This window comes from Echeneis naucrates, chromosome 13 (assembly GCF_900963305.1).
Source record: "Echeneis naucrates chromosome 13, fEcheNa1.1, whole genome shotgun sequence".
NCBI lineage: Eukaryota > Metazoa > Chordata > Actinopteri > Carangiformes > Echeneidae > Echeneis > Echeneis naucrates.
The window spans coordinates 16,778,403-16,917,981 of NC_042523.1; the positions used below are offsets into that span (position 1 = coordinate 16,778,403).

The 139,579-nt window shown below is 40.7% G+C and overlaps 13 protein-coding genes and 1 non-coding gene across 15 annotated transcripts in view; 7 read left to right on the forward strand and 7 right to left on the reverse strand.

Annotated features, from left to right (window-relative positions):
* Positions 1 to 2,027: 2,027 nt before the first annotated feature.
* Positions 2,028 to 4,978, reverse strand: LOC115053400 (folate receptor beta-like). Its single transcript, XM_029518058.1, has 5 exons — positions 4,842 to 4,978; positions 3,639 to 3,771; positions 3,301 to 3,489; positions 2,644 to 2,779; positions 2,028 to 2,356 (listed from the first exon to the last, which is right to left on the reverse strand). The coding sequence occupies exons 2-5, from the start codon at positions 3,765 to 3,767 to the stop codon at positions 2,082 to 2,084; spliced, it is 729 nt and encodes a 242-aa protein (XP_029373918.1). The 5' UTR covers positions 3,768 to 3,771; positions 4,842 to 4,978; the 3' UTR covers positions 2,028 to 2,081.
* Positions 4,979 to 8,885: 3,907 nt separating this feature from the next.
* Positions 8,886 to 10,397, reverse strand: LOC115053452 (folate receptor beta-like). Its single transcript, XM_029518170.1, has 4 exons — positions 10,269 to 10,397; positions 9,926 to 10,114; positions 9,503 to 9,638; positions 8,886 to 9,214 (listed from the first exon to the last, which is right to left on the reverse strand). The coding sequence occupies exons 1-4, from the start codon at positions 10,395 to 10,397 to the stop codon at positions 8,940 to 8,942; spliced, it is 729 nt and encodes a 242-aa protein (XP_029374030.1). The 3' UTR covers positions 8,886 to 8,939.
* Positions 10,398 to 14,711: 4,314 nt separating this feature from the next.
* Positions 14,712 to 17,358, forward strand: anapc15 (anaphase promoting complex subunit 15). Its single transcript, XM_029517419.1, has 6 exons — positions 14,712 to 15,020; positions 15,149 to 15,353; positions 15,507 to 15,628; positions 15,940 to 15,999; positions 16,257 to 16,397; positions 16,548 to 17,358. Exons 3-6 carry the CDS (start codon positions 15,509 to 15,511, stop codon positions 16,593 to 16,595), a joined length of 369 nt encoding a protein of 122 aa, XP_029373279.1. The 5' UTR covers positions 14,712 to 15,020; positions 15,149 to 15,353; positions 15,507 to 15,508; the 3' UTR covers positions 16,596 to 17,358.
* Positions 17,359 to 17,600: 242 nt separating this feature from the next.
* On the reverse strand, positions 17,601 to 19,397 carry tomt (transmembrane O-methyltransferase). The gene is made up of 4 exons (XM_029517418.1): positions 19,136 to 19,397; positions 18,795 to 18,991; positions 18,552 to 18,674; positions 17,601 to 18,134 (listed from the first exon to the last, which is right to left on the reverse strand). Exons 1-4 carry the CDS (start codon positions 19,395 to 19,397, stop codon positions 17,937 to 17,939), a joined length of 780 nt encoding a protein of 259 aa, XP_029373278.1. The 3' UTR covers positions 17,601 to 17,936.
* Positions 19,398 to 20,501: 1,104 nt separating this feature from the next.
* Positions 20,502 to 23,444, reverse strand: sfrp2l (secreted frizzled-related protein 2 like). Its single transcript, XM_029517886.1, has 3 exons — positions 22,809 to 23,444; positions 21,551 to 21,631; positions 20,502 to 21,458 (listed from the first exon to the last, which is right to left on the reverse strand). Exons 1-3 carry the CDS (start codon positions 23,317 to 23,319, stop codon positions 21,055 to 21,057), a joined length of 996 nt encoding a protein of 331 aa, XP_029373746.1. The 5' UTR covers positions 23,320 to 23,444; the 3' UTR covers positions 20,502 to 21,054.
* A 1,586-nt stretch (positions 23,445 to 25,030) lies between these two features.
* lamtor1 (late endosomal/lysosomal adaptor, MAPK and MTOR activator 1) lies at positions 25,031 to 28,603 on the forward strand. Its single transcript, XM_029517597.1, has 5 exons — positions 25,031 to 25,281; positions 26,859 to 27,004; positions 27,121 to 27,198; positions 27,418 to 27,541; positions 27,863 to 28,603. The coding sequence occupies exons 1-5, from the start codon at positions 25,240 to 25,242 to the stop codon at positions 27,953 to 27,955; spliced, it is 483 nt and encodes a 160-aa protein (XP_029373457.1). The 5' UTR covers positions 25,031 to 25,239; the 3' UTR covers positions 27,956 to 28,603.
* Positions 28,604 to 30,268: 1,665 nt separating this feature from the next.
* On the reverse strand, positions 30,269 to 31,964 carry lrrc51 (leucine rich repeat containing 51). The gene is made up of 5 exons (XM_029516662.1): positions 31,928 to 31,964; positions 31,729 to 31,788; positions 31,334 to 31,539; positions 30,999 to 31,147; positions 30,269 to 30,404 (listed from the first exon to the last, which is right to left on the reverse strand). The coding sequence occupies exons 2-5, from the start codon at positions 31,778 to 31,780 to the stop codon at positions 30,269 to 30,271; spliced, it is 543 nt and encodes a 180-aa protein (XP_029372522.1). The 5' UTR covers positions 31,781 to 31,788; positions 31,928 to 31,964.
* A 594-nt stretch (positions 31,965 to 32,558) lies between these two features.
* On the forward strand, positions 32,559 to 45,261 carry numa1 (nuclear mitotic apparatus protein 1). Of its 2 annotated transcripts, none has more exons than XM_029517579.1 (24): positions 32,559 to 32,666; positions 32,801 to 32,874; positions 32,990 to 33,075; positions 33,230 to 33,303; positions 33,750 to 33,838; positions 33,926 to 34,000; positions 34,119 to 34,212; positions 34,349 to 34,508; positions 34,858 to 34,997; positions 35,104 to 35,215; positions 35,299 to 35,416; positions 35,824 to 35,964; positions 36,236 to 36,349; positions 36,515 to 40,591; positions 40,801 to 41,010; positions 41,107 to 41,258; positions 41,499 to 41,636; positions 41,875 to 41,980; positions 42,230 to 42,428; positions 42,739 to 42,875; positions 43,170 to 43,457; positions 43,699 to 43,791; positions 43,939 to 44,241; positions 45,203 to 45,261. In XM_029517579.1, the coding sequence occupies exons 2-24, from the start codon at positions 32,836 to 32,838 to the stop codon at positions 45,224 to 45,226; spliced, it is 6,969 nt and encodes a 2,322-aa protein (XP_029373439.1). In that variant the 5' UTR covers positions 32,559 to 32,666; positions 32,801 to 32,835; the 3' UTR covers positions 45,227 to 45,261. The 2 variants fall into 2 exon arrangements, with proteins under 2 accessions (XP_029373439.1, XP_029373440.1); XM_029517580.1 differs by having other exon boundaries at positions 41,875 to 41,956.
* Positions 45,262 to 46,979: 1,718 nt separating this feature from the next.
* LOC115053196 (protein NLRC3-like) lies at positions 46,980 to 53,462 on the forward strand. Its single transcript, XM_029517762.1, has 12 exons — positions 46,980 to 47,211; positions 47,522 to 47,695; positions 47,902 to 47,991; positions 48,092 to 48,266; positions 48,562 to 48,709; positions 48,882 to 48,974; positions 49,534 to 49,886; positions 50,332 to 50,541; positions 50,972 to 51,147; positions 51,415 to 51,688; positions 51,841 to 52,056; positions 52,230 to 53,462. Exons 1-12 carry the CDS (start codon positions 47,189 to 47,191, stop codon positions 52,608 to 52,610), a joined length of 2,313 nt encoding a protein of 770 aa, XP_029373622.1. The 5' UTR covers positions 46,980 to 47,188; the 3' UTR covers positions 52,611 to 53,462.
* Positions 53,463 to 55,230: 1,768 nt separating this feature from the next.
* naalad2 (N-acetylated alpha-linked acidic dipeptidase 2) lies at positions 55,231 to 63,969 on the reverse strand. Its single transcript, XM_029517465.1, has 20 exons — positions 63,837 to 63,969; positions 63,290 to 63,401; positions 62,384 to 62,570; positions 61,248 to 61,349; positions 60,997 to 61,122; positions 60,069 to 60,149; positions 59,737 to 59,842; positions 59,570 to 59,663; positions 59,366 to 59,461; positions 58,940 to 59,025; positions 58,656 to 58,775; positions 58,495 to 58,577; positions 58,360 to 58,423; positions 58,206 to 58,273; positions 57,994 to 58,085; positions 57,674 to 57,764; positions 57,041 to 57,305; positions 56,835 to 56,916; positions 56,623 to 56,715; positions 55,231 to 56,157 (listed from the first exon to the last, which is right to left on the reverse strand). The coding sequence occupies exons 1-20, from the start codon at positions 63,916 to 63,918 to the stop codon at positions 55,968 to 55,970; spliced, it is 2,220 nt and encodes a 739-aa protein (XP_029373325.1). The 5' UTR covers positions 63,919 to 63,969; the 3' UTR covers positions 55,231 to 55,967.
* A 5,561-nt stretch (positions 63,970 to 69,530) lies between these two features.
* nox4 (NADPH oxidase 4) lies at positions 69,531 to 85,026 on the forward strand. The gene is made up of 18 exons (XM_029517499.1): positions 69,531 to 69,759; positions 69,961 to 70,056; positions 73,146 to 73,256; positions 73,570 to 73,654; positions 74,821 to 74,918; positions 75,399 to 75,426; positions 75,652 to 75,724; positions 76,908 to 76,988; positions 77,648 to 77,807; positions 78,771 to 78,935; positions 79,110 to 79,172; positions 79,814 to 79,874; positions 80,726 to 80,807; positions 81,642 to 81,761; positions 81,865 to 81,973; positions 82,658 to 82,726; positions 83,905 to 84,005; positions 84,104 to 85,026. The coding sequence occupies exons 1-18, from the start codon at positions 69,532 to 69,534 to the stop codon at positions 84,222 to 84,224; spliced, it is 1,851 nt and encodes a 616-aa protein (XP_029373359.1). The 5' UTR covers position 69,531; the 3' UTR covers positions 84,225 to 85,026.
* Positions 83,359 to 83,430, forward strand: trnad-guc (transfer RNA aspartic acid (anticodon GUC)). Its single transcript has one exon. It is a non-coding gene; the product is annotated as a tRNA-Asp (tRNA).
* Positions 85,027 to 86,309: 1,283 nt separating the features above from the next.
* On the reverse strand, positions 86,310 to 88,819 carry tyr (tyrosinase). The gene is made up of 5 exons (XM_029517399.1): positions 87,992 to 88,819; positions 87,175 to 87,391; positions 86,945 to 87,092; positions 86,643 to 86,824; positions 86,310 to 86,557 (listed from the first exon to the last, which is right to left on the reverse strand). The coding sequence occupies exons 1-5, from the start codon at positions 88,817 to 88,819 to the stop codon at positions 86,310 to 86,312; spliced, it is 1,623 nt and encodes a 540-aa protein (XP_029373259.1).
* An 11,283-nt stretch (positions 88,820 to 100,102) lies between these two features.
* grm5b (glutamate receptor, metabotropic 5b) overlaps positions 100,103 to 139,579 on the forward strand; it is a 49,694-nt gene continuing 10,217 nt past the window's right edge. Inside the window, exons 1-8 of the mRNA XM_029516663.1 lie at positions 100,103 to 100,258; positions 100,857 to 101,291; positions 101,478 to 101,592; positions 111,155 to 111,229; positions 111,682 to 111,856; positions 137,730 to 137,965; positions 138,714 to 138,835; positions 139,424 to 139,548. Of these exons, the coding sequence (XP_029372523.1) occupies positions 100,103 to 100,258; positions 100,857 to 101,291; positions 101,478 to 101,592; positions 111,155 to 111,229; positions 111,682 to 111,856; positions 137,730 to 137,965; positions 138,714 to 138,835; positions 139,424 to 139,548 (1,439 nt within the window). The remainder of the gene's footprint in view (positions 100,259 to 100,856; positions 101,292 to 101,477; positions 101,593 to 111,154; positions 111,230 to 111,681; positions 111,857 to 137,729; positions 137,966 to 138,713; positions 138,836 to 139,423; positions 139,549 to 139,579) is intronic.

A 139,579-nucleotide genomic window follows, 5' to 3' on the forward strand; every position in this document is an offset into this window, starting at 1 on the left:
ATATGCTACAGTTTAACTGGTTGATCGATCAATGATAATTATGTAGACCTATAGCCTATTTTATGGGCATGTCGTGCAAGAGATAACAGATAATGTGTAAAAATATTTGAAGTGTTCAGTGAATGGATCATTGACTTTAGTATAAATCATGCCCTTACTTGGAACCAACCCAGGGCATAAACTAGTTCCCAACACAGTTTCCCAAAGGGCGGCCAGGATGAGCGTTTGTCATGTGAGTGTAGGTTCTTAAAATGGTAAACTTGTGTTCAACGAGTTCGTGAATTATGAAACATACGGACACTATCATCAGTTCGTCAATCGAGCATGCTAACCAGTTAGCTAGCAGTCCATTTCGAAGCGACTAACTAGTGATCCGGCAGTGAGGTTTACTTAACGTAGGCTACTCTCGCACAGATATGCTAGCTGGTATCCGTTTACACAAAGATTGACAAAGAATGGCCGAACAAATGCATTCTCAATTTATTTTGTTACATAAATACCATACCAGTAACCTACACATTGACTTTTCCATTTCGCTTTCCGTACACCCAGCTGTGTTTCTATTTGTGTTTCTTCCTTAAGTACGCACGGTAGCTTAGCAACTACGGACGACTCAGCAGTAAATCGGCGTAAAGGGGAACAGGAATTTGGGGGGAACCAAATCGGTTGACACAACGGCCGGAGGTGACATGCATCGATATTTACAACTAGCTGATGGAGTCCCCCGGTAAGATCATCATTTAATCTAGTAGCGATAAGTTAGATACATCCACACTAATACGCCATCATTTTAAAATAGCTTTTTATAACCCAAACATTTCAAATCTGCCCCACTTTATGGGGTTAAAACGTAGTTGGGTGGATGTACGTTAGCTAACGTTAGCCTTGGTTAGCTCCAGCTCCTACAGTTAGCCTTGGTAAGCTTTAGCTCCTACAGTTAGCCTTGGTAAGCTTTAGCTCCTACATTTAGCCTTGGTAAGCTTTAGCTCCTACAGTTAGCCTTGGTAAGCTTTAGCTCCTACATTTAGCCTTGGTAAGCTTTAGCTCCTACAGTTAGCCTTGGTAAGCTTTAGCTCCTACATTTAGCCTTGGTAAGCTTTAGCTCCTACATTTAGCCTTGGTAAGCTTTAGCTCCTACATTTAGCCTTGGTTAGCCAAGGAAGGAAGAAATTGTCAGCCTCAGAAGTGGTGCAGCATGTTGTCATGTCTGATCTCTGTCACTGGGGAAAGCTGTAGCCTTAAACTTAAATGTAGACTCATTTCAGAAATAGTGTTCATTTTAAATTTCTAGATTGATTATCTAACTCTTTGATTCTGAAAGTACAGAGTGCACCAAATGCGCTAAATGTGTATCTTAATTTATCCTTTAGCTGCCAAGGACATCTTTCACACATCAGCTGACCAATCAGAAGACATAACACAAAGCTCTGAGAGGACTTCTTCACATGTGGCATTGACGCACGCACGTACACATACACACACACACATTCAGGGGACCAGAACCCCATAATTACCGAGCAGTAGAGCCCACTGTTCAGGCCCAATATAAAGAAACCTTTTCCCTCAAAGCAGATCCTGGGTCCCTTTTACAGCTTCCTCGTCAGTGGCTGAGGTTATAAAGGGGTTATTAAGCTGATCTATAGTCTGCATTTAGGAGACGTACCATCCCAGAGCTGTGCAGTAATACAGTATGTGATCTGTGCCTTCATGATTTGTCCAGATGGACGTGTATTTTTGCTTTATTTTCTTTATCCATTGACTTTCAATTGACTACATAGATTTCCCCAGACACAAAACAGATGTGCTGTCTTCATTTTGGTTACTCTTTCTTTACATTTTAGAATTTTAGTGTTGAATTAGTTAGTTTGGTTTGTGTGTGTGTGTGTGTGTGTGTGTGTGTGTGTATGACTCAACAAATGGAGGCAGATTGAAATGTAGTTTTTCAAGGATGCAAATTGGAGCGTTTGACTATCTGTGACTCAGAATAGGGCAAGGAACTGAGACAACAGAGATAGGAGAGCATTTGAAATCAATTTTATTGGTACCTGTACAATGATACAGATCAGCATAAAGACAGTGTGTTAGTACATCCTTAAAGAGAGAAATGCAATAGCGAGAAGAAGTAGCTTTGTTGATGCAAAGCTTTGGCGTTGCTGTGCGTTGTTTAGGTAGTACTCAGCTACCTTCCTGTTGGGGTTTGGCCCAGTGAACCAGAGCTGCATACAGCGGCCTGAGCTTTTGGGGAGGGTGGTATAAAGGTAGGAATGGAACCAAAGTTCTTCACACATTGACTTTGGTGTGGGATAAACTTCAGTCCAAATTCTGCACGTGCTGCCTTCGGGACATTTGTTAACACCTGTCACAAAGAGAGAGACAGACAATTTTAGAAAATAATGTCAAAATAATTACAGCCCCAAATATTAATCAAATATAAATGGAGGAATTTCATTTAGGTGTAGTTATAAACTGTGATGTAAGATCTCCGCAGGAGTTCATGTATGTATACGTGGCATTTTGTGTAGATAGTTATTAATGGTATTATTTTTTTTTTTTTACCAAATGTAAATGTGCTTACAAAGGTGTGAAATGAAACTGTGTGTTTACCGACTGGTCTACTTGTGCATGTATGTGCTTTACACTCACCGGAGCTCCAGTCCCATCCTTTGTGCCAATTAGACTTGCAAGTGTAATCATTCTTGCAATCTTCCCACCAGTCGTGGCAGTCCTCCATACACAGAGGCACATCTATGATACGCTCCTTTCGCCAGCTCTGATCTACCTGCACACACAAGTCACCCATTTTTATAGGGTTAGGGTTAGGGCTCTCTCTCTATCCAACCAGTCAAGGGAGCTGGCAGCCTCCCGAACCTGGTTCTGCCCGAGGTCTCTGCATTTTCAAGGAAGTTTTTCCTTGCTACTGTCGCCCAGTGCTTGCTCATCAGGGGGATCTGTTGGGTGTCTTTAAATAATTTTATCAAGAGTTTGGTCTCGACCTGCTCTATATGTAAAGTGCCTTGATGTAACTTTGCTATGATTTGGTGCTATATAAATAAATCTGATTTGATTTGATGACATATAGGTTGAGGGTCAAAGGTCTCTAAAAAGATTTAGAAAGGCGCACATTGCACAGTCTGTCTCAGAAAACACTTGAATTGCTATAAATACATAGAGTTATGGCAACATTCTGGATATTTGGCTTCGACTCGCCTGACGAGTCCTTTCAGCGCTTTCTTATGCTGCCATCTAGTGTTATGAGGACAGACATACAATCGAGACTGAGGAACATTGTACAACACATACTTGATGTATCCAGGGTCCCAAATTTGGGGAACACTCGTAGAAACAGACGTCCTGGATGAAATGTTTCTTGCACTTGGGGCTCATGACACCACAGTGATTCCAGTTGAAGTTGTACAGGTAGGAGTTATCTTTGTGGGCCCCCACGGAGGTGTTGGCAGTGCAACATGCATTGTCACGCCAGGGAGAGCACTGGAAACAGAAAGAGGACACTTTATACTGTTGAGCATCAACTGAGATTCAAGAAGATTGGGTAAAAAAAAAAACTAAACAAAAAATCTGATTAACTTGTTCCATCCACATTTATTGATCTTTCCCTGTTCATGTATTATATCCGTCACCTGAAGGTAAAGTTCTCCCTCAGGGCCGGGCTCTGTTTTGTGGTTTTTGGAATCCATACACATGTTGAGTTTGTCCAGTGAAAGAGTGCCACTGGTGAGTGCTAAAAGCAAGGAGAGGACAACCTGCATGGCTCTGCAGAAAGGAGGCATCAACATGGATCAATCTCAGTCAATCTACTACTCAGTCAAATGTACAGTTAAAAAAAAAACAACAACACAAAAACGCAAACCTTCAAGTTAACTATTTTTTTTTTCTTGCTGAAACTTTAAGTAGAAAACTGCAGGGAACAAATTCTTAAAGTGGAAAGTGCCATTTTAGAATAATGTGTAAAATTGTAAATGTTATTTTAACTATATGGAATGCTTAGGGATGTTAAGTTGGGAATAGATTGTTTTGGTTGGTATTGATCTTTTTACCAAGTCCTCAGATTCATATATAAATTACAATCTATGGTACTCTTAAATGAATGGGCCGCTTATAAACAATGGTTCTACATTTTCCTACAGATTTCTACCAAGTAGAATTTATTTAGCCAATTTGCCAATTACATCATCAAAGTTTTCAAGCAATATGCGACATTGGTGAGCACAAAAAAAAAAAAAACCTAACTAAAATATGAATGTTTTCAACCCTTAATTGTTAGTGTAGATAATAAAGTTTACTCAAAACATGATATCAGATGGCTTTGACCCACTGAACAGCCAGGACATTTTTCATCTAGCTTTTGAAGTGTATAATAAACACAGATTCTAATCTCTGCAACAACGTATAAAAATATTTTTAATTAGAATCCGAGTTAAGACATTTCTTTCTTTCTTTCCTCCATCTGGCATCCATAAATTCCATGTATATCTTTGCTCTGCAGCTTACAAAGTAGAACAAGACAATGAATATAACAGAAGTGACTGAGAAAAAAAAGACTTCTACAATCCCATGTGTCCACTTCACAAACTATTGCAAATATATCATAATCAGTCGAAGATCAGATGGCCGATCATCTTATTAGCAAGATAAAACAATCACTAAGCAGTACCTTTAATTGGACAATATACAGTGGCTTATATCTTTTAAAAGAAATCAAAATTTGCATCGCAGACCAAACGCATGGTCAAAATCAAGAAAAAAATATTAACATTTCCAGTGTAGGTACATCAAAAGACCAATAAAAAGATTTGGTTATAATGATAAGAGATTTACTTTACCTTGTTAGATTTTGTAATGACTCCTTCCTGAATGGCTTATTGAAAAAAAAAAAAATAGTCTCCAATTACTTTTTACACGCGTTGAAAAAGACTTCTAGTCAGATGGCCTGTTGAACTTTGTGGTCTGATCAAAAGTTCATGTATAACGGTTTAAAGTGCGAACATTATGCTGAGCATTCACATTGTAAAAAAAAAAAAAACAACACTGGTAGAATTACAACAAAAGTCACCATCAATTTTATGAGGAAGTGAAAAATGGCTAGTAAGCACAAAAAACTGTCTACTGAAGAACAAAACCAGATGCAGAGGACATGTGATGTTGAGTGGCACGTTATGCAATGTTTTTTAAATTCCAATGTAACCAAGGCAAGAAACCCTCAATTAAGATTACCACCCTCCAGCCACCTCCTGCAAACCAGTGGCTTGTTTTTCACTTTCACAATTCCATCAGAATGATCCAGTATTATGACATACAATTGTATTATTTTTGTACTGTACCATTATGAAAACTACTTTTGCTTTTGATTCCCATTGTACCCCTGTGCTTTTCTTACATCAAGTTTTAAGTGTTGAACCTTGGTTGGTAACTCAGTGGAATTGCTAGTTACCATAATACAGCTTTTCACTTTGTTGCAGTATTATCCACTAAATTCTTTTTGAAATTTGGTATCCTGGAGGAGCATGACATGGGTTCAAGAGCGATTTTATAGCTTTATGTGCACTTCAGAAAAAAGTGAACCAATTAACTCCACACTGTAAATTTATAGCAATTAACTGGCAACAGCTTCATTGGCAAAGTACTTTATTTTTCACAGTTTTTTATTGTATCATAGAATTACAGTCTAGAAATAAGAGAAATACATGTGCAGTTCTTTACTGTATTCTAGTAAATTTACAACACAATACTGATTGCAATTTTAGCAATAACTTTCTGTATATTTACAGTACATGAAATGTATTTGAATCTACAGAATGTATCCTGTAGTTAATGATAACTCCACTCCAAATATAGAAATATAATAGTAATAATGATAATAATCATCATCATCATCATTTTTTTTAATGGAAAAATTGACAATATTCATTATGCAGTTCCATCTATCTTCACTCGCATATGCGGGATCAGGTCGCAGGCATTAGGCAGTTCCGCTTTCAAATACTTATTCAAATACAAACATGTCACCATTGCAACATGAGCAATACTGGACCTGAATAAACCTTAACGCCCTGAGTGTTTTCTTTTCTTTGTTTCAGTCTTTCAAAAGATTTTAAATTAAATAAGAATGCATACAATATTTGGTAATCCCTTTGACAACATTGTTTTTGTGAGAAAGGAACATCAAACTGGCAGCAGTCTAGCAGAGTGCGTTCCAGTAAAGTGAACACAAAAAAATCACTAAACAATGTGAAACCAGCAGTTTGAATGAAAAAAGACACTGTGTTTTTAACCACTGAATGAGTGGAGAAAGCTCATACCTTTGAATGAATTTCAGTGTGCATGTTGCATCATGTTGATACTGACAGTTGAAATTGTAGTAGGAGAAGACTATAGCAAGCCCAAGCACAAAGGACGTTCCTTCACACAGCAACTCTCTTTCTATGCTCATCGTCCATCGCTGGTTTGTCTGTGTCATTGGACCTGAAAAAAAGGTTACAGTTCGGAAACAACAGTTCATAGAGATGGCAGAAATAATGGAATCAAACTCTTCTGATTGATTATGTTTGAATTTTCGTAGAATGAGTTTGTTTGATTTATTTAGAAGTGAGAGACAAGTTAGAGGGAATCCTGTAAAACCTAAAGAATGTCCATTTGTCTAATATGTAGTCTTAGATAGCCACTTTGTAAACAAAGGGCGCAGCTGTCAATATTCTATTCACATTGAAAATCACATGCTTACCAACAACAATCAAGCGTGGGGTGCCAGCCAGGGGGACTATCAACTGTACCATGTCTGGTGTGGCTGACATCTTAAGAAAACAGGAACAAAATGAGTTATTAGACCTCGTAGATGCATGCTGACTGACAACCAGAATTTTGGAGAAATTGAAAAGGCATAATGTAAAGAATAAAATGTCCAACCTATAAAATTGCTAAACAAAGATAATCTTACATCTGTGTTTATATTTAGGGCATCCAATGGCTCCTTGAAGTGGGCCATCAGAACCTGCAGGATGTTTGAAGCAGTCACACTGCAATCAGTCCTGTAGAAAACAGCCTTTTACGTCATCATTAGTTGGGTATATTTGAAAAACTCCATAATATTTCTGCCATGCGCTTTAAGAAAAGCCTCAATCTTTTGCACAACTGGAACATCAGTCAGCGGTTCAAGACAAGCGCACATTCTGCTTGGGAAAAACAAACGTGGCCATTTCTGCTTCACGTCCTCCAACGCTGGCACTGGATTGGCATTTATCATTGGATGTTGCAAGTAATACGTTGCTTCCATAAGCTTTAACACTTCTGCCGATTCCATTCCTGAGGACGTTCATGCAAAAAGATCACCATCAGCTTTTGTCTCTTATTTTTGAGAGATTCTTTTGTCTCCTCAACCAGAAGCTCAGGCTGCCACAGTACACAGCCAAGTGCCTCTTTGTGGTTTAGCCCCATTTGCACCCTATGATGTTCTGCGACGAGCGAGGGTGCTGTTTCTGTTCAAATGTTCTATGCTAGTCTTTATTTGACACAGAAGAGACTCGTAACCCGCCCCTACAGTTGTTGTTCCATCATCCATTCTGTCCACATAAGACTGGGGATGCTGTCGCACTATATCCCTGCAATGACAAGACACCAGGCTCTGCTTGGATTCACTTACGTTTTTCGCATTTCATCAACAAGTACACAAACCATCTGTCACTTATCAGCTGGTGAGGGCTTTTTTCCATTCTGGATGGCTGTGCATAGACATTTTGTCCCAATTTACTTTTAAAGTGTCAGGCCAGTTTACCCTTGCAGGCAAGGATGATGCTGGAGGAGAGGACATGGGACTGCTTGAAACAGAACAACTTTGGTCCAGTTGGTTGCGTGAGCGCTATTATTATTATTATTGTTTTTTTCCATCTTGACAAAGATAATGGTATTTATCATATTTTATAAATAATCATTATACTTTATAATATAGTGATATTTTGGTGCTTTGCAGCTCAATAAAAATGTTGTCAAACGTTACACAATGGAGGATGCCTCATCAGTGCAGCTTTGGATATCTGTGACGAAAGACGGAGCAGTAGTTGTGATGTGCTTGTGCCTTTGTGGTGATTGGGAGAGACTGGCTAGCAAATCGTTGGTTAATTTTAAAATGTTGCATACACTTTTCTGTCACTTTCCCAAGATGCTCAGCTGCTTACAGCAAGGTTTACAGTAAATCCCTGTAAATAATGGCTTTATCATTAAGGGCTGTAATCACTTTTTTTCTCACACTTTGCATTGCAGTTTACAGTGTGACACTTTATGACATTAACACAGCAGAATACTGTTCAGATTTCACGTACATACGCACACACATACACACACACATTCAGGGGACCAGAACCCCATAATTACCGAGCAGTAGAGCCCACTGTTCAGGCCCAATGTAAAGAAACCTTTTCCCTCAAAGCAGATCCTGGGTCCCTTTTACAGCTTCCTTGTCAGTGGCTGAGGTTATAAAGGGGTTATTAAGCTGATCTATAGTCTGCATTTAGGAGATGTACCATCCCAGAGCTGTGCAGTAATACAGTATGTGATCTGTGCCTTCATGATTTGTCCAGATGGACGTGTATTTTTGCTTTATTTTCTTTATCCATTGACTTTCAATTGACTACATAGATTTCCCCAGACACAAAACAGATGTGCTGTCTTCATTTTGGTTACTCTTTCTTTACATTTTAGAATTTTAGTGTTGAATTAGTTAGTTTGGTTTGTGTGTGTGTGTGTGTGTGTGTATGAGCTAACAAATGGAGGCAGATTGAAATGTAGTTTTTCAAGGATGCAAATTGGAGCGTTTGAATATCTGTGACTCAGAATAGGGCAAGGAACTGAGACAACAGAGATAGGAGAGCATTTGAAATCAATTTTATTGGTACCTGTACAATGATACAGATCAGCATAAAGACAGTGTGTTAGTACATCCTTAAAGAGAGAAATGCAATAGCGAGAAGAAGTAGCTTTGTTGATGCAAAGCTTTGGCGTTGCTGTGCGTTGTTTAGGTAGTACTCAGCTACCTTCCTGTTGGGGTTTGGCCCAGTGAACCAGAGCTGCATACAGCGGCCTGAGCTTTTGGGGAGGGTGGTATAAAGGTAGGAACTGGACCAAATTTGTTCACACATTGACTTTGGTGTGGGATAAACTTCAGTCCAAATTCTGCACCTGCTGCCTTCGGGACATTTGTTAACACCTGTCACAAAGTGAGAGACAGACAATTTTAGAAAATAATGTCAAAATAATTACAGCCCCAAATATTTATCAAATGTAAATGGAGGAATTTCATTTAGGTGTAGTTATAAACTGTGATGTAAGATCTCCGCAGGAGTTCATGTATGTATACGTGGCATTTTGTGTAGATAGTTATTAATGGTATTATTTTTTTTTTTTTTACCAAATGTAAATGTGCTTACAAAGGTGTGAAATGAAAGTGTGTGTTTACCGACTGGTCTACTTGTGCATGTATGTGCTTTACACTCACCGGAGCTCCAGTCCCATCCTTTGTGCCAATTAGACTTGCAAGTGTAATCATTCTTGCAATCTTCCCACCAGTCGTGGCAGTCCTCCATACACAGAGGCACATCTATGATACGCTCCTTTCGCCAGCTCTGATCTACCTGCACACACAAGTCACCCATTTGTATGACTCATAATTTCATCAAAGAGTTGCTATGACATACAGGTTGAGGGTCAAAGGTCTCTAAAAAGATTTAGAAAGGCGCACGTTGCACAGTCTGTCTCAGAAAAACACTTGAATTACTATAAATACATAGAGTTATGGCAACATTCTGGATATTTGGCTTCGACTCGCCTGACGAGTCCTTTCAGAGCTTTCTTATGCTGCCATCTAGTGTTATGAGGACAGACATACAATCGAGACTGAGGAACATTGTACAGCACGTACTTGTTGTATCCAGGGTCCCAAATTTGGTGAACACTCATAGAAACAGGCGTCCTGGGTGAAATGTTTCTTGCACTTGGGGCTCATGATACCACAGTGATTCCAGTTGAAGTTGTACAGGTAGGAGTTATCTTCATGGGCCTCCACGGAGGTGTTGGCAGTGCAACATGCATTGTCACGCCAGGGAGAGCACTGGAAACAGAAAGAGGACACTTTATACTGTTGAGCATCAACTGAGTTTCAAGAAGATTGGGTAAAAAAAAACAAAAAAAAAAACAAAAAATCTGATTAATTTGTTCCATCCACATTTATTGATCTCTCCCTGTTCATGTATTATATCCGTCACCTGAAGGTAAAGTTCTCCCTCAGGGCCGGGCTCTGTTTTGTGGTGTTTGGCATCCATACACATGTTGAGTGTGTCCAGTGAAAGAGTGCCACTGGTGAGTGCTAAAAGCAAGGAGAGGACAACCTGCATGGCTCTGCAGAAAGGAGGCATCAACATGGATCAATCTCAGTCAATCTACTACTCAGTCAAATGTACAGTTAAAAAACAAACCAGAACAACACAAACCTTAAAGATTTTTATTTATTTATTTAGCTGAAACCTTAAGTGGAAAATTGCAGGGAACATTTATAGACAATTGTCCTGCATTTTCCTACCAATTTGGAATGTATGGAATGGAAATTGCGCCAATTCAACATTTACGTCATCAATGTTGTCAAGCAATTACAGAGCAATATACAACATTTGTGAGCACAAAGAAAACCTAATCCTTTCAACCCTTAATTGTTAGTGTAGACAATAAAGTGTGCTCAAAACATGATGTCTGATGCAGTGCTTCCCCTGTCATTACATTAGGGGGGCGCCTCGCCCTCCCAGAAGGCCAAGTTAATTTAATATCATTTCATTTTCTATAAAACGCCAGATCACAGCAGACGTTGTTTGAGGTTAATTTTCCTGCAGAACATGTCTATAGCTACCTTTTGCTTTTATTAAACAACATGGTAATATGTTATTCATTTTATTTACACGACAGAATGTCATTTCTGTCTCTCCATTTTGGCTCAGCTCTCCTCTGCGCTCCGTATCACACACGGCGGAGTTCCGCCGCGATGCGCGCACACGGGTGAGCAGACTCCCGCAAAATGTCTCAAGAAAAGCAAAGCAAAATATCAGCGTTTGTTAAACGCTCACAGGGCGATGATGGCAACACCAGTCGCTCCTTTCCTGCTCCGGGTCCAAGCAGCGACCTTCACCACCGCATGTCGGGCTTTGACCCGGCTTGGCTGTCAGAGGGGAAATGTTCCCCCTGGCTGTACAACACTGATACTGGTAAGCACTGAAAGAAGTTATTAAATACATGCATTACAAAAAGTAAAAGATAGATAGATAGATAGATAGATAGATAGATATGTAGGTAAATTAATTATTAAGTAAAAAGCTAGATAAGATAGATAAATTAATTAATTATTAAATAACATATCGACGACCCCACCCCACCCCCAAGGCTTCAATCGGGGAAACACTGAGATGGGTTTGACCCACTGAACGCCCAGGACATTTTTCATCTAGCTTTTGAAGTGTATAATAAACACAGATTCTAATCTCTGTGTAAAATACGTGTAAAAATATTTTAAATTAGAATCCGAGTTATCTTAAAAGACATTTCTTTCTTTCTTTCCTCCATCTGGCATCCATAAATTCCATGTACATCTTTGCTCTGCAGCTTACAAAGTAGAACAACACAGTGAATATAACAGAAGTGACTGAAAAAAAAAAGACTTCTACAATCCCATGTGTCCACTTCACAAACTATTGCAAATATATCATAATCAGTCGAAGATCAGATGGCCAATCATCTTATTAGCAAGAGAAAACAATCACTAAGCAGTACCTTTAATTGGACAATATACAGTGGTTTATATCTTTTAAAAGAAATCAAAATTTGCATCGCAGACCAAACACATGGTCAAAATCAAGAAAAAAATATCAACATTTCCAGTGTAGGTACATCAAAAGACCAATAAAAAGATTTGGTTATAATGATAAGAGATTTACTTTACCTTGTTAGATTTTGTAATGACTCCTTCCTGAATGGCTTATCGAACAAATTACTTTTTTATACGCTTCTTGAGACCAAGCACTAAAAATATGTGGTTTGTGTGTGTGGGTATCTGTGTGTGAGTGGAGTGGGACTGAAAAAAAGGCTGAAAAGTGAAATGTCCAAACTATCATGCAATATGCTTCCAAAGTCCAAAGTCTGTCCTTCTGGGACTCAAAGAAAGGTTGAGAAAGAAGCGGGATTATTTCAAGTGAAGGTTTGTCTTATCTCAAGGTCTCTTCAGCTCCTTCTGCACACAACGCACACGTGTGCACGTGTGCGCACACACACTCACACACACACACACACACACACACACACACACACACACACACACAGACAAAGACACAAACACTTGACATTTAATGGCAGTGTGACCTGGGAGGGTAAAAACAATAGTGAGAAGGCTGTTAAGATAAATTTCTGTCGCATATGTGTTGGTGTTCTCTTAACTACACAATGAACCTTAGGAGCTTGTTAGATAGATATTTAAATTGTATTTGGGTTGTTTTAGGTGAATATACATGAATATACATATTTTCAGCTTATTTCATGTCATTAATGAGTAAATAAAATCAGTATGGTGTTGTATAATTTTTGTGGAGGCAATTAAGAATAGTTAGAAGAAACAGTCTATTCCCAGAGCAAGACGTAGGACAGGAGGTGTTCTTATTCCAAAGGAGAAGGAGTCTTCAGACCTGAGTCAGTTCCGTGTGATCGCTCTCTTGAATGTAGGGGGTAAGATTTTCTTTAGTGTAGTTGCACGGAAACCAGCAAGTTAATTAGAAAGGAATAGCTTAATAGATACTTCAGTACAGAAGGCAGGAATACCAGGTTTCGCAGGGTGTTTAGAGCACACTAGCATGATTTGGCATCAGATTCAGGCAGCCAAGAGTGAGAAAAGAGACTTGCATGTGATATTCTTGGACTTAGCAAATACATTTGGATCAGTGCCACATAGCCTTATTTGGGAGGCGTTTGATTATCTTAGAGTGCCTGGAGTAGTTATTAATTGAGTAAGAGCATGTTTCCAGGATATCAGACTATGCTTAAATACAGCAGGCTTTACAACAGCTTGGCAGAGGCTAGAAATAGGTATTATGTCAGGGTGTACGATTTCTCCATTAGGATTCACAATAGCAATGGAGGTAATTATTAGAGCTTCTAGGTGGGTTGCAGGTGGAGAGAGGCGGCAGGATGGGATGCGCCTTACACCAATAAGGGCATACATGGGTGATATGACGTTGATAACTACAACGGTGCCATGTATGAAAAGAGTACTTGAGAGACTTAATAAAAACCTAAAGTGGGCTAGTAAGAAAATCAAGCCTAGTAAGTCTAGAAGTATCTCAATATGTAGAAGGATATTAAGTGATTGAAAGTTTGTAATAGATGAAGAGGAAATTCCAATAATTAGGGAAAAACCAGTAAAGAGTCCAGGTAGGTGGTGCAAGGCACATTTGCATGATGGAGAACAGGTTGTGCAGTTTTGGAAGGATGTTGTTGAGGGACTGGATAGAATAGACAAATCAGGACTTCCAGGAAAGTTGAAGCTGTGCTGTTCGCAGTTTGGATTCTGTCCCAGGTTGATGTGGCCACTGTCAGTATATGAGATTCCAATATCTGCTGCAGAGAAAATGGAAAGACTAGTAAGCTTTTACATTAGGAAGTGGCTAGGTGTTCTGATATGTTTACGCACCGTGGCACTGTGTGGGAAAGGCATACTTCAGCTCCCAGTATCTACTTTTGTTGTGTTCAGGTACTGCAAATCTAAAGCATATTTTGCATGTTGTAAGGTTAGTCTGTCACAAGGACGGTATACGTGGCGTCATAACCAGGTTTTAAAAAGCTTAGCTGCAAGCATTGAAGATATGCGGAGGCAGGCAAATTTAGGAGGGTCTAAGACAGGAGTTGCAATTCAGTTTGTTCAAGAAGGAGGGAAAGTTGAGAAGATAACAAGGAGGCAAGGCAGCTTAGAGGATGCCAGTGACTGGGAGATGCAGATGGATTTAGGAGGAAAGCTTGTTGTTCCCCAGGAAATAGCCTGTAAAAACCTAAGGCCCGATATAATTTTGTGGTCTAGGAGTAGAAAGAGAGTATATTTCATAGAGCTGACTGTGCCGTGGGAGGATTCAGTTGAAGAAGCATGCAAAAGGAAAAAGCTCAGGTATGCAGATCTAGGTAAGGATGCTGAGCAGTGCGGATGGAAGGTTAGGATTTGTCCAGTGGAAGTAGGGTGTAGAGGGTTTGTAGCCAGATCTTGTGTTGCTTTGTTGAGGGAGTTAGGAGGAAGGGGACAGAGCGTGAGGAAAATAGTGAAGGAAATGTCGGATGAGGCAGAAAGATCCAGTCAGTGGATCTGTGTTAGAAGAAGTGATAGTACCTGGGGGCCCAGCAGGGGGAGCTCTTAAGACAGACAGACTCTTGGGAGAAGCAGAGGAAGAAATCCAGGAAGAGGAAGTGTATTTAAGTGGAGGGTGTGGCCTGTTTGAGTCCAGGTCAGTTGGCTGAATCTGCTAGTGTAGCTTGTCCTCTCCTGCGCCCTCTACACTTTCATGCCCCCTACCTGAACCAGGGTCTGTATCCTCACCCTGCTTTCACTGGTGCAGTTGGTGAGAGGTCAGAGTAGTTGACGATAGTTCTTTTGATTGGAGTGGTGATGGCTGGCATTAGGGGGTGACTCTGGGACGCCAGTGTTCACTGTCTAGCATCCTGGAGGTGTCATGGGCCTAACTAGACAAAACACCGGTGAAAGGGGTGTTCCAACCTGATGACCCCAAACACATGTTAGCTGCTCACTGGCCTAGTTCGATATTGTCTTCAGGGCAGGGTGAGAGTTTGTTGTTAGGGGGTTAGATACTGAGTCATTTTTTGGCGCACAAGTTTCTTGTGTTTACTCCATTGGATCTGCCCATCTCAATGGACTCAACTTTGGAAATGGAACAACTACACCAACAGCCCTTCAGCAGATGGACTGTAATACAAGAAGCTACCATGTGCGAAATTAATGTTTACATTTACATTTATAACAGTCTGTGTTTTGTATTTTTCAGTAAAGTTGATAAACGATGATAATAATAAAAAACACATTATAATGCTCTCACACTTACTTTTTCTTCCCCAGCTGTGACACCGGCAGCCGGATGCGGAACAGAAGTGAAGTGACGCTGGAGGGGAGGACTGTTTTTATGTGAACACCGATTTCCGGTTTAAAAAATGTTTTGAATTTGTGTAAAACTTGAGCAGGCTGCTACCGGACACTCACGCTGTTTGTAAGATAAAACGGGAAGTCGTCCTGCGTTGCTTTTTAACCAAGCTCATCGCCGCAGGTAACATATTTCAGTTCGTTTGTGCTGCTTTAACGTTGTGTTTGTGTCAACTTTGGCCGCCCCGTGTTGTGTTATGGAGGACTCTCTACACCTCTTCCATGCAACTGCCGGTACACTGCGGGTGTTTGTGTTATTGTTGTGTCTTTGTGACAGACATGTCCACGCTGTTCCCGTCGCTCTTCCCCCGGATCACCGAGTCTCTGTGGTTCAACCTGGACCGACCCTGCGTGGACGAGACCGAGCTGCACCAGCAGGAGCAGCAGCACCAGACCTGGGTAAGCCCGCACTGACAATCACAACACGGTCACAATATGTCATCGTTTTTACACATCAAAAAACAAAACCCACAGCACATTCAAGAAGCGTTTTTAAAACTGTATTATTGTGATACAAAGCTGGACATTTGACAGTGTATGACTAACTCTTGGTCTCTCATTTCCCAGTCAGTCTGTCCAATTGTGCATCATCATTTACGGTCCAAATATGATTTGGTTGTTTATATTGCAGTTAACCAGCCAGGGATGTTGTAAGGTTGTGTATTATTATTATTATTATTATTTTATTTTTTTTTTTTTTCTGGCTTCAGTTGCAGAGCATAGCAGAGAAAGACAACAACTTGATGCCCATCGGAAAACCCATTTTTGAGGTATTACCTTTTTTTTTTTTTTTTTTTTAATCCTGTAACCAGATGCTATCAGATCTTAACAGATACAGATTTAAGTAGAAGTGTCCTTCCACATGTGGCCCAAACAGACAAAAAGTTGGAGCTTGTTGGTAACACTTTGGTGCAAATTCTTTCTCCTTGAAAATGTGTCTTGTATTATTACTTTCTAACTAAGAAATGTGTTTTCTTTTTTGTTTGTTTTCTCTTTGAATTATCTCATCTACATGTACTGGGCACAGGCAGGATATGAAGAAGAGGATGAGGAGGATGATGAGGATGAGGAAGACAGCGAGGAGGACTCTGAAGATGAAGAAGACATGCAGGACATGGATGAGATGAATGATTACAATGAGTCACCTGATGATGGCGAGATCAATGAGGTGCATTAATATATGATTTGTATGTTTTCTAATTGAAGGCACAAATAGCATTTAAATGACTCCTAAATGTACTGTTATTTTCTTTTTACCTTCCTTTTATCTCCTCAGAGGAATGACGCTCCTTAATCTGACTCTTTTTCTGTCTGTCAGGTGGACATGGAGGGAGCAGACCAAGATCAAGACCAATGGATGATATGAGATAAAAGACTAATTTACTTTTTATCAAGTTGTTGGCCACTGAGTGTCTGCTCCCCACCAAAAACCTGACAACTGCCCGCTCATTTTGGGAAACAGATATATTTTTCTATTTGCTGAAAGAGGAAAAGAACATAGCTGAGAGCCTGTAAGACGATATCTGTCAGATAAGCGTCACATATCAAGCTATCACCAATTTTGAAAGCTGAGTGGATGATGATGAAAACTGGGGGGGGGGGGGGGTGCATTAATGTGTGCTTAGTCACTTGTGCATGTCATGGTTTTCTTAAATGTTTCAGTTCAACTCAGCCACAGCAATTCCACGTCTGTTGCTGTAAAATACAAAATGTTCCACTATGTTGCAGACAGCAACACACAGTGGCACTAGTATTTATCAACACCTGTCTTCTGCATATCATTAGTCATGTGCCATCTCTCTAAAGTCTACAAACAGCTGACTCAGCACATGTGACAGCCCAGTCAGCTAAATAATTTGTCAGCTCTGAAGGAGACTTTAGTGCATGAACGATTTTTTTTTTCCATGACAGTGTTGTTTATGATGCTGACCTTTCATTATTTATACCATACATTCAGGAGAAGCTCCGGAAAAGCTTGTGAAACGGTATTATGTTAATGTTTAATTTTTTATGTTAAACTTAAAGGTAAAGAATCCTTTGTCAGTGAAGAAATTCAGTTTCTTTAAACAAACAAAAAAAAAAAAAACCTGCAGTGGCCATCAAAGCTATCTTGTGTTTATCTCATAAGAGAGCTCATAAGAGCTTATTTATACTGAAGCAAATTTTTATTGAATTATTGTGACGAGGTCCTTTGTTTTTTGTTTACATTTTCTACATTATAGGTCTGTTATTAATAAAGAATTAAAAATGGTAATAGAATACAGGGTTAGTGTTTGATTTAGGACTGATAATCTGAATTTGACGATTAAGTCCACAATTCAAGTTAAGTGATTCAAAATGTATTCTCAAGTAATGGTCACATTTCCCACTTGGTGGCACCAGTTTTTAGCAGTAACCTTGTACATAAAGGCAGTTTATTAGTAACTCAAAATTATTTATTACATACTTCATGTGATTACTTGTTTTTTTTTTTTTTTTTTAACTTAAGCTATTATTTCTGGCATTTACTAGAACAGTTGTATGAGGATTTACACCCGATAGTTTAGTTTTCCCCCATTAGATGGTGGTGTGAGATTTTCCTTATTTCATGGTGTACATTGGTTTAAAACACGAGCTGCTGATATGCTTCTGTTTTTAGACAAAAGTAACTTTTTAGGGAGGTTTTAAAATGTGCATGTGAATAGTGTGATATCCTGCTCCACACGATCTATTTGATTCCCTGGTAAACCAGCTCAGCCATCCCATCCCTGATGCCCTTGCTGTACTCGAGTGTGGCCCGGTGAACTTTCCATTCATACAGGCCGCTCTTGCGAATGTGTCTGAGGAACTTTGGAGCCCCAGGAAACAGCACATTGTCTGCCACAATCATAGAGCCTTTCCCCAGCAGACCAGAGCCCTCCAGCAGCTGTAACACACAAACACACAGTAGCACGTAACCAGAGCAGGATCAACTCCAACTAAAGTAAATATCTTAGTATTGCATAAGAAACAGACTCCTTCAAATTCAAAATCCATCTTCATGTCTGCTGTAAATATTCATTGTGTACATCTACAATTAGTTCTTTAAGGCAGTTTTATCACTTTAAAAAGTTGGAAAAGAATAAGTATAAAGACCCTTTCATGTAATATATAGAGCCAAGGAGGGTCATGTGCAAAGGGACCGAACGTGTTGTCATGTTACAACACCAGATAATGCAGAAAGATCTTAAAAATTCTTGTATGAATTACACACTGGCACAGCTCAACTTGTTTATCTTATCTATTCATATTACTGGCTGGGCAGTCAGCTATCAGACTGAATTTTCATTCTTATTCTAGTTACCTGAAGGTCAGGGCAGTAAGATTTCTTCCAGTGATCCATGAAAACAAAATCCAGCCTTTCCAGGCCATAGTCAGCCCGCAGTCGAGGAATTACCTCATCAGATGGATTCACAATGAGCTCCACCTTGTGAACAAAGGTATAGTACTCTTCATATTCCATATTTGAAATGAATATTGTATTTGGGCTTATTTATTGATATACATTGAAATGTTGCATTTAGATCATATGCTTCTGCTGTCTCACCGTGTCATCATCGAACCCTGCCAGACGGATGATTTTCTCAGCAATTGCAGCATTTCTCTGGTCCATCTCGACACTATAGAGCCTGGCACCCAAGGGTAAAGCCCGGGCGATTCGCACTGTGCTATATCCACAGTGGGCCCCCAGCTCCAGCACTGTCAAAGGGCTTTGCTCCATCAGCAGCCGGTCCAGGATCTTCCCTACAATAAAATAGCAATATGAAAATGTATATCTTTTTTTTTATTTTTTATTTATTTTTTTTGGGGGGGATAATTTAGACTTTTAAATTGTGCTTCAAATAGACATAGACATAGTATTGGATGTTACTGAAATTATCTCCTCACCCTTCTTAGGCCCAATGTTACTGATGTACTCCACCTTGCTGCACCAAACATCAAAGGCCTCCAGGATGCTGTCAGGGTCCCCAGGGGTGGCATGAACGAGAACATACTGGTAGGCACGCTCCTCGCGACTCAGACCAGTAACACAGTCTCTCCAAATCCTGACCAGAACCGCCCGGTAGAACAGTACGAAGTAGTAACGGTACCTGATGATCAGTGTGAGGAGGAGGGGAAGAAAAGCCAGAGCGATAGCTGGAGACACCATCCTGGGCCATACAGACGCAGACTCATTAGTTAGTAATGGTTAATAACTGTATACCTATTGTATATGTTCATCTACCTCTTACTTCAGTAATTCCTACTAACTCACAAATTCGTCACCTGACATAAAGCTTCTTAAATTATTAAACAATCAGAGGTACCAATAATTAGAATAAAACTGCAAATACTCCCCACTGAAAAAAGAAAAGAAGAAAAAGTAATATGCATCACTGCTTAGCGGCAAACAACAAAATTTATATTTTCCTGAAATTGTATGTTTAACACATAAGAAACAAAAAGAGATCTACAAATAGAAGAGGCTATAGGCATTTGCATCAACACAAAGTCTGTCTTAATGCCCTGTGATAAACTTACAAACTCACCTGTTTCCAGAGAGGTTTTGTTGAGGCGAAGAACAAGTGCAGAAAGACAGGCGTGTGTGTAAGGGAGGGTAAGAGACCCAGAGGTATAAATAATTCATGCATCACGTGAAAGACAGTATATGTCCTTTAATTATTTCCAGTTAATGGCTGTTGAGGCTGGTGTCATTGTTATCTGCCAAATGTTTAAAGCACAGTTTTGTCTTTTTTTTGAAAAGTCAAGGATCTTTATTTAAATGTAGAGGAAAAACAATAAAGAGGAACAGAGACACAGGGAGGCTCTGCGAAAGACATTTGATATGTCAACTTAACATCAACAGGTGTGTGTATGCATGGAGTCCTGTTTCTTTTACTGAGTCATGATGGAAAGCCAGTTTATCAAATATTATCTTGTAAACCTTACACAATTTGAGTATTGTATGATCAAAGTTTATTTAAATAAAAGAAAATCAACAAAATATTCCGCTCCTAAAAAAATAATAATAATAATCAAGGACAGATCCAAATAAATGTTTAAAAATTCAAAAATAGAGACCAAATGTAAATAATTTATTGTTTGGATCATATCCCATTTCTTGTCCTCCTTTTTTTCAGTGCTTCTTTTCTAACGTGACATGCAATCGTGCTTCCTGTGATGGATCATGTCCTTGTCTTTCCATGATTGCAGTCACTCATCTAACTACTGAGACCAGCTGCTGTGAAACACAATTATAAAATAGGAATCAAAGAAAAATGTAAATGTTTAATGTGTATAAAAGTACTGTGATGAAAGTATAGTACAGAATAAGAAAATATTTCATGATACAGGAATTACAACAATTATCCTGCTTCATGTATGTATGTATGTAACATGTATCAGCAAAAAATTTGAAAACCAAAACAATGTGGTTCTTCTATATACACAAATGTACACAAAATATAAAAGATTACACAAATATTGCCATAGCTGGAAACTTTTGTGCCTAAATGCCTAATCATCTCTGCCTCTGCGCTGCTACTCTCTCTGTTTTATGGCAGTTAATAAAAGTAAAAACATTTTCAGAACAAAAAACCAACAACAATCAGTCTCAAATTTGTAAAACTTGAAAAACGAAAATCAAACTCACTCGAGGTAACTTAAACACGGTAAATATGGTGCAATGGTAAATGCCGTATCATAAAACCCATACCAATTTATCTATTCAGTATTATTTGGGAGCTTTTTGCTTCCTGATGTGGTAAATTCTCAGCATGTTGTGTATGTTGCTGTAATGGCACATGACCGCAAAACAATGTCGTATTCTACGCTTCTGGACATGTCTGTTTAAGGAGAGCTCTGATAAACTTTTTCAACTCTTTGTCTCCTCTGGTCCAACTCACCAGCCGAGTCAGCACCAGCCTTCCCTCTTCAGCCTGAGCCAGGCCCAAGAACCATCCACTCGGAACCCTGTTGCCCTCCTTGCCCCCCTTACCTATCTTTCCCTCCTCCAACTCCCTGTCTTCGTTTGCATGTGCAGAGTCTAATCCAGGACAAGTGCAGGTACCTCCCTCTTGCAGCCACAAAGCATTATGGGCCATGGCACCGCCGACCCCTTCTGCCCTGCCAGCATCACCCCCTGCCCACCTCAGGATGCGGCTGCGGGCCATGGGCACCAGCTGACGGTCCCCTCCTACTGTTGATATACTGTCCAGACGCATCTTAAATGCTGCAATGTGTAAAGAACATGATTGAACAGTCGTCATTTCAGGAAAACACAATATTTTGTAGCCTTCATAAGCCATGTGATTTTATGCTTACCATATGGACTATGGCAAAAGTTTTCCTGGATATCAGTCTCTCCTTCAGCAGCCAGACTACAGGCATCACAGATTACACTCCCTGGGGGATGGTAAAGTGCTGATTAGATAACTATGTGCTCACTAAACAAAAATCTCAAAGGTAGTTTAGGATATCTGCTCCTGAGCAGAAACTGCAAGATCAAAGCACAAAAACAGATTTAAGATAAAAGAAGATAGCATAAAAAAAACCCCCCACACATCTCTGTAATAGAAATCTAGTTATCAGAGCAACACAAGAAAACAGCCCAAAAATACAGAAGCCATAAAGTGGCTTTCAAAACATGTCTCAAAACCTTTGGTCATGTAGAAGAACTGGTACTGAGGCCTGGCTGATTGTAAACTGATGAGGCAGATCAGGATATTACAGAGCTGATGTGTGTTTTAATAATGCATATTTCTAGTACTTCTGATCCTCTAAACCTCGAAAAACTAATATGATGGAGACACATTACAAATTACAAAAGACAAAACAGATCTCGCAAGCTGTCATTCCATGCTACTTATCAGCAGAAATAAGTACTGAGCCTGACATGTTAGTCAAAAGATAAAAATGGCTAATGTGACGGCAAGGTGATCAGTGTGCAAAAATATAAATAATGGGAGTAGTAACTTTGTGGTTTTTTTTTTCCTTTTTGTGCCAAACATTGAATAATTTTAAACCAGTTTGTAGAAGATTACAAGCTAAAAAAGCTCATTTAATCTTTTACTATCTATGTTTTTTAAGATCACATAAAAATGAACTTTCTCTTCGATATCTATTACTCAAATAAATCACAAGTATCTTAAAACTACAAGACCTGAGTTTTTAGCTAGCTGCACTATTAAAAAGTCGACTAAAGATGGAATGGGACAGTTTACCTGGAGCTCTACTTTCCTCAGATAGTGTGATGAGAAAAACGTTTTGTTTTTATTTCAATTGAAACAATTAGTGCGCTATTTAACTGAGCTGACTGACAGAATATTTTTCTACTCAGATTGTATTTGGCTAATCGATTAACCATTTAAATATTTCCTTTGTTCACGATCATTTCACACATTTACCAGTTCCAATGTCTCATTTGCAAACTTTTAACTCTAAGTGAGTAGTTTCCATTTTCCTCTTCCAGTTGTTTCACATAATTCAGATAGAAAATAATGAACACGCTGACGGACGATGAAAACAAACAGTTGTGGATCAGAAGTAAACCTGACGGACACCCTCGGCTCCATCAGCTGACCTTTCAGCGCCTCCTCGTGCTTCACCTCCTCCGCCGTCCTCGCGCTCTGCTCTCCGGTTGCCGGGATACAGAGCTCGGTTCCGCGCGGGAACCGGGAGCAGTTGAACATGTCGGGCCAGGGGAAGCCGAAGGCGCTCATGACGGGCACGCAGCCGTCCCGCACGGCCTCACACAGGCTCCTGCAGGGGCTGACCGGCCCGCTGAGCTCCGGCAGGCACACTGGGGCGAACAGCGAGCACAGGAACTTCTTGGTGTCCCGGTGGCAGAGCTTGGAGACGAGGGGCAGCCAGGCCGCCGACTGCTGCTGGGCCTCCCGCAGAGAGTCGTGGCCCAGCAGGTTGGGGATCCGCATGTGCCTGTAGCCGATCCCGTGACACAGAGTCAGGGTGCTGGGGACCGGCTTACACACCGACCGGAGCGACGAGCTGAACCCGAGCCGGGCGGGAGCCGCGCTGTCAGAGCCGCAGGAAGCTCCAAACAGCACGGCACAAGTCAGCAGAAAAACAGACATCGTTGTTGTTCCTGCGAGAGCAGACTTGAATCTACAAAGAGCGGCTCCAGCTGCCTGGACTTGACCGGCCTGTCTGTGTAAACAAAGAGGTGTGGAGGAAACAGGGGGGTTAATGAGAGGCCAGGCGCCTCCCAGTCATCCTCTTGCCCCACAGCGAGGGCAAGTCCAGTTTTACCCTGGAAACTTTGTGGCATGATGGGTCATTTTGCTTCCTATGAACCTGTGGCAGACACTACATGTGTTTGTTCTGAATAAAACAAGTGTAACCAAAAGCCATATTTTACTACCTCCAATTAACTTTACTGTCCTGGCAATATATGTTGGGTTTTCTAGTCAGCTTTTACTTCATTTGCTTAACGTTATAGCTGCCAGTCCACAAACCTAAAAGTAATGATAACAATGCAAAATAACTTTAATCGTGATTATCCTCAACATTAGTAAAAGTGACAATACAGCTCTCTCTAAAGATTGTTTTGTGTTTGAATGAAATTAATACTGAAACTGACGCTTTGAGGACTTCCTGGAAAAGGACTCAGAATAGGTTTCTGTTTTGGTGTGTAGTGTTTACCGCACTATGCTGTGAAATTAGTTATTAGAAAGAACTTGTGACTGTGTCAGAAAAGTATTGTGTGGTAGTCTGACATAATAATAGATCAGAGGGTGTCAGAGTCTCTTTCATTTTTCTCCAGGGTGCCTGCCACATTTGCACTAACAAGTCTCATCCTGTTTGTGTCTCCCGATGCTGTCTGTCAGTCATGCTGTGTCTCACTCAGCTTGGCTTTGGGCAAATATTCCAAAACAAAACCCGTGGAAGGAAAAACTACAACTACTAACAGTATACAGTTTTGGAAGAGGTCTACAACAAAAAAGAAATTAATGAAGTGCCAACCTAGAAAACGAAGAAGAAGAAGTGTTGTTGTGTATTGTGTTTGTGTTTGTGTTTCGTTTAATGGACCATGTGTTTTTGTGGAGTCTCCAGGTCTGAATCAACATATTTTGAGGCTAAGTAAAGTGGTCTGTTGTTTACTTTAGATCCCCATTAACCACTGTGTTGTAACATTTGCTCCTTTTACTGGCAATGAGGAATGTAGAAAAATACAATGAGGCAAATTTAGTGTCTTCCCTGTTTTTTTGGTGCATAAACCAGACAGCAACTGCCCTGCTCATGGCAGCCCGCCACCGTTCATATTCATTAACTTTTTAGAACAAGTAAATGGTAGAAGGCAAAAATGTGCACAAGATAAAAATGGAAATTTGGGTATGAATGTCCACCAATCAATCATAAATAGTGAGGGGATGGATTTTGAAATATTAAAAAAATTGCCCAAACCTAAAAAGAAAATCTTTATTTTATCGTTTTTTTCAGATTTTTGTTTAACCAAACACACTTTTATAGTCAAGGCCTACACTCTTTGCTAATCAGATGACAGGGTTACAGATGGCAACACAGGATGGCCTGATCCAAATAGCAGGAGTAAGGAAGTGGATTTAAATTGAAGTTTTCAGGGAGAGGACTGTGGGTTACCTCCTGCTCCTGAGCAAGTTGGTGCTGCAGCATTAAGCCCATTGACGTTATCTAACTCCACTACTAGTTTATTTATTTTAATTGACATACATTAATACTGTATTTTAAACACAGCTCACTGGGCCCTACCCAATCACGTGACGAAGGCCGCGGCTGCGCCTCAAGTACCGGAAGTGGTCGCTGTGTTGTTGCACCACGGCTGCTGTCATGTGATAGCTTGACCGAGGAGGTGCTGTTGACAGTGGCTTCCTACGTTTGGATGAAGCCCTAACAAAATCCACGCAGGAAAATAAGTGAATGTTTTTTCTGGTTGTTGGAGAGGACACCACACGGCTCCGTTTCTGACGAAGAGCAGGGAAGCCGGGGTTGTGTAGCTTCGGCCCTCGGACGCTGCCATGGGTTGCTGTTACAGCAGCGAGAACGAGACCGCAGAGCAGGTAGCTGTTAGCCGCTAGGTGGCTAAAACTGTCCCGATAAATACTGGATGGGCTATTATAGGAAAGCATATGTGATATCGTCGTATTCATAGAGGACGTTTTATACTTAAAATGCATTTTCGGAAGCATGCTGGCGCTGCCGAGTGTCTGTTCTTTTGTTGGGTAAAGTTGGATGACACCTACAAAGTAGCTTTAGCTCACCGACTTAGCCGAAGCCGTCGGGTAAGGCCTGGTCCACAGCAGCCTGTGAAGTTGGCACACAGATGAAAAATTATTTTAGCTAAGAAGAGATCAGTCAGTCAGATAAATCTATACGCTTTAAAGAAAGGTATACATGCGGCAGGTTATTTCCAGTTAGTTTGGGATCAGCAGAACATCTACACGTATGCTGTATTATTTAGTTAGTTTCCTCAAACATTGAAAGTAGCAGATAATGAAGTGCCATGTTTTACAGTGTCCTGTGTCATGTGACTCAAGACCTTTTTACTGTTTTTAGTTTGCGGAAACTCATGCGGAATATTTTCCTTTGTTCCATCTGAACAGGATCAAAATAAATGCAGCTAAAAGAAGATGTAACCTCTCAGTGTTGCACGACAGGTTCATGCACATTAGCCTGAAAAAGTAGCTTTTGGTCTCTCACTGAACAAAATAACAGAACTGAGCTCTTTGTGAAAATCAGTGTCTATTAGGTCATTTTATAATTCAGGCTTTTCTGGCATCAACTGAACTTCTGTGGTACCGATTGCTCTTTTGCTATGTTAAAGGTATCATTTCTTTTCGAGAGTGTGGAAAGCTCACTAGTCATAATTAATTTATTGTAAAATTTGGGCCGATCCTTTTTGCCTGAAAAGATGATAAAGTCAGATCTATAATTGAAGAGTGTCTGTAAGTCCTTAAAATGGCCAAATGATAGTTGTACAGAATATTAAACTGCCATTTTTAATGGCTGTCAGTGGCTAAAATGTTAATTTTGAATAACCCAAGCTGAATAACTATGAGTCCCTTAATGTTCCTTTTAGTGAGATAATGGAAAAACTGATATTAATATATGCAATACCGGCCTTGTATTTGTATGTTACCTTCTGTGTTGTTGAAAAGTAATTATTTAATTACTTACAGTGTTATCCCAAGCTTTTCTCATGATGCCCAACTGAAATGTTGTTGCAGAGCACCTTTATTTTTGCACATAATGGAGAAGCAACTGTTAATGGGTTGCACAATAATATGGGCAATATGCAGCATCCAAATACAGGAGCTGCCTTCAAATTATATTGTCAGGATGTAAATTAATATAATTGTTTGGTACAAGACCCAACAAGGTTCTCAGCATAAAATAAATAAAAAATAAAAAATAAAATAAAATTCCTGTGACACGACCATTGCAACTGAAATTACAGTCACATATTACAATATCTGCCAACAAAGCTGCAAACAGTTTGTTGTTTTTGCTCATTATGTTGCCCTAGAATTGATCTTGATCACATTTAATGTGATGCTGAGATTCTTTGACACATGGCATTCTTTCACACTAATGCCATGAGCAGAAAATGTCCTCAACATTCATTTACCCATTCTAGGACCCTGATGAACGTAAACCGCTGATCCCCCACCCGAACCCTGTCAGCAAACCCCCGAATGGGGCAGACTGGATCACTACCAGTGTCCCTTCAGCACGGACAGATGAACAAGCTTTACTTACATCCATCCTCCACAAGACGGCACAGTAAGACACTCTATCTTCAAACTGAAAACAAATCAGATTAAGTGTGTGCCTCCTGATGATAAACTAGTAAATAATTTAGTGTTTTAAAAAACCTAAAATAATTTCTTTTCTGTCAGGAACATCATTGATGTCTCAGCAGCTGACTCTCACATGATGGAACAGCATGAATACATGGACAAAGCTAGACAATACAGGTATGTGGGTAGGCAGTTGGGTCATAATTGTTATGAAAGTTTGTGTGTAAGTGTTACCTGAAACCTCATGTCCAGTAATATAGGCTCAGATTAAACTGTAGCTTCTCATAATAATGAAGGCTATATATTCTGGACAAACTGTTTTGTACACACAAACTCTAAACTGCACGGCAATGACGGAGTAACAGTTCCTGTAAACGTTTCTAATGATTTCCTCAGTACAAAGCTGGCTGTGTTGAGTAACAGTCTGCCCCAGAAGAAAGCCCTTGCTCTTCCTTCCCTCACCAGCCAGCCCCACCAAGTGCTTGCAAGTGACCTGGTGCCATACTCAGATGTTCAGCAGGTAATCTTGCCATATGTAGCCCATGTGGACTATACGCTGGTATATTTGCTTCTTGTTTTGTGGTAATTCTGTGTTGGCTACATTAATCTACATTCACTGGAAACAGTATACTGGACTTGAAACAGTTTGGTGTTTCAGTGTGTGTGGGTGTCTTTAAATAGATCTTAGAGACATCTAATGCTTCTATGTTGTTACTACTTGACTGCTTAATGCTTTGTTGGTCTGTTGTTGATCAGGTCTTGTTTTTTTCTGAGAATTTGGGGATTTAAATTAGATCGTGCACTTCACGCAACCTCTAACTGTCGTCTTCTTTCTTTGCAGGTGTCCAAGATAGCAGCCTATGCTTACAGTGCAATCTCTCAAATCAAAGTGGATGCTAAAGAAGAATTGGTGGTCCAGTTTGCCATTCCTTGATTCTGTGACTCTGGCCTGCATATTGTTTTTTTCCCATCTTGCTCTCTGTGTCACTGCTGCGTCCTCACCCTCCAGTTCACCATTTATTAAAACATCTCGGTCCTTGTGCTTCTTAGCTATGCCTCTAACAGCTACAAAGACAGAGACAACGTAGGCTTGCACCCTATGGCTGTCCACTAGTGTAATGAGTAATGGGTCAATGGGTCAGAGTTCATCATGGGGAATGGAAGATGGTTTCCTGTTGGGGCCAGTCTGTGAGCTCATATTTATAACAACCAAGCCTCTTTATGCTATGTGTGGATTAGAGTCTTTGTTAGAACCAGTTGTGGAAAAATCATTGTTCTTGTTGATCTCTGATCTTTTTAAAGGTTGTCTCAGTGTCTTCATTTTGTTAGTTTCCCATGTCAGGACCTAAACAAACAAGGCCAGCTCTACACCGCAGACTGTTATGCAGAGGCATGAGCGAATGCGCAGTATATTCACCTTGGATAAAGTTGTAGATCTTTTGGTACATGGTTATAAGTATTGCTGCATTTACTTGTATACAATCTCTATTGGAACAAGAGAGGATTCATCTCTGTGGCAAGTTGTAGTGAAAATGATCACTGTACCCTAAGTGCAAGTTCCGTGGTTGAGTAATCTAACCATTTACCAGGATGATAAAAAAACAAACAAACAAACAAACAAACTTGTACCTCAAAGTTTGTACTTCACGTCTGTCAGACACTGCCCATTGCCCAGTGTTTCTTTTTTCTTTTCTAAAGAAAGGCAAACGTAAAGATCAAAACACCAAAAATTAAGAATATTTTTTCGGTTAAGATGAAGAGACCGTAATTTAACAGGTTGTAATCTTACAGTCATGATATATGGTGGCAAGATCAAGATATAAAGTACCCCACAATAATCTAGTGTCGCTCTACATCAATATGAACCAGTACGTCAGGCTGCACGTCTTATTGACATTTTGCTGTAACAGTGTTTAAATTGCCGGTGAAACTGAATGAATTGGTAATTTGTTGTCCAGGATTTAATCCACTCCAGTTTCGCGACCAGTCAGTGGTTAGTGTTCTGTGTTACGGGGGCGGGGGGATGCGGACTCATGTCACAGGTGACCGGTAGCAGCCGGAGCTTTTTGGGGCAAATTATTAAGTTTACAGACAGTAATATGTCCCGTGCCGTTTTCTAGCACTAAAATAATGAGCTGGCAGACTCTTTAAATCAAATTCCAGATGCGCACATATTTAAAATAAGTGGTGGCATGCAGAGATGAAACAGGTGGGTGTGTGGAGCGTGCAGGGACAGATATTGTCGACTCTTGCCTTCTTTGTACAGAATTTTCTGATTGAACATAAGAACAGATGATGGATTGTGTGACATTGTTTTTGTAGAGAGATCATTGGTCAGGATTGGCTAAAATCTTGTGGCGATTACCAATGTTTTTATGAAACATGAACACTTTTAAGGCCTGCAAAGCTTTTTGCTGCAGATTGTAATATGATTGAGTTGTTCATATTAATCAGTAACTAACCATTGTAGCAGTGAGGGCGTGGGGGGGGGCGTTAACAATGTATGTACCACAGCAGATAAAATGATTCGAAACCTTTTTGTGGTTATTTATTTGTGTTTTAATGTATATTTGCTCTTCAGTGGAGAGCAAACAACTATGCGTGGACAGTGAGCATGGCGATTTGCTCTTGAGTCTCTAAAGGGATGATCTGCAGGACTGTGATTAATTCAACCACGCGATTGATTTGAGCTTTTTGCAAGGGGTTATTGGCATTTTTTTTTTTTTTTTCCAGTTTTGTTTGTTTCTGAACTGTGTAATACTACCTGAAATATGTTTGTAATATTTTAGGCTAGTAGCAAAAAGTTTTAAGAATTTGGTTTGTTTGTTTTGGGGGGTTTAATTAATTCATTAAAAACTTTCAACAGACGCATCTGTGTTGTATGAAATAAATATTAACATCCACATACTTGCATCTGGGAAGCATTTACTGACAAATAGAACCTGCTCTCTATATTACAAGCTATTTCATAACAATATTATATTATTAAATTGACTAAAAACATCAAATGCCAATGAGTAAATGTAAAATATTGCATAACTAATGTCCCAATATTCTAATACTGTATGCCATATCACAAGATCGATCACTCACTCCTACCTGTCACTTATGGCTTTGGACAACTCAACTGCTGATGTCTCAGACTATTTAATGGAAGCTGATAACACTAGTTACATGATGTGGTATACACAGGCAAACAAAGATGTGATTTAGATGAAACCATGACTTGAACACACCACATCAAGGATCACTTGAGAGTTTCCTTGTTGCCTCTGCTGTGCTTGTTGCTGTGATACCAGATCTTTGCCATGACTTGCTCCTGTCGTGTCACCGCACTGAAGTCCATTGTCTTTAACCGCGGCAAAGCAGAAATTACACGATTCCTTAACACAGAGAGACACACGTTTATACATGCTCACTACATATTTTATGTACATCTTCTGCAACTTAACAGGAAAATTCAACCTGACTCTTTTCTTTGTAAAGTTGGTCTTATCACTAGCTCAGCAGTTCTTAGAAAGGGACATACCATTTAATGAAATTATTATGTCAATTCATCAGTTCAGTGAAACCAAACTTAACCAGAAGCATTACTTGCAGCGTGTGTCTTGTAAAGCAGTGTTGCTATGCAGACTTGGATTGGTAATACGAGCTTGACTCACTCAAGCACCTGTTACAGTGTTAAGCACCTCCAAGCTGCCTTGCATTTCTGTCTCACACAGACAGAAATGCAATGTAATAACATTTCTTCATCTTAGCTTGAGTGTATAACTATGAGATGCTGACTTGATCTGTTTTTAGCTCTGTTGTATACGTAGCTGTGGGTTACTACAGGTTGCAATGCTCAGTAAAGTTATATTATGACAAAGGGTTAGGGTTAGAAAATCTCGTTGAGGAAGCAAGTTGTCTACCCCACAACACACACAACTTGTGTGTGTTGTGGGGTAAATTTCTTACAGTTCAAAGAAAGTCACCACCTGTATGTTTTGCTGGCTTCTATGACATTTCCATGCAGAGTGATTGTATGTAGATGTGGCAGCAGTCCCAGTCTGTCCACCTCTGACAGAATAAAAATGCTGTTTCCGTGAAGATACAATACACGCAGCTCATGCAACTCACACAAAACCTGGAACATAAATAGTCACCCATAGTGAAGAAGGTTAATCTGGCAAGAGTCACACCTGCGTTAATAAAAGCAAAGGAATGAGTACATAGCAAGACTTTCTTCAGACCATACACCATCTCCATAGCTGCTGCCACATTAAAGGCAGAAAGACTGCAAAAACAAGAAAAGCATACAAAGAAAACTCACATGGTCTATATGTGTGATTCTGTTAAATGATAAATCCAGCCAGGCAAGTTGTGATGGCTCAGCCAGGAAGTTGCACACTGTTTTCTGGAGGTCATGAAGGCCAGTGATGTAATTGTTATTGAGACGTAGTGAGCGACTTTTGTACTTCATCTCAGCATTTTTTTTTAAAGGTCGCAGGCCACTCCGGGGTTCTTCTGTCCATGCATCTGAAACCACAAGTAAAATAGAACACAGGGAATATTAAGTACAGTACACTGATAATTATTTCTGTGGCTACACTGACACTGAAATGTGCTTATGCAAATGAGTAAAAATACCGATGATGCAGGAAATTAACAATAGTGTGAGAGGAAAAAAAAAACCCTTAAAGATAAGTGAGATAATCACAGATTTACCTGCCAAACTGCTTATCTGTTTGAAAGATAAATCCACAGGAGCTCCGTACATAGTCACACCTGTGGGAGGACAGAGGTCTACAATAAACTACAGGTGAGTGAGCGCCGACACGTTAATCATTAAATGACGCCAATTTAAAAATACATGGACTATTTTTAGATTACTCAATCCGAATCATTACAATTGTCACACACTTACCCGCGATGTTAAACAACAAATATCACGGCGTTACTGATCTTTGGTTATTTGGAGAGCTCAGTGTCGACAGTTACCTGACCGAGACAACACTACATGTTGCCAAGGAAACAAACAGGTTCGTTATGGGATTTGTAGTTATATTTCAGTATGATAACACTTTTTTTTTTATTCCGATGCAATATCAGCACGTGGTGATTAATATTAGTCAGCATGACAAACACCAGAAAGCAGTTTGTGATTGATTTATTAGTCTGTTTGATCTATTTTTTCCCACACCGCGAAAGGCGTACAACGAAATGTTTGAGTGTGAGCGGAGTCGGTCCGGTGAGACTAGACAGCCGTTATCAGCATGGATTCAGAAATAAATACAAAAACAACAACAAGTGAACTGTTTCAGTGTTTCAATGTTCCGCAGTCCGCGAGCACTGGTGAAGTTCTCCGAGCGGCCTCTCCCCGCCCACCTGCTGGCAGATCGCTCCGGCGGCTGTAACAAGCACACCGCTCAGGTTACGCACTGATCTCTAAGCCAATCAACGCCGGCTACTTTCTGACGCGTCGATGCGTGAGCTCTGATTGGCCAATTCAATCTACAAACGGCTGGTTTGAATGTTTGTACGGCGGCTCGCTGACTGTTGGTGTCCCAGCTGTAGCTTCATGAAGGAAGACAGTGACAGAACTTCTTCTGAGAAAACGCAACAAACACGCAGCGAAGTGGATCAAGTCCTTGTCTTTTTTTTAGGTAAGGTGTTTTACAAATAGACAAACTTCACCGACAGCGAGCCCCGAGCTAAACTAACCTGTACGCCTTTCTAACATTGGCGGCTAATGGCTAACGATGCTAGCTTGTTTAGACATATTTTTATTTCCCTTCAGGTTAAAGCCCCTTTGAGGTAAAGGGGTCAGCCAAGATGGCGGTTAACTTGGGTGTTAAAGCGCTTCTCGGTTGGGTGAGTTGATGCAAATGTTAGTTTATGGTATATCTATGTTAATTCTAGCGAAGCAAATTAACCCTTATCATGTGTATCATGTGTATTGAACTGACTTTTCAAACCCCATTTACAGGTCAACAGCATAAAACTGTCCGACCGAGAAATCACCGTCCCCGACTTACAAGATGGGAGCATTTTATTGAAAGTTGTTTATAAGCTGTAAGTGGGAGCAGTGAGTTGGAATGATTGTCATATGTAAACAAAGGAAGGTTCATTGGATGTTTGCCAGCCTTGTTTCCTTTTTTTTTTAAACGTGACACATCCTGATGCTTAAGTTTGAGTAAACCTCCCTTTTGCTTTTGTGTCATCTCAGAAAAAAGGAACCCAACCCCAGTTCCAGTCATTCCACTGAGGACCGATTTAAGGTCATTGCAGACTTTGTGGAAAGTGAGTTTCCTCGCTTTTGAAAGTTAATCAGATTTTATTCCAAACTGTATGTCAACCATAAAAAGTTCGTCTGAAACTGTCCTTCCCACTTTCAGTCCATATACTAAGAAGGAATCTCATAAACCTATCATCATGTCATCTGAATGTGCTTATTAGAGCTAGCTAATATACTGTGTTTTCTGAAAATGTCACAGTAATTTAACTCCCAGATTAATGTCATGAACATTTTAAATCTTTTACCACACCCATTGGGTCGGGTCTTGGTTGTGCCTTGTTGCACTTGTGTCAGACAACATTGTGTAAAAGCCACACCCTGTTTTGCTTGAGTCACTGTTCATGCAGACAGGGTTAAGGATAGCCCAAACACTTGCAGAGAGGCCTATGCTGATAATTGCTGCTGTTTCAGAATAAACCAATCCTTATCTTTCATTCATTTTGTTCATTAGGTGAGTGCAGGTTTAGTGCCTCCAATGGCACTTCATTATCTTGGGACAACATAAGAGACGGTTTAAACCTAACGGTAGAAATTGCAAAGGTACAGTGACAAAGAACAAATAAATATTAAAACATGATTACCATTAAAACAAGGCCCATGCTGAGTTATTGTTTGTGATATCACCAGGTACTTTTGCTGCTCGTATACCATGACATGATGAATGACAGATGCACTCTGAACACATTGGAAAGTGACGTTGAGGTGAGCATACAGCTGTCTTAAGTCATCCACATCACCTTTTATTCATTGTGTATTCTATTGTGATACCATTTCATTCTATGCCCTTTCTTTTCTTTTTTCTTTTTTTTTTTTGTGTCAGCGCGAGATAGCAAACCTAACTGGTTCTTTTGTGATGGAGAGTGAGGGCTGTGTTTATCTGAGCTGTGGGCTAGAAGCCTATTTGGCAAGAAGGCGTAAGTCACAAATTTGAGTCTCCCATTTGGCGATGTCATGTCACGCCGTATTGGTGACATATGCACAGGATTTCTGATTTAAATTTAACACAGCAGCTATAAAACGCGTTAATACCTATCTCTCCATGAATTAAAGATTTACCTGTCGCCCGTGAAATATTTGAGAGCTCAGCAACCACCTCAACCTCCAATGTGTCGACAGTCTCCTCACTCTCAGATGAGGACTCCCCCGTCTTCCATCGCACACAGAAAATTGCATTTCTGGACATGCACACTGTTGCTTCTTCCTCAGTCAGGTATCTGAAATTTGAATTGATTTGATGTGATTCTTTATCATATTCATCAAATGTGACTGGGACCATTCTAAGACTATTTGAGCTGCATGTCTTACATAAAAGTCCTTCATTTTAGCTGCAGAATAAAAACAGAACACAGCTTTGTGGTCTATCTAGGAGTGTTTAATCCACTATGTCCTGCTAAATTTACAGCAATTAAGATCATTGTTTTAACACATTAACAAAATTCTATATCACCCAAATATTAAACTATGTAAAATATGTCATAAGTCATGCCTTACCCAGTGTCCATGGAATGTTGGATTTTTGTTAAAAATCTACATTGACTGATATCCTTTTATTCCAACAGCAAGTCTCCTCTACAGGATATTATGAGCACCCCAAAATTTCAACTGAGGAAGATTCAACGACAGATGATCAAGGAGAGAGACTACAGAGATGGGTTGGAGAGGGAGCTGGCCAGCAAGATTGCACTCATTGCACAAAATGGTAACATTTAGGTGTTATATGTAATGTTAAATGTTACTTTGTCAGATTACTACTGAAATTAACTAGATGTTGTCAGCATAATGCCTTTTCACTCATTTTTCATCAGAGTTACATATTAACCAGTTGCAGTATCGCCTGGATAAGATGAAAGAAGATCAAGGGGATCAAGAGCAGGTTGCCAGTAAGCAAATCACTGAGCTTGAAACCAAGAACAACATGTAAGTACAAGGACGGAACTAAGCAAACCTTCTAAATGTATATTTCTTTTTAGACTAACAAAAATTTTGTCTCTCTCTCTCAGGCTACAAACATGTCTTGATGAGATGATAAAGCAAAATAAAGATCTCAAGAGTACCTCATCAGTTCTGGAGAGAAAAGTGGATGAGCTTGTGGAAGAAAATGGTGACATTTCCTCCCAGGTAATAATACCTGCATTGTTTCTTATTGAAAATTGTTTGCCCTTTTCATGCAGGTCTTGCATCCCTGAAAATAGCAACATGAACAAACGTGGGACTAATGTGCTCATTCACCTGTTACTCAGAGGCATGCCCACATTATGCAGAACTTTAAATCTTAAAGTTTAAATGTGTGCCAGTGGTTATGTAAAAACCTGTAAGCTTCACGAAGGAGAATATTTAAGTGACCCAGATGTTGGTTGTTTTTTTTTTTTTTTTTTTTTTTTAAATAAATAGAACTGAAGTTTCTGGCACTACTGTTGGGCTTCGTTTTTCAGCTTCAGAGCTTGTGGCCTGGGCATGAGAACCAATGCCATCATATTACATAGATCACATGCTACGCATTTTAAGTCTCTGTGACGCTTTCCCAGATGAGAGCAGTATGCTCACAGCTGACCACCTTTGAGGCTGAAGTTGGTAGGCTGACAGAATCCCAAGCATCAGCTGAGGAGGAGTGGACAAACAAAACGAGCCACCTGCAGTCTGAGCTCAATGAAGCTACTGCTCAAAAGGTAACACAGACAAAAGTTGTGTGGAAATTATTAAAATAACGTTTTGTTGTAGCAGAATTCTAATCTAAGTCCTGATCCACTTTTATACAAAAACGCCACAAATTCTGTTTCTTGTTGCGTTCGAACAACCTGTAGTGCGATTAATTATTGCAGCATCATCACAGCACCCTGGGTATTTTGGTTTAAGTTGACATCAGTTTGATTGTATGGGCAGAAACTCGGTTATAGTGACACAACTATAATATATTTTTTGATAATCCTTGTTCCTCAGGAGCTCTTGACTGAACAAATTCAGATTCTCCAAGGAAAAATTTCCTTTTTGGAGGATGAAATAAGTAGGGTCACAAAAGAAGAAGTAGGAGAGAATATGGGGCCTGTAATGGAGGTAAAGTACATACAAAGCTAACATTTTCATAATTGCACTATCAAACAGCTTTAAAAGTGTTAGTGGAAATATGCCATTAGAATTTTTCTGAAATTTTGATATATTTTGGAGTAGATAAACCCGTACATAGTGGCTTTCTAATTCTAACTTTGGTTTAATTATCAGCAACTGTTGGAGACTGAGATCAGCAGTTTGAAGAATGACCTGGAGAGCACAGTTTGCCGTCTTAAAAAAGCAGAAGTGGATATTGAAGCCAAAACACATCAGCTTGCAGAGTACCATCAAGAGATTACACAACAGAAAGAGCTCCTGATGCAACAGAAATCCCAAGCTGAAGAAATTATTCAAGCAAAGGATGAAACTTTGGAGAAGCTGCAGAGGGACATCACTGAGCAGAGAGCTGTACTTCAACAGGAGATCCAGGATCTCAAGCTTCAACTTCAGCAGGTTGAGCAACAGAAAACAGAGCAGATGACCAGACTACAACAGTATATTGCTGCTTATGAACAAGAAATTGAAAAACTGAAACTAATTAAGAAAGAGAAGGAAGACCTTCTCCAAAAGGCTGAAGAAAAGGTTAAGGATCTTGAGAGAAAGTTGGCTGCTGCCAGTTCTCTCTTGGCAGATAAAGACCAACAGATTAACAGTCTCAAAGAGAAAGCTGATTTTCTTATAAATGAAGCCAAAAAAGTCCAAGATGAAATTCAGGAAAAAAAGGAAATTATTTCTAACTTACTTATGGAGAAGTCAAATGATCAAGAAAAGCTTCAGAATGAAATCCAGATCTTAACAGCCCAAGTTGAAGACCTTAACTTGACTCTCAAACAGGCTGAGCAGGAAATTCACCTTAAACAAGACTTATTGGCGAAAGCTCAAGAAGAAACTATGCAGCAAAGGGAGATGCTCCAACAGCAGGTTGTAGCCCATGAAGAGAAAGTTCAGCATCTAAAAGCAGATATACAGTTAAAAAATGAGCAACTTGTTTTGCTGAAGAACGACAGCTGTCAACAGGCTGAAATGCTGAAACAAGAGATCAAATTTATGAAAGGCCAAGTGGAAAGTCTGGAAGACTCTCTCGGAAAGGCTGAGGAACAAGTTCAGACTCAGCTTGTTCTGCTGAACAAGCAGGAAGAGGAGAGTGCCCATCAGAAAAAGCTTCTGCAGCAACAACTATCTGCGTCTGAAGACAGAATAACAAGCACGAGAGAAGAAATCCAAGCTAAAGAGGAACAGATGATTGTGTTGAAAAAACAAAGTTCAGACCAGTCAGAACAACTACAGCAAGAAATCTGTGATTTAAAGAAACAAGTGGAGTGTCTTAGTTCCTCCTTGAGGTCTTCTGAAGAGAATTTGCTATCAAAAGAAAGCCTCTTTGCTAAGGAGCAATTGCAGAACCGTGACCAAATGGAGGCACTACTTGCTCAGCTAGCTGTGTCTGAAGATGAGGTTAAGAGGCTAAATGTAGAGATTCATGCCAAGGAGGAACAGTTGGTTCAGCTGAAGACTGAGACTTCTGCAGACTCTGAAATCTTAAGGCAGGAAATTGATGGTCTGAATGAGCAAATACAAAAAATTAGCAAGTCTCTTGACTCTGCCAAAAACCAGGTTCATGCCAAAGAAGACTTAATGTCCAAGCAGGAGCAGGAAAGTGCTTTGGAGATCGAGGCACTTAGAAAGCATAGTGCTGTTCTTGAGGGAGAGGCAAATCGTCTCAGGGGAGAGATCCAAACTAAAGAAGCTGAAGTAGCCATGTTACACGTTGAAAACTGCAAGGAGTCTGAAGTGCTACAAAATCAGATTGACACTTTGAAGGCTCAAGTGGCAAGTTTGAGTGAATCCCTGAAAACTTCAACAGAGCAGGTTCAGGCTAAAGAAGATCTCTTAATTCAAAAGGAATTGGAGATTTCTCAGGAAAAGGATATATTTCAAAACAAGCTAACAAAATCTGAAGAGGAGATGAGGGGTCTCAAGGACCTAATCCAGGAGAAAGAGGAACAGCTAGTCACATTAAGGAAAGAGAGCTCCATACAGACTGAGGGGCTACAGCAAGAGATCACATGTCTGAAAAACCAGCAGGATAATATGGTGGACTCTCTCACAAAGGCTGAGGAGAAGGTTCAGACCCAGCAGGTTCTGCTGAACAAGCAGGAAGAGGAGAGTGCCCATCAGAAAAAGCTTCTGCAGCAACAACTGTCTGCGTCTGAAGACAGAATAACGAGCATGAGAGAAGAAATCCAAGCTAAAGAGGAACAGATGATTGTGTTGAAAAAACAAAGTTCAGACCAGTCAGAACAACTACAGCAAGAAATCTGTGACTTAAAGAAACAAGTGGAGTGTCTTAGTTCCTCCTTGAGGTCTTCTGAAGAGAATTTGCTATCAAAAGAAAGCCTCTTTGCTAAGGAGCAATTGCAGAACCGTGACCAAATGGAGGCACTACTTGCTCAGCTAGCTGTGTCTGAAGATGAGGTTAAGAGGCTAAATGTAGAGATTCATGCCAAGGAGGAACAGTTGGTTCAGCTGAAGACTGAGACTTATGCAGACTCTGAAATCTTAAGGCAGGAAGTTGATGGTCTGAATGAGCAAATACAAAAAATTAGCAAGTCTCTTGAATCTGCCAAAAACCAGGTTCATGCCAAAGAAGACTTAATGTCCAAGCAGGAGCAGGAAAGTGCTTTGGAGATCGAGGCACTTAGAAAGCATAGTGCTGTTCTTGAGGGAGAGGCAAATCGTCTCAGGGGAGAGATCCAAACTAAAGAAGCTGAAGTAGCCATGTTACACGTTGAAAACTGCAAGGAGTCTGAAGTGCTACAAAATCAGATTGACACTTTGAAGGCTCAAGTGGCAAGTTTGAGTGAATCCCTGAAAACTTCAACAGAGCAGGTTCAGGCTAAAGAAGATCTCTTAATTCAAAAGGAATTGGAGATTTCTCAGGAAAAGGATACATTTCAAAACAAGCTAACAAAATCTGAAGAGGAGATGAGGGGTCTCAAGGACCTAATCCAGGAGAAAGAGGAACAGCTAGTCACATTAAGGAAAGAGAGCTCCATACAGACTGAGGGGCTACAGCAAGAGATCACATGTCTGAAAAACCAGCTGGATAATATGGTGGACTCTCTCACAAAGGCTGAGGAGAAGGTTCAGACCCAGCAGGTTCTGCTGAACAAGCAGGAAGAGGAGAGTGCCCATCAGAAAAAGCTTCTGCAGCAACAACTATCTGCATCTGAAGACAGAATAACGAGCATGAGAGAAGAAATCCAAGCTAAAGAGGAACAGATGATATTGCTTAGGACCAACAGCTCAGAGCAGTCTGACTTGTTAAATAAAGAGCTCCAAATTTTGAAGGAACACATAAAGATTCTTGGTTCTTCGCTGCAGACGGCTGAGGAAGATGTAGAGTCCAAGCAGCAGGAATTAGCTAAATGTGAAGAAGAGTTAAAAAAGCTTAAAGAGACTCAGCGTGACAAAGAAAATCTGCTCCTCAAGGCTGAAGAGACGCTTCAGAGCATCCAGACTGAGTTGTCTGTTGTCAAAACTCTCATGGCTGATAAAGACCGAAATCTCAACACTCTCAGAGAAGAATGTGCTATCCAAGCTGACTTGGTACAAAAGGCAAAGGAGGAAGCTGCATCCAATGAGAAAACTGTGGCTGACGTAAAGGAGGAGAGCTCCAGACAAACTACTGTCTTTCAACAGGAAATCCAAGATCTGAAGGAGGAAGTGAATAACATTTCTTTAAAACTTCTAGCAAAGGAGCAGATGTTACTTAAGGCACAACAGGAGTCTGCTCAGCAGACTGACCTCCTCCAGCAACAGCTCACCTCAGTGAATGCAGAGCTGAACCAACACAGACAGATGCATGCTGTAGATCTCAAACTGAAACAGGATGTCAAGGAACTGCAGGCTGCCACCCTCAGAGAGAATGAGGCCCTTGTTGAGGAAAAAGAAGTCCTCCTGATGAGGATACATCAGGCAGAAAAGGATCAAAAATCTCTGGAGAAACAGCTTGAAAGCACGATATTGGAGAAGGAGAGACTTGCTCAAGTAAAGCAGGCTATGGAGCAAGAAAACATGGCCTCCCGTAAACTGGAATCTGTGCTTCAGCAGGAGCTTGTACTCTTGAGAGAGGACAATGAGAAACTACTGAGAGAGACTGAAAAGGTTGAAGAAATGAAGAGGCTAAAAAGAGACATGCAGGAGCAGCTATCAGCTAAATCAGAGGTTGCTGAACACTACAAGGCAGAGGTTTGTAGCCATAAAAAGAAAACAATGCATGTATGTGTACCCCTGTGTACATTTCAGAGTATGTTTTTACTTTCAGTCAAAAATTATTTATTTTCCTTCCTGATTCTTCTAGATCAGTAACATTATTTAGTTTTGTTACTGCATCACAGTGTTAAATTAATTGACTAAAACTGATATTAAATTATTTTTGCACTATTACAATGCCACAGATGGATAAAGCAGTGAAACACTACAATGGCAAGAAACAGCTTCTTCAAGAAAGCCAACTGGAGATTGCTGAACTCAAGCATTCTTTGGATGTTAAAGAAAGCACACTAAAGGCCATTGCCATAGAAAATAAGGTACTTCAACGAGATCTTGAGAAGGCCCAAACCAATGAGAGGAAACTTTTGAAAACAGTTTCCTCTTTGAAGGCACAGGTTGGTATTATTTCACAGCATCAGGATAAATGAATATACAATACACAAGCACGAGCTTGTAACCCTGATCTCTCACTATATTGATCTACCTTGTAGCTAGAGATTCATACAAATGAAGGAAAGGATACAGATTTCTGTTATTTGGATGTTCCCAAGAGACGCTCAAGTATTCAGATGAGGGTGACGAGGACCACCAGCTCTGATAGTCTGGACCAAAGCTCTTTGGAGGACTCTCTGAACAACACAAGGTAATGTTCCTCCCATATAATTAACATGAAATCTTTTAGTGCTGCTTCTATCCAACAAGTTGACTGTAGTGTTCTATCTCTTTTTTTTTTCTTTTTTTTTTTTTTTTTTTTTTGTCGTTCTTTTATATGTTGGATATAACAACAAGGAACTGAAGATGTACTGTTCCAATTTTACATGAAAGCAATGGTTGACTCTGTTGGGATTCTTACCTTGTGGAAACCTCTTTCTGATCTTTGCAGGAAACTTTCCGCTCCTGATGAGTCAAGCACACCGCTTATTCGTAGTTCAGAGCGCTTGGCGGCCAAACGAAGGGGTCTACATGCAGAGTCATTGGAAACACTATACTTCACCCCTATAAATGCCAGACAGGTTAACAGGTAAGTCATGTAATTGTTACATCCATTATGTTTTTGAATTGTTAAACCTAGTACTACTATAATAGCACTATAATGTAGCTTTAGGTGTTGAATGTTGAACCTTGCTGCAGCCAATACTGAATTGCTCCAGAACTGTCCCTTCTGAACACAAAAATATTATGAATTTAGTATAACCACATTCACATTTTTTCCCTCATACTCTGGATTGAATTAATGTTTTATTTTTTTAATCACCTAGGATGGGCATGGAAAATAAAATGGAACTGGATTCAGCCCAGAAAAATCCAAGTTCTTCTGTGAAACGGCGCAGGACCACACAGGTTATAAACATCACCATGACCAAGGTTGCGGAAACTCACCTGCACACTGCATGTTTGGGATGCTCCCACTTTCACACATCCACTGTTGAAGACTGTACCGTACATTTTACTAATTGTTGTAGACTGTGTTGCCTTAGCTAGCTGTGAGCTGATGTCCGTGCAAACCAGAACTGTAAAAAAGTCTGAATGTTGTGGGTTGCTTTGATTCATCCCAACACTCACTTCACAGCCGTTGTAATGGATTTTTTTTTTTTTTTAAACTCTCATCTGTAGAAAACACCAGGATGCAGTGAAGGCGATGAGACTTTCTACAGTCTGGCTTCAGCTCGCTCCCACCCAAACCTCTCCAGTGCTAACTCTGCACGACCTGTGTCTGTGGAGCTTTTTGACACAGCTGCCAGAATGACTGGCGCTGCTAGCGATCAACTATCTGGTCTTCCAGGGTACAGACGAAGCACAATCCATTCACAGGGTAAGTAGATACAAAGCTGACTCACAGGATGTTAGGTGGAAAGGTGCAAAACTTAAGAGTCTGGGCTGCAGCCATTGAATATCAGACAGGTTCTATCTGATTATATGGAATTTCCCTTTATTATATAATGATAATTATTTAATTGTATAATAAAGTAACATCACATATTAATCATCTGGGGATTCCCAACTGATGATTCAAGTTAATGATGTTAAGCAGCGCAAATTAGTTGAATCTCTGCCTGCTATAGTTGCTATTAATCGATAAAGTGTTGTGTAACTTTCCCCCCCCCCATGTGTTATGTTTTTAGCCACCAGTACATTCTGTGTGGGGGCGGAGAATGAGCCAGAGGGTGCACCTGATGATTGGATGAGGATCGCTGAGCTCCAGAGCAGGAATAAGGCCTGTCTACCTCATCTGAAGAGCAGTTACCCTGTAGAGTCTGAGGTGACTAGAGAGAGACACTTGGACACACCAGGCATATGTTTACTCATAAAAATTTAAGCTGTTCCTTGGATCTATGAAAGTATATACAACAAACTAAATTACCCATCCAACTACTCTAGTGCTGATCAGTGTTTGTAGTACCTGACTTGAAAACTAGTTATACCGGTCAGTGAAACCTCTAGTTTCAACAAGTTCAATTATGATGATAGTTTTAAATATTTGTGTTTCATTGCATTATGTTCTGTTCGTTCTTTTTGCAGTAGTTTGTTGAAATCCTTCCCTGTGTCCCTCTAGACTGGCCGTGGCAGTGCCTTCTTTTTCACAGACGAAGAACTCCGTACTGGTGACCCATCTGACACGATCCGTCGAGCGTCCACAATGCCTAGCCAGCTGCAAGAGTCCCTTGCCTCCCACCGGCACTCTGTCATGATGGGACAGTGTGGAGTCAATACTCGGTCTCATCGTCTGTCCTTAATTCCAGGCCAGCAGCAGACAAAAGCAGTTGGCTGCTCTCAGCTGAAAAGCCCGACAGGCACAAAGCGGTCTTCATCTACATTGTCTGTACATCAAACATCACCCGAGGTTGTCTTTATTAATATTATGACTTTTTTTTTTTTTTTTTTTTTTTCCCCCTTCCCACTTAACTTGAAATATTTGTCATAGTCACTACTCTCAAACTTTTTAGGATTTATGTTGGTAGTTAATTTCAGTGGCAGGCTGAAAGCTTACACCTCAGTCTGTCATTGAACACTCACAAATTAAACACCAGTAAATATATTTTGAAGTCATTTTTTTCCACATTAACTTTGTCAAAATTTTACAGAAAAAGGTGAAAGCCAGCTGTTTCCCGCGGCCCCTCACGCCCAAAAACAGGAATGTGACCAATGGACCTCAGCTTCATCCTGCCCTCAGTCCAGTGAGTCTAATATATGCAACAATAACACTTTGAATTCACTACCGGTGTGAAAAACAGAGGTTACAAAGATTCATGTTGCCATGGAACACAATTGGCAAACAATGTATTTGCATGTAATAGTCTCACTTGTGTGTTTCTCTTTCTCAGGCTGAGCGAAGGCAGTCAATGATGTTTTGTATTGAGAACACCCCTAAATCCAACAACTACCTAAAGAAAGGGCTGAACAAATTACGCAGCTCTACAAGAAAATCCCCAGGAAAAAGTGCAAAGAAGTCTCCTGCAACCACCAAGTACCAAGAAAACAAGCCTTCAGGAAATTCTCAGACTCGAGTGGCTCGAGGAAGCAGAGTCGGCAGCTTTAAGTCATCCCAGGTGGCAACTAAAGGACAGAGGTCTCCACAAACCAGCAGGACTGGAAAGTCTCCTGGATTAACAGCAAGTGCTCGCAAGGTAACCACACAAATCCATTCAGGATTTTTACATAATGCTTATTTAAATAATAATTTAACATATCCTGAGGACTTTTCTGTTGGCTCTTTGCAAGTGTTGGGACACTGATATAGTGCTTCACAATTTTGTACTTGTACAGTGAAGGCAAACATACTGTAATTCATTTATAACTAGGATTTCAATACAATAGATATTTTTACTTGCTCAAACATGTTAAATAGCTACATTTAAATGTACTGAACCACTGAGATTGTGACTTTAACAGTGTTTATACTTGTGTGCCTTTCCTTCGATGACCAAACAAAATGAATTGTGCACATATTTTTGTTAGATATTGAATAATTTTTTGTCAAATTCATATTTCTGTTTTACTTTTGTGGCATTTTAGTTTTCAAATTAATTTTACTCATTTGGAAAATAAATATAATCACACCTCCAATTGTAACACAATCGACTAAACTAAATGTAATGGGTGGTTTCTTCCACACCTGTTGCGTTGGACAGTACAAGTTGTATCTAATTAATTGGATACTTAATTTATGCTGCTATTAGTTGTTAGTAATTTCCCAGCAATATGTGTCTGGTTAATAACTGAAGTGTAAACATGCTTCCAGACATTTGTCACCATAAAAGAAGGAAAACTTTCCTGGAGGTCATGAAAGGTTCGGTCATTTTTAATTTAGGCTATGGGATTACGATTTTCTGATATCACTTATCAAAAGCTGGTTGAGGGTTTATAACATTATGGTGTTCTTTTCAACTTCAGGTGGGGGTTTGTCACATTTTCTTCAAAGTTAAACACTACCTCCACATCACCTGTATATTCAGCTTTTACTTTTACACCAAAAACTTTTGTATGAAATGTGTTTTCTCTGAGCTTTGGTTTTCCTTGTCTCATTTTCAACTGTGACACAGAACAGGATAAGCACTTTAACACTTTTTGTTTCTTTCAATCCAACAGGTGATGAGGAAGATGAAGGTGTGAGACCCCTTATTTTATTTTTTATTTTTTTTATTACCTTATTTCTTTTCTTTTTTTTTTTTTTTGGTTGTCCTTCAGGACTTAAAAAAAAAAAAATGTTTTCTTTTACTCTGTACCATATTTACATGTTTTCAATAAAAACATTTAGAAGGCTCATTGGGGGAAACACTGTTGTCGAATCCTTTCCAAGTCTGAGTGAGACTGAAATGGAATAATGCTCAGGGACGGTTCAGGTAAAGGTGAAGGCAACTTCAGTCATTTTCTTTGACTCACAATCAGGATTCATTGGCGAGAACTGCATTGTTAATACAGCTCTAAAATAAACAAATAAATGTTGAACATTTTTAAATGTCATGTCATATCTTTGTATTCCAACAACATACAGAGAACGTTTTTTCAGTCATTTGATTCATTTGGCATCCCCAGTTAGGAAACTTAGCCTGTCAGCTCATGAATTTGTTTTTGGATCTTTGTGCAGATTTGTTACGATTTGCTGCCACTTTTATTTAAGCATATATCACATTTTTAAGTTCATTTTGAAACATTATTTTAATTAATTTCTTGCATGATGGATATCTGAGTTCAAACACTTGATTCCATTATACCAGGAACAAGGGTACCTCATGTCATGTTATGTCTACATTTTGTGACATTTCTTGCTGCCTAACAAAGCTCTGGACCACACTGTTTCTCTGACCAGCATACAAATCCAGCATCAGTTCGTTAAGTCTGATGCTCTATCTGTCCCTGGTCCAGCTTGTGTTACTGTTACACAAAGGAAATGGGTTATAAGTATGTGGCTGTAGTCATCTTGTGATCAGCCGTTTGTAGTCCCTGTTTTTGTGTGAGAAGAACACACAAACCACAACCCCAGTGTATCTTCCGCATTCAGTCAGCAATTAACAGATCACGTTTGCATCATATACCGTATATGGATATTTTATAAAAGATGTTTTTCATTCATGTCTGTACATTCTGTCCTCATTACATTGTGCAGCTGTTACTTCCTTTATTTATGTAAATGTCACTCTTTACTTCATCATACGGAGGTTATTCAGTTCAAACAGTATAATCATGAAAGAGTATAAAAGCATGTAAGAAGCATAAAATCAGATATCCCAAACAATGTGTGAAATTAAAACCTTAGTAATGTGGGGTAAGGTGGCTGCGGTCGAGCGTTTTTCCAGAAGCATGCTGGTCCAACTTCAGTCATTCACTTTGTAATTGCAGTGGCTGGTATTAAAAATATGTTTTAACTGCACTTAGTTGGATGTTGCAAAACATGAAATGGTAAACGCTGACCGTGTGTTAAAATAATTTTATTTTCAGGAAGGACAGCTGCTAATTTGACTTTGTGGCAGGATGAGTAAAAACCAGGAGAGGAAGTCGAGTTTGAAGTTTTTAAATCCTCAGCCAAAAAACAACTGAAGCGATGACGTAACCCACCCTCAGAGGCGTGGCCTCTGGTGTTCGCCACAACTTCCTGCTACTGTAGGTCTTCAGAATAAAAGGGTAATTTTTTGTTTTAGTACAATTCAAAAGGTGTATCTCTCAGTAACCAGTGCAGTCCAATGTGCACCACAGGAAAGCACAACTGATTGGTGAGTCGGTATTTTAATTCCCAAATTGTGCTGGCTAATAACGCGTTAACATTGGCACACGTGGAGAAACGCTTTTATTCTGAAGGAAACCCGAAAGTCCTAGAAAACACGTCTGGCAGAAAATTTGCAAAACGAAAGCGGAAGTCAGAGAAACGAGAAGGGAAGCACAGTGGTCGCTTCAGTGTGAACTTTGGCGTTTCTTTTATGTTTACATGTTATTTTGGCACAGCAGTAGCTTTTATTTTTCTACAGGTCTGTGTATTTATTAATTGTGGTGCTGAAGAAGCGGCAGCACGGTGTCCGGTTTCAGATGGAAACATCTCACAGCTGTTAGTCCACTAAAAGGTTTTCTCCTGCTGCAGACATGGACTTTGACAGTGAAGAAAGGTGAGTGTCATCTGCCCGATGACACATTTGAAGTACTTGTTCTCAACTCAGTTTCGTTTACTTGTAACCTTCCACTCTCGGATTTTACTTCACCATATCTGTTTGAGAATGAACAGTAAGCTTCTTCATTAGTTCGTTTTTTATTTCATTAATTTATTGAACTTTCCAATCTCGCTCTCCAACCGTGGTCAAAAAGCACAGGGGAAGTCCAAATATTGATGCTACCAGAACCTTTACAAACTATCATTAAACTGAGAAATAACAGAATACCTGCTTGTAAAATAATTCCCTTTTTTTTTCGCATCTTGAGACATGGCAATGATGGGGAGAATAAAAAGTGGAAGAGGCCACCATCCAGCTATGGTTCCATGAAAAGCGACAGTGAAAAGATGGAAGATGAAGAGTGGGCAGAGAATGAAGAGGAGGAACATCGAGAAATGTCATCTCCATTACCTGATGAACTATCTGGTCATGAGGCAACGGGGTACTTTCTTGGCTATTTGAGCATTGTTGTGATGCATTGGTTGTTGTTGTCGTTATTATTATTATTATTATTATTATTTTTTTTTTTTAAGAATTTTAGCAACAGAAAGTCTTCTGTGATCTGTTCCCTGATAGTTTAATCCTGCACCGGGCTTATGTTGAGAAATTGCTAATATGAAGTTGACTACTCATGTTAACTTTGTCCAGGATGCAGCTGATTCGCTCTGAGTCTCCAGAGACCATCTACACAATGGCAACACAGCAACCACCACCAGGAGCTCATGTCATCGACACCAGGTGAAGGAAACACACTCGCACTCTGTCATAGATTTGTATAATGTAAGCAATGGGCATGTTTTCTTGCACACTAGAATATCTATGTCCCATGTTCTCTCAGGTCTTATGATATGGAGGATTTTGAAGAAGATCCTGAGGAGGATTTGGATGAACCGTTGATAACTAACTCTCCAGAGCCCCCTGAACCAGTTGAACCAGATGACTGGGTGCAGGCTGATGACAACAGCCAGCCAGGCAGACTACACCCAGAGCAAGACTTGCCCCATATATTTAAGGTAATTGTGCCACAGCTTGGATGGCCAGCTTCTCTTTTTTCTTTACAGCTGTTACTCTGGTATCAAGACTTGGACCTGTCATGTGCTAATAATGCATTTCTTTTTGTTATCATACATCCCTCAGTAATTGATGTCTGGTTAATTTGTAATTAATCAATCAATAAATCAATCAACAGATCAATCTCCACAATACTGAATGTATAACTTAATTAGTGTTAATATCTTGTCTAGAATGCGTAAGGTAACATTTGTCAATTTGTATCAATTCTGTGTTCTTAATTTATTCTGTCTGCAGAGTATCCAGAATAGTCTCTCAAGCTTCACTGTGGAAGAGCTGTTTAAATTTAAGATGTACTTTCTACAATGGGAAAAAAGCATACCCAAGCAACAAGCAATGGAAGGAGACATTCTTGATTTTGTGGACAAGATCCTGGAGATCCTTGGTAAGAGTGCACACTGGAATACACACACTATGAATATAAATTTTTTCTCATAATTGCGGTAGTCATTTTTTAACTTAACTGGTAAAAACTATACTATAATTTAAGTGTGAAATAGTTGTTTGCAATCTGTTTAAATAAAAAAAATTATTTATGATTAAAAACTGTTTTGCAGGCCAGGATCGTTCCCTGAATCACACAATAAGCACTCTAGAAAGTATTGGCAAGAAAGCAGAGGCAAATGAACTTCAGAGTCAGTGCAAGAGAGGTACGTAGCACAGGGGCAGCCTGTTCAAACCTGTTTATTGTGAGAGAATTCCTTTTAATGAAATCTGAAAGCTAAAGACATCTCCTGGTTCACAGCCTATAACTCGTAATTTAAGAAAGGTCATCGTACAGCAGTTCCTCCACTATGATCTTCAAAACATAACGCATATTATCCACCGGTGTTGTTTTTGTGTGCAAAGACCAGTTTTACCAGATTTAAGGCCTTACTTAAAGAAGGGACTCGAATTTCTTTAACCTTTTAGCAGATCCAGGTTCACCTTATGCCATGGGAAAGATACGATTGATGGCTGTAACACCACTGATGGGTGTTACTTGATCGGTGATATTCTCATTTCAACAGGGATGATATTCTTGTACGCATTAGAAGCATGATTGATTTTGACATTTCGTAGTGAGAACGTTAATCAACATAACACTCCTGTATGCTGGTAGTATTAGTAGTAGAAAAATAGTTTTGGACTTTGGGATAAGTGTCTTATTTGAACAAGATGTTCAAAATTACACACGCAGGTTTCCTTTTTATCTTTCTTCACCACCAGCATTGATCCGTATTCATCTGACGCAGCATTTGATCAGAAAACACAGAGTCATCCGTGAGGGCGTTGTTAGAGCTGGGAAGCACAATCTTCTCAACACTATATATGTTGAGCCCCAGATTTCCACCTGTGGCAATGGAGGAGTTGACCCCTTCCATGAGTTCAGATCACAGCAGCAGTCAACTCTCCAGGTCACCAGCGCTGACACCTTTGTTGGTGTGAACGATTTATTCCGGCTACAGAAGGATGATGGCAAGCCAGTGAGGACAGTGCTGACCACTGGGATTCCTGGAATTGGCATGTCTGTCTCTGTGGGGAAATTCTCCCTGGATTGGGCAGAACTGCGTGCCAATAAGGTGAGATTTGAGGAGATAACACTTGCACTAGTGTACACCAGACAGACGCAGTTAACATCCAGTTAACACAAGTCAGCCAGTCTAAAGCCAGAGACTGTTTTTGTCAGTCATCAGAACAGCACTCCAAATCAGTGTTAACTTTTTTCTGTGTCTGCTAGAAGCCTTAAAATCGACAACTGTTGGGAACACAATTTAGTGCCTCCATGTCAAATGCATCAGATATTGACACATCAGGGAAAGAAAATCCCCACAAAGTCTCAACTCTCATCTTGCCATACCACCTTATCCCAGATGAGGTTACCAATTTGTAACAACCAACTCAATGTCCCTATAAGTAATGTGAGAATGTTCCTCTAACACAAGTTATGCTCCAAATAGTTTGTTGTTTTTTTGTTTGTTTCTCATAAAATTTTCTGTTTTATTCAATTTTCTGTGCATTTTTCAGGATCTGCAGTTTGTCATCAAACTTTCCTTCCGTAGTTTCTGGATTCTGCGACAAAGAAATCTTCCCGATTCTCCAAAGATGTCCATTATGGAAGTGATACAGCATTATTATCCCGAGTGCAAAGATATGAAATACCTAGATGAAGAGGATTGTAAATTCCTTATCATAATGGACTCCTTTGATCGTTACCAAGCTTCTCTGGAGTGGGAGGTACATCTCAGTGCACAAACACACTTAAGACTTAAGGAATATATGACATAAAATGAAAATGTGAAATATAATTTAGACTTTACTGTACATTGTCACGTATCTCTGAATGTTAATACTCAGACTGCTCCAACTAGAGTATGTCATAATACAACTGAAAACAAAACTTGTGTTGCACATGCAAAGTTTATAAATAATAAATAAATTAAGTTTGAAGGGAGAGCGTAATGGGGAATTATTGTTCAGGAAGTTTTTTCTTTCTTTTTTTTTTTTTTTAGAGGATTGGGTGCATATTTGCTTTTTAATACAATTTTATCAATGATTGCTTAACTTTTTACCATTATCCAAGCATGTTTTTTAAGATGCGCACTGCTTTAGAATTGAACGCTTGAATCACAGATCTGTCTGTTTTTCTTTCTGTTTCTTTCTCCAGACTGCTCCAGTAATTAATGACAACTACACCCAAGCACATCCTGATGTCCTGATTGTAAACATCATCCGAGGCACTGTGCTCCGGGGGGCCAAGATCTGGATCTTGGGGAGGCGGGCTGCTGTCTCAAAGATCCCATCTCAATTCATCGACGTCGTCACTGAAATACAGGGATTTAGGTGTGTTTTTAGGCGCATAATATAATGCACCGTTTATGTCTTATTCCTATTTTTTTCAAATGAAATGAAATCTAATTTATTTATATAGAGCCAAATCATGACAAAGTTACATCAAGGCACTTTACACAAAGAGCAGGTCTAGACCAAACTCTTTATAGAGTTGTGAAGAGACCCAACATATCCATTTAATAGCAACCACTTGGCGGCAGAATGTTTTTGCTTAAATCCATTTTAACCAAGTTTCTTGTATTTTTGTCTCTTTTCCAGTGATGAAATGAAAGATGATTATCTGACCAAGCGATTTACAGATGCAAGGCTAGCAGAAAGAATTGTGGCACATCATAAGCGCTTGCCAACTCTCAACATGCTTGCTCGCAACCCCTCAGTCTGCTGGATGGTGGCCACAGTGTTCGAGCGCTTCTTCTGTTATCACGGCTACGGGACAAAACCCCCTCGACTGACGCCATTCTACATCAACATTTTAATTTTCCAGACCAATCGCAGACTGCAGTTCTACTGTGGAATAGCCGACAACAACCTGGTAATATTCACTAGTTGGCTCTTTTGTGTTTTATAAATATGGAACTTTAAGATCATAGTAATACCTGAAAAAAAGCCGTCGTCAAGACAAACAAATGAGTTGCTACCATTTAATGTCAGAATTTGTCATTTTGATGTCATGTGTCCACTCAGAAATGGTCCAATGACGACAAGCAGATGCTGGCAAAGATAGGGAAGATGGCCTTCAAGATGCTGGAGAAGAAAACAAGTGTGTTTTTTGAAGAGGACGTGATGGAGTGTGATCTGAATTTGACAGAGGTGACGGTGTTTTCGGGCCTGTGCACTGAGCTCCCAGCTGCAGCGTCAAATGGAAGGAGGACATTCTGCTTTATGCACATCACCTTTCAGGTAAAGCTCCTCCCATTTTGTTGTGTTTCACAGTTAATATTCCATTAGATGTTTATTCACAGATGTTTACTGTAGTTATATGTTGAATTCCGTATTTCATGCATGCAGGTGAGAAACCGCCTACCCGAATATCCCTCTGAAAGAACATATTTCACCTATATTCTTTTTTCCAGGAGTTCATCGCTGCTTTATACGTGTTCATGATGTTCCGCACAGAGTCAAGGAACATTCTGGATTCAGGGACGCTTTCCAAGGTCTTCATGTCTAAGTACAATAGCAAACCAGCAGCAGGCTTGATCCAGTGTGCTTTGGAAAAGACCCTCAGCTCCCCGCTGGGTGAATATGACATGTTCCTGCGCTTTCTGTGTGGCCTGCTCTCCCCGACGTGCCATACCACTCACCTGAGTGGGGTTTTGTACCCTCGCAACACTCCGGAGGTGAGCGGACTGGATGAGGTGCAGCAGCTGCTGGAAGAGAATATACATACTGCTCCAGGAGACAGGGTGGAAAACTTAAAGGAGTGCCTTAGAGAGATGACCCAGAAAGATGAATGACTTATGGTAAGATCCGGAAATCTGTGTCATTTCGCGGGGATTCGACGGACAAAAGAGAAGCACCACATGCACTATTTCTGTCTTCTATTGTTTCAGAAATCTTTAGGATATGACACTCAAGATGCTGAAACTGGAGAAAAAGCTCAAACCTATGAAAAGTGTGTTTCTTTTTGGCTCTAAAAATGTTGTGTTTACTATATTTGATCATGATTATTTAGATTATGAGCTCAAAGAGTCTGCGCCAGTGATGGTTTAAGTTTTACACCCGTTGCTGTCATCGGGCCAAAAATTTGTGATATGTGAGCTCAATAGAGAGTTACAAGATCTGAAAAAGGATGGCTTTGACTACAGCTTGGAAAATATATTGCAGTACAAAACAGATGAATGCTCTGATATGATATAAGGCGTTGTTGGTTCCAACACTAAGCTTTACTACCTTCCTTGTCAGATTGGAGAGGTGCTTTTATAACAATTATTCCGTGAATGGTGTTAATAGGCAGATGTGTTCTTATGTATGCAATTAAGTTTGCCACTGTCATCAGAATGAAAGAGATAGGATTGTGTATTTGAGGTTTTATGTAATGAATGTGTTTTCTGTATTTGCAAAGAACAGTCTTGTTTCCTGTGTCTGTTTTCTTTTCAAAATATATGCCAGAACATTTTCAGGTAAACGCTGGCCATGGATGAGGTGGAAAATGATGACGAATGTCTACATTTTGTCAGTTTTGCTGTGTGATCATTGTATTTTAAAACATGAACATGAGTTGGAATCTTGAGTTTTCTGAAAAATCTAAATACAGAAATGTTTACATTTATTGTTTTTAGTTTAGTGTGGTTTTTTTTTTTTTATTATTTTAGGTTTGTCCCATTGAAGCATATGAATGTGTTGGCGTGATTCTTTTAGTCAAGCACCTAGAACTGCTACTGTGTTTAACATAAACCGTAGTATTACAGTGTTTTTCCCACTTTACAGTCAGATTTCCACATTTTCATTAAAATCATCTCCAGAGTAAGTGGAAAACATCAGTGCTATTTGTGATCAACTCCTCCTGAAGCTGACTTTGGAGGGTGGACCAGGAGCTGCGGACAGCAACAGCCAACACAACCATGACCATGAAAGTGGATGTTACAGTCAGTCGGCTCTGATTATTAATCACCATTTCTGCCTGTAGATTATTATCATTCAGGCTGTTACAGTCTTTATGGTAATGCAAATTTTTTCTGAATGAGGTGTTTAATGACCACTCAGTGTCCGCTAAAGTCAAAGGTTTGTTTATATAATTACAGATGCACCATTAGTTAGTAAAAACATCTGTAGCTTCTTAGCTATTTTCTATATATTTAACTGTTTTTGTAAATTTTTTGACCAGTTGATGGTGCTTTCTTTAAATTTCAGTTTACCTGGATTACTGTGGAAAAAAAGTATTTCCAAAGATTTGGTTAAAGCAAACAACAAATCACTTATTTTTGACCTTTAAATATGTCACCAATCTGAGCCAGCAGAGGCTGTGCGACCAGAAGTGAAGGAGATCATCATTCAAGCTCCCAAACCACTGTACCCAGGTTCACATTTTTTTTTGTCACTCTCCTCAAATTAGTGGTCTTTATTTTCTCTGTTTTTTCCCTTTAATGCTAAATGACGAGACAGGATGTGTCTCCTGTCCTTCACCAGCTTTGAAAAGAAATTTCTCTCAAGTTAAAATGTGAAAAATGAAGCTCGGTGGAAATATAGCAACTAGAGGTAAAGTTCCGTGTGTCTTTGATTCTTTGTCCTTCAATAGTTTTACTGTACCAGCTTTTACCAGAGTAGGAAGTTTGCTAACAGCACCCTGGACTCCTTTTTTCCACACGGGGTGAGAAAGAACAAGTGCACGACTACACTAACAAGTCAAGTGTGTAATATGCACGCCAATGTTTTCTGAAAAGAGAGCTGCTGTAGGAAGAAAACATCCGACTCCAACTCTTTTTTTTTTTTTTGTCCCAGCTGGGCTGCACTACAGGAAGTCACCTTTGGTCACCTTTCATATATACACTAAACAGTGCAAACATTAGTAATGACTATATTCCTTTCTTTGTCTCCAGGTGACGAATGCACCAAACAGGCAGACAGGTCATCATCTCTCGTCTACACTTGAGTTCAGCTTCGTGGAGGCCAACAGCACCACGGTGAAAACACACAAAAGCATGCAAACCTAACATCACACTTCTTATCACACACACACTCACCTCACTGTGTCACTCATACAGCCTCTCACTCTCACATATACTCATGATACGTCCGTAAAAAGCTGCTGAATGTCTGATGTTCCAGGTGAACATGCGTGTGGTGTTTATGGGGGTAAGTCAACATGTTCCACTTTACAGTACATCCTGAGGCTTCTCAGCTGTCTGTATGTGCTTCACTCTTTACAGACTGTAAAACCCGCTGAGGTGCATTTGTCATGGCTGTATGATTGAATTAGTTTAACAATAGTAAAAGCAATGCAAAAATATCAACAAATTACAGTGTGTGTTAAAACAACACATACAACAACGATACAAGAACAAAATAATATTGATTTATAGAGTGCACAGGGATACAATGGGGAAAAAAAATAAAACCTTGCTCACCATGTACACTGGTGCACTCGTCACATTGTTAGTTGTTATACACATTTTATCTTGCGAAACATTTTCTTTACATTGTAACTTTTCCATTCTGTGAGCGGCTTAACATCTGATTACGTTTTTTCACTGAATTTACTAAACAACCCTTAAATTCAAACCGTACCTATTTTTCCCCCATGTGCTTTCTCTGATTCTATTTTCTCAAAAATTTATTTTTTTCTTTCTTCTAATATTCATAATGTAATGATACATTCAGTAAAAGATATGTCCATCAACAGAAATCTAATTTCATGCAGATTTGTCCTTAAATGTCTTTCCAGTGTCCAAAATATGAAGTAATTTATCAAAAATATCAAGCTGGATACAAATAAAACACCATTTCTGTCGCACATCACTTTTTTGTCAGACTAATTCAAGGACAAGAAATATTTTGTTCTCTGCCTACATGTGACAGATTAGTTGATTTATTTGGCTCTCCTATAGTCACAGATGACTTTTACAATACAACAACAAAAAAAACAACAAAACAATAAATTATCACTCTACTGTGGACACATAACAAAGCAGAAACCAAAACGGTGCTCAGAGATTCACTGTGTTGCTCGCTCTGGACGGTCTCGGATCGTGACAGGGTTTGTTCAAAAGTCTGTGTGTTGCAGGTCATGTATTCCTGTTTTTCACGTGTGCAGTTTGTAAAATAATGATCGATTGATCTTTTAGTCACATGACTTCAGACTGGCTGTGTGTGCGTCATGCAGGCGGTGTTAAGGTCATAGCAGCAGCGTGCACAGTGAAGGCTGCAATGCTGATTTGACGCTTGACTTCCTCCCAGGCCTTCTCCGGGTCGGCTGAGTTCTCAATGTCAAACAGTGCATCATAGATCCCAGGGAAAGACTCCCCTGCATATTTATTATGGCTGCTGGGAGCGAAAATGACGTGTCTGCAACAGAGAGACAGTCGCTTTAGGGAGTGTAATGGAGCTATTGCTGACAGGGTGAGATGAAACTGGAAGACAAAATTCCTTTGAAAAACAGGGAAACCAAAATATCCAGGGTTTAGAAATGCTGTTTGAGTTTTATCAGAGGAAGATTGTGTTGAGGAAAGTCTTTAAATGTGGGAGAGTTAAGGCGCTGTAGTACAGTTCACATACTCCACTACAACAGAAGCACGCACACTTGAAAGACAACTCTATCCCCTGAAAGCAGCGCTTTCATCGTGACCTCCTCTCCACAGCCCAACGTCTAGAGGCTGTAAAAACACTGAGGACAACGTGCTAACAGCCTGTGGACCACAGAGAAACATGCATGACTAGAACTGCAGTGTTTAGGCTTACTGACTACTGCAAGTGCCACCGCTTAGTTATTATAAGTAGGTGCAGTCGTCATAACGTGTCAGTGAGACTAACCTGTAGAAGGGCCTCCCAGGTAAGCCCAGGGGGTCGATAAAAGTTCTCTCCAGATACATGAGCTGATCGTTCATGATGCGCACCTGCAAAGGACTGACGCACGCAACGCATTATGCACTCTTCACTATTCAGAGCATGTACTCTCTACAACACATTTAAGCTTTTTTTTTTTTCTTTCGATGATTGTATGAAGTGTTTTAACACACTCTTACTCCGCTCTGTTGAGAGTCTGCAGGCGCTCGTGGAATTCCCTGGCGGCAACAGTGAAGTTCTCCGCTGCAGAGAACAAAAAATCTGGAGACAGAGAAAAGAAAAAAAAAAAAAATCACAGGTAAACAAATAAGATCACAGATTGAAATATTTGAACAGGCCTTACACCTTCCACAGCTCAAGGGCAAAGTGGCTGTAGTGAACTCACCAAATGACACCTCATACATCTCCATCTGCGCTGGGTGCCTCTGTGCCAGCTGTGCGATGCTCTGTGTGTACTTCCTCAGTGAGTCTGCGTACTGGTTGGCATCGAGGGGAAGCAGCTGGGAATCCGCCAACAGGAAGATGAGCCCCCCCCTCACCTGGGACACTGCCTTCAGTCTTCTGAAGGAGGGGTCATAAAACTTCTCCACGATCTCAAAGGTTTCGTACACACTGTGGTAGAGTGGGTAACTGCTGTATAGCTCCGTTTTCTAGACGCACACGCAGAAGACATTATATAGACTTCATGGAGACAACCTAGATTTCACCACACCTTAATTCAAACCTGAGCTCAAACACAATGAGTAACAGCTGTAGGAGATGAATGAAGTCCAAGAGACGTGTGTAGTAACATCGCTAACAAAAGCTGCAAACAAACTGTCAAGCTCACTACTCTATATAAATAGGGTTAGGGTTGGTATTATTAGTATTTTAGTATTTTATGAATCACAGGGAGCTTCAGCTTTGTATCCAGGTACATTCAAAATGAGTGTCGTACATACATGCAATCAACTACCTGTACAAGTAAAACGAACAGCAGCATATGAGATTAATGCAGAATAATCATTATCACACACACCTTGTTTTTGGTGTATCTGGCTCTGCCCGCTGCAATTCCCAGACGGATGAAATAGGCTTCAAAATCACTGCCTGAGCTCAGTTTGCTGATCCTACAGTACAACAGAGTCGACGTCAGACTGAATAATAAATGCATTTGATTAATGTCTTCAAATATGATTGATTAGCTCAAACCCAACACAATTCTCAGTTGTGACCTGGTTGTCTTAGTCCATCATTTCACCACCTTGGTTGTAATTTTGCCAGTCTGTGCTCTTGTGGCTGCTGAAATCAGTTTTAGTTTTGTTGAGTTTATGTACAAATTGTGCCGATGCTTTGTACCTGGGTGCATCACGATCTTGCGTCCAGTTGTCTCTCTTGTGCCAACTCTCGTACAGAGAAAGTCCCTCCTCGCCTTCTTCCGGACTGTCTATCTACATGAAAAGACAGAAAGAAAGAGACAGATGGGGTTACAGAATGAGTATACATAAGAGACAACAGTTTGTCTGCATATCAATTTCAGATAGTTTATTGTTTCCTATAAATTTGCTCACCTTCTTGGTGACCTCATACACCAAAGTGTGTAAAGATGGAGTACAGTCAACCCTCAGTGTGTACGTTCCTGTGACGCAAATCATGTAAAAGTCATTCAGACTCCTCGGCATCTACAATAATTGAGAATATTGAGGTGGACACAAACACACTCACCCTCTATGGCAGAGTCTGCATTGATATAGGCCACAGCTCTCTCTTGCAGCAGCTTGGCATTGTCCTGAGTAGGATGGTAGGATGAATTGTGATCATCAGTGTGATCAAGTGTGTGTGTGTTTGCGTATTTAGTACCTCTGCCCACTCTGTAGATCCCAGCAGTCCAAACTCCTCTGCATCCCAACTGGCAAATATTATAGTCCTCCTTGGCCTCCAGCCTGCACACACACACACACACACAGATCACAGTTTAGTGACAACATGGCTCATTTATTGACTCAACTGCACAGACGTACCTTCACTGAGCAGCCTGCCAGCACTCCTGACAATTTCATGAACCACTGCAGCTCCAGACATGGGATCGATTCCTCCAAACACCCAGGCATCTCGGTGCCCCCCCAGAATCACATACCTGTCTATACACACATATACACACACACCACAGAGACCAACCAGAGTCAACAATACACAATGAAAGAGAAGTTAGACAAAAAGAAATATTTGGATTTCTTTTCCAATTTCATACAATCGATTAAATTGTCTCCAAACAAACGCACAGGGCAGATCTGGGTTATTGTACCTGGCTCTAGAGCTCCTCTAATTCTGCCAATGACATTGTAGATCCTGGTTACCTTGTTGTTAGTGTGGATGTTCATACGCACCTTCCTGGAACAGTATAAAGAAATGAGTGGCACTGAAGACATATGAACAGCTGGATAAGGGAAATGACTGATGTGAGCACTGAGGCACAGAGATTGGGACAATGTATTAACATTTACTAAAGAGGAATGATTAGTTCTGAATCTGCAGTCGGCTCAAAACATCTTATCTCATGTAATGAAAAATATAAATGAATAAACAAAAACAAAAGGCAAGCGAGTGAAGGGCTGTGAGTGATAGAGATCCAATATTCTGCAGCATTTTGAGGGAGGTGGTTTATTTTTGAAAAAAACATGGAGCCTCACATTGACATGGCACAAAAAGAAAGCTTTAGAAGAGCACTTACTGACTCTTGAATTCATGAGTAAAACCTGGACCGATCCTGTAGGAGACATTCAGACTTCCTTTCCAGCTGTTAGGTGGAATCTGTCCTCCCATGTTCCTGTCCATTGGTAAATAATTCACTCAGTTTGTGAATAATACAAATCAGCTGCTTATTTCTTTCAAGGAACCCGATAAAATTTCCTGATTTCCAAACTAAAGTTAGTACTTCAACAGGTGAATTGCATCATCGAAGCCAATTGGATGGACAGGAATCTTGGGAAGTCCCACTCCATCCTCAACACTGAATCTGTGGGTGTATTCTGTGAGGAGAGAGACGGGACTGCGTGAGTTGCACGGAAACACGTATGGCCTCTTGTATACAGGTGTGTGCACCTTTAGCAGGGTATCCTGGCGTGAGCGGGTCTCCGGCTCCGTTCAGGTTGAGAACATTTCCTCTCTGAACTCCACCTCCAGGCAGATTCCAGCCATCAGGGTACAGCTGCACGCATACAAACAAAATGCAAAAAGACTTTATTGCTGCAATTTCCAATCAGTGTTTTTTCATTCATGATTCATAGTTAAGTTAAATGCAGGCTCCACTGTAGACACACAGTTTGTTTCAATGCAAGCCGTGGTATCATATCATCCAAAATATTTTCTTACCTGTTCTAAGGCACAGTTATAATCATAAATTATTGTGGTTGAAATGATGCAGACTTGTCTACCTGGACTCCTGAGGCCCAGTAATCAGCCGGGTCTGAGAACATAATGATCCCTTTGGCTCCAGCTAACACGGCGTTCTTCACCTGGTGGAGAGACAAAGGCAGACAGACACAGGCTGTGTTGGGACAAATTCATTAAATGTGAAAATGCTTTGAAATGCCAATAAAAGACCCGTCCAACAGTGCTGTAATCAGAAGTGGAGAGGAGGGTCAACAGCATAGCATAGAGGTGCACATTTGCATTTATCATAAAACTTAACGTTGATATGTAGTGAACTACATTTGACGTAAACTGTTGTTGAAGACCAAACAGCACACAAACACTTAGTGCCAGCCAAATTTCCTCATGATGTATCTCTGAGAGCTGAAATCAGTTCCCAGGAAAGAAGGCGGTCATTATCTGAGATGCTGACTGAGTGCCATGACTCCTCTGAGTCATGTTTTTGTTCTTGCTCATAAACCTTTGGTATTCCTGATTTTTTTGTATTTACCCTCTCCTGATGTCTCAGGTGCCTTGCCCCGGTCCTGCCCTGGTGTTTTCCTCTGTGCTGATTACAGCAGCCTGGCCCTGACTGTCTGCACATTGGTCTTGTTGCTGTCCTTTCCCTGGCGTATACTGCCATCTGCTTTACGTGTGTTGGCCAGTTGGCCTTCCTCTCTTCCTCTCGTATATCCCTGGTCAGGATTTTGTTCTTGCCCTTTTTTTTGGACCACCCCTCTATCAAGCCCCTTTTATATCTCTGCCTGTTGCCTCCTCATCTTTGACCCTGACCGCCCAGACCATGACTTACACATTTTTGATAAACATGTTTTTTTTTTTTTTTTTTTTTAACTCATCTTCATGTTGGGTCGTGCACCTCTCTGATTCATGACACTGAGTAAATGATTTCACTGGGATTTCATGAGGAGTTCTGACAAAGACTTTTCAAACCTTATTGCCTCTAAAAATTTTCCCATATCTGACAATGACAATCTTTCCAGTTGCACTGATGTTCATTTCCCGCTCCAACTGGAAGAAGTCTTCTGTACGACCGTAGTTCACATAAACCAAATCCCCCTGGAGACAGACACACAAAGAAGAGACATCATGGTGCTTGTTTTATTAAATGGTGAGGATGATGGGCAATGTTTAAAGTCCATGTCAACTAAATGAAATAGTCAAACGTGTGCGTGCGTGCGTACCTCAGGTTGTCCCTTGGCAGAGAAGGCACTGTATGGAGGCACAATGTTGGAAACGTCTTCATAGCCCTGTGGGACCGGCTCTGCCAAGGACGTGTTAAACACCTGAAAGAAAAAATAAAACCAAAATTAAATTTGCTGATACTTTTAAATTGTCTATTTTAAATTCCTTGAAATGTGTACTTTAATAATGTGTTTTTTCTCTAGAATTGTTTCTTGGATATTGTTTCTTCTCACTAAGTTGAAAACACAGGAAGGGCTATATGAAGTATGTTTCTTTATTGAAGATGAAACTATCCACCAGTATACAAGATTATTTCATATAAAACTTCTTTGTCACTACTATATACCAAAATGAGGTCTTTGGATTATTTCGAGATACCAGTTGATCCTGTTCTGCTGGCAGTTGCAAAAATGAGGATTTTAAGTGTGTGTGTGCGGGTGTGTTATGACCTGAGGATTGTACATAGATCAGTCAGCTGATCACTGAATGGTGTCAGCTAAAACCATGATTGTGTTAAAGTACGTAACCTAATCTTCAAAGCAGATTGTAATATGACCATGTAGTAACCCCAGATCAGTTGGGGCGTCTTTGTGTTATCTTTCCAGACAGGCTGAGAAGGACACAGAGGTTTGGACTGTGTTAATGTTCATGTGCCTGAGTAATTTGTGAGGTCTTTGAAATCCCTTTTAAACAGTGTTTAAGTGTCGAGCAGAATGCTTGCATTAGTCAAGAATTTTTTTTTAATAAATATACAAATTGTAAATAAGGTCAGTGACTAGGAGAAAGTTTATAAGGTAAATTTGTTTTTGTGGCTTATAAGGAGTCAGTGTTAACTTTGTACTGTCCAGGTTTGGTGGACTGTGACGGAGTAGGAGGTTAATGTTTGAGGAGCCATCAGAGAGACTCAGCTAGAGGTTTTAGCCTCAGTCGGAGCCAGATTCAGAGGAGTGGGTTTCACACTGAAACCATAAAAGCAAACATATCAGAGCAGTTCGTGAATTTATGCTACTCGTCAGCGCACACATTTGGAAGGGGCTGACACAGTCATGAACATAGTCTCCTATATATATTAATTTTATGTTCCTTTTACACAAACATGGACACCTTTTGTCTTGTTTGTGTCCAAGTACGGTACCTCATTGCCAAATTGATCCACTATGGAGATGTAATTTGGCTGTGATGTATTGGGATAGGACAACAAGACGTCATAGGGCGCCATCTCCACTGAGTCCAGCCCAAAGTCTTGCCAGTCCTTTTTGATCTCTTCTGCATATTTCAGGTTCTGCTCTGTACCGGCCAGGTGAGGGAGTCTTGTAAATTTCCTGTGAAGAGAGCACCATCGCACGGTGACAGAGGTAAGTATCAGCTCCAAACGAAAATGCAGTGGCAGGCCTAAAATCAACGACTAAATACTGAGAAATTATTTTCTGCTCATATCTTTGCTGACATAGATTACCAGAGGAACTGTTCGGGGTCTGCCATCAGATTCATTGCTTGTGATATGAAGTCCTAGAGGCACTTTTAGGGCTCATGTACCGCAGTAGATACAGAACTTGTCAGCCTATATTACATATTAAGATCCATTACAACTGTTTTTCTTGAGCCCACCCCTCATGATGTTTGATCCATGATCCATACCTAAAAAGGTCCTCTGTGCTCTCTGTTTCAACAATATTTAGCTTCACAGCATAGCTCTGAAATTCAGGGGGGCTCAAGAGGTTCTGTGTCAATATTTCAAGAACACCATGCCAGGCGCAAAGAGTTGTGTTGTAATATCAAAAATGTACACAGATTTATTGTTGTCAGTAATGGTTATCTAGATATTAGTCTTAAAGGAGTTTTTCTTTCCTTATAAAAATCTCTGTGATAGAGACAATTTTGGCGGGTGTTGATAAAAACTTGCTATCCAGTTTGGCCGGTGGTGCATGAGGCAATCGTGTCGGTCAGAAACACTCGACGCCAGACGTACTCATTGCTCGCAGAGTCACTAGCCAATGTGGCTGACTCTCTGAAGATAATTTAGAGTCCTGGTTATATTTACCTGAGATATTCTCTGATCTGGTTGGGCTGCATTTCATCCAGAAACTCCCTCAGATACTTGCTGGAAACACCGTTGCTCGCGGTGTTTTCATGTGTTTGCTTTGCAAACCAGCCTAGAGCACACAGTTCAACAACAGTGTTGGTTCACAAAAGGAGTAATCATGATGTGATAAAAATTACTCTGTCTAAGAATCAGTTTAAGGTATTAAAAAGGAGAACACTTTGAATACAAACTTCCAATTTCTCTTAGATCTTAATAGAAGCTTCTAGTTATGTTAGATAAGAAAAAGACATTTTTTGACATCTGGGTTGTGGATAGGAAGTATTAACCTGCACAAAGATGTGAAATGTGACAGAGTAGTGACAAAGTAAAGCTGGCACACAAAACAAAAACACATCTGAAGATTCCTCTGAAGTAAATCATAAAACAATAATGTAACAATGAATTTTATCAATTCAAAGCGGTGGATATGCAGGTTGACTGTGCACTGTTGGCATGCTGCTGATTTCTATCCAGCTTAAATCGCTCTTGTGTTCTCGTGGCTTACCTATGATGAAGCCCAGGAAGAACAAAGTTGCCAGGAGCACAATAAACCAGATCCACCAACGTAACCTGTTCTCATTTCTCATTGTAAAGCGGCACGTCCCAGTCACTTCCACACGGCGACACGTCTGACTGTGCAGAACATGCTTACAGAGACAGGGATAGAGAAGAATTTGTTTAACTAGTGCACAGTGGGGGTAGAGTGAGATAGTGCCATTCACACAGGGGGGGGGGGGGGGGGGGTGACAGTCAGTTATTGGCAAAGAAGAGCCAGTGAGTGAGAAGCTGCAGAACAATAGAAAGAGGGAGCTAGTCATTACTGCTCTGAATGGCCAGTAGACTAATGACTATGTTGTGTACCTTGGCTGTCCTGGTGCTGACTCACTACAGCTTCATCTGAGACTGCAGTGTTCACAGTGACACACTTCACGTCTCTTTAGTTCAGGTACATGAAGAGCTTTTGCTGGAATTTAAAGAAACAAACAAACAAACAGCAAAAACAACAACAACACAGTTTTCAGTTCAGGAAGTTGGATTCAATGATAAAATACTAAAGTCACCAAAATATGTATGATGGTGATCAATTCTGTTCATAGACACAAATAGACAAAGCCCTTTGAGTAGGTTGAAAATCAAACGGCATCCAGGCTCATCTGTCCATCTTTCACCGCTTTTCCGTTTCCGGGTCGCAGAACTGCTAGAGCCAATTCCAGCCAACGCTCCGGACGAGGGGTGGGGTCACCCTGGACAGGTCACCAGTCCATCACAGGGCCAACACACCGAGACCAACAACATCTCACACACACACTCACATTCACACCTACAGTCAATTTAGAGTCACCAGTTAGCCAAAACAGGATGTCTTTGGACGGTGGGAGGAAACCCACGTGGACACGGGGAGAACATGCAAACTCCACACAGAAAGGCCCCAGGCCAGGAACCGAACCTACGACCTTCTTACAACGCCGCCGTGCTGCCCCTTTTTGATAACAGTGAAAATCGTTCGAAAGGAGCTTTCGAATATACTGCACATTCAGAATAATTTCTCTCAGAAACACCTTGAGGGAATTCATTCAAGTCTGGTACAAACTCACTCACTCAGACTTGAAGCTAAAACTCTCATGATTGGGTAGGTAATGGTCAAAGGCTGACATTTTTGGCCATCACTCAAGAATTCAGCATCTAATTATGACAACGTTTCATACAAAATGTCTAACAGGATAAAATAATGAAGTGATGGCTTGATTTAAAATCTAAAAGCTCAAAAGTCAACTTCAACGTGATGAAATATTCTGTAAAAGCACCTTTTATTAACAGAAATTGTTTTATATTTTAGTAAAATACTGATTTGGTGTTCATATTTAAACTGTGGACATTGAATACAGTGTCAGATTTAACCCTATAATGCCTGACCAGAGAAATAATGGAATAAATAGAATATATATATATTTTTTTTTATCTGGTCTTTATTTGGCCCTTTGACAAAATTAAAATAAAAAAAAATGCCTTTTTGTTTATATCATATATGTTACATCTGGCATTACACCCAATTCAGGCAATAACAAAAACTTTTCTCCTTGATCATCTGCAACATCTGTATCTTAATTTTTTCGTCTCGGATCTTCTCAAATGTTTGAATCAAATATGATATGCATGGTGTTATATATGTTATATGACTGCGGACAGGCACTGATACAAACTGCAGTAATACCAAACACAAGGCGGTTATTCTAGCTCCTTCCTCTTCCAGCAGAACTGGGCCTCCATACGTTCGTCAGTGCTTATTGACTTGGGTTGTGTAGATAGATGGACATATTTTCCCACACTAAAAGTCACAGCCTCAGTCGGGCTTGACCTCCTGTGCTTTGTGGACAGCTGTGTGGGGAGGAGGGTGGCTCTTTCATGCAGTGGGCTGAAGCGTGAAGCGGGGAGGGGACTGCTCTCAGGAATGTGGGGAGCACACAGACAACGTCTCTGTCTCATCCTCAACACACCGCAAAAGAAAAAAAAAAAAAAAACTTTAACTCGAGCAGTTTGCTGCTATGGAAGGTAGATTTTTGTTGAAGGAATAAAAACATGTTTGGATTTGTGTTTGAAATCACGTCAGCTGAGTTGGTGACTGTAATGTATTTCCACCTGATGGACATGTCCTCCTTAGCTTCAGCGCCAGAAGCACACACTGATGGAAACAATGAAAAATCTGTTCAGAAGCTGCTCCAAATCTTGATTCATTCATTTTTTATGAAGATAACATGAAGTACCTGGAAGATGAGAAAATAGCTGCTAAATGGAGCTTAAAGTGAGACTGCTTTTTGTCAGCTGTACTTTATGAAGACATTTATTATTACTAGAAATTCACAATCACAGTGTTACATCATTGAAATTTCCCAACCAGCTAAGAGTGTATTGCATTTTATTATAATCTCATATTATTGGTGTCTTATTTTGAGTTGGATGCTGTTGTTGCTTTTTTTATCCTTCATTTCAAGAGAAAGTGTTGATCAGGGAGAAGTTTCCCGTCAACTCGTGTGAGCTGCGATTTGTATAAAAGACACAAGATGGCGCAGACGGCCCAGAGGATGGTGGCTGGTGGAGAACATGGTGTACTTTGTACATCCAGACAGAAAGTTCATCAACTTGGACTTCTTTCACAAAACATCAGCTCGTTAACCTAAAAATTTACCAGGTCAGCTAGAGCCAGTAAAAATAACAAGATCAACACACATATCAGCATTTAATTCATTCTATTCATTCTATACAAGCAGCACATTATAAACCAATAATTTATAACTTATGTCAGTATTAATACTAAATATTTTTGTTCATGATTCATAAATATACAAGTTTCATCTTTGATTTTAATGTGAATAAAAGCAATAAAATACTGCTCTAAATCATCAATTACACCAAATGTGGTTGGCCAAGAGGTTACACAGAAAAACCAAACTGAAGACCTTTTTTTTTTCATCATCGTCGTCCTCAGTCTAGTCTCCATCACTCTATCCTGCACATGAGACGTCACTGAGTTTCCCTAACCCTAACCCTTTCAATGTGAAATATTACTTTTAATGATACAATCTGTAGTTTAAAAAACAGCTTTAAATTGCTGCATTGAAATGATGAATAGCCACCAAATCCTTCGTCAAGGATTCTGTTTTAATACGCTCCCTTTTCTTGATCTACATTCAGAGTACATTCAGTCAGACTGAGGGCTTTTGGACAGACTCTGAGGGGTTTTGGACAGACTGAGGGCTTTTGGACAGACTCTGAGGGCATTTGGTCAGACTCTGAGGGCTTTTGGACAGACTGAGGGCTTTTGGACAGACTCTAGGGCTTTTGGACAGACTGAAGGCTTTTGGACAGACTCTCAGGGCTTTTGGACAGACTCTAGGGTTTTTGGACAGACTCTCAGGGCTTTTGGACAGACTGAAGGCTTTTGGACAGACTCTCAGGGCTTTTGGTCAGACTGAGGGCTTTTGGACAGACTCTAAGGGCTTTTGGACAGACTCTAAGGGCTTTTGGACAGACTGAGGGCTTTTGGACAGACTCTAAGGGCTTTTGGACAGACTGAGGGCTTTTGGACAGACTCTAAGGGCTTTTGGACAGACTCTAAAGGCTTTTGGACAGACTGAGGGCTTTTGGTCAGACTGAGGTCTTTTGGACAGACTGAGGGCTTTTGGACAGACTCTAAGGGCTTTTGGACAGACTGAGGGCTTTTGGACAGACTCTGAGGGCTTTTGGTCAGACTGTGGGCTTTTGGACAGACTCTAAGGGCTTTTGGACAGACTCTAAAGGCTTTTGGACAGACTCTAAGGGCTTTTGGACAGACTCTCAGGGCTTTTGGTCAGACTGAGGGCTTTTGGACAGACTCTAAGGGCTTTTGGACAGACTGAGGGCTTTTGGACAGACTCTAAGGGCTTTTGGACAGACTCTAAAGGCTTTTGGTCAGACTGTGGGCTTTTGGACAGACTGAGGGCTTTTGGACAGACTGAGGGCTTTTGGACAGACTGAGGGCTTTTGGTCAGACTGAGGGCTTTTGGTCAGACTCTGAGGGCTTTTGGACAGACTGTGGGCTTTTGGACAGACTGTGAGGGCTTTTGGACAGACTGAGGGCTTTTGGTCAGACTGAGGGCTTTTGGACAGACTGAGGGCTTTTGGACAGACTGAGGGCTTTTGGTCAGACTGAGGGCTTTTGGTCAGACTCTGAGGGCTTTTGGACAGACTGTGGGCTTTTGGACAGACTGTGAGGGCTTTTGGACAGACTGAGGGCTTTTGGTCAGACTGAGGGCTTTTGGACAGACTGAGGGCTTTTGGACAGACTGAGGGCTTTTGGACAGACTGAGGGCTTTTGGTCAGACTGAGGGCTTTTGGACAGACTGTGAGGGCTTTTGGACAGACTGAGGGCTTTTGGACAGACTGAGGGCTTTTGGACAGACTCTAAGGGCTTTTGGTCAGACTCTCAGGGCTTTTGGACAGACTGAGGGCTTTTGGACAGACTGTGAGGGCTTTTGGACAGACTGTGAGGGCTTTTGGACAGACTGAGGGCTTTTGGACAGACTGAGGGCTTTTGGACAGACTCTAAGGGCTTTTGGTCAGACTCTCAGGGCTTTTGGACAGACTGAGGGCTTTTGGTCAGACTCTCAGGGCTTTTGGACAGACTGAGGGCTTTTGGACAGACTGAGGGCTTTTGGTCAGACTCTGAGGGCTTTTGGTCAGACTCTGAGGACAGACTGAGGGCTTTTGGACAGACTGAGGGCTTTTGGACAGACTCTGAGGGCTTTTGGACAGACTGTGGGCTTTTGGTCAGACACTGAGGGCTTTTGGACAGACTCTGAGGGCTTTTGGACAGACTGAGGGCTTTTGGTCAGACTCTGAGGGTTTTTGGACAGACTGAGGGCTTTTGGACAGACTCTGAGGGCTTTTGGTCAGACTCTAAGGGTTTTTGGACAGACTGAGGGCTTTTGGTCAGACTCTAAGGGTTTTTATGGACAGACTGAGGGCTTTTGGTCAGACTCTGAGGGCTTTTGGACAGACTGTGAGGGCTTTTGGACAGACTGAGGGCTTTTGGACAGACTGAGGGCTTTTGGACAGACTCTAAGGGCTTTTGGACAGACTCTAAGGGCTTTTGGTCAGACTGTGAGGGCTTTTGGACAGACTCTGAGGGCTTTTGGACAGACTGAGGGCTTTTGGACAGACTCTGAGGGCTTTTGGACAGACTGAGGGCTTTTGGACAGACTGAGGGCTTTTGGTCAGACTCTCAGGGCTTTTGGACAGACTGTGAGGGCTTTTGGACAGACTGTGAGGGCTTTTGGACAGACTGAGGGCTTTTGGACAGACTGTGGGCTTTTGGACAGACTCTAAGGGCTTTTGGACAGACTGAGGGCTTTTGGACAGACTCTGAGGGCTTTTGGTCAGACTCTGAGGGTTTTTGGACAGACTGAGGGCTTTTGGTCAGACTCTGAGGACAGACTGTGTCCCGGCCCGGCTCTCTGCCGGTCTGTGGCTCCCTCTGCTGACGGGGAGGGGCGGCTCAGTCCGGCCGGAGGAGCTTTGTTTTCTGTCTGTTGTGATCTCTGGAGTTGTTATCCGGCTGTCTGGGCGGCGCTGCTCTGCGCTCAGGTGAGATGAGTGGAAAGCGCGCTGGGTTCGAGCTCTTCGCCGCTGAGACCGGTTTGTTTTGGGGGACATGGGGTGTCTGAATGCGGACAGGAGGTAAGGGGGCAGACACCGGCCGGTCTGTGGACAGGACACACACACACACACACACACACACTCTGCTGGAGATCCCGGGTCTGCCGGTCTGTCCCTCTCAGCCACGCCGAGGATCTGGAGCGCAGTCCGGGCAGCTGCAGGCTCCCCGGCCGGGCATCATGGCTGTGTCGCTGCGGAGCTGGGTCGCCAACGAAGGAGGAAAGCATCTGGTCCTGGTGAGAAAACCTTTTAGTCCTTCAGCTCCTCTCCTTTCAGTTCTCCGTCTGATTCCTCCGCTTTACTGTGAATGAACTTTTACACCACGTTTAGTCGAGACAAGTCAGACTGCGGCTCTGAATGAATGAATGAGCTGATCAGTTTGTCAGCGATGGTTGTGCTGTTTGTTGTTATATATCTCTGTGTCTGTGTGTGTGTAGATGCTGTGGGTAGGAACTAACATCTGGCTCTTTCTAAAGACCTTCCTGCTCTATTCTTCCGGACAACAGTATCACTACCTCTACAAGATGCTCGGGGTAAGACCTGAAACATTACAGTCCAAAACACACTCATTTCTAAAGCACAACATGTGTCTGCTGGAGTCACTGTCACAAACTCAACCATCAGCCAACATCTAAAAGCTGTTTCCCTCACTGTAAATAGATTTTATACCTGTGATGAGTGCCTGTGTGTTGGTGGATATCTGTGTCTGGATATTTGACATGAGAAAGTGCAGAGCATCGAGCCATAGGTTTATGTTTTATTTAGTAAATTAATCAAATTGCATGCCACATAAAACTAAAGACAAATGCATGGATCGTGGAACGGAGGTCTGTATGAGCAAATCTGACATTTAGGACTTTTTAGACTGTTAAATATTACTATAAACAGTCACTGTCGTCACACTGAAACTTTAACTACATTGAAAACTGAACGAAATAATGGACAACAAGGGAATGATCCTCACTGAATTGTCTGCATTTCCAGGTTTGTACTTTTTGTACATTTACATTAACATCTTAATACGACATGTTTCCAAAATGGCTTTTAAAGGCTGTCCAGATGAACAAGGCTGGAAGTTCACATCAGCACATCCATGTTGACAAAACCTGCAGCTCTGTTCAGTGGCTTCACAAATGTCTATTAATATCTGTGAAGCAGGTTTAGTGGTGATGGTCATCTGTCACATGCAGGTTTAATGAGTCTGAGTTATGACTATAAACTCTGTGACTGTAATTAGCTGTGTGTGTGTGTGGACTCCAGGGCTGGACAACAGCGACATTAACCTGGAAACACATCCACACACATGCAAGGAAAATCAGGATTTTGATGCATGCTAACCCACGTCAGCTTTAGTGTAATTGTTGTAACAAGTTCATGTTGGTTTGTCTATGTGTGTGTGTTTGTGTGTGTGTTTGTTCCAGAAAACATTCCTTGCTTTTGGAGAAAATTGAGAAAATACTACTGACATTGCTGCTCGATCCCATTAGACTCTCTGAGCTCAGACAGCTTTACCTTCTTTTGCTGAGGAAATTTCAGCTGAACAAACTGAGTCTATTCATGTCGTGTCAATAGTTGCAGCTTGTTAGAACTAATATTAGTTGCCTATTTAGGCAAAGCAAGGGCAGGTAGCGTCACTTCTATTTCTATTATATGTTAGTAAGTAAATTTCCAATAATCCGAGATCACTTTGATTTTATTCTTTAGGTGTAGAAGACCAGACTTTGTTCACTTTGCTCCCATGGAAGCAGGGCAGTAAAGCACTTAACCCCACTGAAGGCTTCAGTGTTACTCTTGGATTGGGCCTATTGATGTTTGTATTTTCCCTGCAGCTTAGCATTTTGTTGTGAATGTAATGATCTTCTTAGTAACGTCTGAGTATCTTCCAAAAAAGCCTTGGTGTGTTAGAAAATGACCTATCCCTTTCCAAATGAAGAATAAATATGGATGAGCTAGTCAGTATTTGTATGTTTGTTTGCTGTGTTTTGAGTTTGAGAATACTTACATAACAGCAATGAAACATTAAGAACATGCTATGAAAATTTAGCAGAGGAAACAATTTGCGCACCCTGAAAAAAGTGGAAAAATGAGATGTGGCAGCAAGCAGCATGTGTAAGCTATTCATGTACCGCCTGTACAGTGGGAGGCACAGGGGAGAGAGAGGGGCAAGTGTGGGCACGCCTCTGGCTTTAGCTGAATGCCTTGCCAGAGGGCTGAAGTTTTGTGTGCATGTAGCTAAGTATGCATAAATGCACACGCAAACACGCAAGACAGAGGTGTATTTTAAGAGCTTTAACGCTGCATAAGGGGATCTCGATTAAACTTCAAAAAGCATCATTTCTTCTTATTCACCTGATTACCATGTCTGTCGCTGCGTGTGTGTTTTGGCTGCCGAGGGTTCAGGGATGCACAGAAAGCAGGATATCTGATCTCGTGCTTGTGGTTTTGCTGTCAGCTGCTTTTCTTTGGGAAGCTGTATTGACTGAATGTGCGTGGGACTTTTTGAAAGGGCAAAGCTATCAGGCCTTTCACTTCACTGGTGCTAACCTTCATTTGGTAAATGTAGATTCCAACTTCATTCTGTTTGCATGCTGTGTTTTTAAATTTCAGGAACCCTGCTGCATGTCTTCCATTATTTTCAGTGCGCTGTCATTTGGAAAAGTGTGTATGATTATTTATGTTTGATCAGCAAACCTCCCGGATCATGTTGTGTCTCTTCTAGTCACCATGAAACCATTTTAATCCACAGATTTTGGGTGGCGTATCCTTGTAGCCTCCTACATGAGCACTGTCTCTCTTCTTATTTTCCTCTGATCTCCACACACAGTTGTTTCAGTTTCTTAAGGATAATCACAAGAGACAGCACCAGCAGCGCACACAGAAGCTGCCAAGCTGTTCAAATGTGCTGCCTTTAGAAGATGCCGAGGTTAATGCAGTGTTTCCGCTTGGGAACACAGTCATTTAGCTGTATCTCGAGATTTGTAAAGGCAAATTAAACGGCTGACTTGCCTCTCATATAACTTCAGGTGCACTGCACACTTTTCATCACGTTCTGAGATGTGGTGGTAATGAATCAGTCCACTTCGCTGCCTGAATCAAACCTAACCTTTATTGGACAGATGACAAAGTTTTCTTTGACTGTACACATCACCATCGGAGAATAATTTAAGGCAATTAGTTTATTCAGAGATGATCTCTGAGGTGATATCATAATCATAATAACTGTTTATATATTCATTATGGCTCATATTTTACTTTAACTTTGATTAACAAGCACAGAAGAGTCAACATCTTCTTTTATATCAAAGTAATTTTCTACTGACTTTCGGTATATCCATGGTCAAGGTGCAAAATTGAAGGGCTTCTGACTAATTCATTTGTCACACTAATTAATTCATGCATTTAAATAAAGTAAAAAAGAAAGAAACCCTTTAGCAGTGAAATCATGTCTAAAGCCCACAGTCCACGAGTAATCCAAAAATGAACAGTAACAGCTCAAAAGTGTGTCTTCATAATCCACTAGACCTTGTGAACGCGACACATCTGTTGAATAGATCTTATTAAAGCAACTGGCCTAACAATGGATGTGTGTGTGTGTGTGTGTGTGTGTGTGTGTCTTTCCCAGCTTGGTCTGTGCATCAGCAGAGCATCTGCATCTGTCCTGAACCTGAACTGCAGCTTGGTGCTGTTGCCCATGTGCCGCTCCCTGCTCACCTTTGTGCGAGGAACAGACACGGTGAGCGAGAACAGTGCCTGAACGATGATGAGAATGATGGGTTGGGGCGGGAAGGATCCTTTAAAAGAATCTCATCACGGTGTTTGTCCAAGAAGCAGTTATGGTGTTAATGTTCGTATTTTAGAGGAAACCTAAATGATTCGATGCCATGACCACAATCAGTGAGATTTTAGTGTAAAAATGTAAGAACGCAGTAGAACATTTGGCCATTATTAGTCAGAATTTGTTGTTTTTGTGTGTGTGTGTGTGTGTGTTTTGATTCCCATGAATCCACGGGTTCTGCCTCTGTTACCCAACACTTACACTCACGCAGGTATCAAGCAGAAAGACCCGCAGACTTCTGGACAAGAGCAAGACCTTCCATGTTGCCTGTGGAGTCACCATCTGCATCTTCTCTGGTAAAAACTGTCACTTCTCAGCGCAGCTTCATGTATCACTCCGTGTGTAAAATTTGTGTGTGTCTGTGAAGTGTGGATAAATGGACTCGGGCTGGTTCAGCATTCCTGTGTGTGTGTGTGCGCGTGTGTGGAGTGTATGTGTTACTGTTGTTGCTAACATCCTGGGAGCTCCTCACAGCTGTGTGTTTGGTTGGGTCTCCGGTTTGCGAGCTGCAGCTACAGAGGTGCTGTTGACTCGTAACGGTGTGATGGCTGCTGATGGGACTCAGGATGTAAAACAGTTCACGCTTTGCCAATAATGATATGTTGTTTAAAGGTCTTTGATTTCAGCAGGCTAAGTGTGTTAACTTAAAGCTGCTGCACAGTATACAGAAGAGAATAAAGTGACTTGTGATTGGGTGCTCCAAATATGTGGATGTCCTGACGCTGAAGCTTAAATATATTCCAAGCCTGAAAATCCTGAGCTCCCACATGCTTTTACACTCCATCTGCCCAGTTTGTCATGTCTGTGGATCATGAGTATCTGCTGAAAATAATTCATGGGACTCGACCATCTCAGTCTGGTATTGTTCTATAGAACCAATAATACGATTAAGATTAAGAACTGCGATAGCAAGCATCTGTTTTTTTCTATTACATCATCTAAGCTCCTTTTTTCACAATTACCACGCACGCATCCACACACACCCCCCCCACCCCCCCATCTTGTCCCTTTCGGCTACGTTCAGATAGCGGAGTGCCGAAGTTCTGAGGCAAGAGAAGACAATGAAGGCAGAGAGGCAACTGGGAAGGGAGGGAGACATAGATGGGGGGAGGGGGTGGGGGAAACAGTGGGAGTGAGAAAGGATGTGAGTGAGAAAAAAGGACCCTTGTGTCTCATGATTACACCCTCTAATGCCATCAGCTGTTGGACTGCTGCGTGGTTACCCTATGATGTCAGGAAAGCATGTGTGTGTCTGTGAATGTCAGTGAGTCAGGAGGCTATTTTGCTCTTTTTCTGCTGAATAGACAAAGAGATTTTTGTAGAACTGCTTGCTTTCAGTTTGTTTTGATCTTTATAATTAATTGCGTGTTGGTCTGAGGCAAAGATATTGAGCACAGCAGTTTTGCACACAGTTTTGTGCGCTAGTATTCAGTTTTGTGTGACCCCCTCTCTCTTCCTGTAGTTGTGCATGTATCTGCCCACTTGGTGAATGTGCTAAACTTCAGCGTAAGCTACTCAGACGACTTTCCTGCTCTCAATTTGGCTCGCTACAGAGGAGAGGTGAGACCCAAACACACACACACACACACACACAATTAAGTCTGAGCGTGACTGTGAGTGGATGTTGGTCTCTGTCTGTCTCTGTGCGTTGGCCCTGTGATAGATCGGTGGCCTGTCCAGGGTGCCCTCACCCAGAGTGAGATGGGATTGGCTCCAGCAGCCTCCGTGACCAGGAAACAAATAAGCGGTAGAAGATGAATGAATGAATGAATAAACATCCAACTTCCATATAATGTCCTCAGTCTTAAGCAAAGGTCACCCACCCTGTGCCACGGAGGCACTCCAAACTCCAATCACAGACTCTACTAACTGATTAGCATGCTTTCATATAGGAGGGAGCAGTGAAGTCACCTTGATGGAAGCCTGGCTCTTTATCATCCACAGCAGCAACTTCTCAAAACTCAAATTAGCCATCCCAAAAATAGACAAAGAAGTGAGCTTACTCTAACAACCCTCTCTTTTGTTGCTTTTCTTTGGCAGGACCCGAAGCTGATCGTTCTGACCACAAGTAAGAGAGACAGTGTTACAAATGTACCAGTACTCCCTATATGCTTTCTCTTCTCTTTCCCATACTTCCTAGCTTTACTGTTATCATGGCTTCGATTAAAAAAAGAAGGTAGCTCACTTATTCATGCTTTAAAAAATAAAATGATGTTTTTTTGAAACCTGTGAGATAGATATTAATATACTTGAGGACTTTGTCTCTGCTCTCTAACTGCGTGATTGTCTTTAGTCCCAGGAGTCACGGGCGTCTTGTTGACTCTCATCCTCTTCCTGATGTTCATGTCCTCCTCATACTGTGTACGGTAGGTCGCCTAAACCGCCACCGTCCGTCGTAATCCCTACAGTGTGTAAGTGTGTGTGTCTGGTGTTTTATGTGCTAAGAGAGGTGGATGTACTTTGATGTTTGCTCCATGCTGCAGTGTTTTACCTGCAGATAACCATGAAAAGAGACGGGTCTGTAAAACTGTGACGCCCTGGATTGCATTAATTAAACGACGAGGCATCCACTTCTCTTAATACAGCCCTGCCTTTTGTGGAGAAACGTATGTCTTTGTGTCTTTGTTTTTTTGTGTATGTCTCTCTACACGTGCACCTAACGGAGTTTTTCTGTCTGAGTTCATGACTGCCTTTTTTTGTGTCTGTGTGCGGGTTTCTGTGGATGAGAAAGAGATGAGGAGCGTGGAAGATAAAAACAACCATACAGATACATGATCCAAACAGCAGTCTCTTGCAAAGCACATCCCAGCTAAATGATCCACTCTCCGCTCTGTCATTAGTAGGGTCACAAAGGCCACACACCCAGCATGGGTCCTTTAGCTCTTGCAAGTATGTATGTGTGTGCGCGCTCTTCTCTTGCTTTGCTCAGTAATTGAGCATAGGATAAGAGGCTTTTCCAGACCACTTAAAGCTGTAGATAAGAGTTTGGGTAAGTGGCTGGAGAGGTGAGATGAAAGCTGCAGCACACCAGAAGAATACTTACAAAATGAGTCACAATGATCCTGCGATATTAACACAACAATGTGCAAAAGATTACCGATATATAACCCATCAATTAAAATACTTTGCATCAGCATTTTCACCCTTTAAATTTAGTAATTAAATACTTCTGGAGTTACTACATACGTAGAAGAGCGTAATACATTAAAAAAGTAAATGAGTAAATTTTTTCAAAAACCATCCATTTTCAAATTAATGAGTACAAGTTTTATTAAGCGTCTGTCACAGATCCATTTCCATTTTTGGGTTAAGGCCACCAGATTTAATATGTATGATATTGCTCAGTGTACAGAACCAGGACAAACTCAAAAAAACAATCATGAACGAAGAGACAGTCAGAGAGCAAGAATACAGAAGTCATTGTGTTTAATGACCCCTTTAACAGTGACCTATGGTGTCCTGCTTGTTCAGTGTCATCTGCTCCTAAATAAACTCCAACCTAGCTTTGGAGTTTGTCTGAAAATAATCATGTATGTTTTGTTCTTTCAGGGTGTCTAACTATGAGATCTTCTGGTACACACACAACCTCTTCATTGTCTTCTATATCATCCTTATGGTGCACATGGTTGGGTAGGTCTCAGGGCTTTTTCCACTGATCCCATGACAAAATCTATATATGTGGGTATGTGTGTGGGTTTTCCTCTGCTGGAGTCACAGATTTTTCCGATCTGTTGGCGCTGTTTGTCTCCATCTTAACCTCCACCTTCAGAGATAAGAAGTTGTTTCATTGATCTGAATTGCAGGCTCTTGGTGCTCACCCACAAATTATATTTTTCCTTGCTCCTCTCTTAGTGTAACACCTACGTCTATTTATGCATCATTTCATCAAAAAAAAAATAATAATAATAATAATAATAACAATGTTTTTTTTTCCCTAAATTGAATTATTCAAAATATTGTATTCTTGACTTATTCAGAGTGAAATATAATGTGACTTATTCAACGAAAAAAAAAAAAAAAAAGCCAGGTCATTCTTGTTTTGACAAAGTGAATGCTTCCCACCTGAATGATACTAACGCCAACTTCAACTTCACGATTCCCTCAATTTGCATTCATTGGGCCAATTGTTAAACTTGATCATTCAATTTCATCGCTCACTCACTCAGTCACAGACAAATATTATGTTAATGGGAATATTCCTTTCGAATAACCATAAATATGTACAGAATTATTAAGAATTATATGACTACAAAAGCTAACATCCGCTTGATTCATGTCTTCACCACTAGTGGAGCTCTGAAGTATCAGACCAACATAGATGCCCACCCTCCTGGCTGCCTCAGAGCCAATCAGAGCAGCACGGGGTCACAGGGCAAAGAATTGGACAGGGGTGAAGATGAAGAGCAGCGGTGCCGAGAGGAGGCTCACTTCCAGCCACATTACCCTCAGGTGTGTGTGTGTGTGTCTGTGAGAGGGAATCTAATTTTGTGTGCCTGCTGGGTCGAAAATACATGCTGTCAGTGTTTTGGTCGGCCTGTTAGCTTTGCGCAGGTGTGTAGAACTTGAGAGGTTCTGGTGGGAGTTTATTAGAGGTGTAGTGCTGTTAGGGAGGAGCAGACATCCTTTTTCTACATTAAGGCATGTGCTTGTGTGCACCTCTTCCTGAGTGAGATTATGTGTTTGCACATGGTCGTTAAGCAGCGCGCTGGTTGCACAAAATCCCCTTTCCACCCGATTGTGCTTTACTGGGGCTGTGAGCAATTAGTCTGCCACAGGTAACTGCCAGCAGAGAGAAGCAGAAACACCACCCACTGTGATGGAGAGGGAGACAGATTTAGCATGTATTTTCAGGAATGTCTCTCTTTGCCCAGGTTTGATTCAAGGCTGCCTTGTGTAATTGTAGTGGGAATAAGATAAGCCTAAAATCCAAAGCTTCCTGCACCGCAGATACTACTCATATGGCATAGATCCTGATTACAGGGAGACAACATCAATAAAAAAGTTTTCAAGACAGCCGCAAAATATCAAGGTCAAGCTTTATAGCCTATTAAAAAAACCATGCACTGTCAATTTAGATGTTTTGATATATGTCACTGTATCAGGAGTAATATACTTACAACTAAATGCATATACTATGACATTAATGCAATTTACCAGGCCAACAAGCTTAGAATAATATATCAATGTTTCATAGTGTAAATAAAAAGGTTTTGCTGGACTTTGACTTTTTGGGATTCTTTTTGTAACTAAGATTCTTTGTTTTATTGTTTATGTTTATCTTTCTCGAACTTTAAAGTTCCAAAATAAATTGGGGAGATCTCTGAAACGTATTGAAGATGTTGAAAGACTGAAGTGTGATAAATGACGTTTTTGTGTGATTTGCGCTGTGTTCTTTCTCCATTGTGTGCGCAGACGTGGCTTTGGGTGTCCGGTCCGCTCTGCCTCTACTGTGCTGAGCGCTTCTACCGCTACGTCCGGAGTAGTGACCCTGTTACCATAGTAACAGTCATCAAGCATCCCTGTGATGTCTTTGAGTTGCGAATGCTAAAAAAGAACTTCAGAGCTCGTCCTGGACAAGTGAGAGGAGTACACATGGATTTACCTCCAAACATTTTTGTTTCTGTTATATCTCAGTTGTATTTTATTATGTGTTCAATTTTTGAATTTTGAATTTCTGTCTTCGCTTCCCTCTCTCATTTCCAACCACCCCCCCACATCATCCCTTTCTTGTCCTTTTCTTCTTTTTCTCAGTATATTCTTCTTAACTGTCCAAATGTCTCTTCATTTGAGAACCATCCCTTCACACTGACGACGGTGAGACTTTATCTAACCCTCCAACACTCAGCAACACATTCCTTTCCCATGACACGATGCAAACACAAGCACACGCTCACGTTTTTACAGTTTCTTAAACATTCTTCCCCCTGGCAAAGAACATGCAGTCCTTTGTCTGTTTCTACATCCTGCCCCCTCTGCTACGGGGTGGCACTTGATTGACATTTGGGTTGTGCCTTGATATTCAGTTTCACTTTGTTTATTGATGTTGTCAGATTTAATCCAGATTTTATTAGACAAAGTCAGAAGACAACGAAACAACTTTCCTTTAGATAAAGGCTTGGAGACACACGCTCACACACTCACAAAGAGACTCACACATATATTGTGTGCATGCCTGTGCCTGGAGTGTTATGGAGCTTTGAGGACAAGGGCAGAGAATCACATTGACAGAGAGCAGACAGACCCCTGAGGCTAGTAACACTGTCTGCCAACAGGAAGGCTGTGTTTTTGTGTGTCCATGAATGTGTATGTGTGTGCCCATGAGTGTGTGTCCACGAGTGAGTGTAATATAAACGTAATGAAAAGAACTGTAGACAGTGTTCTTGTATTAGGTGCGTACGTGCGTGCTTGTGTGTTTCATTACCATGACTCGTTGTTTGCTCTCTAACTCCCAACAGTGTCCCACCGAAAACAAGGAAACTTTTGGGATTCATCTCCGAGTCGTGGGAGACTGGACTGGTGGGTTCACACATGCATGTGAACATAAACTGTACTTTTTCAAAAGTTCGTCCTCCCAAGAGAGGAGAGGTAACTAAGAGGAGGACAAAACAAAATGCAAAATGACCTCAGTCATGTCCACTCCGATAAGGAACGGCAAGGGAGTGTCTTCTCTGTCTTTTCTGTTGTCTGTTTCTGCACATTAAAGCCCCTGTCTGTGTGTCTATGTGTGTGTGTGTGAGCGAGGGTGAGTGTTACAGTGTGTGACCACTTCTTTACTTTGATGCTGGTAGAGTTAGAACTGTTTTATTGTCTGGTTGAAAGACACCTGAAAATATTTACACAAGTTGTCTGATTTCAGTTAAATGACAGAGCTGGAAAACAGGAATCAGTTGATCACTAATAAAGATACAAGCACACACGTGCACACACAGTATGTCAGAGAAAGGAAAAGCCAGGTGTGTTGTTCTGGGAATTTAAAAGCATATTCTGTCTTTTGCCCTTTTGGCTTTGACTGCATGAATCCTGTTGGTGTGCAGCTGACTCTAAAGGGACTACCTTTCAGAGGAAGCCGTGGCCCTTGGGATGTTGTGACAAAGACAAGAACAGGGCCCCTGAATTCCACTTGCTACTGTACTTATTGGCGCACACCCACGCTCTCACAACACAGGAAGGGAAGTTGATTTGTTTGTGTTGGCCCCTCAATCTATAGTGACGCATGTAATAATGAAACATTGGAGAAAAAAAACATAGAAAATCATTCACTTAAATAGATAAGACACTATGCGCTCTACGCATAGTGTTGGTGTTTTTGCAGACATAATACTTTCTGTATGCCGCTCTTGATGGATATAACCCTCTCCTCTCCTCAGGGCGCTTCACGGAGATGTTACTTCCTCAGCCAAGGATTGGCTTGGACGTCCTTCCCATGCTGCAACAGAGGAGATACCCCAAGTACATTTTCTTACTGTGTCTGTGACTGTGTGAGTGATGTGGCTGACATGATTTCTCATGAAGCTTAGAATCACAGAGGGGTCAGAGGTTATGACCTCCCGACCTCTGACCCTATGTGCTTCCTGCTCAGTGTCTGAAAGAGAGAGGGAGATACGGAGGAAGGGCGATGTGGGGTTGCAGTGAATGGGAGTTTGTTTTGTGACAGTAAACTAAAGCTACACAAACAATCAAAGACTCCAACCCTCCTCCCTCTGTTCTGTGGCTGGCGAGCTTTTTCCATTTACACATAACTTTAAACTACACCACGTGTATGTTTTATATATTATGTTCTGATGAAACTTCACTAATAGTCATTCATTGGAATTTCTTTTTATATAAGACACCTCAGGTTTGTGATTATTTGAGAATAAAACTGAGCCATGTGGTGGTGGCTGAGGTGTGTAAAGGCCATTACCGCACTGCTTATGATGTTCTCTGAGCATATTTGGATATACATTGTTAATGCAGAGAAATATTTGTGTCTTAATGTTCTCGATTTGTACATTGCACATAAGGAAAGTGTGTGTATTTTTGCCTGTGTGTTTCCTAACACAAGTGTTTGAGCAGCTGTTGTCTGTGTGAGTTTGGGGGATTGTGGCATGTCTGTCACTCCAAGACTTGTGGGATCTCAAATGCAGGATGTTTACCTGCTTATATGTTGTTGTCGTTTTTTTTTTTTTTTTTTGTTGTTATTGTTTTTGGACCTTGATGGAGGTTGGTATAAATATACTGCATAGTGCATATTTGACCATGACTAATTTAGTTCTGTGTTTTTTGTCCATGTGATGTGTTCAGGCTTTACGTGGATGGTCCGTTTGGAAGTCCATCGGAGGAAGTTTTTAACTATGACGTCAGTCTGTGTGTTGCTGGTGGAATAGGAGTCACTCCGTTTGCCTGCGTGCTGCACGCTCTACTGTGAGTTGTCAAAGATGTCATACAGTGGACAACAATGAAGAGTCCTTTGTGAAAGTGTTTGATTTTTCTTCTCTCCCTCTGCTGCTCCCTGCTGTACATCCAGTGATGGTTGGACTGGTTTCAGACTGCAGAGGTTGTATTTTGTTTGGGTCTGCAGGGAGCTTCAGTCCTTTTACTGGTTCGCTGAGCTGCTGTGTGCCCTTCATCACAAAGTAAGGACAAAGTCTGCGTGCTGTAACATGCACCCTATATTGATTAGAACAGGAGGTTCATTGTGGTTTCTAATTAGAATTGGTTTCACCAGTACATAGCATTTTAGTGTTCTTTAAAGTCAGATTATAAGTCACCTTATAATTGGTGTTTAGTTTTTATTTGGTAATTTTGAATTCAACTCTGTGCCACACACCCTGAAGGACAGAAAATCTCTGGTGTTGTGCGCTCCTGCTCTCAGAAAGGTCAAAGAAAGTTTTCCATATTTGAAGTGGGAATGGGGGTCAGAGGTTATGAACATGAAAAAAGTGCTTATGATAGGTTGAGTATTTACTGTGGCACCTGTCCTTTTCAAGTCTAATTACAGTTTATGCAGAAATGAACTGATCAGATAAAAGCAGTTGTTAGAGTATGTTATGAAACGCTGCTTTCCTTCAGTCTGAGGTATGTATAAATAACCAAAATGTGACCATTTTAGATTCATGAGAACCATCAGAAGTTCAGGATTTACAGGAGTTTTACTTCTGTTTTACTTAACGCCATCTTGTGGCTCTAAGTATTGTTACCTCTGGCCTTTCAAAGTGTCGTTTAAATCTTGTCTTTTTTATCCCCAACATCTCTCTGCTGAATCAGCCCAATCGTTTTAGCACAGACACACTGAACTTTGCATGTTGTATCTCCTGTAGCTTTGGCAGGAAAACAGACCAGACTACTTCAATCTGAGATTGTATCTCAGTCGGGCAGATGGTCTGCAGGTAAGTCTGCCCAAACACACACACACACACACACACACACACACAGATGGACACACATTTTTACATTTAATCATATTTCATATATTTCATTATATTTCCTAGTATTTCCCGTTTCCACTTTGACCCCTAGGGGTCAGTATATGACAGGAAACCGACAACACACAGCAGGTCAAAGAGAAACTCATTATAAGATTGAAAGTCTGTTGAATTATGTAGCATTTATTTTTTTCCACATTTTTCCAGTCTGTGCATTTCTTTAATAATATACTGTTACATAATAACACACATAATCAGAAACGTTATTCACATTTTAACCAAGGAGAGCCACTATTTTAAAATTTTTTTTTCTTAATCTTATTTTTTATTATGTTAAGCAAACATGTCATTTGAACAGAGGACAAAAGTTCAAGTCAGTGTGGACATCAAGAATACATATCCATCCATTGGTGTAAATGCCTTCTTTCTTTGTTTCCTATAAAAAAAAAAAAAAGAAGAAAACAAACAAACAAACAAACAAACAAAACCAAAAGTCTTCTGAATGTGATAAAACTGGTCCCGTTGACAAAGCACATGGTCCGTATGTATCATGCGGTGTTTTGTTTATTTGGGCTCATGTGTGCTCAGCCGATAACTCCTCGTTAGTATAGTGGTGAGTATCCCCGCCTGTCACGCGGGAGACCGGGGTTCGATTCCCCGACGGGGAGACTTCCGCTTTTATCACCGCGCTGCTCATTTCCGTTACCGTGATCACGCTTTCTAATAGAAATACCTCAAGTGTGATTTTTGTGTTAGTGACAGGTAACTGCTTTTTTTTTTTTTTTTGCAAGCTTGCTTCTGTAATTTCTCGTCACCATTCATTCGTTTCCAGCTAAAAATCGCTGGACTGAGTCGTTTAAGAGCGACTTCCTGACACAGACAGACAAAAACAATCTGAAACAGTGGGCGGAAAAAAAATAACTAGTGGAAAGCTACATGTGTTCAATCAACACATATATGTGTAACGGTCCATTATTTTTTCACTGTCTTAGCCTCTGAATTTGCTTTGGTTTGCTCATCACTGCTCACAGCTTCCATCTAACAGTGGCATCCTGATGGTTTTTATCCCATTCAGAAGTAGATGTGATCAAAGCTGAGTTTGGGAAACAGAGACCTTTGTCACAGTTATCCTCCTTTTTCAGAGCATGCCTGAGGAGAAGTACCGGCCGCTGGCCTCCAGGCTGCTGGTTGGCCGGCCCAGGTGGAAGTTGCTGTTTGATGAGATTGGCAAGACTAATAAGGAGTGAGTAAACTGGAACCATCCATGGTTGACATTTTGGTTTGTGAAAGTTATGAACCCTGAAAATCCAACAATATGACTGTCTCTCCCTGTGGTTTCAGTAAGCGTGTTGGGGTTTTTTGCTGTGGACCTAAAGGCATCTCCAGGACTCTCCACAGACTGTGCAACTCAGGCCGATCCTCTGGAGCAACCTTTGAATTCAACAAAGAATCCTTCAGCTGATCAGCTGTTCTGCATTTCCTCATTGGAAAAAACAGGAACTTTAGTATTGACAAATTACATTATATTACAATACATTTTGGCACAATTCATCTTTTATATGTAAAAGATATTTGAATATCTTCAGCCAATCTCAGTTACTTGAAAGTTTGTGCCTATGCAGCCAAACACTTAGACTGCATTTGCCATCTATGAAACTTGCCAAAAAACACAAATATTCAGTTAATGGATGTTTTGGCTGCACAAGTATTGCTAAACTTGACCAATTAATCAATAATTCTAATTGCACTATCCCTGACAGTAGTGCAGATAGACTTATCTTTGAAAGCATCTGTAATGAGGCTCAGGTTTTAGAAAGTGAATATAGATAAGAAAGAAACTGTATGTGAAAATCCAGGACTTTATAAGTTCTTTATAAGAGTGCCACACCTGATTGATGTCGCTCATCAGGATCTGAGGGATTACTTGCTCTCTGCTCAGAAAAGCAGTGAAAGCCAAATGGACAGACAATGTTCAGTCTGTATATCACAAGATTTGCCTTGACACAAAACCAAAATCTACAGTAGTTAGTTGTTAGTTAGTTGTTTTATGAATTTATTTATGTATATTTAGTTTTTTTTCATGTATTATGGAATACATCTGCAGGGTTTTGGCAATTAGTCCACAAAATATTTTTGACTTAACAGAGAGTAAAGCTATTGATCATATTAGAGTCAGAAATTACTTTCAAAACTGCCAAAACTGAAAGCACTAGATTTCTCACAATTGACCTCTTTATATTTCTGATTTTATGAAACAGGAAAGCCTAAACTACATATCTTCTCAAGTTACTACATTTATATGTGTATTTTCAGAATTATCTCTTTTTAAGGCAAAATCTGAAATAAAAAAATATATTTATTAAATCTTGGTTATGTCCTTTAGAAATTATATACCATTTCTGATCTTTGCATTGTTTATATTATTTTGCAAATTTATAACTCAGAAGCATGTCCTTCCCAAACAATATAATTCTGACAAACAACAGATTTTTTTTTTATTGTGGCTGGTTCTTATTCAAACTACATAAAGCATGAATTTGGTGTTTGTTGAACTAAAAAAAGCTCAAGACTCAACATTTCTGGACAAAAAATAGATAAAAAACTACTGAAAACCTGGATCATGTCTGATTTTAATGCATTCTGTTCAAACTCGTTATTGAACTTTGTTGTCATGATGCTGCAAAAGATCACAGGCATCATATGGGTTAGGGTTAGAGGTCATGATTGTTTTTGTTGATGTGACACAGGTTTATTCAGTATATGTGAGAAAATGATCCTTAACCTGAGAATTCCTGATAGTTACAGACCTGATCACATGTAGCATGCGTCCCGTAAACAGAAAGTCCCCTTGCAGTAGCAAGCAATTAGCCAGAAATGACATAAAATGTGGCTCTGTTCGGGTCAGTAAGGAAAGTCACAAAGAAGTTGCCAAAGGAAGGATTAAAATAACTCCTTTTCTGATCCAAACACTGCTGTGTCGGTGACTGCTGAGTAGCTTGTTTAACAGACATGTAAAACTACCAAAGTGGGTTCTTTAACCTGACACATGTCACAAATACAAACCAGACATTGGTGCCTGCCTTTTCAATGCAATTATAAACTTAATGGCTCAAAGCCTGTCAGTTTGTTCGAATATGTAAAATATTCAGGACTCTTAGTGACTCTGGTTTCCTGCTCCATAAGCCCTTACGCCTTAAAGGGCCACTTCACTGAGAGCTCTCCTCGTAGCCAATCAGAGGAGTTAGGTTTCATTTGCTGTATTCACTGCTATCACTACTCCAGCTGGAACTGAAGAGACTTTTATATTTATTCCTCAGAAAATCTTTGAAAATTAAAAATTCTGCCAACCTAGTTGTTCCTTTTGTATTTTGTTTCTGTCAAGACACGTTGCTGACATTTTTCACTGCAGCAGTGAAAACTCTACGTGACTCTGATGACTTCGATGCTTCACTAACTCACCTGCACCTTCATATATTATCTTCCAATTCATGTGAAAATTGAGAACGGCCCCAAATATTTTGTACATTCATATCCATGTGTATGTGTGTTACAGAGTAGTCTGATATGAGGATGAGCCTTCCTCTGAGCTGCTCTGCAGTAGTGGCTGTCTTTCTCCGTAGCTTGAGGCCCTCTTCCTCCTCTGGCTGTGCTTCCACTTCCTCCTTGCAACAACAACTAATACAGCAATGATTGAGGCGATTGCAGCTCCAAGGATCCCTGCTCCCAAGAGCCACTGCCAAATCTGCTGGGCCTGCTCCAGGTAGGGTGTCAGGAACTCCTGCACAAACCTCTGGCCTGTGGTAACAGACAGTACAAGCGTTATGTATGTAAGTGTTTTGAAAGACTCATTTCCTGGATATGCTGGTTGTTTTGTACTGACCAGGGTCCAACAAGTAGGCATACTCGTATCCCAGAGCCTTAGTGGAAAGGAAGTAGTCTCCGTTTCTATAAAGAGGCAGGAAGGGCACCATGTAGTAACCATCATTGTGGCCAATGGGGGCATTGGCACGGGGGTAGTTGGATCGTAGAGGCTGGTGAGTCCTGAGCCAGCGTTCGAAGATGCTGGAGAAGAAATGAATGATAAACTGTATGTTTATTTACTGCGCTGAAAAGAAATGGTCAAAAGTGAGTGCCTGCATTCCAACGGCATAACGTTTGCACTGTTCTGGTTTCTCATCATACCTGTCAATAAAAGTATGGTGCAGCAGGAAGATGGGATCATTGGCTGAACCCTGCACTGACGACATGGAGCCGTTCATGAAGACGTGCAGGGCGTTGTGCATGGTGCTCTGGCCTGGCACTGCTATACCCGTGACCGGACTGGCAAAACCTGCAGAAGAGAAGCAGAGCAATAATGTGTGTAAGAGAGAGGAGCAAGAGTAGCGGTGACATCACAGGCTCCAACGTCTCACCCTCAATGACATTTCTGAAACTCCTGTTGGCGAATCGGTCCATGTCTCCGGTCTCGTACTCAGGAATGGACACAGTGAAGTCCACATCAGCTGTTGTGGGAAGTCGAGGCACGCGGTTCAGATCATGGTTGCCAGGGTTACGTAACAGAGGGCCCTCCCCAGTGGTGTTGCACATCGCTTCTCTGCTGTTGTACTCCTCTGGCTGCGTGCAGATCACCTGTGCACAAACACACATACAAACAATAAGTTGGCTACTGCGGCTCAAGAGTCTGTAGATCTTTACAAGTCCCTGTCCACAAATATGAGTTCAGTGAAACAGCTCTCTGGATGTTTGCTTTCATCAGCCATAATTTAAGAACTGAACTCAACAGAAGAAGATTGATCATAAACTCGGAGCACAGTAAACAGTGCACATGTAAAGTCCACCATATCCTGCACTTTGTGTGATTATTGCAGCAAATACACTAAACAAGATGATATTATCCCTTTACCAATTTTTTTATCTAACTAACTGGATGAAGTGCCTTTGAAATTATTTTTGGGAAGTGAAAACAAAGCCCCTGATCTTTGCTGGCTCAATTGTGGAAGAATTCTTAAGAAAGGTGCATTCCCAACCAAACCTGTCTTTCTATTTGGATTAGTTGCATAAACCAGATTAAAGACAATATTGAGCGCTGCATGAGATGTTAACAGAACATGTTTGGCAAGGAAAGATTTTCAGTGTCTGGGTTTGAAAATATTAAAAGCTCAGATAAACACTAATGTGTTTCCACTAACAGACACACACACACACACAGTGTTTGTCAAACGGTCCCACCTTCCACGAGGAAAAAATAGAAGCAGGGCTGATGAGGTTGGGGTTGCTGCTGCTGCGTCCACCCATCAGAGCATCGGTGCAGACCTCACAGGACTGGGCATCCCTCCAGTCCCAGTACGGGATGCTGAAGTTAAAATCTCCCGTCAGCTTCCTTATCTCGTTCTCCCAGTGAAGCAGGTAGACTCGGTGCCAGGGCAGAAAGGCTGCAGATTCGTGGGCAAAGTCGATGTCCCTCCATACATTCCCCGGCCCCCCCAAGAAGGCGTCCCGGGACACGTAGTAGTGCATCCAGACAAACAGGTCATAGGTGTTGATGTCCGAGAACATGGGGTTCTCCCCGTTTTCACCCATCTCTGCTCTCGTCCCTGTGGCGATGACATAGTCACGGTTGATGGTGTTTTTGGCGAGGTTCAGGTAGGAGATGAACTTCTGCTGCTCGGCAGCGGACACGGTCAGGATGTTCCTGCGCATCGTTTCTCTGTACTCTGCGCAGTTGGAGCCCCAGTAACCAAACCTGCACTCCCCGCAGTTAAACCCTCCGTAGTTTCCAGCACACTGACACGTCCGGTTATAGAAAGCCAAAGGCCAGCGCTCCCTGTCATCGATCCCGCTGTGCGGATACTGTGGCCCATGGGGCTCTTCTGACACCAGCACCTCGGCGCAGAAACCCCGGCCTGACAGGGCGCCGCAGGCCGAGCCGTCCCCCTGCCACACCGGGCAGCACTCCTTGGTACGGAGTCCCTCTGAGTTGGCACAAGGGCGAGGAAACTGACAAAAAGAAGTCCCACAGAGCTGCAGGAGAAGGAGAGATACACACAGACTCCTCATGGTGAAGAGTCAGAACCACGATGGGAATGGGAAAGTCCTGATAGAGAAGTGATGCCTCAGGCTCAGGGATGTATGCAGGACAGTCACCAAAGTTTATCTACAGATGGTTTTTAATTTGCCAGAAAACAAATTTGTTCGCTTTTTAATGTGGATTTCAGATTTCAGATTAAAAAAGAGAGGTCCCTCACTTCTATGCTACCATCTAACCCTTTATCAGCCCTCAGTCCTCCCTCTCCTTCTTACAGCCAAAGTCTCTGGTTCTCTCCCATTTTAGGGGCCGCCCTCTTAACAACTGTGTGAACTCATTGTGTGCTCACACACTGTAAAACTCACACACACACACACACACACACACACACACAAGCATATGGACTCATACGGCATCACATGCTTAGGATAAAATTCCTGATTCTCCTTTCATTTTGTCTTGAGACAAGCTGACCTTTGCTTCACAATACCTCAGGCAGGACACTGTGTGCGTGTACGTATGTGTGTGTGTTATTTTTTTTTTTTACTGTATTATGAACTGTGGCACAGCGTGATGATCATCCACGGCAGGCTCCAAGACTGAACTTAGAAACTATGATGTAGGAGAGGATGGGGGGCAGAGAAGTGGCCCCCCGCCACACTTTCCTTATTCCAGCTCTGTCTATGAGCGTCAGCCAACATCACAAGCAGGTCACATGCTGCCGCCGCCAGGCACGGGATGCAGCTTATCCCGCTGCAGGAAGGCGGTGGAGCGCACAAGAATGACCATCACAGGATCAACCTGTCTTCAGGGCTATCTTGGACGGGGGGGTGGGCGGTGTGTGTGTGAGAGAGAGAGAGAGAGAGAGAGAGAGAGAGAGAGAGAGAGAGAGAGAGAGAGAGCTTCCTTGAACTTTTGAAGTATTTCACCTTCTGCAAAGCGCAACAACCAGGGATCCAGATCTGTACTGTATGAATGAAATCTGAAACTGTTCTTCTTTCCCAAGAAGACACAAGGGGGCAGCACGACACGGCCACTGGCTGACACAGCAGGAGGTGTGTGTGTGTGTGTGGGGGGGGGTGAATGTATGATGACCGTGTAAATGAAGCTTATTCACATGAAGATATATCCCGCTGACCTGTAAAGATTAAAGATAGATGTACAGCTAAGGAGTAGAGACATCTTATGGGCTGCATCTCATTGGCCTTGGAGATTATTTGTCTAATGCAAATGGCTTGTGTGATTGTGAGTGTGTCTGTCATATGCTGTCAAACACACTGTCAGAGGGTGTGACCTCCTGACCTATGACCTTATGCTCCTCATCCAGAACAGCATGATGAGATAATCACTTTGGTATATCAGAGCTACATCAGTTCTTCAATCAGCTGACGATGCAGGTGTTTGATAGCAAATACCAAAGAAACTGTTATTAAGGGATTTTTGTACTGACAATTCAAAACCTTTTCACAATGGACTCGAGGGAAAATGTGAAAGTTTGTTTGGGTTTTTTTTTTCAAACTCTTTGGCTGTGCAAAACAAATTAGTTTAGAAAATTATTGATTGATGGCGTGATGATGAAAAGAGCTGCGGTCCTAGGAGAGACATATCATCTTTTTTGAACCCAGCTCCCTCTAAAATGTTTATTTCAGCACGTACACAGAGTGTACCTTCCTGCAGATTTCCCAGTTTGTGTACTGTTATTGGGGCGCGGCAGTTAGAGACACTATGTGACAGTTTGTCAACCTGTGCTGACAGTTAACATCAAGACTGAGGCTGCTTTTAGTGTATCTGCACCTAGACTCTTCAACATCCTGCCTGTGGATCAGAAGTTGAATTTTATTTCTAATGTGCATTGAGTTAGAGTTTGTCAATCAAATACAATAAGTAAAAACAGTGTTGTGTTATATCCGATATTAAAATCCACTTTTGTTCTGACAGGTTTGTACAATGTTGATCATCTGCTGTTTCTCTGGCAGCTAGGGATTTTATTTCAACTGTACTTTCAACATATCGAGAGAATAGGTAGTAAATATTAACCACACATTATAAGCTTGTTTGTTAGTTGACTTGAAACGTACATGATGCTACAAACTAATCTTCACTTTGTCAATGAAATAGGAATCACAACAAATCAAATCAAAATCAAATCAGATTTATTTGTATAGCGCCAAATCATAACAAAGTTACATCAAAGCACATGAGAAACATTTCATGACTGACATCCTCATATCTCTGTTGCCATTATGTGGTGTTTGTTTCTCTTTTTGTTTCTCTATTGTTTTTATTTCTCTATTAGTGTGAGAATATCACGGACAAGTAACAACCTTGTAAAACAGCCATGTGTCTATGGCAACCATAGGTATCCACTCTTATTTTGAAATACTATTGAAAATTTGATTTGCAAAATGTGACACTGACTCTGTTGTGCAGGAGGAATAGAGATTTTTACTGTGTAGATATTTATACACATGTGATGCACACCTGGATATAGTTGCACAAAGAAACCCACATAAAGTGCAGGTGAATTTCATAAGATTTCTTTGTTGTGTCTGTAATGTTGCTATGTTGTAACCAGGGGAGGTGTAGCTGTGTGATACATAGCACTGAACCCCACGGTCTCAGTTTTAGATTACATTTATTTAATGGCCTAAGTGGGTGATTTTCATCTGTAATCCCTTTGATTCCGATTCTCTGTGATTTAATGCTCTCTGTTCTATCACATGGCATTGAATTGTCTTAGTCTCATCAATATTAATTCATTTATTGATCCATCAATCAATAATGTTTCAAGTGTCCCTCTTAGAGAATGATAAAGGGATTCTGGGTATGTTTGTGTGTATGACTGAGAGAGCTAGAGAGCTTGGGTGACAACAAATTGAACTGATCCATTACAGTATTATTGATTTTGCACCGATGAAGGTTTTCCATGAAAATGAGACCCAAGGTCATGCTGGCATTTCAGTTATCGTAAACAGCTGAATCACAAGTTGTGATATTGATGTAACAACAGTCAGAAGAGCCGTGCGTAGAGGTGCAACTGAACAAGGAAATTCTTAGAAATTCACGTGTTTAAAGATGCACGTAAAGTAGATAAATAGTAAATAGTCACATATCAAGAGCATCTGCGCATTGCTGTACAAAGATCTGTAAGGTATAATGTAACCCCTGACACAATAACACCCCTTAAAAACGTCTTTTGACTTAAACTGCAGCACACATCCAGTGATCGGTTTCAGCCACCAATAGCCCGTAATCCTTTGACCAAGTCAACAGTTTGATGGTGCATTCAAGTGACCTTTGTCCATGCACAATGCACCCTATTTATTTGTTTGAATTAGAATTCTGACAAAGAAATAAACAAATAAATCAGTTTTATTGCTATTGTCTTGTCACATCAATGGCACATTTATCACCATTTTCTCTTACAGTATTACAACACATACTGCAGATTGTCTTGTACGTGTCATGGTTTTGTCATGAAATACATCTGTACCTTCCTTTTGGTTGCTGGACTGAATGTGTGATGCAGGGACACACAACTGAGAGACACAAGGTCTGAGGTGGAAGGACAACTAAAGCCACCTGAAGCCCCTGATTTAAGTGTCTGGGTAGTCACCTCTGGGGATTTTTTATTTATTTATTTTTGTTATGGCTCTTAGCAACCTAAAAATGTGCGACATGAACACACACTATTTGTATCAGCACCACACACTCTCTCATACTAACAACCAGTAATAGGCTGCAACTGTGTGAGAAGGAGCATCTGTTTGCGTGCATTGGCACTATGTTTTTTAGTTAGCCCATTTGCTCCTGTCAAAACAAGCTCTGAAAAGTGAAAGTGAGAGAGTGGAAGATACAGAGGTCAGGGTTAGTAAGGCTATCACTGCATCAGCTAAAGCCCTGCATGCTTGGGAATTTGTATAGTTGTGAGCGTTAATGTGTGTGTGTGTGTGTGTGTGTGTGTGTGTGTGTGTGTGTGTGTTTGTTCTTTTAATGGTCTACTAATCCCAAATGCATTTGGCTGGTAAATTAATCCAAGTCTGGTCTAAGCCAAGCCCCCCCTCCTCTCCCTCCCGCCGCCTCTCGCTGTCTTTCTCCCTTTTGCTCTTCCTCTGAGGTTATTCTCCATCAGCATCTATCTCCAGATGGCATCTTGGAGGTAGGTGTGGTATCAAAGCAGAGAGCGAGCGACACGATGACCTGTGAAGCAGTCGGTGAGAGTCTAGCTGCGGAGAGAGAGAGGAGGGGGGGGGGGGGCGGCGGTGGCTTGATTTGTTGTCATAGTGAAAAAGTAGATTAACCACCGTGAGCACGTTGCCGTGATGGACGCGTGAGCGGCGCTGAGCGCGAACCTTCACACTTCACCAGCGAGAAAAGGTATGCGACGACTTCTTCTCCTCTTTCCATCCGGGGTGGCATCAATGGTCTGGTAGGTAAAACGTGTTTAAAGTATTTAAAGTCAGTCTAAGGGACTGCATCTCAAAGGGGCCGAGAAAATACGAAAATCTATTTTTACTTTTGTTTGAGTTCAAGTGGGTTAGAGAAGAATCATGTTACACTGGATTGTTGTACTGGATGGCACAATAAATCACATTTACAAATAAATTCCCCGGATTTGAGTTTAAATCACACAAACTACTCATCTAGCATACAACGCATTCATTGTATACCATGGCAGTAGTCTACATTGATAAAATAATAACATATTATTATATAAACATAAAAAATTTAAAAAAAAAATTGATTAAATTAAAATAAAACTGCAGGCCTGAGGCTTAAATTATTTAGTCTCAAATTTATAATAGCCCGCTGTTGCTGGCAGTGGCTCTCTGTGTCAGAACTATATGACTGGAGACGTTTGCAGAGTGCAGGATGTTTCCACTAGATTTGTATTGATCTTTTATCTTTAATGATTTGATCTCTCTGAGACTGTTAGGTGACCGCCAGGCGAAGCACTACAGGTTAATGACTCTTTATTCCCGTGGCCGCCGTGAAACTTCAAATGATATCGATCCCCGTCCGATCCATCGTTATCCCAGCTCGCAGTGTCTCCCCTGATGTCTGTTGGATCAGAGAGGAGAAGAGCTACACACTCAGCCCTCATTCAGCCCGACACATTATAGGCTGTAACTGGCGGCAAGAACTACTGATACGGCGTGTTTGCAATTTACAGGCTCTTCATCCATGTTCCTGATCAGATCGCAAATTAAAGATGCGTGTTAGTGCGTGATTTAATTATCCTGGGGCAAAACACACACACACACACACACACACACACACACACACACACAGAGGTAGGTGAGTGTGTGTGTGTTTGTCGGAGACAGATATTACTCATACAGATTTAACCTCCCTCGTCTGACCGTGTTTCTCCTCTTCAGGCTATCTGACCGTATTTAAATCGATATTTAAATACTGTCAGATAACGAGGCGCCGATCCTAGACTCTGATTGGCTGAGACACGCTTGAACCCCGAGCAGGTGTTACGTCACCGCCGGTGACTACGGTTAAAAACGGACCGAGGACTCGGGGGAGTGAAGCTGATGTTTTATTTGGCGAGCAAAGATGTCAGAAAAATACGTGTAGTGGTCAAAGATGGAAAGAAAAGTTGGGTCCAGGGTGGAGGTAAACACTTCCTGAGCAGCGAAGCTGAACCACCTGTCAACATACTCAATCACTCCGGGGTTAAAGGTTAAAGGTTGAGGGTGGTGTTCTTTTTTAAGCCGAGATAGATGCTAAGCTAAAGCTAATTGATCCAGCTTGTTATCAGCTTGATTAGACTGATCTTTCCAGCACAGTTTTCTGCCACTGTCTTATCGGGCAGGTAGAGCTGGAAAACACACGGAGGGTAGAGCAAGATGAGGCTGGATGGGGCGGGAAGGAGGAGGAAAAAAAAATGTCTCTTGACCCCACAGAAGCACCCGATCCAGAGCTCAACACAGCAGTTAAATACCGGGGAAGAACGGAGAGCAGAGGACTGAAGACAGCGGAAACAGAGGTTGGCTGAGTGGGATGGTGTGCATGCAGGCAGGGGGGGGGGAAAGCGGCGAGAGGAGGAGCAGAGGGGAGGGATGAAGGAAAGAGGTGTTGGAGGAAAGGCTCAGGTGTGCGTGACTGGAAAACGGAGGAAGCTCGGCAGCAGCGCAGCTCTGTCTCTGACATTGGACTACACAACATCCATTTCTCTCTTTAACAGTAACTTGCAACCCTGTAGTCCAGCGGGAGCGCGCTTCTGACGCCGGGTGGCGGGGGGGGGGAAGGACGGATAGCTTCCTATAAGGTAAGGCTTATTCTAAAGGTTGGACTGCAAGATCACCGAGAGCCTCTCAGTATCTCCACAGAGACTTAAACGTATTCTCCTGGGAGAGATTTTGTCGCACTTTGTTATTACATGCTGTTCTTGCACCGTCCCCCAAGGGGACTTACTTGCAGTTGCAACTGGACCAGTTATCCTTGAATCATATCAGAAGGTTATATCCCGTATCCGTCTAACCTAGTTAAAGAAAGCAGCCAGTTGCACAGCTGTGGAGGAGATAGAGTCATGCCATTATAACAGGAAAACATCAGAACCCCGGTTTTCATTGGTGCATGCTGTAGCCATGTTCATTTCAGACCGTGTCTCTGTCATGTTTCAAACCATTCGCTCGTAATAAAATTGTGTGTGTGCAAATGATGGACTCTGATCTCCCATTGCGGCTGACGGATGCAGCGCTGCGCCAGTCATTGTTGCCGTCTCTGGATTTCATTTCTCCTTGGAGAGAAGCGGTTTGAGCAGACGCTGTTAGTGCATATCAGCGATTCGTTAATTAACCATACACAAAACCTCTCATCTGTCATTGAATTCCTTTACAGGGACAGTGACAGTCGATGGGGAAAAAAAAACGTGAAGTACAACAAGGCCGCTGCAAATCGATGATTGAGAGTCCCCGTTTAGGCTGCTGGTTCCTATTGAAACGTTGCGGGATGAAGTGATTTTAAGGTCTGAGCTTGTTTGGGGGAGTTAATGCAGGCGCAGCTGTCGCACCTTTTCTGATGTCGCTGCAGCAGGTAAAGTCATGCTGGTGCACCTTGACAACAATGATTACACGTGTGTAACTGAGATCTTGAAATATGTGTGTAGAGAGCCAGGTGATGGGGAACAGCAGTCGACTCAGCAGTGTGTTTTATACGTACTTGTTGGGCATCTGATGTTTGCATCAGCTTCATCACCATGCATTGGTTTCAGAGAGACGTTTCTTTGGTATTTCGCATCTTTGTGCCCTCAATTATCAGTAAGGGTCATTCCTCATCACTTCATTTATTCAGTTATACTTGTTCAGCTAGATATACTGAATGAAGCAAATATAATGCGCCATCACGCCATATATAACACGTGAGATGAAAAAAAAAAAATTCAAATCTGTATGCTGTAAGCGTCTATATCTTTGAGCCTTTTGTGCTGTTGTTCATTAAAAGACCAGGAGCAACTCTTAGTAGCTCCGAGATGAGCCTAATTATTAAACCACAGCAGCACTTGGGGATGTTGCAATCCTGCTGAAACTTATTGTTTTCTGGGGCTCAGGTGTTTAAAAAAAACAAAACAAAACAAAACAAAAAAAAACAGATGACAAAATAGTACTTCTGACCATTTGGGATTAAGAGGCACTCAGAGACACATTGTTTCATGCACACTCGGCAAAAATTTTGCCTGAATAACTGAAGGCTCCCAAAATATTTCTACTTCCTTAAATGGTGTGGACAACAGACCCCCCCCCCCCCCCCCAATCCAGCATGAGCTGTTTCATTTATCAGGAACACATTTGACAAAAAAAATGATATGGTATAGTGTCTGCTTGAACACACATGGCCATGATTTTTCCTCTGTAACCCCTAAGGGTTTTATGTACATATACATAGACTTTAATATCTTTTATACTTTTCATGCTGGCTCTGCATTTATCCTAAGTTATCTCTTAGTATCAGTTAGAAAAGAACATAGATCAAAAGGGTTGTGGAAAAAAGCTTTATCATACTTATTTGGGTGAACACACATCAATTAGCATATGGCATACATGATGTCCACATTTTCTGTTATAATGTTTTTTTATCCATGTGTTAAATGCACGTCTCGGTGTATGGGCTTAAGTTACTTCCCCTTTTCCTAATTTAAGCAGTCAAAATATGCAGTCAGGTAAGGCAAGCTGCTCAGATGGTGAGTAGAACACCTAGAATTTATTTTGGAAATTTCAGACACTGCCCCCTGGCCCGTTGTTAATGAATAGGTTTGTGTGAAAGGCATGCTTTTGAGTATGTTGAGATGTTTACTCAGTCACTCATCTTCATCCGCTTCTATCCGTATCCGGGTCGCAGGGCTGCTGGAGCCAATCCCAGCTCACATCGGGCGAGGAGCGGGGTACACCCTGGACAGGCCAACACACAGAGACAAACAACCGCTCACGCTCGCATTCACACCTACGGTCAATTTAGAGTCTCTAGAGTCTCTGTCTTTGGACGGTGGGAGGAAACCCACGCAGACATGGGGAGAACATACAAACAATGTGTCACCACAAATAAACAAATCAAATTGAAGTAAAACAGAGCAGGAGGCAGTGTGTTTGTCTCGATCTTCAAGTTGTATGTTTATATCAGTGTAAGAGTTGACTGGGAAGGTTGCACAATGCACAATTTTGAGTAATTCGAATAGAACTAGAGCTAGAAATGCCTAATGGTATGTACAAGCTGTTTGTTTAGGTAAGGATGATTTAATTCTCTTTCTTTGCAGGCACAGTTAGGCCCATGTACCATGAGAGAGGCACAGAGGGGGAGTGTGACAGAGACACGACTTGCATGCGAGTGTGGATTTTAAATTGTAATAGGGAGATAGATGCCTGCACAAATAATTTTTTTATAGTTAGGAGTGAAATTTTAAGTGAGGCGATCAATAGATAAAGAGAGTGGGAGATGGCGACAAAATTGCGTCATTGATGGAGACAGAGTGTGCATGTGCCAGAGTTTTGTTCGACTCCTTCTTTATTGGAGCAGCAGTTGGCACTGTTGCCATCCTGACACTGTCATGTTAATTATGTTCAGTGAGACTCTCTGTCCCTTGATGCCTCTTGCCTCTTTTTTCATTGTACTCTTTCTCTTTTTTCTGTCCTCTTTTCTGTCTATCTTCTGTCTATTTGCCTTCCTCCAAGTCTCTCTCCATACACTAATCCCTTTCTCTTTCAACTACTCCACTTTCTATCTTCTGCTGTTTCATCTGGTATCTCCATTCCCTCTATTCCTATTTCCCTCTCTTCCTCCATTTTCAAACTTTACTACACCCCACCTTTAATTCTATCTTCTCTATCCCCCCTTCCTTCTTAACTAACCACCAACACTTTGCCTCCACCATCCTCTGCTTTGTAAACTGTCCCTTCTCTCATGCTGGTAACCATCAATTTAATTACTCCAGTGCAGTTAGGTATTTGCGAGTCGTCCATTAATACAAAGGAATGGCTACTTGAAAATTTACTCAGAGTAGAAAAGTGTTGGCTGACTGTTATACACGGTATTCTTGGTGTATTTCTTGTAGCTAATTGTGTCTTAGTGGCTGACTTGCCCATATTCATAAAGGGGATTTTTTGCTGTTATCTAACCTCTGTTTGAACTTCATTAAATTGATGTATTCTTTAATTTATTATTGCAGGGCCTATGTTCTTTCATAGAACAAGAGGAATACTAAATACTGGCTGCCCGCTTTAGCTACAGAATGTAAGGTAGTCAGTCTAAAATAAAAACAAAAAAACGTTTAAAGTGTAATGACAGTGATTCAAGGGGCCTCAGTTTGTTGACTATTTAAGTCAACATTATAGCACTAATACCAGTAAAGCAGTGAGAGAATAGCCAATGACGTACCCAGTTTGAGTCAGGAGGTAGGCACTTGAGAAATGAATATAGCTTTTCAACAGTGGAATTAGTCCTTAAGGACCAAAACAAAAAGAAATTGAAGAGAAAAATGGCACTACTGGTCGTTTTATGCTACCTCGTTGGCGCCATAGTTTTACGAATCAATGTAGTATAAAACATGTTGGACAGCCAAAGATTTTTCACTGCAGCTGCGAGGTGTGATATGCTGTTGTGGTTATTGATATTGTGTTGACACAGTGAGGAGTATGATGACTCCGCTCAGTCGCAGTGATTTAGAGCTTTTCCCAAGAAGAACAGGGCAAGCTGGTCCAGTGTTTGTAAAATCTCCATAAATAAATCAAGCATACTGTTCTAGAGCCATTCATTAACTGCCCATTGTGTTGGCAACTGTCATGGTCAATGAAGTGGCTGTTATATAGAGGGCATCCGCACAGTTTGCATTCCTGTTTCAATGAAGTAACAAGAATGGTGAGATTGACACCTGCTGCAAAATAGGTACACATAAAGTTTCAAATGACAGTGAATAACATGAGTTCCATGAGGCTTTAATAAGAGTTTGCCTTACTTTCAATTAGTAGGTGAAAAGGCAAGTTGTCAATGCAATGGGGATTAAAAATCTTTGGACCTCATTTATATTAATGTACAGCCCCATATCCCAAAAAGTTAGGACGTGTGTAAGATATAAATAAAAACAGAATGCAATGATTTGCATAATCTCATAAACCCTTTTTTGTTCCCAATGGAACATAAAAATATTTTAAATGTTGAAAGTGGGACATTTTGCCATTTCATGGATGATAATAGCAAATTTTTAAATTGATGGCAGCAACAAATCCTGAAACTGCTTCTGTGATTAAAAGCACATTTCTTAATATATAAGAAATAATATTCTTAATATTATTTTGAAGGTCTGTCACACTCAGGATAGGAGATGTTGATTATATCAAAATAAATGCAAAAAACCAATAAACTGCTGACTCTATGAAATCTGTTTGGTTGGTGTGGTTGTGAGAGCCAGTACCAACAGAAGTATTTACTTTATAACAGTATCTTTTCTGCTCGCAGGTGAGTATAAACTCGTCTGTCTTTCACCTGTTACTGTGGAGACCAATTCAGCCCTATAATTGGGGGAGCCTGGAGTTATGTCAGCCAATGAGACTTAGCCAAGATTTTCTTTTGAATTTTCCAGGTTGCAGGACTGCACTTCTCTCAGCTGTCGCAGTAATGGTGACCCATTGAAATCCAAAGGACAGAAAGACAAGTTTGAAGAAAGGAATTATTGAAATCATCAGTTTTCAAAGACTCCTCTGTGTCAAAAGGTCTTAACCATGGAGAGGGAAAGTTTTCTTTGGACAAGTAGTGCCCTGTGACTGCTTAACACCACAAACCTGACACCGGCTTCTTTGTCATCTGCACGGACCAAGATGATGCTTTGGCTGCTGCTGGTTTTGTCCATTTTAATGGGACACGCTCATGTTGACGCTACCCACTCCAACGAACGGCGTGTTGTAGCGCACATACCTGGGGACATCATCATTGGGGCGTTGTTCTCTGTCCATCATCAGCCTCCAGCAGACAAGGTACTTATTTTGTGTCTTTCTATGTCTACAGGACGGTTTGTGTGTTACAAAATTCTAGCAGTTTAGTTTTTTTGATTGTAAATTCTGGCATTCTACTTGCACTTACCTTAATCTGTTCTTTATCTTGCATGTGTCAGGACCGGGCTCACTGGTCAGTCACAATATGTGAAATTCTCTGTGAAACACTGCACCAGTATGATAGCAGCACACCAAGCTGACATTATAATTACAATATAATGCCTGACATTTTAAGGGCCTGGTGAATGACGCTGGTTTGGTTTGTTATAGGCTAAAATGGAAAACCTTTTGAACGATGTGTTTGGTGCAAACACTGTTTTCTCCACTATTAAAATAGCAGAAGTAATTTGGACACACCCTACAGGTATTGAAAAGTGAAACAGCCCATAATGTTACTCTGCTTATTAGGACCCAAATTGTATAAATACATTTTTGTGAGAATTTCATGAATGTCCAACCTCCATTAGCTGACCAATGAGCATTTAAGCGATTTCTATTTCATGGGTAATTGCAAACAGGAAAAGAAGAAGTAGTAGAAGGGGAAAAAAAAAGATTTTTACCTTCCACCCTCTCTGCACAGGTACATGAACGGAAATGTGGTGCAGTGCGAGAGCAGTATGGCATCCAGAGGGTGGAAGCCATGATGCACACACTGGACCGCATTAACAATGATCCACATATTCTTCCCAACATCTCTCTGGGCTGTGAGATCCGGGACTCCTGTTGGCACTCAGCTGTGGCGTTGGAGCAGAGCATTGAGTTCATAAGGGATTCGCTTGTTTCCTCTGATGAGGCAGAGGAGTGGGGTGGCGGAGGTTCTTGGGGAGGAGGCGGTGGAGGAGCAACGATGAAATGCGCAGACCCCTCTGCCACTCCAATGAGGGGAAAGAAACCTATTGTAGGTTTAATTGGGCCCGGGTCAAGTTCAGTTGCCATCCAGGTCCAGAACCTTCTTCAGTTATTTAATATACCACAGATTGCCTACTCTGCCACCAGTATGGACCTCAGTGATAAGGTGAGCCAATGTGCCTGTGGACAAATATCCATTCCTGAAATTGTACAGATGTATGTATTTAAATGTTTTACTGTTACTACAATGTTGCCTTAATTAAATTGAGCAAAATTACCCATAAATTGACTGAAAGTTCTAGATGCATCTGGATAACTTTTCTTGTCATTTGCTTTATTTCCATTGTTTCAGAGCCTTTATAAGTACTTTATGCGAGTAGTGCCCTCAGATGCCCAGCAGGCAAGAGCTATGGTGGACATTGTCAAGAGATACAACTGGAGCTATGTGTCTGCCATCCACACCGAAGGTACAGCCACCCACATGTTCTGTCTGAATGGCCCAGTTGAAACCTGGCATTAGAAAACTCCACTTTTTATTGGCTCATTTGGTCCATGTACATAATTTCTGCTTGCAAAGACTAAATGTGTTCTTCGGAGCCATTTGTTTGTGTTTGGGGAGAGCCGATGCAGACATCAACAAATCAAAGCGATGCACGCAGCTCAATGATCTACGGTGATATAATGAACAGTTCAAAGCACATGGTATAAGCCACTGTCACATAACTGCCTTTCTCCAGAATGAGCAAAGACACTTCTGATGCTCAATATGTGGCAATGTTGAAATTGTGATGAGTACTCAAAAAGAAATCAAGGAGAAACCTAGGGAGTCAGGGGGAGTATATTTTGTTCATGATGAGAATATCCTGGCAAAACTTGGATGAGTAGGTTGTCCTTCAACTGAGGCCAAGGATACATTCTAATGAAAAGATCTTAAATACGTCATCAATGAGTGTTTGGATCGCCAACCTCTTTAACTGTACAACTTCAGAGCTACCCTGCTCTTGTTGGATCAGCTACGACACACACTACTTTTCCGTCTCTACCTTCATTTACTGTATGTATTTACTTTCCTAAATTTCTTATTCAGGGTTACTTATTTTGACTGCAACAGCACTCCAAGTGGACAATCCTTCAATGGCTCTTCATATGTCATTGTAAAAGAAATTTGTAATGCTTTGAAAGGGATTTTTTCAAAGAAATTAAAATATAGTATTATAATAGTAATAATAGGATTTTTTTTCTGCAAGGACAAGAAGAAAAAGGAAGATAAGTGAGGGAATAATATCCCTAACAACAGCTGTGAAATAGTAGTAAAATGGCAGAAAAAAGTGGTAGTTTATAAAAAGATGAGCTTTTGGCTCATGAAATGAAATAATTGTAGTTGGGTTGAAACTACTGAAATGCCAACAGGTTGATGAAGCAGTTGGATGCAAAATCAGCTGAGATGGTCAGTAGGTAATTGCTGATGTATAGAGGAAGGAATGGGGTCACAAGCGCAGGTAGTTGGCACACAGTCAGAAATAAGCAGTAAAACAGCAAAAAGATGTATGGGTATGAATAGTTTGCTTGTTCAGTCACTTACTTGCTTCTCCACTGTGGAGTTGGAAGTTAGGTTGCCTCATTTGGTTCACAAATGGGAGATAAACAAAATTACTGAAGAATTGGATTTGGGCATAACAGCAGAGTTTGATATGCGGTATGAAGTGTGTCAGTGGTTTGCATGTATGTGAGTTTACTTCATATGTATATAAGAGATATTTGGTAATGCATATTATTTGGAGGAATAGTGTGAGTATATGATAAGGCATAAACAGTTCAATTTATGAAATACACTCACTGGCCACTTTATTAGGTACACCTGTCCAACTGCTCGTTAACACTTAATTTCTAATCAGCCAATCACATGGCGGCAACTCAGTGCATTTAGGCATGTAGACATGGTCAAGACAATCTCCTGCAGTTCAAACCGAGCATCAGTATGGGGAAGAAAGGTGATTTGAGTGACTTTGAACGTGGCATGGTTGTTGGTGCCAGAAGGGCTGGTCTGAGTATTTCAGAAACTGCTGATCTACTGAGATTTTCACGCACAACCATCTCTAGGGTTTACAGAGAATGGTCCGAAAAAGAAAAAATATCCAGTGAGCGGCAGTTCTGTGGGCGGAAATGTCTTGTTGATGCCAGAGGTCAGAAGAGAATGGTTCGAGCTGATAGAAAGGCAACAGTGACTCAAATAACCACCCGTTACAACCAAGGTAGGCAGAAGAGCATCTCTGAACGCACAGTACGTCGAACTTTGAGGCAGATGGGCTACAGCAGCAGAAGACCACACCGGGTGCCACTCCTTTCAGCTAAGAACAGGAAACTGAGGCTACAATTTGCACAAACTCATGGAAATTGGACAAGAGAAGATTGGAAAAACGTTGCCTGGTCTGATGAGTCTCGATTTCTGCTGCGACATTCGGATGGTAGGGTCAGAATTTGGCGTCAACAACATGAAAGCATGGATCCATCCTGCCTTGTATCAACGGTTCAGGCTGGTGGTGGTGGTGTAATGGTGTGGGGAATATTTTCTTGGCACTCTTTGGGCCCCTTGGTACCAATTGAGCATCGTTGCAACGCCACAGCCTACCTGAGTATTGTTGCTGACCATGTCCATCCCTTTATGACCACAATGTACCCAACTTCTGATGGCTACTTTCAGGAGGATAATGTGCCATGTCATAAAGCTGGAATCATCTCAGACTGGTTTCTTGAGCATGACAATGAGTTCACTGTACTCAAATGGCCTCCATAGTCACCAGATCTCAATCCAATAGAGCATCTTTGGGATGTGGTGGAACGGGAGATTTGCATCATGGATGTGCAGCCGACAAATCTGCGGCAACTGTGTGATGCCATCATGTCAATATGGACCAAACTCTCTGAGGAATGCTTCCAGCACCTTGTTGAATCTATGCCACGAAGAATTGAGGCAGTTCTGAAGGCAAAAGGGGGTCCAACCCGTTACTAGCATGGTGTACCTAATAAAGTGGCCGGTGAGTGTATATCAGGATTTTGTTTCGGATATTTAAATCTGTCTAAATGTATTTATTTATTTAGTTAAACGATGGGTTCAGTATTTGTTACATTCATGTTTAAAGCAGCGATCCATTACTCTTGAATGCATACCACCACTCCTTCACTTTTTGGTTATTTTTTGTTGTTCTTGCCAAAGCACCAAAGCATCTCTGTAGCTGTGCACCACAGCTTGCAGGATAAAGTGAGGAGAACAGTGGCAGGGGTGAGTGGGAAGCCAGTGGATCCTATTGGAATTAATACAGCATCAATTACTAGCAAGAACATGATCTTGAAAGCAACAGCGTTGCCGGCATACCTGGTCAGAGAGTCAGTCTGAATTTCATTGTGAAGAATTTGGGAGTGAATCATCGAAGAAGAAGAAGGTGGATTTTTATGAGCTGAAGATGACTGATGACAGATTGGACAAGTTTATAAATTGAAATTTGCAAAATACATATGGCAAAATATAATTATGTAACAGAGTTTAAGTTATTTGGCCTGGCACATCTACATGCTTACTAAAATATTTCTCTAAGAAGAAGAAAGATGACTGATTATGACGACAATGCTAGTCAAGTAACAGTAAAGTCATGATGTTTGTATATTTTAGAAAGCATGTTGGTTGTGTAACTGACCACACACTGAACACACAATAGTTGAAAAATATCACTGTTGTAAACTATTGTAAATTATATACATAAAAAAATATATATTTTAATGTTCACATCTACAATTAGGTGTGTGGTAAATGTGAATAATCTAATATTCAATTTTTAATGTAATCTAACTGGACATGTAACAGATATTTAGTTATAATATATTTATATATAAATTTAGTTTTTATTCATCCAAAGGAAAAGTGCTCTAATGTGTCTTCATAAACCGTGTGAAGTGTGAAGTGAGAGGTGAGAAATACTATCCATATGATTTTGTGTGTGCTTATTTGTTTTCTCTGCTATTAATCTTAGTGGCAAGACTGGGAGGTTGTATGTGGATAAGCATTTATATTTGGGACAGTGTTGTGGCTGTGTGTGCTAATTTATGTTGGTTTTCGTCTTACAGAGAGACATTTGACCTTGGAACTGGTGTTCAAGGTCAACCGCTGCCTTCTCAGGCACAATCTCTCCCACCACAGAGAGCACAACAGGGTGTGTGGCAGAGAAAAGATGGACAGAATTAGGAAGGGATCTGAAAGGAGGGGAACGGGGAGAAAGACTAATAAGAAGGAAAGGTATCATAAGAGCAGGGGAGGTAGAGAGAGGAGAAGGCACGAAGGAAAAGGATGTAGAAATGAAGGGTTCATTTAGCACAGTTAGACGAAGAAGAATGGGGTCCAAAGACAAGAGAGAAAGGACAAAACAATGAATATAGAGTGAAAACCATGAACTGTGTTTTGGTGCGTGTGTGCAATCCTCGGGATAGATAAGAGGGTATAGGAGCTGCTGATTCAAAGAAAGATGGAATGGGAGCTTAAGTTTTGAGGCTCATTAATTCTCTGCATTAACATTTTGCATCTGGAGGCAAAAGAAGATGGAAACTGATACGCAAGAAACTGAATAATACATGTAATATCACAGTAATTACATTGAAGTAATTCAATAATATTATTGGAGGAAAGAATACTGCAAGTATAACTTTCACTAGGAGATTACTTAATGTTGTGGCTATCACATTGCTGAACTTGATTTTAACTAGGGGCGTGAAATGTAGACAATCTCTAGTTGTGCATGTGCCTTTAATACCATTGATACATACTAACAGGATCATTCTTTAACCATTTTGGAGCCATCTGAAGTCAATATCCAATCCTTGGGTTTGAGATAATGCTTTCCAAACCAACTTCCAGAGTGAAACATTGCCTTTCTTTCAAGCTTGTACACTATCTATGTATCTGTATCTAAGTGGTATATGCTGAAATTCTAAAAACAGTTGCAGAAAAAGATTAATTGTAGTTCACCAGAAATTGGATAGTTTTTTAATCGTCATCAGTATTGCGTAATAATTTTGGCTGAATAGTAAAGGTTCATTTACCATTTAAAATGGATAAGTTAGATAGAATACAGACATTTGGCAGTGTAACATAGCAACCCAGATAAACTGTGTTACATAAAATGTGATTTTTAATCAGTATTAAAAGGAAATGAACCAAAATGTCAGTTACATAAAATGTGTGACTGCAGAACTTCCCCTTTACTTAGTACTGTTACTTTCTCTCATTACGTTCCCCTATTTGTCTGTTGGCTGTTGTGAGCCTCACACACTGTCTTTCTTTCCCTTTCCTTTCCCATCATCATTCTTTCGATCATAACCCTTTTTTCTTAGTCTCTGAAACCTGACTCTATTGTTACCTGTTAACTATTTAACAGTGAAGGCCTTTGCAGGACTCGGGAGGATCAGGATAGGTGGGGAAGGGCAATATAATGACAGGAGTAATGAATGGGAAAGAGGAGAAGAATATGCTAAAATGTGAATTTTGACGTTGTCTTTGGAAGCATTGCCTTAAGATTAAGATTCAAATGTCCAGTTGGCCTGGGTCTGGTGGGTCTACATATGACAAGAGCTCTTCTGACTGTGAGCCATGTAAGTCATATAAGAGCCTGGTAAATTGATATTTCCACACAGATTTTAGTAAGCCTGTGCAGAGCAATTGTTTATCATATCAGATGTAGCCTACTCGTGTAAATCTGGGCATCCATATATAGGATATTTAACTGTCTGTTTGCCAGTGTATATGTGCATTCCCCCCTAAGCCCACAACTCGGTGTGTACCCAGTTTTCAAAATGTACAAAATTTAGCCCTGTCGCCCGCAATAAGAAGGGCATGGCTCGATTCCCGGTAAGGACACCTGAACATGTCTAAGTAGGCTACTTGGTGACGGGTAATGGACTGGGCTACAGCAAGGAACGGCAACCCCCCAGGACCTAGACTAAACCAGACCAGACTAGACCGGTGACGGCACCCCTCCAGAGACAGGACCTCCCCAGAGACTAGACTAGACCAGACCAGAGCCCAGAGAATGGACCTCTGGTGAGAACGAATATGGAAAAAATGTAAACTGAATTTGGGGAAAAAATAAAACTGATTAGGGCTCTAGGTAAAAACCAAAATGAGTCCAACTCTTTGCCTTCAACGAGGACGGTGCCTGTTGAATCTCTGTCCTCCGTAATTGAAGTTTCGTCCTTGTTTTGGTGCTTACTGCACATGCGTATGTTTCAGAACCGGCTGTGTAGTGATGTTAGGATATCCCGCATACAAAATGGAGGCAGACAGCCTGCAGATTTGTTTTATTTGTTTTTTTTTTATAGATTTTGGGACTTTTTAAATCGATTCTGAATTGCAGTAAATGAGAATCGCGACTCTTATATGAATCGATTTTTGGAACACCCGTACTATACATATAGAAACATGAAACGTATGAAAGCTTTTGACAATTGAAGGTTCAAAGGTGTTTGAAATTTATCAGCTGTGTAATTTTGCCATCTTGTCTAACACTGTGTTTGACAACGTACGAATGTCAGTGAGCCAGTCTGCCCCAGGGTTTTACTGAGCTTGACATTTAGTTGCTCATTTTTCGAGCACTCCAGATTTGATACTTGGTTGTGGTGATATTGGCAAGGCATGAGAAAATCTGCAGATAAAAAGAAAAATCACGGAAAATGAGGGTTCAGGGCAGATAGACACATTTTCATGTAACATGTTTAAATCTTTTTAGTAAGCTGTGGTGAAGCTGTGACATGACAGAAGGAGGCTTGAGAAAAGGAAACAAAGAGTGTAGAAAGGCGAAGGGAGGGAACATGTAATTTTATCTAATAGAGCTGATAAGATTGACATGAGGTTGATGTTGGTAATTGAGGAGGAATGAAAGAAGGGTGAGGGGGAGGGAAGGAAACAAGGGCAGTAATATCACGGAGCCACCTGTCTCTCCTGCTGCTTAAATTTTACTGACTGTCTTGATGCGAAGAAAGCAGGGCCAGAAGGAGGAGGTAGCGAGAGGAAGAGGACCCTAATGTAATTTATTGTAATGTATCAGATGAATAAAAAGATAGAGAGGAGCGATCAAAGAAAAATAGGGGAGAGGGGCAAGTTCTTGCTCGAATATTACTCTAATTTCCTTCTTTTTTGGTTAATTCATAAATTGATTTAAATACAGAAATTAAAGAACGCTAGCAAGAGTTGAAAGGGACAGAAAAAAAAACAAACAAAAAAAAAAAAACATTGGGGCAGGTGTCTCACACCCATGGGGAATGGGGGGTATACGAATCCCCCAACTTCACTGACTCAGTGTTTCATACCCCCAACTTTTTCCTGACTATCTTAAGGTGTGTGTGTGTGTGTGTGTGTGTGTGTGTGTGCGTGTGCGCGTGCGCATGCGCGCGCTGGGCTAGTCACTTTCATCCAAACAAAACTCACTGGCCAATTGAGATTGATTGAATGCCCAGTCACAACTATTTGGCCAACCCAACCCAGTGTGTGTGTCCCAAAATAGATTTATGAATAAATAATATTAATTTGGCGCAAGCTTGGGTCATTCTTCCCCAATTTCTGAACGTCTGTGACGCCCCTGAGCTCAAGAACAACAGCAAGAAACAATCATACTGGAGCTTCCTGTTGGTTTTTACAGTGGGAGGTGATAAATCAAAGGAAGTTAGATGCACCATATATGAGCTGTTTTTTTTTCCAAATTAAGGCACTAGGTGTATGGAAATAGACTTTTGTGGAAGACTTGATCAGTTTTTGTGAAAAATGAAGCCCAAAGAAAATCAGGGAAGGGTAACACAAAGTGAAAACAGAGGGAAAGGTCAAGTGGGTGGATGAAAGGCATAACAGAAGCAGTAGAGAGCAGGGGGGTAAGGTGAACAGAAACAAGCAGGGGGTTCAAGTCTCAAGAAGCATAGCTATACGTGTAGAATCAGCAAGTCTTTTGGGTTTGAGGGGATATTTCTCTGGTTTGGCTTTGAGTGTAAAGAATTTCTGTTTATTTTCTTAGCATTTCTTTCAACTTTGTTTGATCAAAGTCCAATTCCACTTCCAATTCCACTTAACTATCCTGTAAATGAAGTTAATTTTGGATGCAGAGGGGATCCTACTGTTTTCTCTTTGGTTGTGTGCATGCGTGGTTGGGTGTTTGTATGGGGGAGGTAAGGGCATAAGTGTTTTTGTGTGAAAATGTGCTAGCAATGTTAAGTCGCAAGAGAGACTGAAAATAAGTGATAAAAAGACACATTACAAACTTATTGAAATATCTCACACATAAATCTCTGAGACCAGAGCGAAGTAGGTTTCGATTTTGATGATGGTATCAGCAGGGTTTCCACTACATTCCACTACATTCTGTCATTCTGAAATGAATGCTGCTGCTCTTTAATTAATAAATGTATTTATTTTTGATTATAATACACCACAACCTGTCTGCAGCTGCACTGCGCAGAATGCAGTACAGAATTAGGAGAGCAGTAGCTAGAGGAGAGGGTGTGTGTGGAAAGCGATTCCTATTGGAATCATTCATTACTGATGAGAACGAGATTTTGAATTATCACTGGCATAGCTGGTCAGTTTTGTTGTGAAGAATAGGACAATGACTCAAGGAAGCAAAGAGTAATAAGTAACTAATAGAAAATATTAGCACCTGGATTTATTTGAATAAAAAAATTGCTTTGTAAATAAATACGTTCAATTTAAAAGTTCAATTGGCAGTCAAGTGAGCACTGTTGCCCCACAACAAGAAGGTCATGGGTTGGGTTCCCATGCCTGGGGCCTTTCTGTGAGGCGTTTGCATGTTCCTACTGTGTCTGGGTTAGGGTTAGGGTTAGACCATTGCTAGGTTAATTGGTGACTCTAAAATGTCCATAGGCCTGAGTGTGAGTGGTTGTTCGTCTCTGTCTCTGTATGTTGGCCCTGCCCTGGCGACCTGTCCTGCCCTCACCAAATATGGGCTGGGATTGGCTCCAGCACCCCCCACAACCCGGAAATGGATAAGTGCGAGAAAATGAGTGAGTGACTGAATTGGCAGTCAAGAGTCTTTTTATATTAGCCCCCCCTCCCCCCCTCCTGACAGCAGGCCCCCGCTGCAGGAAAAAAATCCTGGAGGAAACATTGTACATACACACAGTGTGTATGTGCGCATGTTTGCACAAGTCTGTTTTTCTGTGTTTGTGTGTGTGCGTTTGTGCATGCACAAGCGAAGGACGGTCGGTACCATCTGTCTCCCACTCCTCTCACTGAGACACTAATTACAGGACTTTACACTTCGCTCCACCACACTCATCATTGTCCTGAAACACACACACACACACACACACACACACACACAATTGAGATTCACTCGAGATTCAGCAGCAGTCAGGGATTGTGGGACCTCTTCTGCTTTCTCAGTAGAATTCTTCTCCATCTTTTTTTCACTTTTCTGCTTCTGTGCTCTCCTTTCTGGCCATTGTTTGCTATTTCTTTCTTTGAACTCTGACCCTGTCTGACTGTATCCCCCTTTTCTTTATTAAATTAAGTGGAATACAGATGTGTTTATCTAATTGGGCTACATTTTGTCATTGACAAGACACTAAGTAGAGAAACAACAGAGATAATTATCTCATTGAGTGAAGAAACAAAAACTAAAAAAAAAGGTGAGAAAGTAATATTTTTACTTATTAATTGCAGACAATATTTTGTCTGCAAATAACACAGAGAATAAGAGAATAAAAAAGAGAATAAAAGAGAGGGAAAGAGGAATTAAAGAGGGGAATCCTGTCATACTCTTTGCCAGTGTGTACAACTCTTCATTAGCATAAATTCTAGGTCACCCACTTTCTCTGGCAAAGACATGGGTGCCACTGACTCTGACATAAATGCAAGTTTTTATGCTAACAAGATGGTTTCTTAATTGTCACGTTCACAGCCAAATCTATTTATCAATCTCATTCACTTTCTCTCTATCTCTCTGCATGTTTTGTCATCTTTATCCTTTCTTTTGGTTTCAGGTAACTATGGTGAAAGTGGAATGGAAGCGTTCAAAGACATGGCAGCCAAGGAGGGCATTTGTATCGCCCATTCTGGTAAGGCACTCAGACCAATTTCAAAAGTCAATTCCACGCATTTTAGAAACTTCTAGTATAGTAGAAACGGTATTACTTTATAGATGAGTGGTTAAGCTTAGAGTGAATGCACAGCTGCCAGTTTTGTTATGCCCTCAGCAAAGCAGCAAAGTGCTGGTTAAAATTGGGAAGAGTATCATAATCGTAGATAGTTTTGGCCCATTTACTGCCTCTTACATTAAATTTAGTCAACACAGACAGCATGCTGTTGAAGGTAATTTGAATTTAACTGCAAACTGAGCTCGCAGAACTTCACTAAAGTTTTATGATAAATGTCAAGCTTTACGTTGACCTGTTTTTACAGCTTTATTTTGACAACAGGAAAAAAGGAATGAAAAACTCATCAGATGACTAAACAGTGATCCAAACATATCAGATAGTCACAACCCATGTTGGCATTTGACATTTCCCAGGGAAAATCTGGAGCAATGCTGGAGAGCAGAGCTTTGACAGGCTGCTGGAAAGACTGAGGGGTCACCTGCCCAAAGCCAGGGTGGTGGCATGTTTCTGTGAAGGCATGACCGTCCGCAACATCCTCATGGCCATGAGGCGCCAGGGACTGGTAGGAGAGTTTCTCCTAATTGGAAGGTCAGTGGAGTAACAAAGTCAATTCCTTTTGTGTTGATAGATCTCGATGATACACAATTGCTCTTAAGCCCACTGGTCTCTCCTTGTGTGTCGTGAAACCAGAGGTGGACAGGAAATACAGGAAAGGAAAGCAGCTTTATTGTCATTATACAATACACTGATTCAATTCTGCTACAGACATGCTTATAGCCCTACAAGAATCGGTCTCTGGAGGGGTCCGGTCTAGTCCAGAGGTGTCCAGCTCCGGTCCTGGAGGGACACTGTCCTGCATGTTTTAGATGTTTCCTGCTCCAACATACCTGATTCAAATGATCAGCTTGTCATCAAGCTCTGCTGAAGTCTGATCAGGAGTCACTCATTTGAATCATCCAGGACCAGATTTGGAGACCTTTGGTCTGGTCTAGTCTCTAGTCTCTGGAGGGGTCCAGTCTCTGGTCTAGTCTCTCATCTGTACAAAACATATCAGTCTCAAACTCTAAGGGGTCTGGGGGTCCAGTTCATGCAGGTCTGTGGGGGGTCCGGTCTCTGGTGGTTGTGCTGTGTGTTACCTTCTGTTGCTGTCTTCACTGTCCTGTGTGCTCCATGTCTAGTTCCTCCTCTGCCTCCTTTTATGGTAGTACTTCTTGTCACAGATGTAGGATGATCAGGCAAAAATGGAGGCGAGAATTAGTGAGTTATAGTCGCGGCTCCGCACTTTAGCTAGCTTGGCTTCCCCAGCTTGGCTCGTTAACGCCGGTAACCATGGCAACTAGCAGTGCGGGCTAATTTCGCGTACACAGACGAGGAGAGGCAGAGTAGTTGAACACATGGACCGGCTTTATTCAGCTATTTTCTTCCTTCCAACATCACAGCACAGGACTTTGATGAGTTTCATCACACTGACTATAAAGCTTACAGCAGCTACGGCTGGCGTTACTTCTTACACCATTCACCGGAGAGCGGGACAAACACACTTCTCTGCAAGCGTACACACGTCTACCTGCTGACTACGTCACACATTACCCACAAGGCCACCTGCTTAAAGGGGAATGCTCAGGCCGGTCACACTACGCAGCGGCCATGGGACAAGTGAATGAAAGACTCAGGACTGAAGACCCGGAGTCTGAGCCTCTAAAGTGGAGCTGTGTGGATATTAACCAGCTGTTTTAGAACAATATCTCATGTACCACAAGTATGAACATACATTTCAATATAGTTCCGCATTTCTGAGCCTATTTTGTCTTTGTAAACCTTTCATAATCTAATCTTTACATCTTTTGGGCTGGGCTATTATGTTTGTTGATTGGCTCAATGGCAAAAATATTATTAAAATCAACCTTAGTTGGTAGTAGAATCTTAGTTGACGAAGTTCTAATTGATTGGTTGGTTTGATGCAGTGAAAAATAACCTAAACTTTTATACAGCAGGTCTCACTGGTTGTTGGATAGTAATTGCATATGTTGGGAGGTCCCACCTGAATGTATGTCGTTTCTGTTGATTTGTTGATGTCAAATTAGTCTTGTCATTTGAGGGATTGAAATAGTTTGTATCCCAAAGTTAGACACTTGGCATGGCTAGCCATTTGTCTAATATGAAGTAGTCACATTGGTTAATGTCTAACTTCCCTGCTGCATCATAAAAGCCCTCTGATCTGTGATAGCAAATGGCCCAGGAATACAACCTGTGACTTATGCTTTTTTCTGTGTCACCGTGTGACTGTATTGCTCTTTGTTACTCTGCATCACACACAGAATACAAGTTTGCTCCTGAGCTAAAGTTACGTAATGATGCAGGCAGTCTGTGGGACTGTGAATTAGTGCTGGTCAATCTGGGGAGATACCCAACTCTGATTTTTCAGCACAAGTTACCATGGTGATATGTTCTGGTAAGGAGTGATCTGCCTTCTTAGAAACAAAAACCCAGGGTCTAACCTGAAATTACCTTGCTAAATCCACATTCCGTTTGGTAGTACAGGCCCCTGGTGTTTGACCAGCAGTGCTGCTTATGTTTACTCACATTATTGATCACATGTGCTAAGATGATTGTGACTGGTTTGAACATTTTGGCTCAAACATTTTCTGACTTAAATACCAAAACAATGTCTCACAAAATTACATGTATACATTGTGATTTAAGGAAAAATAATAAGACCAAAAGACCAGACACTGTACTTGTCAATGTGTACCCAATGTGTGTTTCCTTTGATGCGATTGGAAAATGTAATTACTTCCAATCAACTCGCTCTCAATTCTGCTATAAACAACTCCAGAAACGCCTGGTATTCTGCACTGTGCAGTAGTAGCCAGGACTTGACATTGAACACTGAGCCAACATTTTTTGTGATGGCTAAGTCTAGGGGCTGTGTTTTCAAAAAATCCAATTTAACTTTAAAAAAAATAAATAAATAATAATAATTCTGAACATAGAAATTTGTGTCTTTTCAGTGGAAAAATTGTAGATTTTTTCCAGCCTGTACAGATTAATAGAGCAGTACCCCTGGGATTACTGAATAGTATGAAATACTTTCAAAATACCTCCATAATATTCCAAATACATCTTTTTTTCTCCTTTTTTGCAGCAGTTGCTCTCAACGCTTTCACAGAAACATACAATTTCGTAGGTTTTTCACCACTCATTTATATCAACTTCAATACACTTGCAAAAATAACCTTTCAAATACATCTGTCAATGCGAGTTTGTGTGTTTCATTCTGCATCTATATGTGTGTACATGAAAGTTGCTTCTAAGGCTGTTTGGTTTTGGTTGCCATGCTGACTGTGTAATCAACATAAGATGAATAATGATTTTAGCACCTATGCCAGCCAATGTGCCGGGAACAAAATAGACTGTGAATAGATTAGCAGTATTATCATGTGATTACCATCCGAATGGCACAAATATAATTTTATTGAATTCTGTTCTACTCTTCCCTCAGTGATCTACGTTGTGTAACCAAAATCGTTGCCAGCATCATTTTTGTCATCACCACCATGATGTTCATTATCATCACATTCATCTTACAACATGATCATCGACATCAACACCATCATCGTCATCGTCCTGGTGAGTGAGGTAACATCCCACTTCACACCATACTGAAATAAGATGTTTATCCTATTTGCTGGGTTTACCTTCACCGTTAGCCCTCAGAGACATAAGTAGAAGCAGCGAGAGAGAGAGATATGATTAAACTGAATAGGACAAAAAGCATTGATGAATTAAACATAGAACTTTCATTTGCTTTCATGGATTAGCAGTTTTTAACCGGTTGCCTCTAGTAATACAAAAGATTTAATGGCTATTGTCAGTCCAAATGAGGACTGAGAACTGAGGAGAAGCGCCCAATAGTGCTCTCCCCTAATCTAACAACTACAAAAATGCACCCTTGAGCAAAGCACTTAACCTCCAGCTAGTCCAGGTGCTCAATGATTAGCGATAAGAGACTTCCCAAAGTGTCCAAATATAAGTGTGCTAAAGTGGATCGAAGTCGGGCAAGAAAAGAAAATTCTTCATAGTTAGAAGAGCGTGAAAAACTCATTCACTGCTTGAGAAACTTGAGGTCTATTTCTTTGCAGGCATACCTTGAAATCGAAGAGATATTCTGTTCATCTCAGAAAACCCAGTTTTTGGTTTTGATGGGTTTCTCATTGCACTACTGGTTTGCTATTCTTGCTATCCAAAAACCTACATAGAAGAAAGTGAGATCAGGAGGCTGGCATGAAGCTCTCTTTCAACATATCATTGATCATTTTGTGTGGATTGTTTTGATATATTTAGGATAACTGGAATAAGACATTCATTCATTTATTCATCATCATTCATCATTATCTGTTTCCGGGTCACGTGGGTGCTGGAGCCAATCCCAGCTCACACTGGGTGAGGGTGGGGTACACCCTGGACAGGTCAGCAGTCCATCACAGGCCCAACACACAGAGACACACAGAGACCAACAACCACTCACACTCAGACCTACGGACAAGTTAGAGTCAACAGTTAATCTAAACATGATGTCTTTGGATGGTGGGAGGAAACCAGAGTACCGGGGGAAACCCACGCAGGCAGGGGGAGAACATGCCAACTCTACACAGAAAGGCCTAAGGCAAGGAACCAAACTCGTGACCTTTTTATTGTGGAGTAACAGCGCTAACCACTATGCCACTGTGCTGCCCTGAATAGGACATGTCTGTTCAAAGAAAAGAGGTGACAGAATTATCTGTTACCACCTTCCTGCTTACTTCTATGCCGTAAGATATTCAAATTGGAGAAGTAAAGGTAGCGACACCTTTTATGGGGGGTTGCCACAGAAGTAAATACAGGGATGCAGAAACTGTTTCAGATGCTCCACATAATGACTCTAAAGTTTTCAGGTTGCAACCTTTTACATGGATTTTGTGTAATTCCAATAGCATATGTTGCACACCAGTGTTCTACTTCGACTACTTCTTACAGCTGAAAGTATTTCCACTTTAACAACTTCAACCCAATAAAATATTAGTATTCACTAAGTGTTCAATCTATGTTATTAACCGACACAATAAATCAAATCATCTTGTTTCCAAAGATTTCTGAAATTATCTTATTTCTTAAGGGTCACTTGACATTTGAAAAATTCCTGTAATAAGTAAAATTGCGTTTAAAACAACTAAAATGCACACAGCATTGAGCTCAAGGTTTAATGTAGACCCTAATGGCTTGTTAAAATGTTTTGGTTTTTTTTTTCTCTCAGCACTAGTTCATAGGCCAGTGTGTTTTGATTAGGTCAGTTAATTGAATATCAACCTTGTGAGTGTTGATATCATAAATTGATTGTAGTTTCAAATTAGAGATGGTCATGGGTGGGTGCCCTGCTCACTGGTGGTCTGTGAAAGGCACTTCTTATTAGTCCAATCGGACTTGTACTCATTTAACACCAGGTTAATTACATTACCACCAGAGCGCACAGATGATGATGAAGGACATTATTCAGTTACCAAGGTTTTTCATAGATCGGAATGAAAAACCACAAAACCTGAGTGTCAGCCTGGATTTTTACTAGTTGTATTACTGGTTGACTTTTGTGTCACAATCAGTCGTAACCCCTTGTCCTCCCACCTTAACATTGTTTCATCTGAGTGTAAATTAGTGCTTCTTACAGATTGGGCTCTGACACAACTGAGTACTGGCAAGTGCTCTGGTGTAAATATTGCAGAGACATTATACAAGTGAACTGATTCATTCAACAACTTTGTTTAGAGTTGTGTATTTAGAAATGGTGTATCTTGGAACCAAACGTATGACAGTGTTGATAACATTTATATCGTATTATATTAACATTAACGTAATACATAAACCCAAGATTATATGTTGCATTGAAGTCTTTAGGGGTTCTTCCAGAAGTAATCTTAAAAACCTGTGTCAGGTCTAACTACCACATTGCAAGAAAACTATCACTGTCACTTACACACATACACACATACATGCACAGTTACGCGTTCTGGATTTGGAGCCTGAATCTATCGATTTCTTCTGTCCCATAATTCCTCAAGGTGCCAGCAGGCTACAGACCCAATAATGAATAGCTGGGCTGAGATAAATATCTAGAACCACATGGGACACACAAACACAGCGGCAGTTACTTACACACATGTGCACACACTCACAAATTCACGCATGTTTGCAATTAGCAATTTGTTTTTCTCTGTATCCAGAGAGTCATATACAGAGATTGTATTAATCACAGACATATGTGTGTCAGCCATGGTTTGTGTGGTGTGTGTGTTAATGCGAAAAGTCTATAGTACGTGTTCATTTGTGTAGTGAACGTATAGATGTATGGCCTTCAGAGTGACGCAGTGAGTGGGGATTTAACTACACATGTTCACACAAATTGCTTTGATGAATTTTGCCACGTTGTGATAAATTTCCACCAAGAACATGCTTGGTAGCCATAGATAGTAGCTATGACTTGTTATTTGGCCTGAATGTATAAGGGTATGTCCAAATCATCAGTGCTATTTATAAAAGGCTGTGTCATTTGTCTTTTGCAAGTTTCACAAACCTTACAGTGTGTCCAGTGTAGCTGCATTGCCCTGGCAGCCAGTAGGTTACTAAGGTTGTATTGTCTGTGCTAGGTCTCATAAGAGGTCTGTTTGTGTTGAAGAAGCCACTAGACTCTTGAATGAATTCAAATGAATAGTTTGAATCAGATGTCAAAAAGCAGCCTCTCTCTAGAGATCATCCCGCACAAGTCTGCACCCCTCCTGCCTGCTGTTGCCATGGAAATATCCCTTACCATATTTGGATGAATCTGGCATAGCAGCTGGGGGGATATGTGGCGCATGCGCATGTGTTTATGTGAATGGCTGTGTGGGTGCATCTATATATGAGCGTGTGACTGTCAGTGAATAAAAATTTGCTATTAAGGCACAGTGATATCACTAATGGCCATTTCATTGAAATTTACATCAGAACATGGACATATCTGTGCTGATTCTCTGTGACCCCATTGTCCTCTCATCTCTTGTAACTCTCCTTATCAGTCTGTTCCTCTACCCTTTTTCCCCTCTCATTTATGATTTAATGTCATTTTCTCTCACTCTGTGTCATTGGTTCCCTCTCTGAATCCAGCCAGCTGCTTGCTATCAAAGTGGAGGAGCGTGATGTATGAGAACTGAGACCCTGAACTGATTTAACAGAGGTCAAACCCCTACAGTGTCCCACTTCACACTACAGCTGTCTCTTGAGGCAGCACTACCTTGTGGTTTTTACATTGAGAGAAATTTAAAAGCGAGGCATCTGCGTGGACCAATATTCCTCAAATCAGATAGTCTTTAAATTGATTTTTAGTGGATTGCACACCTGCGGTAAATTAGAGGAGATCAAAGATTTGGTGGTGGCAGAGGAAAGAACCGAGCAAAGAGAGAGAGGAAGGATGGAGAACGGATAGGAATAAGAGTCAGAGTCATGAGGAGTTTAGTGGAGAGCAGTCAGCATAGAAGACAGGTTTAGTGTGTCTGTGTGTAGTATTCATATATCACAGTAATAAAGGATTCCTTGTCAGAAATGAAAACCAAATCCATCAGTAGGAGTCTAGTTTACACATTGCTGCTACATTTAGGATGTATCTGTGCTTCTAAAATAACATTAATACAGACCCACATTAAACACACAGGCATTTTGTTGCACACTGGTGCATGATGTACATGCACATAGAAAACACATTTTTAATCTGTGAGGAGTTACGGAGCTGTATACTGTTAGTATAAATGTTAATGTTAGTAGGAATTTGTCAAAATAATCTAAAGTAGATTGGCCTTCTTTTCATAGGTTTCTAATAAATGACTGCGGGTAATTAAACACAAGTAAATGCAATGGCAAATGTTTAAAAAAGAAGGACAAGAAGGACATGGTGGAGATTACGAGAAATACATTTTTCATGTATGTATTAGTGCATGTGCTGAACTGAGCACACACCTACAGCACTTACAGCCACTACAAATATTTACCTGAATAACACTGCAAGTACTTACAGTATGTCATCATAACATTCACTTGTTCCTCTCTGTCCTGTCCTTATCACAGACATGCTTGGAAAATAGATGGATGACAAATTAAAGGATTGGTGTTTCACATAAGGCATTCGGTAACATCTTGCTAACAGACCAGCTTGATTGTTCAAATCTGACCTCTACTCTAGCCATTAAAACCAAAAGATATTCCCTGATTTTCCCCTCAGTTGTCTTTTCTGAAGTTGCTCTTCTAAAGTTGTGACACCTTGTTATTTAACCAACAATGGTCTAAGGCTCAGCTAAATGCATAAATGTGAGGTAATGTGTCAGAAAAAAATTCATGAAACAAAGTTTCCTGGATCTGTTTTTTCTGTGTTGTCAAAAGTGCCACACACATATCAAAGAACTGTCAGCAGGTGTATGTCTTCAAATTTGAAACCCCAAGGAAACTCTACCTTGACTTTCATTTTCTGTTGTCAGTTTGGGTAAAGTCCTCCAAGACAGCCGATCAAAAATCTGCTGAATTAAAGCTCCCCAGTATCAAAGAATTATTTATTCATCACACAGGTCTTTCACTCTTTCTCTCTGTCACCACCTGTCTCATCCTGTTGTCCCATCTCCTTCTCTTTCTCCTCATGCTTCTGACCTTTGGATACTTTACTTGTCTTTCTCTGTGCCTCTGGTTTGTCATTATTTGCTTCATAGTCTCTGTTTATCTTGATAGGAAGGTCTGCTCATTAATATTAAGACTTGAAGAGAATGACCAAGGAGAGAACTGCTGGTGCAAGATTAAAGGATGTGTTGTGTGTTCTCGTGGTTGTACATATTAGTTCTTTAGAGGAACAAGAGCACCTGTTGTTACATTCACATTTCTTTGTTTTATGATTATGTAAAAGGGACTGTCTAATTGATGCCTAGTTGATTCTACTGTACAAGGTATTGCTCCTATGTTTTCCATTCCCTCTGTGTCAGTGCCTATGGTCAGGTTTTAGGAATTGCTAGGGAATGAGAGAATAGGAAATTGCTTTAGTGAGATTTTGAGGTCACAGACAGGAGTCCATCATACATCACATGGAAGTCTGTGGTAAATGTAAAGCTGCACTTGTACCAGTGATACAAAGGAGGACTAGGTTATTTCTAACAAATTGATTCAACTTCACCAATTTTGCGATAAAGCAGGCAGAATGACAAATAACTGTCCACTAGCAGGGGAAATTTCCTACTTTTTACCCTGAGGTACATTTGTCAACTTAATTGTCTTAAAGCTTTATTTAAAAAGATATTCAGTATGCTAGAGGTTTAAGGCTGGTCCCCAATAGCCGTGACAGTTGAGTAAATGTGATACCTGCTGACTGATTGACTACATGATACGGTTACTGTGATGGTTGGCTGAGTGTGGGAGTTTCCCCGTTCTGTGACGGTCTTTAATAATAATTTGGTGCAAACAAGCAGTCTTGCAACTTAATCACCTTCCATACGTCTTTGCAACTTTTTTTTTTTTTTTTTTACAAAAGAAGCAAATAAAGTGACTTTGACAGATAGCTACTTTAATACAAGAGCGTCAGCAGCATTGCCTGGCAAGTGCAAGGTTGGGTTTTCCCTGGCATGAATGAGAGGAACAGGTTATGAGCTTTAACTGGCTGAAATGAGGCCTCCTATTGCTTTACTGAACAGTGAGAATCATAATTAGCCTCTAAAGCTGTCAAATATAATTAATTTCACGTATTAATTTCACTCTAAGAATGTGAAGTGATCATAAATGTTTATAATACCCACATCTGGAAAAAAGGTTTTTCTCTGATGGAGTAACTTTCGTTGAGCCACAGCTTTAACTATTTAAGGTCAAAAGGAAGCGTCTTTTCTATAGTCCGTCATGGACAATTAGATAGGGAGTATTTCAATCATACAATATTTAATATATATATATATCATAACTATAGCAAGGATATTCATAAATCTTAATTAGAATTTGTGTCAATCATATGACCTACAAAAGAATTGTGGTAGCAATTCCTTCTGGTTCCTCAACCATCCCTTTTATTTCATCATTATATGAGTGGCTGCTTGGCAGAAAAAAATCAAATCATTAGCCCATTCTGCTGCTGCACATCCCCCTCATCTTTTTGCTCTTTGTTCCCACTGTGAGAGAGAGGCCAATTAATGACTGCAACTGATCATTTTGCAGTTTTTTAGGGAGGAAAACAAATAAGAACAAAAGAACAACATATAGGAATTCTAATGGTATTTCAACTGTTAGTCTCTTGACAGGGAATTGAGAAGTTTTCCATATGCAGAGCAGACCTGTAGCTCGCGTGCACACACACACTTTGCATGAATACAATTGCATATACCAGTAACATACCTGTAATCGGTTGCACATTGGCTGGGCTGATCACTACATGGAACACACAAGAAATGTATATTCACACACAAAAACACACACACATTCATCCTCTTATTGCTCTCCCCGGGAATGGCCTTATCCTCTTACAGCACTCCAATGAGAAAAGTGCTGGGAATTAGAGAGGAGGGGGAGACCAATGCACAGATAAACAGACAGAGTATGAGTATGGGGGGTGGGGTGGGGTTAGGGAGAGACAGGGGTCGTTGTCCCTGCAAAATATACTGCGCAGCTCTCCTTGTGTGAATTTGTGTGTATGCTTATGGATTTGTGTGTTGGTGCAACAAAACTGTTGTTTGTGTGGTTAGTCTGTTGTGAGCTCTCAGTTCATCATTTTGCTGCTTGTTTTCTGAGATTTGAACTGTGGGATTAAATCAACTGTTACATCAGCCTGCTTGTAATACACACTCACACGCATGCCTATGCACAAAAAAAAAACCCTTGTTATTGCCCCTTGTTATAGTAATACAAAAGATTTAATTTTTTACATATGCTAGTAAACATTCATTTGGAACTTCATTTTCTTACACTGTTATTGGGCACAAATTACCAACAACAAAAATCTCTTCAGGACACAAATGCCCATCGTCCCTCTGACCATTTCTGTTTCCACACTTGCCTTTCTTTAGTTTATTTCCATCATTTTCAACAACCTCTTCAACCTCTATCTTTCTCCACCTTAATACACTTGCATTTCATCCATCACATATTTCAAAGGCTAGCTGTAAAGAATTGCCCTGCTATCTCCCGAAGTGCCTGGGCAGGAAATGAATTGGCCCTTAATTTAGCTCAGACTTTGAACCAGGCAAAGGTAATTAAGAGAAATATGAACTGTGATGCCTCTGAGAAATGGCAGAACTCTCATGAAACAAAAGAAGGGGATGTGGAGCAATGGAAGCTGTATTGTTTGTCAGATACCGTATTTTCGAAATGTTTTCTGTTCTTGTGTGAATAGTAAGGAAACATGGGAGCAGATTAAGAAACAGGATTTCATCACGAGTGGCACAATGGAATGTGACTAAGCCTAATTTTATTGTCTTCCTTTGTCGTAGTTTAGATTTTTATTTTTTTTTTCTGAAATTCAGCTCTTCCTGACATGTAAAACAGATGTGCGTATCAATGTATTGCTATATGCAATTTGGTCAATAGCTCAATGAGTCAAGAGATAACACCAAGAAGTGGGCCATTGAATTGAATGAACTTTTAACTAAATTGGGTTGACCTGACTCATAATCTCACAAATTCATTGAAAATTTTTCTGACTTGTTCTGGCCTGTATTGTGGCATCAGTTGAGTTAAGTCATTCAGGCAGAGAAAAACTAAAAAGGTGAACATTTTTGGCAGACCAATGTGTGTAGGCAGTCATTGAGCTTAGCGGTCGCTGGCTCTTTCCAAATACTTAATTTATGTAAAACAAAGACTTTTGTTCTACCAGTTGTGTATTGATGCATGAAGCCTACGGGAAATTGATTCTAATAATTGATTAATTATGTCAACCCAAAAGCACGTCTTCGAATCCTATACCTTGGCAGCAAATGCCACATTTTACAGCAGATACAAAAACAGTTTTTCTGTGAATAGGCTCATAGATTGTCGTAGCATGCAGTTGGCTTGCTTCTCAAGCAGTTCTCTTTTCATCTGCACTAAAAATGACAACAGGTTACCCAGCCAAAAGCTTGTTGGTCTTTTACATAATATCTTTTCAGGAATGAGCAAGTAATGATAGCATGCCATTTACAGTGTTTCTCTCTAGTCTGTCAAAGTAGAGTGGTTTATCCTTGATTTAAATATCAGTTGAAGCCTTAGAAAAAAGGAAAAGGGGGGGCGAGTGAGACAGAGTTTCACTGCCTATTAGAGAAGCATGTTGTTGGATACTGATGGATGAGCTGTAGGTAATTGTATCCAACATTATATTGGCTTTTTTTGTTTCCTCCCTCTTGTTTGTCGGAAGGTGTCTGGTGTCTATTGAGGAGGTTGTTCAAACAAATACGAAAGAGAAATCCAGTGCCATCTTGCATTATGATACGCAACTTTTTGTATTGTGTTCTGAAGAGGCACAGATCTGGCTTCAGTGGTCAGCTTTTATCTATAACCAGACTCTACATTTAATAATACAGTAGAACGTCACAAAGAACTGGTCTCTTACAGTATTTGGTAAAGAGCAGACTTAAGGCACTAAGACAGTCTACCAGCTGCCAGATGATGTGATTGGCATCATTATGCAATTATTTGTAATATTAAGCTCATGATACTGTATTAGTTTGGAATTAAGAAAATCATTAATCAATGTTTGCAACCATTTCAAACTGATAACAAAGATACTTATGTTACAGTCTGAGGAATACCGCTGGCAGTTATGTGCAAGGTACTCAATTGATCTCTTTAACTGCTACTCACGGTCAACATATTTGTTACAACTTGTGCAGATTTTCCACAATAGCTAACACACACCCAAAGCCTGCTACCCATTTGTCTCGGTCTCCCTTGCTTACCCTCTCTTCCGGTGAGCTCAGAGACAAGTGTGATGTGTGCCGCATCACAGCCCCCGCACACAGCCTGTTACCATAGCAACACCGGAGACAGAGCGGGAAAACTACAGAAAGACAGAGCTACAACATGTGAGGGAGAGAAACTTTGCAAGCGCAATAGAGATAAGGATGTTCACATCTGTTCTATAGCCATGGCTCCATCTGTGTCACTTCAGTCAGAATCTTTGGACCAGATGATGATGATGAAGGCACTGCATTCTAGGGATGCCACAATCTTGATTGTGAATCAAATATCTATCAAAAAGACATCACGATTTTGACCATTTGAAATAATAGGTGGGATAGGGGATCTATGAACAGATTAAGAGGACCTCTAAAGCCTGTCTTTATCAAGAGCCCAAACCTGCTGAACAAATGAGGAAAACTCAGCCTGAATACAAGAAGAGAAATAATCCTCAAGGACATTACAGTAGGCTCATCAGACCTCAGAAAATGCTTCTCCTAATTTCTGGAAAGAGGAAACCTCCATGGACTAGATGCCATTAGTACAGAAATGCTACTACATTGGAGCCCCAGTCAGGGAGACGACATCCTCAAGCTGTTCAGTATGATGCTTAAAGGCGACTGGTCTCCTGAGATACAGAATAAAGGCATTGTAAAAACTATAATAAATGTGAAAGTGAATGTGGTCAACTAATAACTAATAGACACAAAGTGTATCTATCTGCTTCACTCTCGTGTATAATGACAGGATTCAAACAGGACAAATTGGAACCTGTTGCTCCTACAAATGACATTAAGTTCTTTAGTCTCTATTCTTCGAGATCGAGACTCTTATGAACCATTAGCTACTTTATACTCAACAGCTGAAATGAAAGCTACAAAGCTGAAATCAAAACAAGAAATGGCATTACAAGAAACAAACAATTCTAAGCATCATTAAATAATGGTGACATTGATACATATAAAGCATGAATTCCTTTTTAATGTAACTTGTGATCATGCTACTGTTGGTAAAGGTTGTCTTGATGCACTTGCTGTAACGTCTCTGATTGACTTTACATTTACTCATTTAGCAGTTTTTTAGGCAAAGTGTCCTCAAAGTGCTAGTTAGCACTCAAGCTTCATTGCAGTGTATTACCTCGGTTTAAGTATTTCATTAATTCAATGTGGTAAGGAGAAGGGTTGAAGTGCACTGACATAGTGTCAGTAATGTATGTATGTGTCGGGTGTGTTGGAGAAGTTAAGAGAGGATGTGCTTGGAAGAGATAAGTCTTTAAGAAATTCTTCTTGCTCTCAGAACATTTGGTAGCTTGTTCCACCTTTGAATGGCCATGTGAATGGTCTGGGCTGTAACTTCCTTGTTTGAGTGATAGGAATGCCAGACTTAGACTATTCGTTCTTGTCTTCCCAGTAATCCTGGTAAATTGGCACTATCTAAGTGCCACAAAAGGCAACATTTCTCAGTGATACATATGGAATCTTTAAGCATGCACTGTATTTATGGGTGCAATTTATCCATAGAAACATGATTAATATATTAAGAATAATGTTAAAATGTTAGGAATATAAACAAATCTGAGAAATGTACCTCTTATGACAGGCTGAAAAAACACAAAAATAATAGCCAAGCTGCAAGGGGCAGATCAGATCTCTGTGGTTGGTTATGCAGACAAAATGACAAATACCTGGCATTCATCAGTTCAAGCAGAAACATCTGTCTAATCATACTCCATGTGCACAGCATGCACACCATTAACTATTAGTATTAATGAAAGTTTATATTTAGGTTATTCAAAAAACATTCATAGTTGGAGGTATGCATTTATGTTTTCCGTTTGACTTAATATCATATTCTGATGTTGATCAGTATTATCTTATTTGTATGTTCTCATATTTGGAATAAGGGTTATCAACTATTCATGCAAATGAAATCCATATTTATTCGACTTTTGGAAATGCACTGAGAAAAACTGGAAAGAGTAATGGGAGAGAACAGGTTTAGCTGTGTGGCATCAATGAAATGTGGGAGACTCATTAAAGTCCAGAATAACATGCAGTTAATTTACTGTAGATGTGTCTGGTACTCTCTCCCCTCCTCTGATGCACGCACACGATTCTGTGGGCGATAAGCTGGATGTCTCGTTACTGGGCATTAGTTGCACCTCTCCTCGCTAATCCCCGCTGTCAAACAGGCAGGCTGCATGTTTGTGTGTGCATGTATATGTGTGTTTGTGTGCGTGCGGTGCCAACTAGTATAATCATTGCCATCATGTATAGCAGGGAATAGCTCTGACTACTGCCTTGAAGCCACTGGGCCATCATTAGGTTACACAATATTGCCCATTAATGGCTGTGTTTTGCATGTGTGCAGACAAGAGTGTTTGGTGTTTGTACAAATTCAGAAAGTAGTGAGTTTATATTAGAGATTGTACTGTATAAAATGTTGATAAATTGTGATTTGATTTTAGGTTGAATCTAATAATAAAAGCCAGTTGGCTTTTACATTTATTACAGTATTTTTACTGCACAGAAGTAAAATCATCACATATTGTTTTCAAAGTTGAACTTCAGTAAACTACATATGTTGTTAGGCTACTTTAATCTGCTAGTGACATGTGCATCATAGTCATGTGGTATTTGTACACTCAAAGGCCTGTCGTCATTTCTTGTGTCCTGTCTAATGACCAATAGTTTTGCTGACACACATATGGCATGTGGTTGATTGTATTAAAATCTACCTGAAATTTCCATAGCTGTTGATTCATTTGGCTGATTGCAAATTGAAATGGTGTTACTAAGTAATCATACTACTTACCTTAAAACTCCCCTTACAGTCTGGTCCCACTCAGGGATGATGCCTTTGAAAGTCTGTTAAATGATTCGTCTCTGGCACAGAGACCTTTCACTGTAGGAACTGAGGAAGTGAGGGAGTGCAGAGGAAAAAAAGTAATAAGAGTAAAGGTTGGAAGAGCTATGTGGATCGAGAGAGAGAGAGAGAGAGGATCAGGGAGTGCGATTCCAGAAGGCCAGCATGATGATAAAGATGAGGCAGAAATGAGAGAGGCAGGGGGAGGGAGGAGAGAGAAGAGAGAAATGTTATATTGCTGGTGCATTACCTCAGCAGGTGTACATTTTTATTACAATGTCCACTGTGCTAAATATGTGAGGTGGCACTTTTATGTGTGAAGCAATAAAAGGTGATGAGACCAGCCCTGGAAGAATAGAGTAGAATATACACCGACTGTTTCTTTCTCTAACTTTTTTTTTTTTTTTTACCCCGGCATTATTCCTTCATTCACATCTCATCACATCTCTGTGCCATTACATGCTACAAAGGTCTCTTCTTCACCTCGATTATTGCACTTTTTTGACCTTACAAAAACTTACAAAACACAGCCATCTCCCTTTTGAGCCTCATTTTGCTACCTCTGCCAATCATTTCTCTCTCCCCCCAAGAGATTTTAGCTGTGCCACTTTATCGGTCTCTTTCTCTCTCAATCCTGCTTTATCTCTGTGGATTTCAATGTCTTTAACCTCTCCACCACTAATGTTTCTCCCTTATGTCTCACTGCCTGCTGCTTTCTCTGTCTTTTATCAGTGTCTATGATGAAAGCCACAAACCGAAATGCGTTGGCCTGACAAAAGAAATTCTTAATTGTTCGAGTGTTACTTGAGTTTTTAACTCTATAGACTTTATCACTGCTTAATGCACCTTGTAGGTAACTGTGCCAGAATCCCCTACCCACTTTGTTTGCTATTGCCACTGAAGATTTCCTTGGCAGGTACAAAGAAACACTAAGATGCTTCCTCTTTTACACTATTCAACAGAAAATGCTACATACACATACAAAATCATTTGTGTATGCATGTGTGGGTCTTCTGTATAGATGTTCTCACATCTGACTGTGTCCAGACAAAGACCCCAGCTGGAGGAGAATATCTGCGCTCATTCACTTTTCTTCCCTTGTGCCCTCCTTGTTTCACTCACTGCCCTCCATTTCAAGTTATTTTCATTCTTCATCTCTTAAACTTCTTTGTTTAGTTTTTGTCAGGCGAGTGAAGAGGGGTGACACTGTCTCACTTCAAAATAAAATTTCGAGCAACAACATGCTGATCATAGTGGATACTCAGTCTTCAGCATTGTGAGGATGCCTCAGGTAGAAAGTAGTGTGTGTGTTTTTGTATACATATGAGATTGGATTATGGCTCTTTCTTTTTTCTCCTACATTGAAACAAGGTTTTACTACTTGAACTAATTAATTATGAAGATGTTACAGGAACATAAAGATGTACAGTACAGGCCAAAAGTTTGGACACACCTTCTCATTCAAATGAATAGGAAAGTGCGTCCAAACTTTTGGCCTCTACTGTAGTATGACAGAGTCAGATCTTAAATGTCTTAAATGTTTCCCTCAAAGACTTACTCTGTATTTTCCTGCATCTTTCCTCAATTTTGATCTGTCTTGCCCACCTGAAAATAACTTATTGCTGCCTATATAATGAAGAAGGTAACAAATGTAACCCTTCCCTTTCCTTACTGCTGTCCAACTTGCCTTCAGTCTCCTTTGACTAGTTTTGTCTGTTATGTTTAACTTTTTTGTCTGCCCTCTGTTTTGAAATCACATTTTTAAATCGGACATCTGTTGTCTGAAAGTTTCAAAAGTTACAAAAATGTAAAATATATTCTTGATGTTAAACTAGTGGAAATAGTGTATTTGGGTAGGTGTAAGAAAGATAGGGAGCATGTATTGTAAGATGCAGACAGTTGTGGAAGTTAATGTTTTTAAAGTCAGTGCACTTCTGTTGAATCTCAGTTTGAAAAAAAGGTTTACATTTATATTTGAGGTTCTGAAAAGTGTTAAAAATGAGTTCAAGAATTCCATTGTGTCATTGGAAGAAAATGCAGTTCTTTCATGGTAGTATTTATATTTTCAAGATGGAGAATCAAACGCTAGTTTTGCTTTCCAGACCTCTTATAAATATGAACACCTTTGTGTGAGTTTATCTGTTTCAGAAATCACTTTAATTTTTCCAGGCAGTTAGGTAACTGAATTTAAATGATGATCTGCCGATGTAATTATGAGAGAGTGAATAATAGCATGGAAAATAATATGCAAATATAAACAGCAGAGGGAATTAATCAAAGGGAAAGTGAAAGACAATACAGAGGTGATCATTAATCAATTAAAAAAAAAAACAGAAGACAGGAAAACAAGAAATAGATGAAGTGAGAGAATGCCAGAAAAAGTAAAGTTGAGACGGGGGAATAAAATGTGGCATTAATAGATGAGTAAAACTGAATCTGCTGCCAAAGTAAGCAGGTGTGTGTTGGCTGTTGCTGTATGTGTGTGTTTTTGAATGACAGTCATGTAATGTGGTTCGATCACTCACATAATTATGCAGTTGGCTACACACATCATGGCCTTTTGCTCGCTCGCTCAGTCGCTCTCTCTCTCTCTCTCTCTCTCTTTCTCCCTGTGTGTGTCACACACACACACACACACATAGCGTGATCTGTTTAGGTTTTCTCTGTGACACCTTTTTATGTTGTAAAGAATGACAAAGGAGAATGTGCAGACTAGTGTCATGATCACAGTGACAGGTGCAATCAACAGCTCTCATCAATCACTTTTTCCACATTGAGGCATTGATTACCCAGTTCGTTTCAGAGCAGATCTGCATTGGTGGCTCCTAAATGTAGACGTACCTGTAGCATAAGTGACTCCTTTTTTTCAGCTGTAGGGGCGGGTGAGCTGTACTGCTATACTGCTATTTAATAACGCCTTACACACAGTGGTAAATCACTTTCCCTACATCAATTTGTGATTTTTCTCTCATAAGTCATCAAACAGTGCAGAAGTTCCCCTCCACAACCATAAGTCTGTAACCACTGTCACTTAAATTACAGCTGGCAGCTGTCTCAATCACTTTTCAAAAAAATCTCTTCAAAGTCAGTCATAACTGCTACTTCACACTCATCCTATTTGACTGAACGTGTCTGCTGCTCATTGCTTTATGTGCTGACACAAATTGAAATTTGTTAATGTGCAGTGGCACTTGGGGAGCCTTCAGCTACCATGACCTAACAGTAGACTTATGAACAGATTTTGTATATCAATGAACCAATGAAATTCATAATGCAGAGCAGTATGATATATGATTCTGCTCTGTCTGCTAACTGTCTGCATTTGCTCTTCAATCTGCCTGCTTGTGTGTCTGCCCACTAATTAATCCTGTCAAGTTTGGTTGGTGGACGGCTTATGTGTATGTGTGCGCGCGCAGTATATATGGTTATAAGCAGCAGATGCTCATCGAGAATCTCTGCCAGGTTGCCATGGCAGCTAGAGAGTGCGTATGTTGGGGTCAGATGCCATGTTATTGTTCAACCTTAGACATTAATTACTCAACTGACCTATTGCAGGCACGGCGAGAGCAGAATACAATATTTTGCCAGCACCAAATCTTCTACCGTATTTCTACCAAGATAAGCCAATCTAATGATCACATAGAAATCCAGATTCACAGCCTAATACAACTGCAAAAACTAAGGAGCATACCTCCACTCTCTACCCTTCAGGCATTCAGCATTAATGAGCATTTGTTTGCCACAGGATCAGTGACTGTATCATAACAAAGTACATCATGACTGAGGCCGATGGGAAAATTTAACACAAATGAACATTCAGTGGAAGCTGTGGACCCCCAAACACTGTGGCTCATTCAAATAGCACCAACTCACTTTAATTCAAATGAAACGTTTGTTGTTGGGCTGTGGGCGTATAATGAAATAGTCAGCTCTTCATTTGGTTCAATTAACAATACAGAGTCCATGGTCTGAAGCAGATATAATGCTTTTAACACAGTCTCTTTTTCAGTAAAACATTTAGACTGTTAAAACTTAGCTGATTATAAAAATAAGAATACTCTCATGTAAATATGCAGTGACAGAAACTTTACATAACAAACTTGAATGAAACTCTGCAATGTGCAGAGGCATAGTTATTTCTATGTGGATTTGGACATATTGAGTTGCAGCTCATCATCACAGCAGCAGTCAGACAGGAGTAACATGTCCATGAGGTGCTTTTGTGGAAAAGACCCAGCTGCGTTGAGCCACTTTACTTTGCTTTAAATGATGCAACTCAAGAAGCAAGTGAGAGACACAAAAAAGACTGCTCTGATTTTAGTCTTAAAGATGTTCTTATTTCAGCTTTATGACTACTATCTCTACATTTTTCTGATTTAAAGAAAACAAAGGCTTTTATATTGAATCCTTATCCCGATTTTCCAGTTATTTGCGACTGCGAAAGCTGAAAATGGCTTGACAAATATCATACAAGTTTAGTTCAGTGCTTTTAGTGTCCCTGTAACCAAATCCTTCAACCATATTTGTGCTGGAATTCAAAGTCAAAAATATATGGTGTGACATGGATTTCATTACCAAGTCAGAACCATGTGAGAATTAATAATCATTCGCAAATGAGTCCCAGTTTCTATTTCTAATCTGAATGAACAGGAGGAAAAGGCAATTGTGCCCCAGGCCTCAGTGCGTAGAATTGGTTTGTAAAAGTCCTGCTTTACATAACACAGTGCCCTACAATGCTGGCATGCTGTACCATTATGTAAATAGCATTTCCAATATTGGTAGAGACAGGCCGTCTAATGGTAATTGAATAGTGAATAAAAAAGAAAGAGAGTGTGTGTCTGTGTGTGTTTTGTATGTGAAACAGAGAGAGAAGGGGATGTTTTTGTGTGGGCGTCTGTGTGCATACACTTAAAATCCACTGTGCTTTAATGAGACACAAAGTACAGACAGCAGGTTGAGCGTGGGCTGGAAACCATGGCAACGGCCTTGGGCTCTTAGACATTTGGAGAGAGACACAGTGAAAGAGGGAACCAGGATGTCATTAAGAACAGTTGTTGTAATCACGAATAACTTTAGGGATTGATCAGCCTAATTTATGAAGACACACACCACAAACTTGCCCACCAATACAGACACAAATGGCTTTGCACACATATACCAATGCACACTCCATCCTCTGTTGCACTAAACACGTATCTATATGTCCTGAAGGATTTTTCCAAGGCCCTCTTTTTGTGACAGCATCACCCACAGAGGTGCCTGTTACTGTGTATGTTTTTGTGTATGTAGTATTCTTGTATGTGTGTGCATGTGAGCAAAGCGTGTGCAAAGCTTAAATGCATCACATTCCTAGGGGTCACCAGTGCTCCTTCGGTGTTTTCTTTGCAGTCAGAACAATGTGGCTCATCTGCAGCGCATTTAAATCAGGGTGGCACTGGGAGAAATCAATTATCATATTATCTGTGGGTGTTATAAGGGCTAGTGTCAATCATTGCCAGTCATATCAGCTCCTTTCATCCCTTTTTACAGCTGTGCACTCTCAGCAATCACAGTCCCTTCTTTTGGAGGCGCTGAAAGAAAGTGTAGCTTGAAACAAACAAATCAACACAGTAACCATATGTGCATTTAATGGTGAAAAATATATTTAAAGTTTTAGAAATAAAATAAAATTGCGAGCATTGCGCATCGCTGCTGCTACATTGGCTGAGGAGAGGACAGCCTAAGCTGCTCTTTAGAAACATTTTAATGCATTGTTGCAAAGATAAGATAAAGGCAATCATACATTACATATTCATTGATTTCCATGTCAAAAACATCAAAGGCTTTTAATTATAAAATTGGTTTTAAAGTGGGTTTTAGACTAAAATATGTGGATGGGAGTTATTTTGCTAACTGGGAAATTATTAAAATCATATTTCTTTTTCTTCCACGACCTGATCCAGATAAGCAGATGAAGGTGAATGGATAGATAGATGGATATTTCTTATTCTGTATGTGCAAAACAGAGAGCAGAGGAGTTTTTACTGGAGATATACAGTAGATAAACACAGTACTTATTAAAGGTATAATAAGAAATTTGTTGATGAAACAATGCAGATTTTATTTCCTGCAGCCACATTTATCTTTATTAATTTCTTTCTGTGAAATTTGATCACAGACAGTTTAATACAGTGGGAATAAATGTGTTTGGAAAGAAATGTAAGCAGATGAAAGTCACAGACAAAACTTCAATACATTACTGCAATACATAGACACATTTTCAGACGTATGTGTGTTTGTTGCCAGTGTTGTGTTGGCCTCTCTATACTACGAAGGAAGCTCAAAAGAGCCGGGCTTTCTTTGGGTGAGCTGGCTCGACAAAGCCGAAAGCTCCAACCAGAGAGAACGAGTATCACGACGGTGGTTATCAACTTGACTTGTCGACCCAGGCTCACCTCGTCAGACTCTGTGCGCGTTCACATAAAAAGGGGCGTTTAGGCGTCATTTGACGCCATGTCCGCAGAAAAATTGTCAGATTACGTGCAGCATATTTCAGCCAAGAGGAGCAGATTATGATAATGGAGAGCTATGAAGAGTTCAAACCGATAAGAACATCTAAAAGCAACACTGTTTCTACAAAGAAAGCAAGAGAGGAAGCCTGACAAAAAATTTCAGATCGTGTAAGTTAATATAGCCAATATAAAATATGTCATTATATAACTTTCATTCCCTCCCTGACATTGTATCACAATGAAGAATACATGGAAATCACTTAGTTTAGGGCCAAATCAAAGTGAAATTCATTGGTGGTAAAATACTAAATGCATATTTATTGTTTCCCAGATGAGACATTGATCTAATTTACAGCTGAAGGAGACACTGTAGTGTTGCTCAAGCCGCCAGCACACACCCTTGCTGACCCCCACACAGAGTTAACTGTCAAAGAAAGTTGTCATGTACTCTTATCTTTGTTTGCTGTGTTGAATCCACTTTATTCATTTCTCTTAAACTATTCCACAGGTTGAGATCAATGATTAGTGGACACTTTCGTATTCAGAGGTACATTTCGGGGTAGATATTTTAATAATCTAAATGAGAATTTCAATAAAATTTTAGATACATCTTTTTAAAATTGTAAATAATGAAGTTTTTTGCTCATTAGGGGGGTTAGGGTTAGGGCAACCCTCCGCTCAGCCTGTGGCCTTAGGCCCACAGAAAAAAACAAGTGGGAAGGGTTTTATCATTTCAGTCCTGTGTCTACTTTTTAAAAGTAATCCTGACCAAGAACACATAAGTGAATGATGAACACAGTACACCAACATAAAAGTCTATGTCACTCGTCTCTGTTGCTTGATGTCCTATTAATACATGTTGAAGCAGACAAAGTGAGAGCCCTTAATAAAAGGAATCTACAGCTGGATAATCAGAAAAAAGAGCTTGAATTCAAGAAACTAAAACTTGAGATCGAGCAGCTGGAGTATGACGAAAAAGGTACTGCAGTAAATGGTACTTTAAAATGTTTTGTATAAAATGATTGACATTTTATACTTATGACTTTTCCTTTTCCCAGGAAAGGTAGAACTTTTAATAAATAATAAGAAACGTCCTGTGATTGGCGGTGCATGGCTTTGTGTGGTCGCATTAGTTCCACATGGTTCAACAAGACTGCATATGTAACATATTCCCTGAGCTGAGAATCTGTATCGCTCATTGAGAATATCATCGGAAAACGCCAACAGATCACTCCGGTCTGGAAAAACTCTCTCCCTCCGAAGAGCACCTGTAATCATTTGGTCACCTAAATCCAATGGTTCCTCTACAAACGGGGATACCATGTTCAACCAGGATGATCGGTGAAGGGGCGGACTTTAAGCTGAAAGTCGCAGCACTAATCTCACTTCCTAGTAAACCCCTCTGGTGTGCAGCAGGTGTGACCTGCTGGGAAGCTGTCCAAACAGGTAGAAAGCCAAAGAAAGAAAGGAACAAAAGAGAGACAGAGAGAAAACCAGAAGCATATTGGTCAAAGTTAAAAAAAAAAAAAAAAAAAGCAGGCCACTAGGACAAAAACTGTACATATGTATGTATTTGACAGTCATGCATAGTGGTATAGATTGTGTCCATGAAAAAGCTAATACATCATGACAGATTGGAGAAGGGGAATGTGACAGAGGTGGAGGGTTGGAAGAAAGCGGAGTTATCGGAATGGTGTGAAGGAGCTCAAGGGAAATCTAAGGTTGTTAATGACAGATAGTGAATGAGGCAGATGGAGAGCAAAAACTGTGGGAGAAGGGAAAACAAGAAATCTATTGATGAGAGAGTGCTGAACAATGATCAGCAGTGTTTGTTTACTTCAGAATCTTTTCACCAGCTCTGCTTGTCAATATCTTTGTTTCTTTGCTGTCTTTGCTCATTTTGTCTTTATTTCTTTTTTGTCTTTCTCCCTTTTTTCATGCTCACTCTTTCACCCACTGGGTCCCATAATGTCAATATAACATTGTGTTAACCACTAATATCCAAATCCTTTTCATTCCTCTCTCAGGGGAGCTACTGATCAATCGAGGCAGTGTAATAATACCACTTTGTCATTCTGCATGAAACAGCGTCTTTTGTATGAAACCAGAGTATGAGCCAAAAACTGATGTACCAAATTCAGCACTCACATTGAATGCAATAGTGATGAAAGCATCTGTAGTTTTTTCAAAACTACTGCACAATGTCATACAAGTTTAATTTGTTAATTTAAAATTATATGATCCATTATGACCCACTGTAAAGTAAAATAACAGGTTAAAAACCACCTTCAGAAACCAAGCCTAGTTAGTCTATGCTTTTTTTTTTTTTTTTTCAATGTTCAATGTTGTATGACCTATTTTATCAGTTTACGTCAACTGAAGTAGCATTTCTTTCTAGTATGTACAAGAACGTTAGTCATAGACAAGTTGCCACCTCCTAGCATGCCCATCTGATTCTCTCAATTAACATGACGTGCTTGCACAGATTTATTTATTTATTTGCTTGTTGGCATGTTCTGTTATGGAATGAATACTGATTTATGACCAGTTCAGAGTGCATTGACAGTCTTGGCAGAATAAAAAGAGTGACAATTAGTTAGATACAAATTGTAGAGAGGCTGTTTACATGCACACACACACACACCCTTGAACACAAACACTTTAGGTCTCTAATCAGACTGCGCCTAGAAGGACCGTTGTAGGAGAAAATGAGTTTTATTCTCTGGAGGCTAGAAGAGAGCACATAGAAGAAAAAGAGAGAGAGTGAGAGAAAGGATGAAAAAATGGAAGGGAAAAAGGGAAAGTTCCTTTGGAAGAACTGAGGATTGTTGTCATGCTTGAGGCCATCTTGGCCGTAGTTGTGAAAGGAGAAGAGAGGATTTGTCATTCACATCCACTGCTCTCTCCTTGTCTTCCTCTCTTTACTGCACCCCCACCCCCCCACCCCACACACACACTGTGCCATCTGTGCTTCCTTGAGGAGCAGCAAACCCAAATCTTATCCAAAAAATGCAAACCACAGTGATGTGTCTCCACAGTTATATTCGTCTTGCTAGTGTCTGACGGGGCATGGCTGCTGAGCGGCAGCCAAAATACTCCATTTGACCTAAATCATCTCAGCACCAGGCTGGCATATGTGAGTGTGTGTGTGTGTGTGTGTGCGTGTGTGTGTCTCTCTGTGTCTCCGTGCATAGTGCTTATGCCTGTTTGTCAGCAGTATGATGAATTTTGGACATTGCCCATAATGATGTAAGCTCCCTCCCACATGTCCTCTGACTCTCTGCTTATCATTCTGTTTGTACCACCTTTCACCGTGCTTCTCCCTGATTTGCTATTTCTGCTGCTCTGTCTCTCGCTCTCTCATCACGTAAATGCCTTAAAGTGTGTGTGTGTGTGTGTGTGTGTGTGTGTGTGCGCGTGCGTCTGCGCCTGCATATGTGCGTGTGTGTGTGTTTGTGCTTGCGTGCATGTGTGATACAGGTACAGTATATATGTGAAACAGGGTTCATTTATTATAGTGGCATATTGGTGAATCTATACCCATCAACCCATGCATTTCATTGCGCACACACACACACACTCGCGCGCACACTATGATTAAGCAAAGAATAGCTCTCTAATGAGTTCTAAAGGCTGATTCTTTCTTGTTTGCATATGCTGCTCATTATAATTTGCATGTCTCCACAAGGGCAGTACATTGACATAGTGGCTAGTGCAGTTGCCCTACAATAAGAAGGTTGCTGGTTCAGTTCCCGGGCCTGGGGCCTTCTTGTTCAGAGTTTGCATGCCCTCCCCGTGTTTGCATAGGTTTCCTCTGGGTGCTCCGGTTTCCTCCCACTGTCCAAAGACATACATGTTTAGATTAGTTGCTAAATTGCCTGTAGGTCTCGGTGTGAGTAGCTGTTTGTCTCTGTATGTTGGCCATATGGCGGACAGGTTTAGACCCAACAACCTCCTCCATAAACAAGCACTTGGCGACAATGACAATGAAAAACTTCCTCTGTCCTTGTCATGTGTCCGTACAATTTGTTGTGGAATAAGCAGCACAGATTGTCACTTCCTTTGCTTTATTTCTCATTAAGTTGCAGGTTAAATTAATGAATGCGTTTTCTCAACTTTCTGCTTGTCCTTCCTTGTGTTTCTTGTTTTGCTTTCAGTGACGGATGGGCAGACAGGTATGATGTAACAGATGGTTTTGTAAGGGAAGCTGCTGGCGGTATCACCATCAAGCTCCAGTCGGCTGATGTGAAGTGGTTTGATGAATACTACCTTAAACTTCGCCCTGAAAACAACCACAGGAACCCGTGGTTTCCAGAGTTCTGGCAGCATCGTTTTCACTGTCGACTTAAAGGCCATCCGCAGGAGAGCAGCAAGTACAATCGCACATGCAGCAGTGAGTACGACGACGCACAGACAGACAAAAGAGAATATTCTTCAGTGACAGCAGGGATTGCTAGCTACAACGAGTGTGTTGTTTATTGTGTACTGTGTGAGACATATTAAGGATAGGACCTGATGTCTTTCATGTAGCACCTCATAATCGTGGACATAGTTCAGGGCCTCTAAGTTAGAGCCACACTGTGTTTTATTTGTTGACTTCGCCCATCCGCTGTACAGAGAAAGAGAGGGAAAAACATCCACCCACATAACATATAAACTCACTGGCTGAACACAGACCCACACCACACCTACATACATAGGATATGGATACATATAGCTTCCCTACTCATCTGGAGATATCCCCTGTGGCTGTGAGTGCAATCTCCCTTTATTTCTTTGAACTTGTCTCCCACTATTCTTCACTCTTCGTTACCTCCATTCATAGGCAAAGCGGTTTGTGAGAGCTGCATCAAAGACAGCCATGTCTCATGTATTCTAATGAAATGAAATGCTGAATACAAATGAACAGCACTCAGGAAGGGATGCAAAGAAATGAGATGTGGAGGTGTGAAGTGGCTGATGAGCAGAAATTAGAGGAAAGACGGTGGTCTTTGATGTTAGGGGGAAAAAAAAGGAAAAGAAACCACACATTGTTTCATAAAATTAGAACAGAAACTATGAAATTATTAAATGTACACTGAGATACTTGACTTTCTCTTCCCATCCCTTCACACTTCCCTCTGACCCTCCCTCTTCTGCAGAGCGGGAGTCGCTTCGGCAGCAGTATGCACAGGATACCAAGATGGGGTTTGTCATTAATGCCATCTACTCAATGGCATATGGCCTGCATAATATGCAACGGGCACTCTGCCCAGGCTACCAGGTAGGAACTGCTCAGATGGATGAATGGAGGGACACTACAATTCAAGGAGATAGAGGGGAGATGAAAGGGTGGACACACGAATGGTGGAACAAAAACAAGTTGTCATTGTTGCCATGCAATAGACCTTGTTTCTATGGGTCCCATTTTTGACTTACTTAGTAGGCTTTTGATAATTAGGTATGAACTGAGAAATTCTGATAAAACATAGCAAAATTTTCTGACACAAAAAAGTGATTAGTTCATTGTATTTGCTCTAAATGACTTCAAACTTCATTGCTGTAGATGCTTTAACCAAAAATGTAATATTTCCAACTCAGTCTTTCAGTTTTGGCGCGATTTTTCTGAATGGGACTCGAGAATGAATACCTCCTAAACTGCACATTTCAAATTTCATGACTTTTTGAGAGGCAGTGCAGTGTTTGGTGCAGTTTTTAATTTTATCTGGATATTATCTTAGTTCCATTGTACAGTAATGATGTTTTTAAGGCATCTGTTCACACATAAAAATTCTTACATGAACTGCTGTTTATTAAACTGTTGTTCACGAAATCTTTGTTTTATATAACTTGACTGTTGATGTATTTTAAGGGCCTATGTGATGCCATGCGACCCATAGATGGTGCTACGCTGCTGGATTTCCTGATGAAAACCAACTTCACTGGTGTGTCTGGGGAGGGAATCCTATTTGATGAGAATGGAGACTCACCTGGCAGGTAAGCACAATAACTGAACAGAGATGTAACA

Bases quoted from the DNA above. Each gene is read 5' to 3' on its own strand.
- lamtor1 (XM_029517597.1), top strand. From the start codon at position 25,240: ATGGGTTGCTGTTACAGCAGCGAGAACGAGACCGCAGAGCAG. The intron at 25,282-26,858 runs GTAGCTGTTAGC...TACCCATTCTAG, and splicing joins AGAACGAGACCGCAGAGCAG to GACCCTGATGAACGTAAACC. The intron at 27,542-27,862 runs GTAATCTTGCCA...CTTTCTTTGCAG, and splicing joins CATACTCAGATGTTCAGCAG to GTGTCCAAGATAGCAGCCTA.
- LOC115053196 (XM_029517762.1), top strand. From the start codon at position 47,189: ATGGACTTTGACAGTGAAGAAAG. The intron at 47,992-48,091 runs GTGAAGGAAACA...ATGTTCTCTCAG, and splicing joins GCTCATGTCATCGACACCAG to GTCTTATGATATGGAGGATT. The intron at 51,689-51,840 runs GTAATATTCACT...GTGTCCACTCAG, and splicing joins GAATAGCCGACAACAACCTG to AAATGGTCCAATGACGACAA.
- LOC115053400 (XM_029518058.1), bottom strand. From the start codon at position 3,767: ATGCAGGTTGTCCTCTCCTTGCTTTTAGCACTCACCAGTGGCACTCTT. The intron at 2,780-3,300 runs GTATGTGTTGTA...TTGTGTGTGCAG, and splicing joins TGGGACCCTGGATACATCAA to GTAGATCAGAGCTGGCGAAA. The intron at 2,357-2,643 runs GTGAGTGTAAAG...TCTTTGTGACAG, and splicing joins AGGATGGGACTGGAGCTCCG to GTGTTAACAAATGTCCCGAA.
- LOC115053452 (XM_029518170.1), bottom strand. From the start codon at position 10,397: ATGCAGGTTGTCCTCTCCTTGCTTTTAGCACTCACCAGTGGCACTCTT. The intron at 10,115-10,268 runs GTGACGGATATA...TTCTGTTTCCAG, and splicing joins AGGGAGAACTTTACCTTCAG to TGCTCTCCCTGGCGTGACAA. The intron at 9,639-9,925 runs GTACGTGCTGTA...TTGTGTGTGCAG, and splicing joins TGGGACCCTGGATACAACAA to GTAGATCAGAGCTGGCGAAA.
- anapc15 (XM_029517419.1), top strand. From the start codon at position 15,509: ATGTCCACGCTGTTCCCGTCGCTCTTCCCCCGGATCACCGAGTCTCTG. The intron at 16,000-16,256 runs GTATTACCTTTT...TACTGGGCACAG, and splicing joins TCGGAAAACCCATTTTTGAG to GCAGGATATGAAGAAGAGGA. The intron at 16,398-16,547 runs GTGCATTAATAT...TCTGTCTGTCAG, and splicing joins ATGATGGCGAGATCAATGAG to GTGGACATGGAGGGAGCAGA.
- lrrc51 (XM_029516662.1), bottom strand. From the start codon at position 31,780: ATGTACGGAGCTCCTGTGGATTTATCTTTCAAACAGATAAGCAGTTTG. The intron at 31,540-31,728 runs GTAAATCTGTGA...TTGTGGTTTCAG, and splicing joins ACAGATAAGCAGTTTGGCAG to ATGCATGGACAGAAGAACCC. The intron at 31,148-31,333 runs GTGAGTTTTCTT...TTTATGTTCCAG, and splicing joins GAATCACACATATAGACCAT to GTTTTGTGTGAGTTGCATGA.
- tyr (XM_029517399.1), bottom strand. From the start codon at position 88,819: ATGAGGAGTCTGTGTGTATCTCTCCTTCTCCTGCAGCTCTGTGGGACT. The intron at 87,392-87,991 runs GTGGGACCGTTT...GTTTGTGCACAG, and splicing joins CTATTTTTTCCTCGTGGAAG to GTGATCTGCACGCAGCCAGA. The intron at 86,558-86,642 runs GTCAGTACAAAA...CTGTTACCACAG, and splicing joins TGCCTACTTGTTGGACCCTG to GCCAGAGGTTTGTGCAGGAG.
- naalad2 (XM_029517465.1), bottom strand. From the start codon at position 63,918: ATGAGAAATGAGAACAGGTTACGTTGGTGGATCTGGTTTATTGTGCTC. The intron at 58,086-58,205 runs GTGAGCAAATTT...CTTTTCATGTAG, and splicing joins TGTATGAGGTCACCAAGAAG to ATAGACAGTCCGGAAGAAGG. The intron at 57,765-57,993 runs GTACAAAGCATC...GTTGTACTGTAG, and splicing joins CAAGATCGTGATGCACCCAG to GATCAGCAAACTGAGCTCAG.
- nox4 (XM_029517499.1), top strand. From the start codon at position 69,532: ATGCGGACAGGAGGTAAGGGGGCAGACACCGGCCGGTCTGTGGACAGG. The intron at 74,919-75,398 runs GTGAGACCCAAA...TTTCTTTGGCAG, and splicing joins TGGCTCGCTACAGAGGAGAG to GACCCGAAGCTGATCGTTCT. The intron at 75,427-75,651 runs GTAAGAGAGACA...GATTGTCTTTAG, and splicing joins GCTGATCGTTCTGACCACAA to TCCCAGGAGTCACGGGCGTC.
- numa1 (XM_029517579.1), top strand. From the start codon at position 32,836: ATGGCGGTTAACTTGGGTGTTAAAGCGCTTCTCGGTTGG. The intron at 35,417-35,823 runs GTAATAATACCT...ACGCTTTCCCAG, and splicing joins ATGGTGACATTTCCTCCCAG to ATGAGAGCAGTATGCTCACA. The intron at 43,792-43,938 runs GTGAGTCTAATA...TCTCTTTCTCAG, and splicing joins TTCATCCTGCCCTCAGTCCA to GCTGAGCGAAGGCAGTCAAT.
- sfrp2l (XM_029517886.1), bottom strand. From the start codon at position 23,319: ATGTCTGTTTTTCTGCTGACTTGTGCCGTGCTGTTTGGAGCTTCCTGC. The intron at 21,632-22,808 runs GTCAGCTGATGG...ACCATCCCCCAG, and splicing joins GCACGAGGAGGCGCTGAAAG to GGAGTGTAATCTGTGATGCC. The intron at 21,459-21,550 runs GTAAGCATAAAA...TACACATTGCAG, and splicing joins CTTTTGCCATAGTCCATATG to CATTTAAGATGCGTCTGGAC.
- tomt (XM_029517418.1), bottom strand. From the start codon at position 19,397: ATGGTGTCTCCAGCTATCGCTCTGGCTTTTCTTCCCCTCCTCCTCACA. The intron at 18,675-18,794 runs GTGAGACAGCAG...TTTGTTCACAAG, and splicing joins CAGGGTTCGATGATGACACG to GTGGAGCTCATTGTGAATCC. The intron at 18,135-18,551 runs GTAACTAGAATA...TGTGTGTTACAG, and splicing joins CTTACTGCCCTGACCTTCAG to CTGCTGGAGGGCTCTGGTCT.